Genomic DNA, 121896 nt, shown 5'->3' on the forward strand with positions numbered 1-121896 from the left:
TACTTAGAACTTATCGCCAGAACGTGGCCACATGTGTGTGTGCATGAGTACTTGCTAAGTCACTTCAGTCATGTCTGACTCTTTGTGACCCTATGGACTGTTGCCTGCCAAGCTCATCTGTCCATGTGATTCTCCAGGAAAGAATATTGGAGTGGGTTGCCATGCCCTCCTTCAGGGGATCTTCCTGACCCAGGGATCAAACCTGCATCTCTTACGTGCCCTACATAGGCAGGCATGTTCTTTACCACTAGCACCACTCGGGCGGCCTCACATGGCCACACATAGCTGCAAGTAACTAGGTAATGAGCTAAAATTTGTGAATTATATTGACGCGCCTGGGCCACCAGGGAAGCCCCATAAAAAAGAAAAGGAAAATTAATTTGGGGGACAACTTTGGAGTTTTTTCTTCTACTAGAAAGGTTTAGACATATTCAAGCTATTTATCCCCCAGGTCTCGGGACAGATGCAAGATTTTCCTGGCACTTTTAGCCTCTCTGAGATTCCAGCTCCTCATTGGGCAGATGCAGCTACTACCCACTGCCCTTCCCTATTCCCTCACTGACCCTTGACTTCCTCTTGGCATTTCTCCTCCCAGAAACAGGCCCAGGAAAGGCAGCTCCAGCCTGCCAAAGCCTTGACCTCAAATGATCATGGACAGTGAGCAATAGAGGCAGCTGTGGTCAGTATCCCGGACCATCTGGCCAGCTCAGCAAGCTTGAAATCTGGCCCTGGGTAAAACAGAAAGGGGAGACAGAGAGATACATTTTAAATATTTTTAATTTTTAAAAATCATGTGAGTGATATGTTTTACAAGAAAATACAAATAATGTATTAAAAATAAAGCAGAAATCCTCTCATCCTAAACCCAGAGATAATCATCATTAATGTTTTGTATGTGTCTTTCAATCTTTTATTTATTCAGACTTTGCCCCCTTAATTACAAATTTGGGCTCACAACTTCATCCTCTTTTATAACCAGTATTTAAAATTCAGCAATAATAAAACAGTTCTTCCATGCTGATACATACGTTTTCCACATCGTTTTCAATGGACAGCTTACAGAAGAGACATGGTTTTGTAGGGATGCCCCACAATTTGGCTTTGACCTTGATATCTCAACAAAATACACTCTTCAGCTTCATCTTCAGCCATGGTCATTGAAAGGCTGAAAAGCTCCATTCAGACATTAGCATCATTTCTGGTTTCCCTGGACTTGCACATTACCCGTGAGTGTGACTGTGTTATGTAACCTTCGTGTCCACGAAGCAAAATAATCTCCATTATACACACATGGCATGGCATTTGGCTTTACTGCTAATAATTACCTTCAAGTGTGGATAACCTTCTAAATGTAACTTGTAATGAGTTCTTCTCTTGTGCTCTGTTTGTTGAAATTGTATCAACAGAGAATAAATATATATATTTATTATTGCAAAGGTAAAATTCATATCACGCATGATGATTATCATGCGTTCTGGGAGGAGAGGGAAGCCTGGCTTGCTGCAGTCCATGGGGTTTCAAAGAGTCGGACACGACTGAGCAACTGAACAGCAACATGATAATTATAAACACTGTCTCTTTTTTGTACAGAATTCATTATTAAGCATTTTGAGTATTTAAATATAGAAGGAAACATTGATAGCTCATAAAAATATTGTCAGCCAAATTCCTTTAGAAGATACTTTTTGAGGCAACAATAATAAAATATTAAAATAATAGTATGAAGCAGAATAATAGAGATTAGATTATATTTAATTTTAATTTTTGTAGAATTGAGATACTAACATTTGTAACACTAAACAAAATAATCTTTTAAAATGTAGTCAACTTTTAGTAACTTTATTCTGTGTAGGGCATGAAACTTTAATCAAAAGGCTTATTTGTAATTATTTACACCTTGTAAAGACAAACTAAAAACAGAATGTCTACCAACTTCCCAAGGAGGCAAACCTCTAAAGTGATGTGTAACACTATCCATGGCAAATCATATATGACCCTATGTGGGAAGAAATATAAAGAATATGAATAAAAGAATAAATTACTAGAACAAGTGAGGGTCCCACTCCTCCACCACCCTCAGTTGAAAGAAGCATCGATTTATTAACTCGAATGTGCGTAATATACAATACAGGAGCAAGCTCGTTAACTCCCAGCACTGGAGAAGAATTGTTCTTGCGTTAAAATGTTAAACAGTTAAGCGTTGACATTCATTAATGAAATTAATTATCATCACAAATATTCTCTGATAACATTTTAGATGTACTCCTTTAACAAGGAAGTACAACTCCTTTCATATTAGGAGGTCATATTAGACGTTGGCCTGGACTTCAGCTGAATGAACAGGATTGATCTTGGCCACTTGGCATTTAGCTGAAGGGTGTGTTGAGTGCATCTCTAACTTTATATTACTTCCAATTTCTCACTATTGTTAGTAACATTGTGATGAATGTCCTAGCACAAACAACTCTATGATTATTTCCTTGGCTGAATTCCAAGAAGTGGAGTGGCTGGGTCTAAACAACCCCTATTACCAAACTATCCCCCCAGAAAGTTTGTACCCATTTCCCTCCCATCACAGGAATGGAACAAGGAGAGATTGGCTCCTGGCTCCAAAACAGCTATGGCATTTGCCTCCTCAACCTCCTACAGTAGTTGGCAGTTGGATGGCTGAGAGTAGACTCCTTCCGATACCTCCAAACCCTCCTGGCTTTCACCGTGGCCATCATAGCTAGACCTTCTGGGTTTACCTTGTTTCTGGTATTACGTTAGACCTTCTAGGTACTCCTTGCATGGTAATCCTCACAATGATCATCTTAGTAAACGTTACTAGCCTCATTTTATATATGAGGAAACTGAACCTCAAGGGTTGGGTGGCCCTGCTCCCAGCTGTAATGGAAGCTTCCAGAAGCTGGCCAAGTAGCAGACTGAAAGCCTTTTCCTGCAAGTAAATGAAACTGTAAACTTCAAACCCCATTATGCCAACTGTTCAGCCCCTGGAGGCTAACAGGCTCCCTGAGCCCTCCTACCTGCATGCATCTCCAGCCAGGGCTTGAAGGTGGAATAAACGTGAAAGACAGTGCCAACCGCACCCAGCTCTGCTCTGGGTTGGGCTCTCTGCTGGGCACCTTGTGAGCTTGCATGCCCATCGCTTCTCGGTTGCTTCTAAAGGAAACTATGCCACAGCCTCTGTTATCCCTGAGCAAGTCACCCCTCTGGGTATGTGTGTGTGTGTGTGCGTGTGGTAAATCACAGTGCCAGGAGAAGGTCAAGACTGTTGGCCACGGAATCCCCTACATAGCAAGTTGACAGTTGACTACTTGGGGAGAAGGGTAAATGGTGACCACACGTCTGGGATTTATGCACCATCTCCTGCAGGCCTCAGACTGCCAGGTTTGAGAGCTATTATCCACATCTTACTGGAGAGGAGCCAGAGGCTTGGAAAATGTTCAAGGACTCATAGCTAGTACGTGGTGAAGGACCCAAATAGCCCAGGATAGAAGTTTACGCTTTCTCTGATCCAGATGGGAAAATACACTCTACTAAGTATTCTATTACTCTTGTAAGAGCCTGAAGCCTTGAGAGAGAAACAAAAAGCGTCTTCAGAAGCGCAGCAGAAGCAGGAAGGCTCTTGTTCTGAGGTCCTCGCAGAGGAAACACACATTGTCCCTGAGAGAGCTGAGGGAAACCCATGAGGGTGGACCGCCTTGGGGGGTGCTGCTGAGCCCCGACCTTTCAACTGCCTGGGCCGAGTGGGTGGCCGTGGGGAGTTGTCTTCTCCTGTGAGGACCTGCCCCCTTCCTTTCCTTTTCTAAGTCTGGGCCTTGGAAGTGACACCCCAAAGCCTAGAGGAGATGAGGATGGAAGCCAGTCTCCTCTCCTCCCTCGCATCCTTCAGCAGACACACATACAAGACCCATGGGTGCCGCGGCCAGAAGTCACAGACCTCAATCCCATCTGTCTCAGTCACGTTCCAGCTCTGTGACGCTGAGCAAGTTACTTAACCTCTCTGAGTTACTTAGCTTAAGCCATAGAATGTGGGCGTGCTAGTATTTCTTTACCAGTGGTTGTAAGGACTGAGTGAGCTGATGCCCCAGCCCCATTGTTGCCTCAGCCAGAAGCTGCCCCCCGACTCACTGTCTCCCGGGCCCACCTATGCAGGGAGCCACCTTGGGCATGGCCTGGGACCCCTGGAGCTCCAAAGACCCACCTGGGGCCCTCCCGGATCTCACTGCAAAGCCTTGTAGGCTGCAAGCTTATTCTAGCCTTCAGGCCTTTGCATGTACTGTGGCCCCCACCTGGAACACTGCCTGGCCCTCTGCCTGCTTTATTAAGTTAGTTCAGGCTTGACATAGCTGTCCCTCTCACCAGAAAACCTCCCCTAGGCCCCCCAAGTCCAGCTGACACGTGTCTCTCTGCACTATATCATGTAACATTTTCATGTCCTGTTCTCCACTGGATTGCGAGCTCATGAAAGGCAGGGACTTGGTTCTGCCCATGTTGTTCCCACAAAGCCTAGCACGGGACTTGGCCCAGAGCAGATGCTCAGGACATGTGCACAAAGGAAGGATGAAAAGAGTCTATATGAGCCTGAGTAGCAAAACTATGGGAGACCGACTACAACAGAACCTCTGTTTGGGCCAGGGACTAAAAGATGAGGGCAGGACTTTAGTTACCATGATTTCCAAGGCCCTGTCCTTTTTCATTCTGCCAGGCAAGAGAAGATGTATCTAACCCAGTACAGTTGTTCAGGTTCTGCACTTTACAATTCCAGGGGGCATCATTTTCACACTTGAGTCAGCATGGATTTACATGATCATTTTGACAATTTCCAGTAGATGGCAGTAAAACATTTGAGTTTGGGGCATTTTGCGTGCGTGTGTGTGTGTGTGTGTGTGTGTGTGTGCGCAAATGCACTGTTTGGGTTCTCCACTGTTCGGTGCTCCTGTCTACCAGCCCTCCAATCTGCTGAGAGGTTGCCTGACATCCCCTGCCTTGTCACACCTCCTCTTCACTTCAGGGCTCTATAAACCACAGCCAGGGCCTTAGTGTTGGACTGGGGATTTCAGGGGAGATAGCCACGTAGAGCCAGAAATCCCCAGTTGCATCTTTTGTTCCAAAGAAGGGGGTGTTTGTGATCAGAAGCCCTGGGTTCACGTTCCAGCTGCTGCATTTCCCAGTGAGTGGTCTTGGGCAGTGACTCTGCAGTCCTGGGACCTACCTTTCTCTTCTGGAGAGAGTGCAGTCATCATCCATGCCCTTGAGATTGTGCGGAACAGATGCTACCCTGAACATGATCGTTCCATTGGTAGCCGTAAAACACCCTTCCTAGGAATATCCTGTCTTAATAATATGCAGGGTTTTCCCAGCTGACCCCAGGAGGATTACACTATTTGGGCAGGGGTGTGCCTCAGACCACACTGACTCCTATTTTATCATTGCCCCGTCCCCCAGAGTCATCTTCCCCCAGCACATTTCTCTCCTGGTCTCCACCAATGCTCCATCCCCAGGGGCTCTTCAGTCTCTGCTCCAGACAGAAGTCAGTCTGCCAGTAAACATTCACTGAGCATCTTCTGTGTGCTAGGGGCTTCGGTGATCTCTACTTCTCAGTTTCTCACAGTCCCGAGGGGGCAATAAAGTTAGCAAAGTCACCGTCTTGTTTCTGAGTCTTGAGATCTCATCCCATTTTTTAAAACACTTTTGTGAGTTGTTATATAAGGTGTTGTTGTTTTTTTTTAGTTTCAGAACGTCGCTGTTTTATTTTTCTGTGAATGCTGCACAAACCTGGTATCTTAAAACAACAGAAATGTGTGCTTTTACAGTTTTGGGTGCCAGAAGTTCAAAATCAAGGCATCTGTATGGCCATGCTCCCTCCAAATCTCTAAGGGAGAATCCTTCCTTGCTTCTTTTTTTTTTTTTTAATTTTTATTTGTTTTTAAAAGACTCTGATGCTGGGAGGGATTGGGGGCAAGAGGAGAAGGGGACAACAGAGGATGAGATGGCTGGATGGTATCACTGACTCAATGGACGTGAGTCTGAGTGAACTCCGGGAGTTGATGATGGACAGGGAGGCCTGGAGTGCTGCGATTCATGGGGTCGCAAAGAGTCGGACACGACTGAGCAACTGAACTGAACTGAACTGAATTACTTTACAGTATTGTGGTGGTTTTTGCCACACATTCACATGAATCAGCCATGGGTGTATATGTGTTTCCCATCTTGACCCTCTCTTCTACCTCCCTCCCCATCAAGGTGTTTGAAAGAGAAGGGATTATCTTTTTATAGGAAATAATTAGAGCCAGAATATTTTTCAATTATACTCTTTCTTCTAGGTTTACTATTGTTCCTCTATTGAAATTCATTAAATGAAAAACAGCCTTGTTTAAATGTGGCAGAGGTGAGTTCAACTCAAAAACTGTTAATATTGGGAACGGAAATTAATCTTTCTGGAAGCTGCGGCTCCATCTCTCTTCTGCTGGCTGTCAGGTGGATTTCAGATCTGTGCCTCTCTCCATGTTCTCTTCCTATGATAGCTGGGTGATTCCATGAAGGGATCATTTCCTGCTGTGATGTGTGTAAGTGTCCACTCACTGTCCAGTTCTGGAGGTCAGAAGTCTGTTTTGCATTTCACTGGGCTAAAATCAAAGTGCCTGTCTGCTGGGACTCTGAGGAGAAAAAGGCCTTGCCCAGTCCCTTCCTTTGTGACTCCTAGGCCACTGCTTGACTGGACAGTATCTTAGGCCCACATCACTAAATATCCTCCAAGATCCAGACCAAGAGAGGCTTAGCTGGGGTCTTCCCTGCCCATCTCATAGTAGCAAAAAACAGAGAACAAATTCACTATGAGTTTCCCTTAGAATTTGGCTGAGAAGGGACAAGAAACTCGAAGTAGAATTGGCTTAATTGAGATAGGTGTGTATTGCCCGCTCGGGTTCCACGGTTAATATAGTCACTCTGCAGTGTCAGGAAAGACCAAGCCCTTTCCAGTGCCCTGTTCTGTCGTCCCTCAGGTGTACTTGTCATCCTCACGGTAGAGGTGGAAGTTCAGGGCTGGGAAAGCCCATCATGACATCAGGACCAGGCACCTTGTATATCATTTCCTCACCATTCTCGGTATGCATCTTGTGGTCCAAAATGGTTGTTCAAGTGCCAGCCGTCAAGCCAACATTCCACCAGTAGGAAGTATGAAAGAAGGCTGAGCAAGGACATACCCTCTCTACAGAAGGACACTTCTTGGAAGTTATTCATGATTATTCCATTTATCTCCCATCGGTTAGAACTTAGTCACATGACCATATGTAGGTGCAAAGAAATTAGTCTTTATTGTAGGGGCATCCAATTCCTGGGGAAGAAAAGGAAAACGTTTATTGAGGAGCCATGAGAATTCTCTACCATATTCTGCCTGTGAGGTACCATCCCCTGCCTACAGGGTGGGTATCTCTACCTAGAAAGCTGCTCAGTATAAATTAACCAGGGAAATTACCAATAACCATAAGACCACAGAACAAGAATCACCCAAAGACAGCACCTACATATGTCATGTGACTAAGTTCTAACCGACGGGAGATAAATGAAATAATCATGAAAATAACTTCCAAGGAGTGTCCTTCGGTAGAGAGGGTATGTCCTTGCTCAGCCTTCTTTCATACTTCCTACTGGTAGAATGTTGGCTTGATGGCTGGCACTTGAACAACCATTTTGGACCACGAGATGCATACCGAGAATGGTGAGGAAATGATACACAAGGAACCTGGGTCCCGATGTCGTGAAGGGCTTTGCCAGCCCTGAACTTCCTGCTCTTTCCTCCCTGCATGTAAATGACACTTGTGTTCTGTTGTAATGATCACCATTGGCAACAGTCAGTACTGTGCACCCACTACCCTCACACTCTCAGCTGCCCACTGTCCTGTCCTGCTGGTCCAGCCACGGCATCTCCTCTCCCACCCTCAATGCGCCCAACACTACCCTCCCCTCCCTTTCTAGAGTGGAGTCTGGCTGAAGTGACATGAGGGCAGCCATGAGCGGGGAGGCCCTGTGGCATCAGCTGCCACATAGCAGGGGTGACGGTGGTTGCCCTGGGAAGTTGGGCAAAGAGGCTTGTAGGATTCTGCCAAGTGTTTCTTCCTGACCCCCCACCGCCTTCTCTTTCCTGCCTAGGAGACACCTCTTGAGGCCAAGACCACTCAGTCTCATCTTTTTCTCTCCTCTGCCTTTTTTTTTTTTTTTAAATAATTTTAATTAATTTATTTTTATCTTGAGCTGTTCTGGGTCTTCATTGCTGTGCGGGCTTTTCTGTAGCTGCAGTGCACCGGCTTCTCATTGTGGTGGCTTCTCTCGATGCAGAGCACAGGCTCTCAGGCAGGCCGGCTTCAGGAACTGCTGCGTGTGGACCCAGCCGTTGTGGTTTTAGGCTCGAGTGCACAGACTCAATAGTTGTGGTGCACGGGCTTAGTTGCTCTGAGCCATGTGGGATCCTCCCTGTCCAGGGATCGAACCCGTGTCTCGGGCACTGGCAGGTGGATTCTGTACCACGGAGACACCAGGGAAGCCCCTCCGTCTGCTTTTAAAATACCCCTTTGCCTGCTCATTCCTCGTTCCTGCGGGAAGGGGCTTCAGGCACCCTAGGGTGTGAATGAGGGCTCGGATGTTAACATTGTCTCTCTTGGACCCTCACCCCAGTCCTGCCCTGTAGGCTCCTCATTCCCACTTGCCAGATCAAGGCACAGAGCCCGAGGGCTGCCCGGAGTTGGTCCCGACCACGCAGCTGGTAGGTGGCACTGCAAGGGGAACCAGCTCTCTAAAGCCTGTGACACCTTCACTAGATTTCCAGGGACAAGAGCGGGGAGAGAAACCAGGACCTCGCTGATGATGTTGGCAGGAAGCCACATACCTGATCTGCGTTCTGGTGGTCACTTTGAGACGGAGAGCTGTGGGAGGTGCTGGCTGCTTCCTCCCACGGCCTCCCCAGCCCCTGGCCCCTGATCACCAGGGACCCTGGCTCTGCCCTGTCTCCAGGTTCTCCGAGCCCGGGAACATCATCCCTCCTCTCAGCAAGGGAGGCTGTGCCTTCAGTCCGCCCCACTCCCCGCTCTGGGTTCTTGCCCCCTGTCTTTGTGATGGGGTCAGAGATATCCTTGCCTCTGGTCCTCCATGTGGGTGCCCGAGGGAAGGGAAGCCCGGCAGGGAGCCGGCGGTGTGTGTGTGTGGTGGGTGATGGGGGGGTTCAGCAGCTGCACTGGAGCAAGACTGGCTTTCCTGCTGAGTCATGGCCACTGGAGCTTCGAAGGAGGGGGGCAGGCCTTCTGGAGAGAGAGAGAGAGAGAGAAAGCTCTCCCACACAACACACACACACACACACCCCTCCCAGCAGAGAGAGGCTTTGTTCCCCCACAAGGTGGAGAAGCCGCAGGAACACAGGAAAGGCAGCTCGCGCCAGCCCCGTCCTCCGCTGCCATTTCTGCCCCTGCTCTCTGTCCTCACGGCATTTCCACCAAGCCGCCCTCCCCGCTCCATCCAACCCTGATCCTGTCCTCAGGTAACCAGTCATCCTGAACGGCCCAGGGTGATGGACCGTTCCGCGGCCAAGTTGCTCACCCTGTGTGCCCATGTCCATCCGCCCGTCCCCCGGCCCAGCCCCCTGTGAATCGTGCCCGCCTGGCCCCTCCCCGGCGATGGGCGCTTTCCTGGCTCTGAGGTGGTGTTCCGATGTTTCAGACTTTTATGAGGCTTGTCCCGGTGCTGTGGGAGACAGAGATGAATGAGGCTGGGTCTCTGTGTCCTGAGGGGCTTATACGCTGTGGGGCGGGGAGGCTGAGGATGGAGTTCATCCCCCCTCCCCCAGAGCTGGCTGAGGGCTGTCCCACAACATCCCACCTCCTCCCCCCGCCATGGGGCAAGGCTGCTTATAAATGGGGACTGGATGGGCGGATGGGCTGGAGACTCAGAAGGCGGCCTGGGTGGAGGACAGAATGCCTCCCTTGTTAAAGATCACTGCTTGTCTTTGTACAAAATCCCCAAGCCCAACTGTTATCTGATACCCAGCTGTACACCCTTCAGACCTATTCCTATTCATGTGGACCTGGTTTATGGGGAAGTCTGAATGTGACAGGATCAAACGCGACACGCTGTTGCTTTGTTTCTTATCACCGCCATCACCCATGCTTTGTCAAAGGTCTTCTTCTCTCGAACAATATTCCTGGCAGACTTGAAGTTTTCTGATCAAATTCCCTAGTGTTTTTAAATGATTAAAAATCCAGTTTAGTTTAATCCAATTTAAAAGTTAAACATCAAATGCAAGTATAGGGTGATCCTCCCCTAGTGCCAAGCAATGCTAGGAGTGGGGAAGGGCTTCTCCTCCTTCCCTCCCCCATCAGAAAGCCTTGACCTCCCCTGAGTTTCAGGTTGGGGTATAAATGGAGGGTGGAAGAGCTGGAAGGGGGTTCAGTTCAGTTCAGTTCAGTTCAGTCGCTCAGTCATGGCCGACTCTTTGTGACCCCAAGGACTGCAGCATGCCAGGCCTCCCTGTCCATCACCAACTCCCGGAGTTCACCCAAACTCATGTCCATTGAGTCGGTGATGCCATCCAACCGTCTCATCCTCTGTCGTCCCCTTCTCCTGCCCTCAATCTTTCCCAGCATCAGGGGCTTTTCCAATGAGTCAGCTCTTCGCACCACAGGTTTTGTTCTCTGGGCCAACACTGCCTGATGACGAGTGTCTCCCGGGGGTGAAGTCTTTCAAGTGGGGTGAGCAATTGGGTTCTCTGGGGAGAAGCATCATCTGGCTAGGCTGTTTTGAACATATCCTGTCTGTTCTTGCCCCTGGATGCCCCCCATTGGAATTCTTCCTCCTTAGGAGGGACTGACCCACAGGAAATCCCTGCGTCCTTGCCTGGCCAAATGGGCATGTGCAGGCCACCTTCACTGCCTGGCTCTGTCTCTGTTCATTCTCTTTTCCACCCCCACCTCACCCCAAGGCGGGATAGGTTGACCGGTTGGCAGGCACTCAACTAAGGAATGGGGTGTCCACCTCTCTCCCACGGGCAACGCCTCTCTGGGGATAAGCTCTAGCAACCCTCCTTCCACATCCAGAAAGTGGAAGGAAAACCAAGCATTCCTGCTCTTAGCCTGGGGACATTTGCTGTGCCCAGGAGGGCCCCACACTTGGTCAAATGCCGGGTTGTCTTGAAATACTTTATGATGTTTGAACAAGGAGCTACGTGTTACAAATCCTGGAAAATTATGTAGCTGGTCTCCCCTGGGACTGACTGCTCTCTGACCATCTTCATCTGCTTGTTGAAAGGAGGGGATGGGTGGTTGTGCTGGTTAGAGTACCACGGCTGGTTCTGGTCTCTTAGTGTCATGAAGAGTCGGACACGACTGAGCGACTTCACTTTCACTTTTCACCTTCATGCATTGGAGAAGGAAATGGCAACCCACTCCAGTATTCTTGCCTGGAGAATCCCAGGGATGGGGGAGCCTGGTGGACTGCCTGTCTATGGGGTCTCACAGAGTTGGACACGACTGAAGCAACTCAGCAGCAGCAGCAGCATAAGGACTTTTAGGTTCTCCATTAGGATCTGGATGACTTCTAAAGAGGCTACAGGAGAACCAGAGAGGAAAAAAGACCATAAAGAGGAATAGAGTCTCAGTAGCCTGTGACAATATCAATGGGAATAATATATAAAATTATTCCATATCATTGAGGGGGGTGCATATTTGAAAAATAAAGGCTGAAAATTTTTCAAATTTTTTGAATAATATAAATGCACACATCCAAGAAGCTGAACCATTGCCAAGCACAAGAGCATGACACCAAAGTACATCATATTTAAACTGCTGAAAATCAATGATATGATAATGATATATCATTATCAGTGATGATCATTATCAATGAGATCAATGATAAAAAAATTTCTTTTCAGGGAGCCAAAGGTAAAAAGAAATATTTATGCAGGAAGGAAAATATATGAATAATCTCTGATTACTTAGTAGAAATAATACAAGTCAGGAGACTATGGAACTAAATTTTTAACATCTTACCAGAAAAAAGAAAGAATTGTCAACCTAGATTTGTTTCCAGGGATAAAGCTAAGGGAACTCATCATCTGCAGACCTATTGAAGGCTTGAGGGAAATGATATCAGGTAGAAACTCAAATCTCTACAAAGAAATAAATCAATAAATATGAAAAATGGTAAAAGCAGAAACTCAAATCTCTACAAATAAATAAATATGGAAAATGGTGAAAGGAAAATGTTTTCTCCTCATTCAAAAATTTATGTTAAAGATTAAAAGCTTAAGCAAAAATAATAACAATGTACTGTGGAGCTTATAATAAGGACAGAAGTAGAATGCATGGCCAAAACAGCACTAAGGACAGGAGAGGAAGGAAAGGAACACAATGTTGTAAGTTTCTTGTGTAACACGTGATGTAGGGTAACATTATTTAAAGATAGAAATTAAAGATGCGCATTGTAAACTTTAGAACAAACACTAGAAAAGAGAAAGGAATAACTAATAAGCCAACAGATGAAATGAACTCCTAAAAAATACTCAGGCAAGAAAAAAGGCAAAAAACAGAACAAAGACCATATGGGACAAATGGGAAAAAAAATAGCAAGATGGTAGATTTAAACCCAACCATAGAAATAATTACATTAAAAGGAAATGGACTACATGGATGAACCATGAAAATATCACATCAAGTGAAAAAAGCCAGTCTTAAGAGACCACATATTGGACGATTCCATTTTTATGAAATGTCCAGAATAGGCACATCTGTGAAAACAGAAAGTGGATGAATGCTTTCCTAGGGCTGGGGGAGGAAGGTGGAGGGAAACAGAAGTGACAGTTAATTGGTACAAAGTATCTTTTGGAGGTGACAAAGCATTCTAAATTTAGACTTGATGATGACTGCGGGAATCTGTGAATATACTGAAAACCATTGAATTGTACATTTAAATGAGTGATTTATATGGCATATGAATTATGTCTCAATAAAAGGATTTCCTTAAAAGTACATGAATTACATATTCTAAATTAAAGACATCGAACAGCTGATAAGAAGGTGAGGAAGATGCTTTAGCTCTATAGACACTGCAAACTAGAAGAGAAAGATGCAAACTTGGTCTGTGGCTTTGGCTGCTAGGCCACACAAAATGGTGAGTTGAAACTCCCATACTTGAAGCAAAGTATGTTCAAACTACCATACAATTGCATTCATTTCATATGCTAGCAAGGTTATGCTCAAAACCCTTCAGCCGTACATGAACCGAGAACTTCCAGATGTACAAGCTGGGTTTCAAAGAGGCACAGGAACCAGAGATCAAATTGCCAACATTCGTTGGATCATGGAGAAAGCAAGGGAGTTCCAGAAAAACATCTACTCTGGTTCCAGATTGGGAAAGGAGTACGTCAAGGCTGTATATTGTCACCCTGCCTATTTAACTTATACTCAGAGTACATCATGTGAAATGCTGGGCTGGATGAAGCACAAGCTGGAATCAAGATTGCCGGGAGAAATATCAATAACCTCAGATATGCAGATGACACCACCCTAATGGCAGAAAGCGAAGAGGAACTAAAAAGCCTCTTGATGAAAGTGAAAGAGGAGAGTGAAAAAGCTGGCTTAAAACTCAACATTCTAAAAACTAAGATCATGACATCCAGTCCCATCACTTCATGACAAATAGATGGGGATAAAATGGAAACAGTGATAGACTTTATTTTCTTGGACTCCAAAATCACTGCAGATGGTGACTCTAGCCATGAAATTTAAAAATGCTCCTTGGAAGAAAAGCTATGATAAACCTAGACAGCGTAATAAAAAGCAGAGATACTATTTTGCCAACAAAGGTCCATCTAGTCAAAGCTATGGTTTTTCCAGTAGTCATATATGGATGTGAGAGCTGGACCATAAAAAAGGCTGAGCACCAAAGAATTGATGCTTTCAAATTGTGATCCTGGAGGAGACTCTTGAGAGTCCCTTGGACAACAAGGAGATCAAACAAGTCAGTCCTAAAGGAAATCAATACTGAATATTCATTAGAAAGTCTAAAGCTGAAGCTGAAGCTCCAATACTTTGGCCATCTGACTCATTAGAAAAGACCCTGATGCTGGGAAAGATTGAAGGTAAAAGGAGGAGGTGGCAGAGGATGAGATGGTTAGATAGCATCACCAACTCAATGGACATGAATTTGAGAAAACTCTGGGCGAAAGTGAAGGACAAGGAAGCCTGGAATGCTGCAGTCCACGGGGTCGCAAAGAGCTGGATATGACTGAGCGAATGAACAAAAACTTTAAGCTAGCACCCAAAAGGACAAGTCCTCAGTGTAACAATGGATTAGAAATCAAGTTTCGTGTAAGCTTTTAGCCAGGGTTCTTGTCACACCTGTGACCAAGAAAACCTCCATACTTTAACAAGACTTAAGGTATTTCCAGTATGACAGCCTTCAGTTTTAAAAAGCAAAAGCAAACAAACATCCTCTCTGGGGAAAGCACTATGACCCTAGGCTTCAAAGTATTTCAGCAAATACTTTTTAAATGCAATGTCCATCTGTATAGCAGACAATTAAGTAAAACATAGCCAAGCACACAAGAAAATAAGACAGTACGAGTAAGAACCAGCAGAAACAACAGCCAACAGAAACAAACGACTTGAAGCAGTGGAATCCTTGATCACAGGATGCGAACTATATGCTTACTATTTTAAAAGAAATACATGCTTACGATATCTGCATAGGAAAAAAGAGTTAAAACAAAATCTATAAGAAATCACAGCGGTCATTGGAAGTTGCCACACTAACATGTCAAAGAGAAAAAAAGTTACTGTGAAGCGACTGATAATAACATTTAACATCTATTCATGATATAAACTAGGAAGAGAGGGATACTTCTTGAATCTGATAAAGGATGTCTATTAAAATTAGAGTAAACATCATGCTTAGTGGTGAAGCAATAAAAGTTTTCTCTTATGGTTGGAAACAGACAAATATTCTATTACATTTTATATTTACATCTTAGCTCAGAAAGGAGAGAGAGAGAGAGAAGGAGGGAGGGAGGAAGGAAGAAAAAAGAAGAAAGAAAGAAAAAGGTATAAGGGTGTTATATGAGTCTGCTGGGACTGCCATGACAGAATACCACAGCCTGGGTGGCTTAAACAACAGAAATTTATTTTTACAGTTTTGAGGGCTAGACGGTCAAGATCAAGGGGCCAGCAGCTTTGCTTTCTGGTGAAGAGTCTCTCCTTCCTGGCAGATGGTTACCTTCTTGCTGTGTCCTCATCTGGGCTCTTCTCTGGGCATAGAGAGAAGGAGCTCCTGTTTTCTTCTTCTTTCTTTACAAGAAATATTTATTTAATTATTTGGCTGCACCAGGATCTTAAGTTGCAGCACGCGAACTCCAGCTTCAGCATGAGGGATCTAGTTGCCTGACCAGGGACCAAACCTGGGCCCCCTGCAGTGGGAACCCAGAGTCTTAGCCACTGGACCACAAGGGAAGTCCCTCTTCCTCTTCTTGCAAGAACATCAGTCCTACTGGATTAAGCTTCCTCATGACATAAGGTCATCCTCATGACATCAGTTACCTTGATCTCCTTCTTAAAGGCCCTTTCTTCAAATTTAATCACACTGAGGGTTGGGGCTTCAACAGATGAATTGGGAGGGGGGCACGATTCAGTTCATTACAGATAGGAAAGGAAGAAACAAATTGTACAGATGATAAACTTATGTATATAGAGAATCTAAAATAATCTAGGAATTATTAAAATAAATAGAGTTTAACAAAGGTGATGAATACAAAAGTCAGTATATAAAAATCAATTATATTCCTATATAGCAAAACAAGTATTTTGAAAATGAGAACATTTTAATGTATTATTTAAATACAAAAATGCCAGAATTTGGAAATAAATTTTTTAAAAGATGTACAAGACCTCTATAGGAAAAATGGTAAAACCTTACCTTACTCTTGGTATGATATACCATACTCTTGGATTGGGAGTTTCAATAATTTTAAAATGTCAAATCACCCAACTTATCTACAGGTTTGATCCAACCTGAGTCAAGGTACCACCAGGTTTGTTTTGGAACTTGAGAAACTGAACCTAAACACAAAGAACCAAATATTTTTAAAGTTTATTTAAACATGGAGGAGCCTGGTGGGCTGCAGTCCATGGGGTCGCTAAGAGTCGGACATGACTGAGCGACTTGACTTTCACTTTTCACTTTCATGCATTGGAGAAGGAAATGGCAACCCACTCCAGTGTTCTTGCCTGGAGAATCCCAGGGACGGGGGAGCCTGGTGGGCTGCCGTCTATGGGGTCGCACGGAGTCGGACACGACTGAAGCGACTTAGCAGCAAACGTGCTAATTTTTACATATTTTTGTGAGTTCCCTAGATTTCTTTCTATTATTGATTTCTAATTTTATTCCACTGTGGTCAGAGAAGAATATTTTGTATATTATGATCAGAGACCATAATACAAGATATTTGTGGTCAGAGAAGATATTTTATATACTTAAGCATCCTGCAATTTCTTTCATAGTTTAACTTGTATTCTGTCCTGGAGAATGTTCAACACACGCTGGGTTCTCAAGACGCACTGAGAAGAATGTGTATGCAGCTGTTGTTGAGTGGAGTGTTCTACAGATGTCTGCTAGGACTAGTTGTTTTACAATGTTATGCAAGTATTTTTTTTATCTTTGCTGATTTCTATAGAGTTGTTCTACTATTAAAAACAGTACTGAAGTATCCAACTTTTACTGTCAAATTGTCTATTTACCCTTTTAATCTTGTCAGTCTTTTCTTCATGTGTTTCAATGCCTCTGTCGCTACCATTATAATTGTTATGTTGTTGTTGTCCCTAAGTCATGTCTGACCCTCTTATAACCCCCTGGACTGTAGCCTGCCAGGCTTCTCTGTCCATGGGATTTCCCAGGAAAGAATACTGGCGTGGGTTGCCATTTCCTTCTCCAGGGGATTTTCCTGACCTAGAGATCAAACCCACGTCTCCTACATTGGCAGGCAGATTCTTTACCACTGAGCCACCAGGGGAGCTCTTATAATTGTTATATATATTTGAGGAAATGACCCTTTTATAATTATATGATGCCATTTTTTGTCTCTTGTAACAATTTGGTCTTAAAGTTTATTTTTTCTGACAATTTATTTTTCTGACATAATATAGCCACTCTAGCTCCCTTTGATTATTGTTTGCATGGACAGTCTATTTCCATCTTTGACTTTGAACCTATTTATGTCTTTGGATCTAAAGTGAGTCTCTTGTAGACAGTTTATACTTGGAACATGTCTTTAAAAAATTTATTCTGCTAGTTTCTGCCTCTTAATAGGAGAGTTTAACCTATTTATATTTAAAGTAATTACTGAAAAGGAAGGACTTCTGCTATTTTGCTATTTTCTTAAGTCTTATATTGTTTTTGTAACTTATTTTATCCAGCACTGTTCTTTTATGTTAAATATATATTTATTTTATTTGCTAATATACTTGGGCTTCCCTGGTGGTTCAGACAGTAAAGAATCCTCCTGTAATGTGGGAGACCTGGGTTCGATCCCTGAGTTGGGAAGGTCCCCTGGAGAAGGGAACAGCTACCCAACTCTAGTATTATGGCCTGGAGAATTTCATGGACTGTATAGTCCATGGGGTTGCAAAGAGTCAGACACAACTGAGCAACTTTCACTTTCACACTTTCACTTTTTTACTTTCCTTGTTATTTCTTTTTGTTGTCTATTTTTGAGTTATTTTCTTAATGATTGCCCTGAGGATTACAACTAACATCTTAATTTGAAGCATCATAATTTATAATAATCTAGTGCAGATTAAGGGTTTCCCAGGTGGCACTAGAGGCAAAGAACCCCTCTGCCAATGCAGAAAACTTAAGAGACTTCGGTTGGATCCCTGGGTCGGGAAGATCCCCTGGAAGAGGGCATGGCAACCTGTTGTCTTAAAGGTCCGGGAGTGAGCAACGAGACTTAGAACAGAACACGAAAACTGGTGCAATGGGTCAGGGGGCCTGCAGCCTCTACTGGACTGAGGTGGGAGTCCACTCTGAGTCCAGCTTTTATTCCTAATTGCAGACTACAAAACTTTCTTTGATCTGTCTTTCCCAAGACACTACATTGACATAGTCCCGATCTCCCTGTTTTCACCCCAGACCATTCCCTTCTGGGATAGTCTCGGGAACAATCAGCAAGTTTGTAGGCAGTGTTCACACCTAATGCTGACCCGGTGTTCCAAGGTCCATGCTTTCATGATTCCAGTCATACTCTCTTCTGGGTCTGGCCTTGGGGTCTGTAACAAGGCCATTATTCTAAGAAAAACATGAAAAACAATCATCAACACAGTTTCTTGATGTATGCATGCTGTTTTTCCAGGTGCTGTTTCTAAGAAATTTCTCAAGGCTGTGAAAGTACATTATTGGAAATTCCCACTACAGCAACCCACACCAGTATTCTTGCCTGGAGAACCCCATGGATAGAGCAACATGGCAGGCTACCATCCACAGGGTCACAAAGAGTTGGACAGGACTGAAGGGACTTAGCAGACCACACACAGTGCAGATTAATATCAACTTAGCTTCAATAGTATGCAAAAACTTTGTTCCTATATAGCTGTACACCCACCTTTATGCTGTACTGTCATAAATTACATCTTCATACATTGTGTGCCTAGATTCGTAATTTTGGCTTCATGTGGTTATCTTTTAAATCATACAGGAAAGAGAGGAACTACAAATCCAGAATACATTAATACTAGCTTTTATATTGATCTGTGCAGCTACCTCCTGTGTTCTTTATCTCTTCATACAGAACTGTATTACCATCTATTATCTTTTCATGGCAGCCTTAAGGACTCCCTTTAGCATTTGTCATAGGAAAGATCTACTAGTGGCAAACTATATCAGAATTTGTTTATACCCTTTGCAAAAAAATTAACTCAAAAAGAATCATAGAGCTAAATGTAAAATTCAAAACTATAAAACTCCTAGAAGACAGCACAGGAGAAAAGCTAGATGACCTTTGACATGATGACTTTTTGGACACAACAGGCACACAACAAAAGGGTGTGATTCACAGAAGAGAGAATTGTTAAACTAGACTTAATTAAATTAAAAACATTTGCTCTGCAAAAGACACAGATGAGCCACAGATGGAGAAAACTATTTGCAAAAGGCATATCTGATAAAGCATTGTTATCCAAAATATGTAAAGATTTTTTTCAAAACTCAGAAGAAAATGAGTAGCCTGATTTAAAAACGGGCAAAAAGCCTGAACAGACAGCTCCCTAGCAAAGATATACAGGGTGTAACAAGCACGTGAAAAGATGTTCGATGGTGTATGTCACCAGAGAACTGCAAATTATGACAGCAACGAGGTAGCAGAAAACACCTACTGGAATGACTGAAATCCAGAACACGGACAGAATCAAACACTGACAAGGACGTGGAGCCCAGGAACCCTTACTGATTGAGGTGGAAATGAAAAATGGTATAGCCTTTTTAGATGTTAATTTGGCAGTTCCTTACCAAACTAAACATACCATTACCAAATGACCCAGCAGTTAGACCACTTACCCAAATGAACTGAAAACCTACGTCCACACAAAAACTTGCACATGGATGGTCATATTTGCCAGGTATTCATACTTGCCAAGATGTCCTTCAGAAATAGCCAAGATGTCCTTCAGTAAGTGAGTGAATAAATAAGCTAAGGCACATTCAAACAATGGAATAGAATTCAGCACTAAAAAGAAATGAGCTCTCAAGCCACGAAGAGACATGTGGGAAACTTAGATGCATATTACTAACTGAAAGAAGGGTGTGGATGGCATCACCAACTCAATGGGCGAGTCTGAGCAAATCCCGGGAGACAGTGAAGGACAGGGAAGCCTGGTGTACTGCAGTCCATGGGTTGCAGAGAAGCGGACATGACGTAGCAACTGAACAATAAGAAAATGAAAGAAGCATCTGAAGAGGCTACATGACATTCTGGAAAAGGCAAAATTATGGACACAGTAAAAGAACCAGTAGTGAAAGAGAGAGAGAGATGAATAGGCAGAGCAGAGAGGATTTCTAGGGCAATAGAACTGCTCTGAGGCTATTATAACGGGGCTAAGTGTCAGCATGCATTTGTCAAAACCCTTGGGCTGTACAACACCAAGAGTGAACCCTAAAATAAATTATGGATTTTGTGTGACTATGATGTGTCAATGGGAGTTCATTTTGATGGTAAAGAGGCTGAGCATATGTGGAATCATGGGCAAATAAAATCTCTGCCCAATTTTGCTGTGAACCTAAAATTACTCTAAAAAATGGTGTATTTTTAAAATACCGTAAAGCTTTCTTACTGAGATTCAGCTGTTTTTTGCTCGATGAAGCATTACCTGGGTGCTGCAAGCCTTCAGGTAGTTTCCAGAGTTCCAAAAAAGTTGACTCTGATAGTTTTTTGCAACTTTGTTCACTGCCTTTGGGGAGGGACAGACTTCTGGAGCTACCTCCTCAGCCATTGTCACTGATGAGTGTTGGTATAGACTTAACTGCAAGATGCAAAAGAACTCTCAAGTTTTTAGAAGATAGTACAGAAAAATGTCTTTATGTCCTCAGAATCAGGAAACATTTCTTAAATATGATACAAAGAGATAGATAAATTTTGCTAAATTAACATTTAAAACTCTGGTTAACTTGAGAACACCATAGACCAAAAAGGCAAGATCCAAAACAGGAGCAGATAATTGCAAGGCTATTTATAATACCTTTCAAATCAATTAGAAAGGCAGCTCAATTTAAAATAAAAATGGGTGAAAGACTTGAACAAATATCTCCAGAAAAGGAACTCCAAATGGTCAATACATTTGTGATCATATACCTCATCTCAATTATTCATGAAATGTGTATTGAAACCACATGAGACACTACTAAAACTCCTACCAGGATAGTCACAAAGACCATCAGTGCCAAATATCAGGCAGGATGGAGACCATCCAAGACAATCAGTGTCAAACAGATCAGGAAGGATGGAGACCATCAGAAACTTCGCCCCCTGCTGGTGGATGTACACACTGATACAACCCTACTTTGGAAACAGCATTAATTAGTACAGCTGAAGACACGCACCCCCAAAGTGGACGATCATTCCCTCAACTTTACTTTTGGTCTACAGAAACTCCAGCACGTGTGTACCAGGCACAGGGGCATTGTTTTGGAAAACAAGCTGACAAACAGAAATTTCCACCAAACGGGATAAATTAATTACGGCAGAGTCAAGCTAAGGAGTACCATGAAGCAATAACAATGAATAAGCAGCTGCACACCACAACTTGAATGAACGTTTAAAATACAATGTTAGACTTCCCTGGAGGTCCAGTGGCTAAGAATATGCCTGCCAAGGCAGAGGACACGGTTTTGATCCCTGAACTGGGACGATGCCACGGGACAGCTAAGCCAGTGAACCCCAACTACTGAGCCCGCACTCTACAGCCTGTGCTCTGCAACGAGAAGCCGCCGCAAAGAGAAACCCACACACCGCAACTGGAGAGTAGCCCTTGCCCTCTGCACCAAGGAAAGCCTGTGCACAGCAATGAAGATCCAGCGCAGCCAAAAATAAAATAAATACATAAATAAAAAAAATTTTTAAATGTCTTTACATGGCAACATTTCTGAGGGAGACCTTGAATATGTTTTTTAAAATACAATGCTGCATAAAAGCCCAACAAGAAGTATAAGTATATAAGTGTATATATAATAGATTCTAAGTATACATAGAATAAATTCCATTAATATCCACTTTAAAAAGAAACACAACCAAACTCTATTGATTAGGGATTAATCATCAGGTGGTAAAAGTATAAAGAAAAGGAAGTGAAGGTTACCATTAAAGTTAAGAGGAGCCTATCTCTGGGTGGATGGAGAAGGAAATGGCAACCCACTATGGGGTCGCATAGAGTCAGACACGACTGAAGTGACTTAGCAGCAGCATCTCTGGGTGGAGGGCAGTTGGAGGAGAAAGGGGTGTGATTGGACAGCAATACAGGGAAATGCCTCTTGAGAAATCTGTATGCAGGTCAGGAAGCAACAGTTAGAACTGGACATGAAACAACAGAGTGGTTCCAAATAGGAAAAGGAGTACATCAAGGCTGTATATTGTCACCCTACTTATTTAACTTATATGCAGAGTACATCACAAGAAACGCTGGGCTGGAAGAAGCACAAGCTGGAATCAAGATTGCCAAGAGAAATATCAATAACCTCAGATATGCAGATGACACCACTCTCATGGCAGAAAGTGAAGAACTATAGAGCCTCTCGATGAAAGTGAAAGAGGAGAGTGAAAAAGTTGGCTTAAAGCTCAACATTCAGAAAACTAAGATCATGGCATCTGGTCCCATCACTTCATGGCAGATAGATGGGGAAACAGTGGAAACAGTGGCTGACTTTATTTTTCTGGGCTCCAAAGTCACTGCAGATGGTGATTGCAGCCATGAAATTAAAAGATGCTTACTCCTTGGAAGGAAAGTTATGACCAACCTAGACAGTATATTAAAAATCAGAGACATTAGTTTGCCAACAAAGGTCCATCTAGTCAAGGCTATGGTTTTTCCTGTGGTCATGTGTGGATGTGAGAGTCAGACTATAAAAAAAGCTGAGCACCGAAGAATTGATGCTTTTGAACTGTGGTGTTGGAGAAGACTCTTGAGAGTCCCTTGAACTGCAAGGAGATCCAACCAGTCCATTCTAAGGGAGATCAGTCCTCGGTGTTCGTTGGAAGGACTGATGATGAAGCTGAAACTCCAATACTTTGGCCATCTGACTTATTGGAAAAGACCCTGATGCTGGGAAAGATTAAGGGCAGGAGGAGAAGGGGACGACAGAGGATGAGATGGTTGGATGGCATCACTGACCCAATGGACATGGGTTTGGGTGGACTCTGGAATTGGTGATGGACAGGGAGGCCTGGAGTGCTGCGGTTCGTGGGGTCACAAAGAGTCGGGCACGACTGAGTGACTGAACTGAACTGAACTGAACAGAGAAATGTCTGGTATAATGTTCTATTTCTTGACTTGGGTAATGGTTACATAAGTGTTTGCTTTATGATTATTCATTACAGTGCTCATTTCTATTTTATACATACTCCTCTAATTGTATACTGTATTTCAGAAAGTTAATGCAGGTTATAAAACAAAGAACGTGTTCATTACCAAAAACTGATGCCAACTCCCAGAGCACAACAGAGCTGCTTTCAAGAGCCTGGCCATGGAGACAGGATCCTCACTTTGCAGCCTAGAAGAAATCCCATAAGAAACCCATATTTCTGCCCCTTGAGGATCTGCTCCGGGTGGGAGTCAGGGATGATCTCTAGCCTCAATAAATATCAAATGAGTACCCAAGTATTTAATTAATTTTTTATTGAAGTAACATTAGTTTATAATAGTGTATGTTTCAAGTACACATTATATTTCTACTTCAGCATATATTATATCATGCTCACCACTGATAATATAGTTTCCAAGTATTCTTTCATGACTTGATCCTACAGGGCATCAGCTAGGCTTAAGATAGGATGGAGGTGAGGTTGTGCAGGCTTCAGACCTCCAGATCTGCCCTGGAAATGTTCAGTTTAGCTCATTTCTGGTTAGGGAAGTGCTCCCTCTCCGACACGTGCCCAGAGTTCCATCATAACAGTGGTGCTTCCTTTGTGATGTCACCAGCATCCGCCTCTGACCTCGCCCACCGGCAGTTTCCAATATTGATCATTGGTAGTGGCTGTGCGTGCTGAATGACAGAGACCACCCCCACCCCCCCAACTAGTCCTGACTTTCCCCTCTTCCAGGACAGAAGTACTAGTCAAAGAGGCTGCTGCGAGCTAAGAGCATCTACCTGGTGGGGTCTTGGTGAGTGGGGACCCAGCCTGAGGCCAGGGGTAAGGGGTAAGGGAGGGCAGGGAGGCCAGGGCTGTCCCAGCAGAGGGGAGGCCTGGATTCTCTGCCTTGAGGACCACATAGTTAGAGGGCTCTGTCTTCTCCACTCTGGCCCCACCATCCTGGGAAGTCCTGCTTCCAGTGAGGGATCTGTGCTGTGTGTCTCTTGAAATCCACAGCCCCATGTCTAACTGGATAGAGGACATGAAAATCCCAATATTGCTGCTCCCCTACCTTCTGAACAGGAAATCAAATTCCTATTGTTGTTGCTGTTGTTCAGTCACTCAGTCATATCCAGCTCTTTGCAACCCCATGGACTGCAGCATGCCAGGCTTCCTCGTTCTTCTCTATCTCCCAGAGTTTGCCCAAACTCATGTCCATTGAGTTGGTGATGCCATCCAACCATCTCATCCTCTGTCTCCCTCTTCTGCTGCCCTCAATCTTCCCCAGCATCAGGGTCTTTTCCAACGAGTTGGAGGGAAAGACAGATAAGAGGGTGTTGTGACAGAAGTCCGAGCTCCCAAAACAGACCCACTTTCTTGCAGAGTCTTGACTGGGCTCTTGGGGGCAGGGGATATCCTACAGTATCTGCATTATCACTTAAAGTATTAATAGTGATGTAGTTCTGCCTTGAAAACACTGTCCCTATCAGTGGCTACGTTTACTTCTGGATCGTATAGCAAAATCCGCGGACTTTCAAGATCATTACCTCCAGACCCATCATTCACCTTCTTACAGGCTGCTTAGCAACCTTACCCAGCACCAGCCTTGGGGTGATGGGGACAACAATGTAGCTCTGCTGCCTTGAAACCTAAAATCCTAGGAGTCGAAGTGATGTGAAACAAACAGTGAGCACGCCGACTAACTTTCCCGGGCCTCCCACTTTTTCCCTCCCATTTTGAGTTTTCCTGAACATCTAATCTGGACAGTGCAGAAAGGCCACGCCCTGTTGTGTAGGCTGTGTTCAGTTGTATTTGGTTTTGGAATTACAACCAGTTCTGTAATGAAAATCCTGAGCATTTTGGCCTTCTGAGTTCAAGAGAGTGTTTCTGATGAAATGATTTCTAGACAACAGGAGTAGGGTCAACATGGGCTCTTAACACTCTTGGCTAAGAGGGCTGTGCTCCTGAAGCTCTCCATCAGGGTATTTTGGGACCCCAGGCAACTTCACTGCTCAATTGTCCACATCAGCTCGTGGAACCAATAAGCTCTGCAATCTAAGGTAACACAGATTTCACCCCCTTAGCAATTAAGGAATATTTATTTGAGTCATCATTGTGCCAGATACTAGGAATAGAAAGGAAAAGGAGATACAATCTGATTTTTTAAAAATATTTATTTATGTGGCTGCACTGTATCTTACTTGCACAGGGTCTTTATTGGCGGGATGCAAACTCCTAGTTGTGGCATGTGGGATCGAGTTCCCTGACCAGGGATGGAACCCTGGCCCCTGCCTTGGGAGTCTTAGCCACTGGACCACCAGGCAAGTCCCTACAAGCTGATCTTAAAAGGATTTATAACCTAGTGGGGGAGAAGGTAAATATCAGTGAATCAAAGCCTCTACTTTCTGGCCCATCAGGAAATGTATTATTTTGAATAGATGCTGAAGGTGTCTACCCTTAAGCATGCAAGTTTTATGTCAACTATTTTCTATCATATATACTTTCTAAATATATCACATAATTGCTTTTCTTTCAATATAAAATATTCTGTCACAATTAACTTTCTCTTAATGATTCAAGATTGTTGGTGTGACCATTTCCAACATTATCCTGTAATACAACAGTGCCCCCAAGGCTTCTTGGCATGATCCTGAACTAAATAACCCCAAACTCTGAATTTGTTTTACAGCCGTTTTCTCTCCTCTCACTCTAGGTTTTTGCTAATTTCACTGTGCTTTCAGTTTTATGAAAACTTTCTCCTTCCAATATGCTGCTCCCTATCTACTGTGGGCTTGGAAACCAGGAAACTGATCAGGTTTATCAGTAAGGCTCTTGGTCCAGCTATTGTCACAGAGACCAAGGGGTCAGTGGTCCAGAGCTCTTCTCTTCTAGGTCATCATGAAATTCAGGTTCTTAAGGTCTTGTTGATTGGCCAACCTTAGGGTGCTGTCCTTGCCGGCATCATCAAAGATGCCCCCATTTCCATTCCCATGTCCATGGTCCAGTCTGCACAAGGGGAAAGAGTAGTGGAGAGCAGGCAACTTCCTTTTAAGAATGTGGCCCAGAGGTGAAACAGATCACTTCCACTCACATTCCATTGGCCATAAGTTAGTCCCATTGCTGCACCAGCCTGCAAGGGAGGCTGGGATATGTAGTCTCCAACAGGGTAGCCGTGTATCCAGGTTTTAACCTTGGAAGCTCTACTGCTAAAAGAAAGAGGGAAAGAAAGGACATAAGTGGACACTCAGTAGTCTCTGCCACCATGGACCTGTTAAAACTGTATAGAATAAATGTAGCCAGGCTGTCACTGAAGACACAAGCCACTCTCCTGCAGATAAAGCATCTGATTTGGACAGTTGACAGTTCTGTTTGGGTTGCTCAGATACCTTTTGGGTCTTCGTTGTTATTCTGGATTATGTTCCCAGACAAGACACTGGAGGTTAAGAAAGCAGTCACAAAGACAACTCTCATCATCTTTCAGAGATCTCCCACATGAGTGAGAACATGAAAATGTTCTCAGCACCCACAGGCCAGAAGCAGCTTTCCTCTGGAAGATTCTCAAGGCCACAGCTATTTACGAAAGCCTCAGCTATTCATTCCCACACACCTTCACACCTTTACAAAGCACCTTCTACCAGCCTGACACTCATCTAGGTTGCTGGTGTTCAGCTGTTTGGGACATGGGGTCGTCTCTTTGGGGCCCACCATATAAATCCACCTGGTACTCCCATGGATTCTCCCTCCTCTTCTGTATCTCCCTGCATTGTACATACTTGACCCTCCAGGAACTGGAGAGGGTGGGTACTGGCTCAACAATTTTATCCTGTAGCTGCTGTTCAAAAACTTTCCATGGTCCCCTTTGCCTACTAAGGAAAGCCTAAACTCCTGAGCCCCATGTTCAAGACCTGCTTCTGGCCTCCCATTCTGGCCTTGGTTCCCAGTAGAGGGTACATTAAGGGATATGGCTTATCCAGGGAGGCTGGTTCCTAGGTTCTGAATGGATGGCATCTTGGCATAGGGGGTTGGAGAGCTGCTGCTGCTGCTGCTCTGGGTCTGGACTAGAACACCCACTACTCAGTCTCCTCACAGGACACTCAGTCAAGGACACCTAGAAATTTCAGTGCTAGGGCCTCCCCTCTATTCTATCTAGGTCCCTCCTGGGAGAGATTAACATTGACTAGGAATCTTCCATTTGTGGAAAACTAAGTTAAATACTTGACATGCATTTTATATTCACAGTGACGCTATGCTGTTATTCAGTTGCTCAGTTGAGTCCAACTCTTTGCGACCCCGTGGGCTGCAGCACATCAGGCTTCCCTGTCCTTCACCACCTCCTGGAGCTTGCTCAAACTCATGTCCATTCAGCCAGTGACGCCATCCAACCATCTCATCCTGCCCTCAGTCTTTCCCAGCATCAGGGTCTTTTCCAAAAAGTCCGCTCTTCACAGCAGGTGGCCAAAGTATTTGAGCTTCAGTGTCAGCATCAATCCTTCTAATGAATATTCAGGATTGATTTCTTTTAGGATTGACTGGTTTGATCTCCTTGCAGTCCAAGGGACTCTCAAGAGTTCTCCAACACCACAGTTTAAAAGCATCAATTCTTCTGCACTCAGCTTTCCTCATAGTCCGACTCTCACATTCATACATGACTACTGGAAAAACCATAGCCTTGACTAAACAGACCTATGTTGGCAAAGTAATTTCTCTGCTTTTTAATACGCTGTCTAGGTTCATCATAGATTTTCTTTTTAGGAGCAAGCATCTTTTAATTTCACCATCTGCAGTCATTTTGGAGTCCAAGAAAATAAAGCCCGTCACTGTTTCCATTGTTTTCCCATCTATTTGCCATGAAGGGATGGGACCAGATGCCATGATCTTAGTTTTTTGAAGGTTGAGTTTTAAGCCAGCTTTTTCACTCTCCTCTTTCACCTTCATCAAGAGGCTCTTTAGTTCCTCTTCGCTTCCTGATATAAGGGTGGTGTCATCTGCATATCTGAAGTTATTGATATTTCTCCTGGCAGTCTTGATTCTAGCTTTTCACATGATGTACTTTGCATATAAGTTAAATAAACAGGGCGACAATATACAGCCTTGACGTACTCCTTTCCCAATTTGGAACCAGTCCGTTGTTCCATGTCTGGTTCTAACTGTTGCTTCTTGATCTGCATACAGATTTTGCAGGAGGCAGGTAAGGTGGTCTGGTATTCCCATTTCTTTAAGAATTTTCCACAGCTTATTATGATCCACATGGCCAAAGTCTTTAGCGTCGTCAATGAAGCAGCAGTAGATGTTAATCTGGAATTCTCTTTCTTTTTCTATGATTCATTGAATGTTGGCAATCTGATCTCTAGTTCCTCTGCCTTTTCTAAATCCAGCTTGAGCATCTGGAAGTTCTCGGTTCACGCACTGTAGAAGCCTGGCTTGGAGAATTTTGAGCATTATTTGCTAGCGTGTGAAATGAATGCAATTGTGCAGTAGTTTGAACATTCTTTGGCATTGCCTTTCTTTGGGATTGGAATGTGAAAACTGATCTTTTCCAGTCCTGTGGCCACTGCTGAGTTTTCCATATTTGCTGGCATATTGAGTGCAGCACTTTCACAACATCATCTTTTAGGATTTGAAATAGCTCAGCTGGAATTCCATGTGGATCCATGTGGTAGATACTATTATTGGACTCCTTTTATTTGCATTATGATACTCATCTTACAGATGTGAAAATTAACCTTGGAGCAGTTAAGTAACTAGTACAAAGTCACACAGCTAGTAAAAAGCAGAGCCCTGTTTTTTTTTTTTTAATTTTATTTTTGGCTGTGCTGGGTCTTGGTTGCCGTGTGGGTTTTTCTCTAGTTGTAGCAAGCAGAGGCTACTCTCTAGTTGCGGTGCATGGGCTTCTCATTGTGGTGGCTTCTCTTGTTGCAGAGCACAGGCTCTAGGGCGTGCAGTCTGCCGGAGGTGTGGCACGTGGAGTTGGTAGTTGCAGCCCCCAGGCTCTAGAGCCACAGGCTCAATAGTTGTGGTGCACGGGCTTAGTTGCTCCGAGGCACGTGGGATCGTCCTGGACCAGGGATGGAACCCGAGACTCATGCATTGGCAGGTGAATTCTTTATCATTGAGCCACCAGGGAAGCCCAGAGACCAGTTTTTTTTTTTTTTTTAATATTTATTTTTATTTACTTATTTGGCTGCACAGGGTCTTAGTTGTGACATGTGGGATCTAGTTCCCCAACCAGGGATCAAACCCAGGGCCCCAGCATTGAGAGCTCACAGTCTTAGCCACTGGACCACCAGGGGAGACCGCAGAGCCCAGTTTTGAACCAAGGTTCAACTAGATCCAAAGACCATGTTCTTTCCCTTTAACATGGGATCCTTCTAAAAGAACAGCTATTACCCGCATACTTAAGAGGCTTACTCCTTTCACCCTGGGGTCAGACACTAGTTCTGAAATGAGGAAGCACAGACAGAGAACATGCTGCTTGTGTCCAGGTTTTACTCTCTTCCACCTGTATCGGAACAACAGCAGCAAAAGCAACAACTAATATTCACTAAACATTTACTCTGTGTACAATAGCTCATTTAATCCTCACAACTTAAGGTTGTTATTATTATTCCCCCCATTTTGCATATGCAAAGAAAGAAGTTCAGAGAGTTTAAGTCCCATATTTAGATGGCCCAACTGGGATGTGAATCCAGGCAGCTAGCGCTCTTAAACACTACTTTTGTGCTTACCTTGTTTATCTTTGTTCCCACCAGCCTTTACCCTAAAAGAGAGGAATAGAAATGTTAGGGTCCAGGGGGCCTTACACCCCAACTAGCCCTCCCCTCTCAGGATTACAGATGAGACAGAAAAATAAAGACAGAGACATCAAGCAAGTTACCCAAGATTGCACAGCACACTAATAGCTGAGCCAGGACTAGAACCCGGCCCTTGATACACTGTTGTTATTACATGATAGATAATCCAAAAGCCTTCCTGTCCCAGGAATGAATAAATAAATGAATGGGTGGTGAGTGAAGACATGGACGGATTTCAGCAGAATGTGTAGTGGCTCATTTGGAGTTTTGATGGCACTTTGCTGTTGTTCAGTTGCTCAGTTGTGTCCAACTCTTTGCCACCCCATGGACTGCAGCACACCAGGCTTCCCTGTCCTTCACTATCTCCTGGAGTTTGCTCAAACCCATGTCCATTCAGTCAGTGATGCCATCCAACTATCTTGTTCTTTGTCACTACTGGGTCAAAAGAACCCTGGGGGTGGTGGAGGGGATGGGGGCAGGTGCAGGGCAGGGAGAGACATGACCAGGGTGTGCCAGCCTGGGGGGAGCACAGCACTGCTGCCTATGGGGAGTCAACCCATGAAAGCCTAGCCACCCTTGGACCTGCAGTGTCTCATGACTCGACGTTCACACGTTTCCACTATGGCCTTCTTAGTGGACTGTGAACAACTCTGTCAATATCTTAGCATTATATAACTGTTAAAAGAGTCACTTTCGAAGATTGGTCAGCAGCCCCCCTCTCCCATTAGCTCTTGTACTGCAATTACTGGATAAGGTCTATTAAATAAACTTGCTGAGGCCCCTTCCTGGGACAGAGGAGAGTGGCTTGACTTCCCTGGTGGCTCAGATGGTAAAGCGTCTGCCTACAATGTGAGAGACCTGGGTTCCATCCCTGGGTTTGTAAGATCCTCTGGAGAAGGAAATAGCAACCCACTCCAGTACTCCTGCCTGGAAAATCCCATGGAAGGAGGAGCACGGTAGGCTACAGTCCATGGGGTCGCAGAGTCGGACATGACTGAGTGACTTCACTTTCACTTAGTTTGTTACACTGACCTTTGGGGGTTCAAACACTGGCACCTGCCTCCTGGATCAAAACGAGTGTCTCTAGCAGAGTCGCCAGGACTTTGAAAAAACTGGAGACCTACAGGAACTGTGGTCCATGGCAAACTAGAAAAGACAAAACCCACTCTCTTGGGCCTCCCGGGCAGGGCTGTGGTCAATCTGTAGATCTTCCCTTTGCTGGGGAAGAAGAAAGAACTGGGTACCAGCCACTGGGCGGGTACCCACAGCTGGCCCCTGGGCGGGGCTGACCACTGCTACCTTTGTGCAGGGCTGGGCGTCTCTCCTAGCTTTGACTTTTTTTCTGGCGGAGTTGGGTGGGTTTCAAGGCGGACGTGCCTGGGAGGAGAGCTTGAAGTAGGGGACAGCCGGAGAGCAGCAAGACCAGAGCTTCTGGTGTTGGGGACCCAGAGCTTCGGAGTGTCTCCCACAAGGGAGCAGCAGCCTTGTAGATTTGCTGTAGTAATTTGCAGACGGTTCCTGGTAGCTACAAGGTCGCTGAGGCGGAGCCTGGGCCTTTGCATAGGAAAAAAATCCAGCCTGGGTTCCCCGGCGGTCCAGCAGCACTGGGGCGGGGCCGAGGTTGGCGGCGGCCGGGGAGGAGCCGCGATGCCGCTCCCATGGTGATGCTGCGGGGAATTTGCTGACCGTCCCTTGCCAGGTGGGGCTGGCTTCGAGCAGGCCAGCGCGGAGGGAGGACCGGCGGGCAGTCTCCTCCCAGGTAGGGAGCGTGTCGCCTGGCCTCACATCCCGGCCGCCTGCCTACCTTGCCTGGCGCTGGGGCCGCGGCGCCGAAGGCGCAGACGTGGTGAGCACGCGGGTGGGATGCTCCAGAAGCGATCCGGCTGGAAGACGGGGCGCGGAATCCCGGTCCTGGACAGGGGTAGGGGTGGTGATGGGGTGGGGGCAGGACTGCTGGCTCTACGCTTTCCGGGACCTCGGACCCTGAGGGATGGGGGCGGGGGAGACTGCGCCATACTCCCCGGTGGCTCGGGCTCTCCCCCAGCCTGGACCCGGGGGAAGGGTGGAAGGAGCCGCCCACCAGGAGGGGCCGTGGCTCGGTCGACCGTCTTCAGTGGGTCGGTAGAGGGTGGACAGGAGGCGGTCCCCCGCCGCCTGCCTTGTTGGTTGCCTCTCCGGACCACCTCCACGCCGGGATTCCCGGGGGCTGTGCCTCCGGCTCGCCGGGCTGGCCTGGGAGGGTGCGCTCTCCCCCGCAGTCTCCCCGCGGCTCTGAGTGATAGCAGCGTCAGCGCTGCGCTGCAGCGGGTGCGGGGCGGGGTGGCGGGGGGTAGGGGTGGGGGTGGTCATCATTCCGTGCCGAGTGGGCTGGACTTCTGGGCCCCCAGGGGCACAACACCGCCACCTTTTCTCCTGTGCTTTCAAAGAAAGGCTCTTGCCTCCAACCTCACCTTGGCCTTGAGAGAGAAACTTTGGATTTGGATGATGGACCTGGGGACACCGAGGCCCTGGGCGGGGGTGGGGGTGGGGTGGTGCCGGTGGCTTCCCCCCAGAGTCGCTTAGCACGGTCCTGCAGAGCTGACCTCCCAGGTACTGCCTTGACCTGATGCTCTGTGGAGGGGCAGGGGTCAAACTTGCTCTCTAGACCTCTGGTCCAAGCTGGGGTGGACTCCCACCCGCCCCCTCCCCCAGGGCCCCCCTTTCCCCATTCCTGAGAATGCAGGGGTATAAGACTTCTGTGAGAGGCTCCGGAGTATCATGGTGTGAACATCTCAGGGGCGGAATTGTCTGAGGACAGGAAATACAATGTTCATCTGAGCAGAGGAGCTAAGGGGCCCCTGCTCTCCTTGAGGGCTCAGGGCGGAGAGTGAGCATTGTCTTCCGGGAGAGGAAGGCCCTTCCGGGCCTCAGCCTCGTGTACCAGCCCTGATGAAAGTCAAGTGGAACTTCCCAGGAAGCAGTGGGAAGAACGGGGAATAGGGAGATGGACTTTCTCCTTTCACAGCCTCGTCTCCCGGGAGAAGAGGTGGGAGAACGGAGAACCGAGTCCGCCTTCTCTGAGCATCACCCGCTGTGGTCCAGCCTTTCTTTCTCCCCAACTCCTGTTCCCGGGAGGAATGGACTCTTGCCCTTGGAGGTGAACTTTTCCTGAATTTACCTTGCCTTCCTTCTCCCTGGCTTGGCTGGATTTCTCTGGAGGGACACTGAGGCAGGCGGAGAGCTGTCTTTTATTTTAGAGCCGGAGCCGGGCAGCGTCACTGGGCAGGCCAGGGAGCTGAGTCGCAGAGGGTGTTCTGGGGCTCTCACCTGCACTCAGGTCTCTTGACTGCCTGGCCTACCTCCAGGCCGGCGGGATGGGGCCCCTTCCTCTCTGATCCTTCCGCACTTCACCCCCAGCGCCCTAGTGAGGCCAGGCTGTGAGGACCTCCTGATGGAAGGGGACAGCTCCAGCATCTTCTCCTCCATTAAGATGTATTTTCAAGTTTCTTAGGAAAGAAGCAACCTGAAGAGGCACCTAAAGGCACCTGGCTACCTTCCTACCATGCACCCACAGTGGACACACAATTTCTGTGGGCCTCTCTGAGCCCTTGAGAAGGCAATGGCAACCCACTCCAGTATTCTTGCCTGGAAAATCCCATGGACAGAGGAGCCCGGCAGGCTACAGTCCACGGGTTCGCAAGAGTTGAACATGACTTAGTAACTAAACCTCTGAGCCCAGATGGCCTTGGGGCTAGCTGCTGTGGTCACAGCCATGGAGGGGGCCCAGGGGCATGGGAGCTATCTCTCTGCCAGCATCTCAGGATGGGAGGTCCTGCCCAGCCCATGAGCAGAGCAGTTACCTTGTGCCTGGTGCTTGAGTTGATGCTTTTCAGACACACCTTCTGAGCACAGAGGCCCTGAAAGCTGGCCCCTGGTGATTGCACAGCATGCCTTGCGCTCCGTCATGACCACAGTAATCCTGGGGTGACCCTGTAGGACGGGGTGGGGTTCCCAGTAAACCAGATGACAGCTAGCTGCCCATGGAGTGACAGTACAATGCCAGAGAGAGGAGTACTCACGGTGGGTCTGGTTCCTCTGCACCCCCCTCTCAAGCTTCCTTCTAACCCTTCTCCAGGAGAAAGGCCCCAGCCCCATGATCCAGGGACGCTGGTGGTGCCCCCTCCAGGCTGGCGGGGCAGAGGTAGGCTCTGAGACTGCTGGAGAAGAACCACTTACAGGGCACAGTACCTGGTTCTGGACCGAGCCCCCTTAGCTGGCGCTCTGCCCTCCAGGTTTCCCTGCCTGACAGCTGGGCATGAAAACACCTTCCCCAGATGAGTGGGGGGCTTGGGAAACATGTCAAGTGCTTATTGCAGGTGGGGAATTATTCCTGGAGACTCTGGAATTGAAGCCATCTACTTCCTGCCTCAATGGGGGAAAGGTGGCCATTCCCTCTATGAAGGATGCCTGACCCCCCATCCCGCGGCCAGTCTAGGGCACCCTTCTGGGCTTGGAAGGCAGACCATCTCTCCCCAGCCCAGTTCAGGTTGTGCTTTGGGGCCCTGAGGACTTCCTCTCTCCCTTCTCTACCGTTGTGACATTTCACAGAATTTCCACACCGTAAAATGCAGGTGACTGGTGGCACAGCAGACCTGTTCACACACCTGATCTTCCCCCCTGATTCTTGAATCCCTTGGACTCTCTAGTCTGGCTTCTTCCTCAGAAGCAGCTTGTGGAAGAGCCACAGAGATCATGGGTATCAAGTGCTGGGAGCTCTTTGCACAGAGTGTTGAGGGTGTGGGAAGGCCGCGGGGTATTCGGGGCCATGGGCAGGCTCGCTCTGGGAAGCTGGACTGTAAGTGCTTAGGCGGAGCGCTCAGCTACGAGTAAGATTGGCAGCCCTTGGTGCACTGTTTCGCCTGAGCTGGGGCACAGCGTTCGCTCCTCTTCCCTCTCTGGGAGAGCAGTGGTTTTTGCAGGCCACTCCCACGTCAGCAGGGGTAGTGTACCCTGGGCCCCTTGTTCTTGCCCAGGAGGTGGCTGGTGCAACTCATGCAAAACAGGGTGATGGGGAAGCTGAGATGAGAATGTGGGCAGCTCATGAGGCATGCTGTGTCCTCGTTACACTGTGTCTGGATTGCTTGGGGCCAACCGAGGGGGCGCTTTAGAAGAACATCAGTGACCAGTGTGTGCTGTAGCTCTAGGGCAGGGTTGCACCCACGCTGCCATGGTCCTTCCCAGCACGCCTGGGGTTGGTCCTGGAACCAGCAGAAGCGGGGGTGGGGGGAAGGGTGCCCCACTGTCGCCTCCCGCTTCCTGGTGATCAGTAATGTTCCCAAAGGGAACTGAAGCCTGGACCCCCACTTAGAAAACCAGGATCCAAGTGTCCTGGGCTCCCGCCTTCTGCTTTTTTCACCTTCCGTTCTGCTGTTTCACGCAAGCACCCTGAAGGCAGGCTTTGAAGAGCTGGGCTGGGGTAACTGAGGTCCAGCCCTGCCCTGTGCTGCAGACCCTTGTTCAGGCTGAGCTGCGGCCTCTGGCAGCCTCAGAGCATTGGAGATAGAGAGGTCAGGCAAGCTTTTGGCCAGAAGCCTAGCCTGCCACACTCATGACTGAGTGGCCTTGCCAAAGAAGATGGCCCCAGAGATAGGAGCCTTCTCCTCCCCCTGACTGGATCTTCTCAGAATCGAGTCCAGCCAGAGGGACACTGGCCTCAGGCCACGGGGTCCTCGCAAAAGAGCAACGCATCCTGAGGTCTGTGGAGATACCAATGAGCAAGATGCACCTCTGGCCAATTGGCCAGGGAGACAGATGGCTGTTTGCTGAGCTATTCATGTGGTTGTCAGCTGTGCTTGATGGAGGGCTTGGGAACGTGGAGGCTGGCACACACATTACCTGAGGGCACTTGGGAGCTGGGCTTCCATCTGCTTCACTGCCTGCTCACTTCACTTCTGTGAGTCTTCCCTTTACAACATGGTAGAATAACCCCTGGGGCTTCCCTGGTAGCTCAGCTGGGTAAAGAATCTGCCTGCAATGTGGGAGACCTGGGTTCAGTCCCTGAGTTGGGAAGATTCCCTGGAGAAGGGAACGCTAGCCACTCCAGTATTCTGGCCTGGAGAATTCCATGGACTGTGTAGTCTGTGGGGTTGGAAAGACCTGGACACGACTGAGCTACTTTCACTTTCAGAATAACCCCCAATGCATTGGACCATTCAGTGGAGGGAAGCAGAAAAGTGTCTGGTATGAGACTGGTGATGGGGAGCCCCCCTCTTTCCCTTTGCTTACCCTTTTACCTGCTGAGTGGCCAGTGGTCCTGGGGTCTCTGGGCCAGCTGGTCAGGCTTCGGTGGCAGCGGCTGACCAACAGTGTTGGTGGCTGTGGGCACTGTTGGAGCTGAGCTGTTCCCTTAAAAAGAGCTTCAGATCCCTGTAGACCTTGTAGAGGGGAACATCTCAGAGCCAGCGTGTGTGTGTGTGTTGGGGGGGGCGGGGGTAGAGGTGTCCTTCAGTACCACAAATAGGCTGGTACTGGGTCAAGGACCCTTCATGGGCAGGGACCTAGTATGCCCTGGCCTGCGAACTAGGCCAGGCTTTGGGAAGGCCTCCTCAGGCCCTGAACAGTGTCCCTGGCCTGAGATTCTGGTGCCATTCAGGGACCTCATGTTCCTTGTCATTCCTATTTTTTTTTTTTTTTACTAGAGGGGCTGCCCTTTGTCGCAGAGGGCAGCAGAGGGTGAGATGGTTGGATGGCATCACTGACTCAATGGACATGAGCTTGAGCAATGTGAAGGACAGGGAAGCCTGGCATGCTGCGGTCCATGGGGTCACATAGAGTCAGACCCGACTGAGCAACTGAACAATGACCCCTGCACTCAGCCTTCATTGCGGCGAGCAGGGGTTACTCTCTAGCTGTGGTTCACGGGCTTCTCACTTCAGTGGCTTCTCTTGTTGCAGAGCATGGGCTCTAGGTGCTCGGGCTTCAGTACTTGCGGTACGTGGGCTCAGGAGTTGCGGCTCGCAGGCCCCAGAGCACAGATTCAGTCTCTGTGACACACGGGTTTCGTCGCTCCACAGCATGTGGAATCTTCCTGGACGGGAGATTGAATCTATGTCTCCTGCACTGGCAGGTGGATTCTTAACCACTGGACCATGAAGGAGGTCCCCTTGTCATTATCTTTTAATCCTCTGTGAGCCGGCATGAGTAGCCCAGGTGATAGATGAGAACGCTGAGGCTCAGAGAGGTGGTGATAGCCACAGCCACACCCATGCACAGACGTGGCGGAGCCCACACCGGCCCAAGGCTGGTTTGTCTGCGGCAGAGGGCTCCTCCTCCCCGAGCATGGCTGACACCCTCAGGTCGCCTGCTGCTGTCACTGCTGGTGGTTTTGCTGAAGTTGCTGAAGACAGGACTTGGGAGTGAAGGTCGTGTGTTTTCCCCTTCCCCTCCACTCTGGGCAGGGTGCCCAGAGCTGGGTTCTGCTGAAGGACAGCAGAGAAAATGGAAGGATAAGATTCCCACCCAACCCCTGCCCCACTGGGACAAGCCAAAGGTGTGTTCAAGATGCCAGGTCCTGGCTCCACACTTCATGGAGGGGCTCCCTGGAGCCCTGGTCCTGTCATCTGTCCAGAGCAGCGGGGTTGGAGGGGCTGGGTGATGGGGTGGTGGGGGTGGGTAAGTGATGTGCAAGCCCCTGACCTGGGCCCCCAAGCTGCAAAGTGAAGGAGCACATGGCCTGGGGCCCGCTGCCTGCTGCCCTGATCTTTCCCCAGAGACAGAGGAGGGAAAGAGGTTGGGAGGAGCAATCTCTCGCTGACCGAGGCCTTATTCCAGAGGCTGAGCAGCTACCTGCCTGCTCATCGAATGAATCATCTTTGAGCTAGGCTCTGACCTGGTTTCTTCTCACAGGCTCCCCAGAGCCTGCCACTGAAGACTCACCGTGGAGTAAGCCCCAGATACCTCTTCCAGTTTGCCCACCTGCTTCCTTCATCCTGTTCCAACTCAGAGGCTCTTCTTGCGTGGGGATTGAGGAGGAATCAAACCACTATGAAGTTTTTACAAAATGCACACACCCTTACCTGCAGCTCGGCTAGGAACCATTACTCCAGCAAATCGAATGTGCCCTGGATTGTCTGACCCACTTCCTCCTCCCAGCCCAGTCCTTGTCCTCATCCCCATCCTCACTTGTTCAGAGTCTCTGTGTTCTTCAAACCCCGACTTGAACGCCACCTCCTCCATGAAGCCTTCCCTGGACCCCGGCCAGAGGAGGTCTCACAGCCCTTAATGCACTTGTCTTATTTTGAGTCTGTCTCTTCTGCTAGACAGTGAGCTCATCCTTTCATTTATCAAGTGTTCATTGAGTGCCAGTCACAGACATGCCCTCCAGTAATTCACAGGGAAGGGGAGGGTAGGCGAGTCACCGGACGGTAACAACCGCTTCAGAAATGCTCCAATAATGGGAGTGCAAACACCAGGGGACGCTGGGGCAATGGCAGTTAAAGGTGACAATGTACATCCTCTGTGACCAACAGTTTCACATCTGGCTGATTAATTACCCAGAGAAATTCACGCATGTGCATAAGGAGACGGTTCCAAGGATATCTAGGGCAGCAGTGTTCGAAACACAGAAAAAGAGGTCTCAACTCGCAATGATGGAGTAGACAAAGATGTGATGTTGCGCAGCAGTTACTATATAAATAACTGGGGAATTTTATGTTTTGTAAGTTATGCCTCAAAAAAGCTGATGTATATACACACATGTATTCATAGTATTATCATGAATCAGTCTCAAAAGCATTATTGTGAAAAAAAGGGAATTGCAGAATAGTGCCGTTAGTGAAAATTTAATTTTAATAAAAATCACAAAACAGTATCTATGTTTTATGGGCACAAGCACGTTGCAACGCTGTAATACCTACCAGGTTCGCGCTTGTGCTGGTCTTTGGAGGGGTGGAGGGAAGTCGCTGAGACTGACGGGAAAATAAACGAGTTCTAATTTGTCCGTAACACTTCTTTTAAGAAGAAAGATTGGAAGCAAAAATAACAGAATGTTAGCGTTTGTATTTTTAAAACTTCTTTTTATTGAAGTGTCGTTGATTTACAATGTTGTACCAATATCTGCTGTACAGCAAAATGACTCAGTTATACACACATAGACATTATATTCTTATGTTCTTTTCCACTATGGTTTATCACAGGGTATGGCATATAGTTCCCTGTGCTTTACAGTAGGGCCTTGTTGTTTATCCATTCTATATATGATAGTTTATATCTGCTCACCCCACACTCCCAGGCCTCCTCTCCCCTCACCCCACCCACTCCCCCCAACCCCCGCCGGCAACCACAAGCCTGTTCTCTATGTCTGTGAGTCTGTTTCTGTTGTCGATAGGTTCATTTGTGCCACATGTGAGATTTCACGGGCTTCTCTGATAGTTCAGTTGGTCAAGAATCCGCCTGCAACATGGGAGACTGGGGTTCAATCCCTGGGTTGGGAAGATCCCCTGGAGAAGGGAAAGGCTCCCCACTCCAGTATTCTGGCCTGGAGAATTCCATGGACTGTATAGTCCATGGGGTCACAAAGAGTCGGACACGACTGCACGACTTTCACTTAGATCCCACATATGGGTGATATCGTATGGTACAGTATTTGTTTTCTTTCTCCCTTCCCAAGACCAGCACAAATGGCATTATTTCATTCTTTCTTATGGCCGAGTAGTATTCCCTTGTGTGTATGTAGTGCCTCTTCTTTATCCATTCATCTGTCAACGGACATTGTGGTTGCTTCCATGTCTTGGTTATTGTGAATAGTGCTCTTATGAACATAAGGGTGCGTGTATCTTTTTGAATTATAGTTTTATCTGGGTATATGCCCAGGTGGAATTGTTGGATCGCATGGTAATTCTATTTTTAGTTTTCCATAGTGGCTGCACCAATTTACATTCGCACGAGCAGTGTGCGCCCTCTCCAGCGTTAGTTCTTTGTAGACTCTGTAATGATGGCTATTCTGACCGGTGTGAAGTGGTGCCTTGTTGTAGTTTTGATTTGCATTTCTCTAATAGTGGTGTTGAGCATCTTTTCCTATGTCTACTGGCCATCTGTATGTCTTCTTTGGAGAAATGTGTATTAAGGTCTTCTGCCCATTTTTTTGATTGAGTTGTTTGTTTTTTGTTGTTGTTGAGTTGTAAGAGCTGTTCATATATTTTGGAGATTAAGCCCTTGTCTGTCATATCATTTGCAAAGATTTTTCTCCCATTCTGTAGGTTGTCTTTTCATTTTTTTATGGTTTCCCTTGCTGTGCAAAAGCTTTTAAGTCGATTTGGGCCCACAGAATATGAACATTTGTTAATTCCGTTGATTTTATACTTTTAACCTTTTGGGACCTGAAATTTTTCAAAATTAAAATAAATTAATAATCCAAGACATCAGAGGAAAGGCACTGGCTTTTCGCAGGGAAATCAGGAAAGGTTGCAAGAGGAGGTGACAGCTGGGTATTGAAGACTGGAAGTTGGTGAGTTTAACTGGGTCGGGGAGTTGGGGAAAGGAGATCTACGGTGTTCAAGGCCAGGGAGTATGTGGGCAGGCTCTTTGTACTTTTTAAAAATATTTAAACATTTATTTTTTGGCTTTGCCAGGTCTTCACTGCGGTACATGGGATCTGTATTGCAGCATGTCAACTCTTAGTTGTGGCTTGTGGGATTCAGTTCTCTGACCAGGGATCAAACCTGGGCTCCTTGCATTGACAACATAGAGTCTTAGCCACTGGACCACCAGGGAAGTTCCTCTTTGTACTCTTAAAATGTTTGCCAAGCTGCCCATCCCCTGCCACCTTCCTCATCCTCATCCTGAGCTCGTTCTAGCTCCTCCATTTTGGGGATGTGCACACAGTAAATAGGGTCCTGAAAAAAAAAACAGTCACGTGTCCTTTTATGATTTTTTAAAGTGTAGATAATCTAACGTGAGCAGGGAGAAGAATGAGCCAAATATGTAAAACTGAACATTAAAATGGAGACGTGGCCAGTGATACAGACAATATAGAATTCTATAAGGATACTGTGCTCAACCACACGCAAATTTAGCTGAAAATCAGCTAAAATTGATAGTTTTCTGTGTGCTGTGCTTAGTCGTGTCTGACTCTTTGTGACCATCCCATGGACTGTAGCCCACCAGGCTCCTCTGTCCATGGGGATTCTCCAGGCAAGAATACTGGAGTGGGTTGCCATGCCCTCTTCCAGAAGGATCTTCCCAACCCAGGGATCGAACCCAGGTTACTCTCATTGCAGGTGGGTTCTTTACCTTCTGAGCCACCAGATAAGCCCAAAAATGCTAGAGTGGGTAGCCTATCCTTTCTCCAAGGGATCTTCCCAACCTAGGGATTGAACCCAGGTCTCCCACACTGCAAGTGGATTCTATACCATCTAAGCCACCAGGGAAGCTCAGATAGTTTTCTGAGAAAATGCAAATCATCAGCTTGACCCCAGAAGAACTAGAAAGACCTCAACAGACCAATAATCATGAAAGAAACTGAATTTTCATAAACTCCACTCCAAAACACCCAGGTTTAAACAGCTCTTAATTTCTATCAAACCTTAAGGGAAGAGAGAATTCCAGTGTTCTTTAAACTGCATCAACTGTGTGAGATCATAGAGAAGGAAACACTCCATAATAGTCTATGAAGCCCGCACAACACAGACAGAAACAGCCCACACAGGAAAAGAGAAAAAATACTAGAAAAAAATCTCATCTATGAATATTGGTGCAAAATTCATATATTAATAGAAACAAATAGAATCATACAACATTATGCTTAGAAAATGAATACACCATGAGCAAGTGGGGCTATCTTCCAGAGATATAGATTCAATATTAGGAAAACTATTAACATAATTGAACAAAACAATAGTTCAAAAGAGATGAGAAAATAATATCACAGCTCCATAAATGCTAAAATGCCTAAAAGGCATTTGATAAAATTCAACATATGTCCCTGATTTTAACTCGTATTTAATAGGAATAGATGGATATTGCTTAACCTTTTAAGTGTTTGTGTATGTGTGTGTATATGTGTGTACAGAGACATACATACAAGGAAAAAGTGACCACCATTACCGTCATCCTTTAACACTTCTCTAGAAGCGCAAGCCGATACAAAATTTGAAAATATGGGTTATGAAAGGAGACCAGTTTATCAGTTTAAATTGTAGATGATAAGATTGGCCATCTGGAGAAAAAAAGAACAAGACAGTCCACTGAAAAACTATTAGAAATAATAAAGGAATATACTAAGATGGGACTTCCCAGGTGGCACAGCGGTAAAGAATCCAACTGACAATGCAGGAGACGCAAGAGATGAGGGTTCGATCCCTGGGTCAGGACGATCCCCTATAGTAGGAAAGGGCAACCCACTCTAGTATTCTTGCCTGGAAAATTCCACGGACAGAGAAGCCTGGCAGGCTACAGTCCATGGGGAGTCGGACATGAATGAGCAACTGAGTGCACACACTCAAACACACATACTAAGATGACTGCTAATCACTATTCAGAACAAAAACGTATAGCTTTCCTGTGTATAACTTTAGCCTGTTTTGCAATATAGTGAAAGAAAATATAATATCAGTAAAGGTGCTAAAAATCATTAAAAGTGAGCCTAACTGGAGGGGAGAAGAACAGCTCTTATTACTGCTGCTCACTCTTGGTTCTCAACACTTAGAACAGGGCATCACACATAATTACAGATACTTGTTGAGTGATGGAACTGGCTCATAGATCGAGGAAACAGAAAATACCTGTTAAGACCCAGACACAGTTACCAGGTGGTGATGATAACAGCAGTCACCAATGTATAGTAGTTCCCATGTGCCGGGCACTGTGCCAGGCCCTCGCTGCAGCCTAAAACACAGTCTTTCGTGGAGAATATTCTGTGTGCACTTGTGAAGAACATGCATTCTGCTTCTCTTAGGAGGAGTGTTCTGTATATGTCCACTGGGTTTAGTTGGTCTATCAGATCAGATCAGTCGCTCAGTCGTGTCCGACTCTTTGCGACCCCGTGAATTGCAGCACACCAGGCCTCCCTGTCCATCACCAACTCCCAGAGTTCACTCAGACTCACGTCCATCGAGTCAGTAATGCCATGCAGCCATCTCATCCTCTGTCGTCCCCTTCTCCTTTTGCCCCCAATCCCTCCCAGCATCAGAGTCTTTTCCAATGGGTCAACTCTTCGCATGAGGTGGCCAAAGTACTGGAGTTTCAGCTTTAGCATCATTCCTTCCAAAGAAATCCCAGGGCTGATCGCCTTTAGAATGGACTGGTTGGATCTCCTTGCAGTCCAAGGGACTCTCAAGAGTCTTCTCCAACACCACAGTTCAAAAGCATCAATTCTTCAGCGCTCAGCTTTCTTCACAGTCCAACTCTCACATCCATACATGACCATTGGAAAAACCATAGCCTTGACTAGACGGACCTTTGTTGGCAAAGTAATGTCTCTGCTTTTCAATATGCTATCTAGGTTGGTCATAACTTTCCTTCCAAGGAGTAAGCGTCTTTTAATTTCATGGGTGCAGCCACCATCTGCAGTGATTTTGGAGCCCAGAAAAATACAGTCTGCCACTGTTTCCACTGTTTCCCCATCTATTTCCCATGAAGTGATGGGACCAGATGCCATGATCTTCGTTTTCTGAATGTTGAGCTTTAAGCCAACCTTTTCACTCTCCACTTTCACTTTCATCAAGAGGCTTTTTAGTTCCTCTTCACTTTCTGCCATAAGGGTGGTGTCATCTGCATATCTGAGGTTATTGATATTTCTCCCAGCAATCTTGATTCCAGCTTGTGTTTCTTCCAGTCCAGCGTTTCTCATGATGTACTCTGCATAGAAGTTAAATAAGCAGGGTGACAAAGTACAGCCTTGACATACTCCTTTTCCTATTTGAAACCAGTCTGTTGTTCCATGTCCAGTTCTAACTGTTGCTTCCTGACCTGCATACAAATTTCTCAAGAGGCAGATCAGGTGGTCTGGTATTCCCATCTCTTTCAGAATTTTCCACAGTTGATTGTGATCCACACAGTCCAAGGCTTTGGCATAGTCAATAAAGCAGAAATAGATGTTTTTCTGGAACTCTCTTGCTTTTTCCATGATCCAGCGGATGTTGGCAATTTGATCTCTGGTTCCTCTGTCTTTTCTAAAACCAGCTTGAACATCAGGAAGTTCACAGTTCACATATTGCTGAAGCCTGGCTTGGAGAATTGTGAGCATTACTTTACTAGCGTGTGAGATGAGTGCAATTGTGTGGTAGTTTGAGCATTCTTTGGCATTGCCTTTCTTTGGCATTGGAATGAAAACTGACCTTTTCCAGTCCCGTGGCCACTGCTGCGTTTTCCAAATTTGCTGGCATATTGAGTGCAGCACTTTCACAGCATCATCTTTCAGGATTTGGAATAGCTCAACTGGAATTCCATCACCTCCACTAGCTTTGTTCATAGTGATGCTTTCTAAGGCCCATTTGACTTCACATTCCAGTATGCCTGGCTCTAGGTCACTGATCACACCATCGTGATTATCTGGGTCGTGAAGATCTTTTTTGTACAGTTCTTCTGGGTATTCTTGCCATCTCTTCTTAATATCTTCTGCTTCTGTTAGGTCCATACCATTTCTGTCCTTTATCGAACCCATCTTTGCATGAAATGTTCCTTTGGTATCTCTGATTTTCTTGAAGAGATCTCTAGTCTTTCCCATTCTGTTGTTTTCCTCTATTTCTTTGCATTGATCGCTGAAGAAGGCTTTCTTATCTCTTCTTGCTATTCTTTGGAACTCTGCATTCAGATGTTTATATCTTTCCTTTTCTCCTTTGCTTTTCGCTTCTCTTCTTTTCACAGCTATTTGTAAGGCCTCCCCAGACAGCCATTTTGCTTTTTTGCATTTCTTTTCCATGGGGATGGTCTTGATCCCTGTCTCCTGTACAATGTCACAAACCTCATTCCATAGTTCATCAGGCACTGTATCTATCAGATCTAGGCCCTTAAATCTATTTCTCACTTCCACTGTATAATCATAAGGGATTTGATTTAGGCCATACCTGAATGGTCTATGGTCTAGTGGTTTTCCCTACTTTCTTCAATTTAAGTCTGAATTTGGCAATAAGGAGTTCAAGATCTGAGCCACAGTCAGCTCCTGGTCTTGTTTTTGCTGACTGTATAGAACGTCTCCATCTTTGGCTGCAAAGAATATAATCAGTCTGATTTTGGTGTTGACCATCTGGTGATGTCCATGTATAGAGTCTTCTCTTGTGTTGTTGGAAGAGGGTGTTTGTTATGACCAGTGCATTTTCTTGGCAAAACTCTATTAGTCTTTGATCTGCTTCATTCCGTATTCCAAGGCCAAATTTGCCTGTTACTCCAGGTGTTTCTTGACTTCCTACTTTTGCATTCCAGTCCGCTATAATGAAAAGGACATCTTTTTTGGGTGTTAGTTCTAAAAGGTCTTGTAGGTCTTCACAGAACCGTTCAACTTCAGCTTCTTCAGTGTTACTGGTTGGGGCATAGACTTGAATTACTGTGATATTGAATAGTGTTGAATATTTCCAAGTCCTCTGTTTCCTTATTGATCTTCTGTCTGATTGTTCTACTCACTAGCGGAAGAGGTTCATTGAAATCTCCTCCTCTTATTGCGTTACTGTTTCTTTTTTCCATTCTGTTCATGTTTGCTTCCCATATATTTGGGTGCTGTGCTGTTAAGTGCATATATATTTACAATTGTTATTTCTTCCTGGGGAATTGACTTTTATCATTGTGTAATATCCTTCTTTGTCTCTTGTGACAGATTTTTACCTAAAGTCTATTTTATCTGATGTAAATGTGGCCACCCTGCTCTCTTTTGCTTACCATTTGCATGGAATATCTTTTCTATCTTTTCACTTGCAAGCCGTGTATGTCTTTACAGCAAAGGTTAGTTTCCTGTAGAGAGCATATAGTTTCATCTTTCTACATCCTTTTGCTCAAATGGTTCGTTGAACTCTCACAGTAACCCTATGCAGATGTTGCTACTGTTGTCCTTAATGTTTCCTAAAGTTAGAAACATTTATTTATTTAGAATTACAATGAAGTCATATCAAATAATGTGTCAGAAAGCTGACAAGTATCACACATATCCAAAAATCCATAGAAATAATATAGCATTTTTCTTAGTGAACTGCCTGAAAAATTACACATTTCCCTGTATTTTCCCCTACGTAATTTAGTTAACCTCACTTTTACATGAGGAAACTGAGGCTCATGAAGCTTTAGGTAACTTCTCCTAGATCCAGTGAAGGTGGAATTTGAATCAATATTTGATTCTTTGTTATCCATCCTGCTGCTGCTTCTGCTAAGTCGCTTCAGTCGTGTCCGACTCTGTGCGACCCCATAGACGGCAGCCCACCAGGCTCCCCCGTCCCTGGGATTCTCCAGGCAAGAACACTGGAGTGGGTTGCCATTTCCTCCTCCAATGCATGAAAGTGAAAAGTGAAAGTGAAGTCGCTCAGTCGTATCCGACTCTTAGCGACCCCATGGACTGCAGCCTACCAGGCTCCTCCGCCCATGGGATTTTCCAGGCAAGAGTACTGGAGTGGGGTGCCATTGCCTTCTCCGGTTATCCATCCTAATATAGTTAAATTGATATTTTGAATCTGGAAGAGGGAGGGTGGGTGGGGGGAGAAAATGAATTATTCAAACATGACTTTGAGATAACCAGCCCCTTGGGGAAAGAAATAAAGCTGGGCCCACCACACTCCTAACACCAAAATAAAATCTAGAAAGAAAATTTTAAAGAAGGAAAGAGCAAAAGAATGATTAAAAAGAAAAAGAACCCTAACAATACCAGTGGGAAACATGAGCATATATTTTTAGGATCCTCTAGTAGAAAATATTTTGGGCTATAGAAATATCTGAAATTTCTGTAAGCAGTGATGCCATAAATAGAGTAAAAAAAAAAAATAGACAAATGACAATTTGTAATGCACATAACAAGAAGTTAATTGTCTTAGTTTAGAAAAAAATCTCTTAAAAATCAGTGAGTTAATTTAGAAAGAACATAGTTCACAGAAAAATAAATGCAAAGGCCACCAATCAACGGGAAAGCAATGCCTGCCTTTTCTGATATTAAAAGAATTACACACTGAAACAAGATGTCATTTTCAACTCACGTTTTGGCAAAGCTTAAAAATTTGATGGCTGGGCAGTGCAGACTGGTTCATTTTCTTTGAAGGACAATCTGGCAAGACCTGAATTTTAAATCCACCTAAGCTTCAACTCAACATTCAGAAAACGAAGATCATGGCATCTGGTCCCATCATTTCATGGGAAATAGATGGGGAAACAGTGGAAACAGTGTCAGACTTTATTTTTTTGGGCTCCAAAATCACTGCAGATGGTGACTGCACCCATGAAATTAAAAGACGCTTACTCTTTGGAAGAAAAGTTATGACCAACCTAGATAGCATATTGAAAAGCAGAGACATTACTTTGCCAACAAAGGTCCGTCTAGTCAAGGCTATGGTTTTTCCAGTGGTCATATATGGATGTGAGAGTTGGACTATGAAGAAAGCTGAGCGATGGAGAATTGATGCTTTTGAACTGTGGTGTTGGAGAAGACTCTTGAGAGTCCCTTGGACTGCAAGGAGATCCAACCAGTCCATTCTAAAGGCGATCAGCCCTGGGATTTCTTTGGAAGAAAAGATGCTAAAGCTGAAACTCCGATTCTTTGGCCACCTCATGCGAAGAGTTGACCCATTGGAAAAGACTCTGATGCTGGGAGGGATTGGGGGCAGGAGGAGAAGGGGACGTCAGAGGATGAGATGGCTGGATGGCATCACTGACTTGATGGACGTGAGTCTGGGTGAACTCCGGGAGTTGGTGATGGACAGGGAGGCCTGGCATGCTGCGATTCATGGGGTCGAAAAGAGTTGGACATGACTGAGCGACTGAACTGAACCTTCAACTCCTTACAGCCCATTCCAGTATTCTTGCCTGGAGAATCCCATGGATGGAGAAGCCTGGTAGGCTACAGTCCTCGGGGTCACAAAGAGTCGGACACGACAGAGTGACTTAACTTTCACTTTCACTTTCAACCTTCAACTCCTTGCCCCTGGGGATTTATCCTACAGCTAACCTCACATGTACACACAAACATATATCATCAAAGATGTTCGCTACAGCTGTGTCTGTGCAGCAAAAACATAGAAGCAAACTAAACCTCTGCCAACAGGGATAGATTCGTGTAAATCGTGGTGCGTCCTTCAGTGGGAGGTTACGACAGCTACAGGAGTGAAAGATCTGTCTCCTGGTATGCAGAGATGTGTGATGTGTAATAACTAAGAAACAAAGATAGAGTACTGGGAATATGGTCCCAGTTGGGTTTAAAATAAAGATGTAGGCATATATATATATATATATATATATATATATATATATATATATCAGTATTAATGGGAAAATTCGTGAAGAAAATGTTTATTTTGGGGAATGGAACAGAGGTCTGGGATAGCAGGGAGACTTTTCATTCTGTATTACTTTGAATGGTTTGATTTCTTTCCCCTTACATAAGTATGTTATTTTCAGAATTCAAAAAGTGAATTTAAAGAAAAAAACCAATGATACAAGGAGAATACTATTTAAAATGCTTTCATGAACTTCCTTTTAAAATTCATTTCTCAGTGGGTTCACCTTTTTTTTAAAACTGATCATTTTACACCGATAATTTTACACCTGGAAGGGCCCAAGAGATCATCTCTAACCTGCATTTTTGTCCACAAGAAAAAGAGACCCAGAGAGGGTTTCAGCAAGTTGCCCAGGGCCCCTGGCTGGTTGGCTGCAGAGACTGGGCTCCTATGATGCTGCTTTTAGGAAAGGGACCAACGACCCCCTCACGCAGATGATCAAAGCGTCATCCTTGGACTTGTCAACCCTTTCCCAGCACACATAGTCCAGTGAGTCCTAGTTCTTTGGCATCCATGTGGGGAACCTGCTAAAATGCATATTTCCAGGCACCTTCCTGGAGATTCTGATTCAACAGGCTAGGATAGGGCCCTTAAACCTGCAGTTTAGCAGGACCCCACCCCAGGTGATTCTGATTGTACTCAGAGTCACCTGGTGGTTACGGGCCCCTCTGGTCTCCCCAGCTCAGCCCTGCAGGCACTGTGTCTGTGTGTCTACATTGAAGCTCACACCCCACTGAGAGAAAGTGGGGTGCTCTACCTCACCAGGGGCAAGTAGCAGCCACAGATGCCAGGACTCCCAGTTTAGTGTTGTTCATGGTCCTCTGGCTTCCTCCCGGCTTCTGTTGATCTTGGATGAAGGATGGCTCCCTGGGTTACCTACCCCAGGGCTGGGCATCTGGATGTGGAGTAGAGGGGCAGACCGGGGCTTATAGCTGCATATATGGGGTGCCCCTCACCCCATCAGAGTTCCCATGAGGCAGACCTGGCGGGGCGGTGCTGACAAGCTTGGTGGACCTGGGAGGGCCTGGCCTGCTTGGGCTGGGGGAGGAGCCTCGGGGAGGAGCCTCAGGGAGGACGGGGATCCATGCCCACCTGCACTGAGAGCACTTCTTTGTCCCGATGCCACAGAGCCTTGGAGGAGCCTGCTTTGTGGTCTGGAATTAAGCGGAGACGCAGCCGGGACCCTTGGAAGCACCTGGGGATCGATTAAGAGGAGGGTGAGCCGGTGACAGCTCATCTCGGGAGCCCCCTGACCTCACCTGCTGCTGCAGGTAAGCGCTTTCGCTCTCATCCCACCCAGCAGGGCTCAGTCCCTACTGCCAGCTCCTTCCTCAAGCTCTCTGCTCATCGCTTGAGCAAAGGCCCTTTCCAGCCCTCCCACACCCACAACCTAACAGGAGAGGCCAGGAGGACAGTGCCCCAGGTGACCCTGGCTCCCGAGACCCGGGAAGGGGGCCAGAGGCTGTGTGGCTCTGGCTAGGATGCCCCCAGGCTGAACTGCCAGCAGGGTCCCAAGCGGCTCTTGCCCAGCTGACCCCAGTGTGGGGACAGGCTAGACCCAGTCAGACACAGCTCTTCTGAGTGCTCACTGCCTCTTGATAATTTTTCCTTGGGAGAAGATTAAGACAGATGGTATCTTCACAGACTGTTGGAGCTGTAAGGACTCTTGATATACTCCAACCTCAATTTCTTTTAACTTCTTAAGCCTTGCTTGTATCAATAGTGTCATTTAAAATGTAGCCGATCATCTCAGAGGCATCAAGTGTAAATCACGTCAAAACAGCACAGGAAGCCCTGGGTCTCAGGCAGCCCTTCCTGTGTGCAGCTGCCTCCCCCCTACCTGGCCAGAGCCAGCCCGTGCCCTACATCCTTCCCTCTCCTTCCATCTACCTGGTGACTCCCAGAAATTCATCCTCTTCTGTGAAAGGAGCACTGGTGATGATCACACATCCAAAACTAGAAGGCATTAAAACCAGGTCAGCACCAAAGTGAGGCTTTCTCCTCCATTTAAGTAAATAAAAGTGTTAGTCCCTGAGTCATGTCCAACTCTTTGCATCCCCGTGGACTGTAGCCCACCAGGCTCCTCTGTCCATGGAATGCTCCAGGCAAGAATCTGGGAACAGGTTGCCATTTCCTTCCCCAGAGGACCTTCCTGACCCAGGGATCAAATCCAGTTTACCTACATGGCAGGCAGATTCTTTACCGTCTGCACCACCATTTAAGTAAATAAGGTAATACATAAAACCAGGAAAGGACTGGATAGACAAGGGAGGTTATAACTGTGATATTATTTCTCTGTGGGAGAGTCTCTAAAATCTCTTTTCCGTGAAAGAAGTTATCCTGTCTGGGCTGTTGTCCAAGAACATTGTGATTGTCGCTGTTATCAATAACAGTGATCTTCGCTACAGTTCTTTTCCATGCAGATCAAAGTGCCTGATGTTCACATCTCCCTTATGATTTCCTGGTCTGGCCACGTGAGAGCTCTCCAAGGCAAGGAGTCTTAACCGCAGGCAGTGTTTCACTTCCCTCCCTCCGGCCCTGCCCACAGCCCAGCCCAGACCACTGCAAGAGGCAGCAACGAATACTCGTAAGGAAGGCAGGCTTGGGAGGTAGGTGGGTTCAGTGCCCACCGCCACCACCTACAAGGCTGATAAGATCACTATACATCAGTCTTCCCATCTGTAAAATGGGAACAACCATGTACCCTAGGGTTACTAAGAAGATTAAAGTTAGTATTTGTAAAGCTTGAAACAATCTCAAGTTCTCAGTAAGTGCTCAACACATTAGCTGGAATCATTACAGAGGCCGGTTCTCCCCCAGTCACACTTTGCTGCTGCCTGATTCACCTCTTAATCCACTCACCTGCTCTAGAATCATCCACGGTTCCCCATGGTCTATTTAGTGACTATGCTCTACTCTGTCCTTTAGAGCCTCAAAGGCAGAAAGCCTCTCTTTTCCTTGCACATAAGGACTCAGTGATGTTTACCAAGAGGGAGGGTTTCTCCCCTCAAGGTGGGTTAACTGTGTTCCTAGGCTGGGAATGCACAGCTAGGGGGTTGAGCCAAGCTCTTCCACCTCTCCAGTGACAGCCCAGCTGTGAGCAGCCCTGGATGTTGGGCATTGGATCTGCACACAGGGGTAGGTTTGGTGTCCCTGGTGTCTGCTGGGCCGCCAAGGCAGGGAAGTGAGGATCGGACACCTAGCCACCGGCCAGAGCAGGCAGTGCCCGCAGCTCATCACTGTCTGGTGAGCTCAGGTCGGGTGGCAGATGTGACATCATTGTCCTCCTTCATCATTGGGAAGTGGCCAAAACCTCAGCTCTTGATAGCTCAGGTGGGAAGCCTAAGGCCAGCAGAGACCTCCGTAATCTGATGATGCCTTGGACAGAGAACTCAGCAAGCCCCTCTCGCTGCATCTCAGCTGCTTCTCTTGCAGAAGAGAGCCTGTGTGCCATAGAGGAGCAAGCACTGGCTTGGAAGAGGACAGACCTGTGTTCAAACTGGGGGTCCCTCAGCTGGTGGGAAGGACTCGACCTTATCAGTTAGCCTCTCTGAGCCTCTATTTTCCCATCTGTAGAATGGGAAGATAATACCCATTCCATAGGGTTAATGGGAGGCCCAAATGGAACAAAATGCATAGAGCTCCTCTACAGTGCATGCTGGGGTGGGCGCTCATTAGTAACTGCAAAATAATTTGCAGTTATTCCGATGAGCCCATCAGAGTTCTTCCAGGCTGTTGGGTGGGGCTGCCTCAGGCCTGCGAGCCTCTTGCTTCCCTCGACTGAAATTTTCCTTGCTTGGCCCCTACTCCAAGATGAAGGGAAGTGTTTTTGGCAGAGGAAGGGAGAAGGAGCCATCCAAATCTTCCCAGATTTATGGCAAGGGTGAGAGGCACAGCAGGGAAGAAGCAGAATTCTGTCTGATTTTCTCAGATTTTTCCGCTTGAGTGCTGCCAAGCTCAGGAAGCCAGGAGCAAAGTGACAGGGAGGAGACAGAGCAGACGCTGGTTCATGCAGGGTGGAATTTTTCTCTTGATTCATTCTACACACGGATGGATTTGTTGGGATTCCAGGCACTATGCTAAGCACTGGAATATTGAGCAGCAAGTAAAACAGACATTGACCCTTTCCTCATGGGGCCTTCATTCCAATGAGGGTGGAGCAGATGATAAACAGCATAAACCACGGATGAAGGATGTTAGAAGGCAGTGAATGTGACGGAAACACAGAGAAGGAAAAGGGGGAGTGCCAGAATTGGTAAATAAGATCATCAGTACGGTTGAGTTCAGTTCAGTTGCTCAGTCGTGTCCGACTCTTTGCGACTCCATGGACTGCAGCACGCCAGGCCTCCCTGTCCATCACCAACTCCCAGAGTTCACTCAAACTCATGTCCATCAAGTCACTGATGCCATCCAACCATCTCATGCTCTGTCGCCCCCTTCTCCTCTCTCCTTCAATCTTTCCCAGCATCAGGGTCTTTTCAAAGAACTTGGTTCTTTGCATCAGGTGGCCAAAGTATTGGAGTTTCAGCTTCAGCATCAGTCCTTCCAGTGAATATTCAGTACTGATTTCCTTTAGGATGGACTGGTTGGATCATCAGGACAGGCCTCACCAAAACAGTGACATTTGAGACACCAGTTGTCTGCTCCCCTTGGGAACCCTCTGAGAAGTCAGTGGACTCAGAATCAGGGCCAGGTGCCTTTCAGGAGGTACTAGCATAGGAGCACAATCTAGACTCCCTTCCAGTCTCAGCCCGGATAATGCCATGCTCTTCCTCTGGCACCTTCAACAACTCCCTGCTGGCTTCAGTATTACGTGCAAATCATTCAGCCTGAAATTCAGGACCTCATGGTCCCCCACCTGCCTGTTATCATACCAGATTCTTCTCACCCAGCCTCTGCAGTCAAGTCAATCTAACCTGCCATTTCTGGAATATTCCACTCTATTCTTCCTTTCTCTACTCATTTGCCCCCTTTGCCCAAACAGAAGACTGCCCCCACTGTCTTCTGCCAGCCGAGAGACCCCACGTGTCCCTGTCAGAAGCCTTCCCTGACCCCCTGAGGCTCTGGCCTCTCAGCCTTTTCACCTTGGCTTGTATCTTTCTCATTGCATGGCCCTTACTCTGCCTTGAATGTGGGCCTTGGTTGAACTTTCTGATCTCTCCCCTGCCAGGCAGAGTCTGTGGTTCTTTCGCCTCCATTAGGTGGAGGGCTCAGTGAACAACTGGCTGGGTGGAGGGTGCCCAAACTCAAAGGCCCCCAGAAACACTGAGACAAGCCCAGGGGAGCCTTTGCCCGCTCAGAGAAAGAAGGCAGAAATGGGAGGCCAGCAGGAAAGGAGAAACGGAACTAACAGCATGGATGAGATTTGCTGGAGAAGTCGTGAAAGAGGAGAGAGAGAAATCTCCACCGTATGTCTTCCAGACAGACAGACTGTCACAAAGACACAAGGTTAGGTGTCTTCCCCAGAAGAAAATCTCTCTTCTCCCTTGAGTGTCCCAGGCCAGTGCTCTTCTTGCATCTGATTAGAACACCTCTTGCTGCAGCTGAACCTCATACCCTCTGGTTCCATCCTCTGCATTCAGGTCCCTATATGAGTACTCATTCAGCCTGGCTCAGAGTGGCCTTCCTTACCCTCCCTGCCAAGAGGTGAGAGCAAGGTTGTAACAAGGCTGGCCAGAGACCCCTATAACCACCCAGAGGCTGCCTGGGGGCCAGGGACTGAGGGGCCACCCTAAGTCATGGAGGTTGTGCCGGCCAGTCACCCCTCAGCCTCTCTTCGGGGCTAAGCTTCATCACAAGCAGATCTGTAAATAGAGTGCCCCCGCCCTGTAGCCCTGTGGTTCTCGGGCCCCTGTGTCCCCGCTCTGGCCCCAGGCCACGGGAAACCATGTGCGCCAGACCCACAGCCTCTGCCATCTGGCTCCCCGCTTCCCTGGAGCAGCTGTGCTCACGGAGCACCTTCCTTCTGCCTCTCTCCAGATCCCCGCTGTCCCTCCCCGATGCTGCCCAAGGGAGTGGTTTCCAGCTGGGGGGAAGCCTCTGCGCCTGCCTCCCTCTCCACATGGGTGCACACGCAGTCCCCTCCTGGAATGCCCCGGCCCTGGCCTCCACACCACAACTCGTCTTCAGGTCAGGATCCATCCCCACATAGGCTCAAGGTTAGGAATGTGGCTACCGGAAGCAGGCTGGGCTCAAATCTCCCTTCAGCAACAATTAGTTCAGTTCAGTTCAGTCGCTCAGTCATGTCTGACTCTTTGCGACCCCATGAATAGCAGCATGCCAGGCCTCCCTGTCCATCACCAACTCCCGGAGTTCACTCAGACTCACGTCCATTGAGTCAGTGACACCATCCAGCCATCTCATCCTCTGTCATCCCCTTCTCTTCCTGCCCCCAATCCCTCCCAGCATCAGAGTCTTTTCCAATGAGTCAACTCTTCGCATGAGGTGGCCAAAGTATTGGAGTTTCAGCTTTAGCATCAGTCCTTCCAAAGAAATCCCAGCAACAATAGTTCCCTCTTATTGTGAGTCTTGAAAGAGTGCATGTTTGCAAAGTCTCAGCACAGTGCCTGGCAGTGAGCCTTCAATTAATGTGACTACGGTCGGTAGTTCCTCTCTTAAGAGCTAACTTTGGCTGACACCTCCCACAGGCAGCCTTCCCGGGTTGCTCCAGGCTCAGCCAAAGGCTCCTCCTCAGTGCTCCCAGAATCCCTTCAGCGGGCCTCTGGAGTTCACTTAGGCAGAGCTGTCCTGGTTTCTCTGGTGGATCTGTGTACCCACTGGAATCTTGTGCCTAGACTGTCAGTATCTTGAGTGCAGGGAACAGGGCCCATTATTTTACTGAATAAATGATTTCACGAGTGGGTGGGTGACTGTGAGAGACAGACCATGGAATAGAATTGAGCCCGCCAGCCCTGACTTTTCCAGGGGCCTGTCCTAAAAGATGTGGATGCCTGCTGCAAGGCCTGGGGGAGATGGAGGAGGAACCCCATCCCATATTGTATGCGCTAACGCGGTGATTCTCAAAGCAAGATCCCAGTCCAGCAGTGTCGGCATCACCCGAGATCTTATTCGAGATGCAGACCCTCAGGCCCCACCCCGCACCTGCTGCATCAGACCCTCTGCCGTGGGGCCCAGCCATCTGCCGTGTAACAAGCCCTCTGGGTGACACGGGTTTACCAAAGTTTGAGGACCACTGCTCTCATGTTTTAGAGTAACTCAGATTCACGGGAGGGGGTCTCTCTCTCTCAGGGGTCTCTGCTCTTTTGAAGGACTCCAAGAAGGCTGTCAGGCTGGGCGCCCAAGATATGGCTCCTGTAAGACCCACACTCCTAACCTTGAGACCCTTTTACCAACAGAACAGGTGCAATGGAGGGCACCCTCCCAGCAGACCACCCCCTTTCCCAGGCGGCCCTAGACCAGAGGAGGGGCTGTGCCAACCCAGCCTTGTCGTTGGTCCCTCTCCTCTACCCCTGGCCCGCATTTCCCTGAAGGCCAACCTCTGCTGCCGCAGGAGCCCCAGGGCAGGCTTCTGGAAAGTTAGGGCCAAGAGAGACTTTAGAGATCGTTGACTGTATACACATCAGCTCTCAAACATACCAAAGCACATGCATACACACACACACACATAAATGTACACACAAAACTGCACATAAATGAACACACAAACATGCATGTACCCCAAAATACACACAACACCTAAAATTCAAAATGCAGCCATAAGTACTTTCCCAAGCACACACAGACACACACAGACTCCAAACCCACTGATACACACACCTCAGGATACACAGACACAAACGCATAGGCCCACTGTCTTCATCTCCTGGGGCAGCTGTAATGCATGAACCGGGTGACTGACGTTTGCTCTCCTCCTCTCCCTGGAGGCTGTAAGTCCAAAATCAGGCTGCTGGCAGGGCCGTGCTCCCTCTGCAGGCTCACGGGAAGTGCCTTCTTTGCTTCTTCCAGTTTCTGGGGGGTGGATGACCCTGAGTTCCTTTGCTGATCTCTGCTCTGTCTGCACGTGGCTTTCTTCTCTGAGTGTCTCTCCTTTTGGCCTTATTGGAAGAACGCAGCCACTGAATTCCGGGCCCACTGTAATGCAGTATGGCTTCATTTTAACTAATATCTCTGCTTGACGATAAGTCGCTTCAGTTGTGTCCGACTCTTTGCAACACTGTGGACTGTAGCCCACCAGGCTCCTCTGTCCTTGGGATTCTCCAGGCAAGAATACTGGAGTGGGTTGCCATGCCCTCCTCCAGAGGATCTTCCCGACTCAGGGATGGAACCCACACCTCTCAGGTCTCCTGCATTGGCAGGCGGGTTCTTTATCATTAGCGCCACCTGGAAAGCCCCAGTATCTCTGCAGATTCCCTATTTTTAAATAAGGTTGTAATTTTTTTAGGTTGTATTGTTTTACTTGAAGAATAATTGATAACGTTATATTAGTTTCAGTTATACATCATGATCTGATATTTGTATATATTGCAAAATGACCACCATAATAAGTCCAGTTACCTGCCATCACCATACATATTATTCAAATAAAAGCTATATGCTGTGGGAGGTAGAGATGCACTTTGAAGAGATAACCTTCAACCCAGTAGGTCCACACATCCCAAGATACAGAGACTGACCCCCCCCACACACACACCCCTTGCAGATGGGAACTCTGAGTGCCTTGATGTCGGGGCTGCCTGTTCCCCCTCCCCGGGCCCAGCATGGAGTTGCTGCCCCTATGGTAGTACCTGTCACATGGTGCTTGTCATCTTTGTTTGGCCTTTTTTTTTTTTGTTTTTTTTTGGTTTGGTTAGTTATCATCTTAGTACAAAATCCAAACAGTAGAAAGGAGGATATCATGGAAAGTCATCCTTCCTTTCCCTACCTCAACCTCCATCTCATTCCCTTCCTAGGAGGCAGCCCCATCAAGAGTTTCTTGAGTTTCCTTCCTGAGAAAAGTCCAGGCGCGGGCAGGGCACCGGTTCCTCTTTGCTCTGATTGCTCTCGCCTGACCGGGTGTCCACTGGGGGCAGAGCCCCCTGCCGTCCTCCCCACATCCTAGTCCAGTGCCGGACGCAGAGCAAGGCATTCAGTGAAGCCTGGCTCTGTCTGCACAGCAGCGAATCATCAACAGCTGGTTGGCCTGCGTGGGCCAGGGCTCAGCCTCCTGGCTGCAAGATTCTTGGGTCTCTCCGCCTCCCGCCAGCCTGTGACACAGTCCACCACCAGAACCCCTCTGAAGGCAGGGGGAGCTGGGCTTGGACGGCGCCCCGTAGCATCCCGCATGCTTGCTCCTGCTGTCGGGCACCTTCCTCCCCGGGCGGATGCAGATGGACTGGGGCCTTCCTCCGCCATGGCTCCATCCCAGCTGCCCCCCCACCCCCAGTCCACTGCAGAGGAGCCCATCAGACAAGAGGCTGAGGAGGGAGCCCCACTGCAGGCAGCTTAGCTTGGGGGACGGGGTTCCAGCCGCTGCTGAGCTCAGTCCGGACTTGTTACCACGGAGACGGAAACTGCAGCAATAACTCAGGTTGAATTGAAGCCTGCAGCTTCACCAGGTTGCGGAGGGCGTGGATGTTTCCCCCCAACACTCAGATACCAGATGACGTGTCACCATTCCCCCCCCCCCCCCCCCCCACTAAATCCTGGTGGCTCAGACAGTAAAACGTCTGCTTACAATGCGGGAGACCCGGGTTCAATCCCTGGGTTGGGAAGATCCCCTGGAGAAGAAAATGGCAACCCACTCCAGTACTCTTGCCTGGAAAATCTCATAAACGGAGGAACCTGGCAGGCTACAGTCCACGGGGTCACAAAGAGTCAGACACGACTGAGTGACTTCACTTTCTTTTTCTGACATAAATGGATACCTCAGTCCAAGATTTCATCATTCCCCCGATCCTCTGAATGAGGAGAGCCTGGTGGGGGGCGGGGGTGGACCGAGTGGAGCCGTAGCGCTTCCCGTGAGACTGCAAGCTGCGGAAATGCGAGCCAGCAGCAGCCTTCGCTCATTTGAGGAAGGAGGGGCTTGGGGTAGAGGGTCTGTAAGAGCCCTTCCAGCCAAGATGCTGAGTCTGAGATCACGGGGCCAGATGAGACCCGCCCTAGTTCCGCTGCTGATCATCCCTTTCTTCAACAAATATTTGTAAAGCGCTGTGCTCTACCCAGCACAGCAGAGAAAATAATGAGCAAATACAGCCCCTGGGCTCTGTCATCAAGGAGCTTTCCATCCGCCAAGGGAGACAGCCATTTGCTGTGTCATTCCATGAATAAATATTGGAGGGACTAGGTACCCGGGGGCTTCCCAGGTGGCACAGTGGTTAAGAATCTGTCCGCAATGCAGGAGACACAGGAGATGTGGGTTCGATCCCAGGGTCGGGAAGATCCCCTAGAGGAGTAAATGGCAACCCACTCCAGTATTCTTGCCTGGAGAATTCCATGAACAGAGGAGCCTGGCGGGTTGTAGTCCATGGAGTCCCAAAGAGTCAGACCTGACTGAGCAACTGAGCAGGCATGCATGCACCAGTTACTCACAAGGAAATAATACTTCACTGTACTGAGCCATGGGGGTGTGCTAGGCACTGTTCTGAGTGTTTCATGTGAATTGGTTCATGTAATCCTCACATTCACCTGGTCAGGTAGAGGCTATTAACATCCTCAATTTACAGATAAGGAAACTGAGGCCCCGGGAGGTTAAGACATTTGCCTAAAGACATGGAGCTAGTAAGTAGCAGAGATAGGGTTTGGATCCCAGGAGTCCAGTCTCACTAGGGGCCCACACCTAAGCACCAAGCTCTGTCTGTCTCCCAGGATGCCCTGAAGCATGAGATGTTGGGGCTTGACCTGGACTGGAGCTGTTCGCTAAGGAGGCAGAAATAGACCTGAGATTAACTAGTGGGAGAATGAGTTAACTCAAGGGCGAGGGGGAACACTCCAGGTAGGAGGGCTAGCATATGCAAAGGCAGGAGGGAAGGTGGCATGCTTCAGGCACTGAGGGACAGACAGAGGGGCCAGGGGGTGGAAATGAGGGGAGAGGTGGGTGAGACGGATCTGGAGCCATGGGCAGGCCTTGTTGGCTAAGTCAAGAAGAGCTACAGAGAGCCCTTTCAGAAGATTCCATCATGACCTGCAGGACCACTAAGGCTCACCTGGTCCTAGAAGGGTCCCTGGACACCATCATTTGGGCTCCGCAGCCCTCCCAGTGAGTCCTGTCCCCGGGGCAGCCCTTCTTACAGACTGTATGTTATAATTGCCTCTTAGCCAAGGCCTTTGACACATCCCTTCTAGAGTGTGGCTGGTGGAAGGAGAGGTATATCTCATCCTTCTTAGTGCCACCAGCCTTAGAGAATGCAGGAGAGGGTACATGAAGGGAGGATGAGCTTGCTGAGACCCAGGGAGCCTGGAGGAAGCGAAGCTGAGCTGGCCTGACAGTGGAGCATCCTTTTGTGGGGAGGTTCACGAGGCTTTTCCACAAAGGAGAGGGGTGGAGGGAGCAGAGAAACCCGAAGCCTTTGAGGGACCGGGGCTGCCCAACCACTGGAGCTGAGGCTCCTTCTTGGGAGACGGGGGAGACGAGGGAGACGAGACTGGAGGAGTCCTGGGGCCAAGGGGGCCTCCGCCTGGAGCAGGCCAGGAGCCAAGAGCTCAGATGTCAGAAGGAGCTATGGAAAAATCTCAGGTCTTGGCTTCAGACCCCTGCCTCCATCTGCCTTACCACTGTGGGCTGTGTGACCCTGTGTAGGCTCCTCACCCTCTCTGGGCCTCAGCATCCTCTTGGGCCAGATGGGGACAGTCATTACCTCTGCTGCCACCAGGCTGTTGGGGGTCAGGAGGGATGATGACTGTGAACACACTTCGCCACCTGGAAGAACGTGTGCCCCTGTCAGGTACCGTGGAGACAGTCCAGAGGCCAGGCCCAGCCCAGGAGGCTCCTGTCTCTCCTTTATTCCCTTCCCCATGGGGATCTAGGTTTAGACTGCCCCCAGTCACGCTGCTGGGGCCTTAGTGGTCCTGATCTCCCACTGATTGATCGATGTGGGGTCTTTGAGAAGGGAGGCTGGCCCCCACTTGCTCAGGTGAGAGCTGCCCTGGGCACCACGGAGCCCCGCTCCCTGGTTACTGCACCTGGGTCTTCACCATGCGGCCAGCACCGCAGCTGCCAGAGGAGCTCTTGACCTGGGGAGGGAGGGGCGGCTAATGGCCACCTTGGCCCACATGGTGCCCCTGGCCCAGCCAGGCCCTGTGGATGGAGCAGGGAAGGAGTGGCCTCAGATTCACCTTCACTCTTCTTTCTGAGCAGGCAGCTGGCACAGGAATCCCTGGGTCACCCCAAGGGCCTGGCCCCTGCACCCTCTCCACCCTCTCTGCCCCATTGACAAACTTGAGTGGGAGCTGGTCACGATGAGGCCACTCAAGGTGGTGAAGGAAAAGGATTTGATGCCAAAGGATGAGGAGAAGCTGATTGTATGTTCAGTTCAGTTGCTCAATCGTGTCTGACTCTTTGCGGCCCCATGGACCGCAGCACACCAGGCCTCCCTGTCCATCACCAACTCCTGGAGTCCACCCAAACCCATGTCCATCGAGTCGGTGATGCCATCCAACCATCTCATCCTCTGTCATCCCCTTCTCCTCCCTCCTTCAATCTTTCCCAGCATCAGGGTCTTTTCAAAAGAGTCAGCTCTTTGCATCAGGTGGCCAAAGTATTGGAGTTTCAGCTTCAACATCAGTCCTTCCAATGAATATTCAGGACTGATTTCCTTAAGGATGGACTGGTTGGATCTCCTTGCAGTCCAAGGGACTCTCAAGAGTTCTCCAACACCACAGTTCAAAAGCATCAATTCTTCGGCTCTCAGCTTTCTTTATAGTCCAACTCTCACATCCTAGAAATACCAAGGCTGCCTTTTTGAATAGGATTTTTTTCTAATTATAAATAATAATATATGCTTATGTTTAATGGTTTTTCAAATTCAGGAAATACTTTTCAAATGCTAGTAAAAGAAAATAGTCCCACCACCCAGAGATAGCTGGTCTTTTTTCTACAGGTACAAGTTTGGTTTTTTATACCCCGCCCCTGCCTTTCTTTTTGAACTGAAATCATCTAGTTCACCATCATTATAGCCTGCTGTCTTCACTCCCTACTTTGTGTTTTCAGCACAAGTAGGGCATTGTCCCTCCTTCTCCCGGTGTGTGCCTGTCACCGCCCAGCTCCCAGGGGCAGAGTCTTGATGTCGTTCCCACTGCTGCCTCTCCCCTGCCTCCAACCCTGTTTGGACACAGTTACGGAGGCTTACTGACTTCTGGGCCGTAGGCAAAAAAGCGTGGGCTCTGGGTACGGGTGCAGTCTGGGGGGCAAGGGAAGGAAATTTCCCAGCAAGCAGAGGGACTCATGCAGGGTGGGGGAGCACCCAGAGGGAAGGCAGTGAAGGGGGAGCCGGCACACTCAGCTTGCACCTCAGGTCCAAGAGGCTACGGTCTCCCCTGGCTGCACTCCAGCCCCCTCTACCCCGGCAGCCTTTCCTCCTGGTTAGAGGAGAGCCCCTGGGATGTAGTAGAGATCCTGGGTTGGGGAGTGGGGTGCTGCCTTCTTGAAGCCCAGAAATACAGCCTTCCCCAAATGGGCCAGGCAGCTCTCTGCTCACATGGTTCCTTCAGAGGTCATGTGATGCGGTGGAACCAGACCCTTTAGATGTCAATTCTGCCTCTGCCTCTCCTCAGCTGTGTAGCTTTAGGCCCATTGCTTGACCCCTGTGAGCCTCAGTTTCTCTACCTGGAGAATGGGGCTACCGATATCCACCTTTTAGGCTGCCACCTCTGACCTGGCTTGTGAGGCATGCGTGGTGGCCCCATCTGGCCCTCCACAAACATCCGTGTCCTCTCCTCCCCCTCCTTCTGAGGATTTGTCATGGGCTGTGTCCACTTGGGCCTGGAGTTCATCCCTGGGATTCTTTGTCAGCTTTTTCTCTTCTACACTTAGCTTCTGTCTTTAGCCTCCTAGAAGCTTTGTTCCTATTTCCTGGGATGTTTGCTGGAGTTCACTGTCTTGGGGGTGGCACATGGAAAAATGGTTGGTAAGGGGGCTGGGGAGTCAGCTGCCCTGGGCTCAGGTCCCACTGCTCACCTGAACTCGGCCATCACTTAACTTCTCTATGCCCAAGATGGGGTAATAATAGTGCCTCCCCATCATTAGCACAGAAAGCAAAAACCACTCTAAGAACCTTAAGCAAACCTTAAGCAAACAGAATTTAAACCAGAGAATTACATACTCTGTAATTCTAACGCTAGAACCTGGGTCTTCAAAACAGAGCAGAGCTGATTTAACTGCTTCTGAGCCACAGCCAAGATGGGACTACCGGAGCCATGAATTCTGTGTTCTCTTTCTTGCAAGCCAGGACCTAGGAGCCTCTGCAACCTACCCCAGGGTGTCTTCTCGCCCCTCCTCCCTGGGAGCATTGATCTGGGCATTGATCTGCTACAGAGAACTCCTTCCCCTCCTCAACGTTGTTTGTCAGCAGAACGCAGCAAGGGCAGCAGGCCTTATAAATCTATCTCCAGTGCATATAAATCGATGGAATTCAATCTCTATTTAAAACCCCAGCTGCAAGGGAGTGTTGTAAATGTAGTTTTCAGCTTCCTAGCTTCTGCAATATAGGAAGGTATACTGGAAAGAGGAGGGAATGGGTGCTGAAGGCCATTGACCGTACCCAACAGGCAATCTGATACGTTTGTTGTTAACCCAGTTGATGCATTAAGAGAATTGGCACAGTGCCTGGCACACAGAACTCATTCAGTAGCTGTTTTCTGGCATTATTATTGGGCCAGGAGTATTGTCGAGCACTGCTCACAGGACCCTGGCAGAGAGAAGCAGCCCCAGAAAAGAGTGGCCTGGTATGGTGCTGTCCGTGGTGCAGAGTGCGCTTCTGCTCTTAGCGGGAGAGACCCCAACCCACTCACCCCACGCTGGGGCTGCTGGCTACAGGGGTGATGGAGGGGACCATTCAGGAGCTTCTGAATGGAGGCTGACCTTAATCCTAGAAAGAGGATAGCAAAGGCAGCAACCCCATTTGGGGTACTTATAGTTTATAAAAATGTCTCCATGTACTGTCTCCTTTAAGCAATCTTCATAACGACTCTGATATAGGCAGGATAGATGTAATTATGTTTGTTGGTGGTTCAGACAGTAAAGAGTCTGCCTGCAGTGTGGGAGACCTGGGTTCAATCCCTGTGTCAGGAAGATCCCCTGGAGAAGGAAATGGCACCACACCAGTATTCTTGCCCAGGAAGAAGTGGCCAGGCCACTGACCTCTGACCCAGGGAGAAATGCAAGAGTTTGGGGATTCAAAGGAAGAGGTGGTGCGGGTCTCTTTAGATTTCTGGTGAACGTTCCACTGACTCAGAACAAGCTGGGAGGGGGGAAGGGAGATCTCCTGAGAGATGAATATAAGGACCAGTCTCATGAGCTGCCCCACAGCAACACAACTTTAGGGACACTAGCTGCAGTCCTTTATCCCCAAACCTCCTCATCCTCATTGCTTATTTAGGGGGAGTCACAAAACCTTTTAGATCTTCAAGAACCCCTTATCTAGATCAAATAACCCTAGAAATCTTAAGCTGCTGTTTGTCTTTCTTGGCTGCACATAAAAATTGACTGGAGATTCTCATATCTGAAGTCTGGAGTGCAGCGTGAGTCTTCTGGATCTACTTAACACCTACTGGGTAATTCCAGTGTCCACCACCCCAGGCTGAGCATCACTGGTCCATGCCCAAAAGTGTTGAATGGGGAGCCAGAAAACTCAAGTTCTGATCCCAAATCTACCAGCTTCCCTGTGTGTGCATGCTAAGTGGCTTCAGTCGTGTCTGATTCTTTGTGGCCCATCGCCCACCAGGCTTCTCTGTCCGTGGGATTCTCTAGGCAAGAATACTGGAGTGCGTTGCTAGTCCCTTCCCCAGGGGATCTTCCTGACCCAGGGATCGAACCTGTATCTCTTCCTGCATTGTCAGGCTGGTTCTATACCACTAACGCCATCTGGGAAGCCCAACTTCCCCACCCTTAGGCAAATCTCTTAGCTTGCTGCTGACCCATTTTCTTTATGTGTAATGTTGGGCAAACCATCCTTAGTGAAATCACTCAGTCGTGTCTGACTCTATGCAACCCCAGGGACTGCAGCCCACCAGGCTCCTCCATCCATGGAATTTTCCAGGCAAGAGTAGTGGAGTGGGTCACCATTTCCTTCTCCAGGGGAATCTTCCTGATGGAGGGATCGAACCCGGGTCTCCCACATTGCAGGCAGATGCTTTTACCGTCTGAGCCACCAGGGAAGTCCAACCTTAGCTGTGAAGATATGAGGAGACTCAAGGGCAGTTCAGAACAAGGAAGGACTTACTGACATTTAGGGGAAGAGTCATAGCCAGCTGGCATGGCGGGGAGGGAGAGATGTGAATCGGAACCTTCACTGTAACAGCCACCTCCCCTCCTCCCTGTCCCCCAGAGGAACCCCCCAGCGGTGAGAGTGAACCTGAGCTTTTGTCCTGGAAGGGTGGGGGTGGGGACAGAATCTGAGGGTGGAGGGCAGGGACGGGATATAAGGAAAGACCCAGAGAGGAGGGGAAATGGGACCCGTGCCCAAGGCCAGGAATGCCATGTTGTTTTTTTGTTTTGTTTTTTAAGTTCAGAACCATGGAAAATAGTCTTTCTTGTTATGAACAGAAGGTGTTGAATTATTGAAGAGGCTGAGAAGGCCAGATGGCAGGAGGGTGCAGGGCATGCTCTGTGGCTTCGTGTGCTCTGGTGCGGAAAGGCCTGGGGGACAGGATTGGGCAGCTCCCTATCCACAGCTCCTTCCCCTCGGACACTGCGAGTGGCTGCAGTAATTCTCATCTACAAATCAGTGGCCAAGCCCTGTGGACCAGTTCCTGAGAACTCATGGGGACAGCGGAGCAGAGTCAGCTCAGGCTGCCGGCTGTGTGGGTGTTGGCTGCGCCTCTGGGACGCCTGGGATCCTGGCTCCAGCCTGGTCCTCAGAGACCTCCCAACCAAACCCCTCATCTTACAGACAGGAGGCCAGAACAGGGAAGACATGTGCCCACAGGTGGCCTAGAGCCCAGCTCTCCTGGGATCCCTCAGTCCACAGTACCTTCCTCTGCCCCACCCTGAGAGACTGGGAAAGGCTCCATCTCTAGATGAGGGCTTAAACAAAGTCATTCCCTCCCCTTGACTCCTGCCCAGCTCTGCAGCCCAGCAGAGGCCCAGAGGGCCTGGGGGTATCAGAGCAGAGGGTTATGAACTGCCTGGGTTCAAGGGCCAGGTCTGCCACTTACCAGCATCATGACCTTGGGTGAGTTATTTAACCTCTCTGAGCCTTAACTTTCTATTTCATCTAGGGGTGATTCTAGTATCTTTGGGTACTTCTGAGGATTACATGAGCTGGTATTATTTTCCTATAATAAGTGCTCAATAAATGTTAGCCATTAATAAGACTGGCCCCTTCTAAGGCTTCCTGAATCAGCTAAACTCTGGGATTTGAGCTCAACCACAGAAGACTTGGGGCTTCCCAGGGAGCACTAGTGGTAAAGAACCCGTCTGCCAATGCAGGAGACATAGAGACATGACTTTGATCCCTGGGTCAGGAAGATCCTCTGGAGAAGGGAATGGCAATCCACTCCAGTTTTCTCACCTGGGAAATCCCATGGATAGAGGAGCCTGGCGGGCTATAGTCTATGGGGTCACAAAGAGCTGGACACAACTGAGCGACTGAGCACACACAGAAGACTTGGCCTTGAGATGGCCAGTTCTCCTGGAAGAAACCATGGCGGAAGGTGCTGGCCTGGCTAGTTGGGACAGCAGGAGCTGAAAGCAGGCCAGGTCTAGAAGCCTAGAATGGGCAAGAGGAGTTATAAAGACAAAGCCAGTTCAACTCTGCTGAGGCCTCGGACTGCTGAGCCTCCAGCTGGTGCCACCGGAGACTCAACTCAGTTCAGTTGCTCAGTTGTGTCCGACACTTTGTGACCCCATGGATCTCAGCACACCAGGCTTTCCTGTCCATCACCAGCTCCCAGAGTTTACTCAAACTCATGTCCTTTGCATCGGTCTTGCCATCCAACCATCTCATCCTCTGTTGTCTCCTTCTCCTCCTGCCTTCAATCTTTCCCAGCATTTCAAATGAGTCAGCTCTTCGCCATCAGGTGGCCAGAATATTGGAGTTTCAGCTTCAGCATCAGTCCTTCCAATGACTATTCAGGACTGATTTCCTTCAGGATGGACTGGTTGGAATTTCTTGCAGTCCAAGGGACTTTCAAGAGTCTTCTCCAACACCACAGTTCAAAAGCATCACTTCTTCAGTGCTCAGCTTTCTTTATAGTCCAACTCTCACATCCATACATGACTTTGGAAAAACCATAGCTTTGACTAGATGGGCCTTTGTAGGCAAAGTAATGTCTCTGATTTTTAATATGCTGTCTAGGTTGATCATAGCTTTTCTTCCAAGGAGCAAGCATCTTGTAATTTCATGGCTGCAGTCACATCTGCATTGATTTTGGAGCCCCCCAAAATAAAGTCTCTCACTGTCTCCACTGTTTCCCCATCTATTTGCCATGAAGTGATGGAATTGGATGCCATGATCTTAGTTTTCTGAATGTTGAATTTTAAAAGCCAACTTTTTCACTCTCCTCTTTCACCTTCATCAAGAGGCTCTTTAGTTCCTCTTTGCTTTCTGCCATAAAGGTGGTGTCATCTGCATATCTGAGGTTATTGATATTTCTCCCAGCAATCTGATCCCAGCTTGTGCTTCATCCAGCTTGGCATTTCGCATGATGTACTCTGCATATAAGTTAAATAAGCAGGGTCACAACATACAGCCTTGACGTACTCCTTTCCCAATTTGGAACCAGTCCATTGTTCCACGTCTGGTTCTAACTGTTGCTTCTTGACTTGCATACAGATTTCTCAGGAGGCAGGTAAGGTGGTCTCGTGTTTCCATCTCTTGAAGAATTTTCCAGTTTGTTGTGATCTACACAGTCAAAGGCTTTGGCGTAGTCAATAAAGCTAGAAGTAGCTATTTTAGGGTGGGGCAGAAATGGGATGCGAGGAAGGCCTCACACTTCCCTATCAGATAAAATGTGCAACTGAAGAGACCTGAGACTCCCAACTCACCAGCCAACCTTAACATCCTCTCTTGCTGCCCCACCGGGTCCAAAAAGCAGGGCTGACATTTACTTTTCATGTCCAGGAAGAGCAGAAGCAGCACCACCCACAGGCTGCAGTTTGAGAGTCCAGTAAAGTCCTTCTCTCACTCTCCATCTCTCCTTTTGCCTGTTGCAGAGCAGAGTAGGGGGAAGGAGACTGGGAATGGTCCAGTCTGGGCCACTCATCTCACAAATAAGCTAATGACAGTGATCTTGGTGCTGGCTCATGTTGAGCGCATAGATTCCCAAGCACCATATGAAGGGCTTTGTGCAAATTATCTTATTTCATCTTCACAGTAACCCTGAGAGGCAGTTCTCTTATTATCCCCACTTTCCAGATTTGGAAACTGAGGCTCAGAGTGATGAAGTCACTGTCCAGGGTCACACAGCTAGCAAGTGTGGTTCTGGGACTTAAGCCGAGGCAATCTAGCTCCAGAGAGATGCCCTGAATAGCCAGCATCCCTGTGCTCTGCTATGAAATTCATGCTCAAAGAGAAGAGTTCCTTGATGCCTGCTGCACCAGGCAAATTGGTGCCCTGCTCTGTGCTCCTTTTAACACCCTCGGATTTCAAGTTTTATTATTTTGGGGGCTGATGCTCAGATTGCCAGAAAACAGCCTGTCCTCTTTTTCACACACAAGAGCTAGCTCTACCTCCAGAATGCTCGCCTTCTGGAAAGAAGGGAGGACGAAGGTCCAGGCTTGGTGTAGGGGTGAGGAGAAAAGGTTGGGTGCTACTCTGTGTTTCCATGGCAATGCAACAGCCTCCCTCATTACTGTGTCTGCTTGCTGCTGAGAGAGCTGAGGACTGTAGTGAGGTGGGGGTGAGGCTGTCTTCTCTCGTTTCCTTCCTCACCTCCCCTTAAGGCTGGGCTGCAGATAAGCTGAAAGCCCGCACCTGACCCAACCTTGCTGGCTAGATTCCACCCCACTCTACATTTAGAAGCTAGAACCTTGTAGCTGGGTCCTCCCAGGCAGAATAGCAGTCTGGGCCAGGCCTCTCCCCAGATCCCAAAGGCTGTGAACTCCCTAAAGAGGAGGAACGTATGTTTGTACTTCCAGAGTCTGCACAGGGCCTGGCGAGAGTAGATGCTCAATGAATTCATGTTGAATGAATGAATGAACAAATGAAAGAACAGACCGGCGACCCATCTGACACTGCAGCCGCGAGTGTTCATTTTCACTTTCCCAAACCTCCGTGCTCTGTCTCCGCTCCGCATCTTTGCCAATTCGGTTTCTTCTGCCCACGCTTCCCCACCGCACTGTGCTTTCAGGCACAGAGGTCACTTTCCCACAGAAGGTTGTGTAGACTCCTTGGCGAGTCCTCCCCATGGCCCCGGGCTAGGAGAGTGCTGGAGTTCAGAGACTATGCCTTGCGTGCTTGTGTCGCCCCAGTGAGTCTAGGAGCCTCATGCAGGTGGGAGCCATGTCTGCCAGGCTTCTAGAGCCTGGCATGATGCCTGGCTTATAGTAAGTATGCAGTCCTTCTTTTTGGAAGGTTGAAACGGAGGGAGAAAGGGGGCGGTTCTTTCGGAATAAGAGAGACTAACGTAGTGGGAGTTGATGAGTAAAAAGAAAGCATCCAGAACTCAAAACCTTCTTAGATCCAGATGGGAACCAGAGCTCTTCACAGCCCAGTGATCCCTTCCTGGGCTCATCACACACAGTATCAACCAAATAATAACAGTCTTGAGTCCTTGTGGTTGGACAGCAGCTCACCAAGCTCTTTCACATCCTTGGCCTGGTTCCAGTCCCCAGACAGCCCAGAAAAGGGCTTATAAATTATTCCCCTCCTTTTAAAGGTGCTGGGCAACTGGACAGCCACATACTCCCCCAAATGAGCTTAGACCCTTACTTCACACCATATGCAAAAATTAACTCAAAATGGATCACAGATTTTGACGTAAGAGCAGAAACTCTAAGAGAGAGAAACATCAAGGAAAATCTTTAAGATTTTGGGTTAAGCAGAGATTTCTTAGACACAGTACCAAAAGCATGACCCATAAAAGAAAATTTGATACATTGGACTGTCAAAATTTTTGACTTTGGTGCTTCAAAAGATACTGTGACAAAAATGAAAAAAACAAGCAAGACGGTGAAAAATTACTTGTGAAACACATGTATGATAAAGAAAGAGCATCTGGAGCTTAAAGGGGAGGAGAAGGGGCCTGGGGGAGGGTGCCACCAGCAAAGACAGCCTGGGTTCCTAAGTCTGGGGGACTCGCCACTGCGTCTGTTCTTTGCAGCACACCCGTGGCTGAGTTGGGCCGCCAGGCCTGACTGGGAGGCTCCCTGGAGAACTGATTCAAGTAGGCAAAATCTCTCCCCTAGGCCTTCAAACTTAATGGACGTGCCTGCCTCCTTTTTCCACCTGCTTCCTCAACAAGGGCTCCCCCTAGTGGCCACCGGCAGAACTGTCATTTCATGCCGCAGCTGACCTAGAGCCCGCGAAGGCTGAGATGTCGGCCCCATCCGCCAAGAGACCGCAGGAATGCCATAGCTTCTACTCTGACTCTCCAGCAGATGGCTTACTCTTTAAAATATATTGTGCTCAATATAAACTATTAATAATTGTACATTTGGCTAAACACGTTAGTGTGAATGTGTTAACCAGTGACCTGGGGTAATAAAATGGTGGGCAAATTAAGCAGACAGGCGAGCAGTAAGTAGGAAAACCCAACATCTGTCTCCATACCGGCCACTCCCATGTCATGTTTCCAATCGCTGCTCTGCATTGCAGACACACAGCCCACCGCCTGCCCAGCGTGTCCACGACCCAGCTCCCAGCCCCCCCGCCCTGCACCTCCCACCCAGCACGTCCTGTCTTTCCCATCCAATAACAGCACCTCCAGTTTTCCAGTTGCTTAGTCCACAAGCCTTAGTCATCCTGGACTCCTCTGTTTCATGCTCCTTATGCAGTCTATCAGCAAATCTGGTTGGCTCTACCTTCAAAATATTTCCAAAGTCTGACCCTCTTCTCACTGATTCACGGCTCCCATCCCAGTCCAGGCTTCCACTATCTCTTGCCTCGATTCAGTTCAGTTCAGTCACTCAGTCGGGTCCAACTCTTTGCGACCCCATGGACTGCAGCATGCCAGGCCTCCCTGTCCATCACCAACTCCTGGAGTTTACTCAAACTCATGTTCATTGCGTCGGTGATGCCATCCAACCATCTAGTCCTCTGTTGTCCCCTTCTCCTCTCGCCTTCAATCTTTCCCAGAAAGATCTCTTGCCTGGCTTGCCACAAATTCCTCCCAGCTGACCCCCTCTACTTGCCCTCACCCCCATTTAGTCTTAGTACAAGTGACCCCTTTAAACTATGAGTCACTTCATGTCCCTCTTTTGTTCAGGCACCCCCATGCCCTTCACTCTCCCCTGTCCAGCCACACTGGCCCCTTAACTCTTCCTCGCTCCAGGCAAGCTTCCACCACCACACGACACCCCCCAACCCAACCCCTGCCACTCCATCCACCAACCCCAGGCTTTTGCTCTGCCTGCAGCACCCTTCCCACACAGCTGGATGGTCTGCTCCCTCTTCAAGTCTTTATTCAGACGGCATCCTCTTTGTGAGGCCTTCCCTAATCACCCTCTTTATAATCCTAATCTCACTCCCACCCCTGAACTGTCACTCCCCACAAGAATTCCATAAGGGAGGGTTTTTTTTTTTTTTGGTCTTACTATTAGTCTAGCACAAAGCAGTTGTTCACCAAATATTTGTTGAATGAACCAGCCTGCTTTTCTTGAATGGGAGTGAAGAATCTCTAGGGTGTGATGTAGTAGTCTGGAGCCAAAACAAGTGATATGTCCAAGCAGCTGCCGGTTCCCTCCAGTTTTCACTCACACTTTCCCCTCTTACCTAGGCCTGAAGAATGCGGATGACCCTGACCGTGAACCCTGCATCTGAGTCTCAGGCTTACTGCATTGGCTCCCGACCCTGAAGGGGTGTTGATCTCTCTGGTCAAGTTCGAGGTGAAATAGCGAGTCCCTGTGGTGTGCCAGGTACTCCACATTCTTACATTAATTAGTCTTAGAAGTGATTTGCCTTCCCTGGAAACTGGACCAGAGAGTCGTAAGATGATAAAGACGATCGTTAATGGCCCTGTCTGCACGGGTGTCCCGTGATGCGGTGGTTCCATCCTCTAAACTGAATATTTTCTCCCTGAGACCTTTGTGAGGTTTGTTCAAGAAAAACATCACAGAGGTGGAAGTAGGAAGGCCCACCGGATGTGCATTTACCAATGTATCTGGGCTATTCTGCCATCTCGGCCCTGGGTTTGAGGAAGTTGGTCTCTTACAGGACAGGCCTGCGTGCCGTCTGAGGGCTGAGCTTGCCTTGACCAGTTATAAGCTCAGCGTACCCCTCCCAGCTCCCCGACAGGCTTCTGTATCTTGCACAGTTTGGGGGAGGGGGACCTCGAGTCTGACCTGGGGACCCCTCTCCAGCAGGGAGCCTCCCAGGATGACTGTCTTGCCGAGCAGCCTGAACATGGTGGGAAAGTCCCGGAACTTCACGGTGGACGACTGCTTCAACTCTCGGAACACTGTCCTAAAGGGGCAGCCCTTTGGGGGCATCCCTACTGTTTTGTTCCTCAACATCATCTTGTGGGTGGTGAGTGCTGGGCACTGCGAAGGGCAAACCAGAGGGGTCTCACCGGGGCACATGGTCCAGCTTTCCCAAGGGATACAAGGGGCCCCAGCTATCTGTAGCTGTGTCCCACCAGCCACAGCGGCGGGAACCATCTGAAGGTCAGCCTGCCCAGGGTGGCCCAGGGCGGGTGCACCTTGGAGAAGAGGGGTCTTTGGGTACAGCCAAATCCCTGATTCTCTTTCTTGCACCCTTATCCGAAGGTCCCCCCTTGGCCAGTGCCGTTGAGCTTCCCATCTGGCCCCTTGATGGTTTCTTCAAGGAGACCTCTCGTTCATTGTTCTAAACGTGCCATCTTCATTCAACCAACTCTGAGCAACCCCTCTGTGCCAGGATGCTGCTGGGCACTGGGCCTTGAAAAAGGCATGACCCCTACCCTGACAGAGCTGGCCACCCAGAGGGGAGCCCTTGGGGCCCTCACCCTTGGGAATGTAGGGGTGAGTCGAGGGGAAGGAGTGTGTGAACACTCTTGCCCCTTTCCTGGCCCGCAGGTCATCGTCTTGGTTTATTCCTTCCTCCGGAAAGCCGCATGGGACTACGGGCGCCTGGCTCTGCTGATACACAACGACAGGTGAGGAGGGGCTGGGGTGGGGATCCAGCTTCCTCGGGGCATGTGCTGCCGTGACCAGGACACGGCCCTGACCCGTGCCCAAGCTGCACAGGTGTCAGCAGGTGGCATCTCATTACCACCCCCACCCCGCTCGTCCCTCCCAGCACAGAGGTGACTTCCGGAGGGCAGCCCTCTCTGGACCCAAGGCCACTCTTCTCAGGTCTCAGACAGTCTGGATCATGATTCCCCAAAATGCCCAGAGCTGGTGTGTCTGCTCCTGGTGGGAGGGGCCCTGGGAGTGGGCAAGACAGCGAGGCAGGCGCCTAAGAGCCTCCTCTCCTTGTCCACCTCCCCTTTCCTGGCCGGCAGCCTGACCTCACTGGTCTATGGGGAGCAGAGCGAGAAGACGTCCCCCTCGGACATCTCCCTGGAGATGGAGCACAGGGACAAGGTGGGTCCTGGGGGGCCGGCGCGGGGAGGGCGGGGGCTGGCACGCTGGCGCGGGGAGCGCGGGGGCGGGCGCGCTGGCCCTGGACAGGCGGCCCGGGCACGCGCAGGACGCGCCGGCTCGCGGGCAGGGGCCACAGCACGCGCTCCCGGCAGCCTGACCTCGGACAAACGCCTCAACCTTGCCAAGCCTGTTTCCCCAGCGGAAACACAGAGACTTGACCCCAGCTGCCTCCTAGGGTGCAAGAGAATGGTGGTAGTTAGGGCACAGAGGATAAAGGCAGCAAGGGGTCCCGCCACGCGACGGGGCGGAGCTAACGTGCTCTGCGTGGCGCTCAGGGCTGGGTGGTCTTGAGCGGAACTCAGAAGAGAGGTCTGGCTTGCCACCTCTACTCCTCATCCTCCGCTCACCCGTGGCTCCCACCCAGACAGCCCCGGGGTCACACACAGCCCCACGTCACGAAACCCAAAGGCCGCTCCTCGGTTCGCATCTCATCTCATCTCTCAGAGCCGCCTTCCCTTCTTGAACAGAGGAAAGCACTTCCGGCTGCTTCCGTGGCATCCTGCTCTCCGGGATTTCCCTCTGTCGGTGCCGCCTCCACGCCAGGAGACTCCCCAGCCCCAAGCCGTGTCATCCATACTCACTCACGACTTCAGTTCTACACGAAAGTGAAAGTGAAAGTCGCTCAATCGGGTCCCACTCTTTGCTACCCCATGGACTATACAGTCCATGGAATTCTCCAGGCCAGAATACTGGAATGGGTAGCCTTTCCCTTCCTCAGGGGATCTTCCCAACCCAGGGATCAAATCCAGGTCTCGCACATTCTTTACCAGCTGCACTACCACGAACCCCAAGAATACTGGAGAGGGTAGCCTATCCCTTCTCCAGCAGATCTTCCTGACCCAGAAATCAAACTGGGGTCTCCTGCATTGTAGGCGGATTCTTTACCAACTGGGCTATTAGGGAAGTCCCCAGTTCTACATGGATCCCTCCTAAATTCCTATCTCCAGCTAAACCTTCCTCTGAGCTCCGGCCCCATTTATCTAGTGGCCTTCAAAATATTGTAAGGGCGTTTCGGATTCAATATGCTGTGATTTTCACGCCCCACAACCACCTGTCCCTGGACCACTGGTCTCAGACTCTTCCCATCACCCACTCAGGTACGTGTTGCTGCTCTCATCCAGGCCCCTGAGCATGGCTGGCTTGTTACCTAATTGTGTTGCTTGCGCCTTCCCAGTTTCGTTTCTCTCCGCCTCTCCCACCATCCCTCAGTCCAGCTTCCATCAGTCTTTGGCTTGGGTGAGCATGGTAGCCTCTAACCAATTTCTTTTGGTCCACACATGCCCCCTACTCCATCCAGAGTGAACTCCATGAACAGGGACACAGGGTCCCCTGTGTAAGCTTTCAATGGCTTCCTAATGCTCTTGGAATCAACTGCCATGGGCTTGTGGTTGGGCCTCTTGCCCACCTGTCCCATCTCTCTTTTCCCTCCCGACTGCCCCACCCTCCACCACACTGGCCATCTTTCTGACCCTCCTTCTCGCCTCACGCTCGTCACCTGCTCTCCCCCTCCCCACTGGCCCCTCTCTGGCTAACACACCCACGCTCTGTTCAGATTTCAGCTCAAGCACCACTTTCCCGGGATCCTTGTCCACTCCTCTGGATCCCAATCTCTTGTTATAGCCTCATAGAAAACGCACTCCTTCTCTTCAGTGCTCTTAGCCCAGACTGTGACGATTCCCTGTTCTGCGATCAGTCAAGTGTGCCCACTTCCCCCCTCGAGACCAGTGTCGTCTGGTCTCACTTGCCATTGTCCCAGCACCTGGTCCACCCTGCCATGTCATTAGTATCTGATACATATTTGCTGGAGACAGGGAGTAGGTAGAGCCCTATTCCTTCCATTTTCATCCCTCCAAGAGACCCAGTCCCTTTCCTTACCAAGACCTGCCCCAGGCCAGGCTGGGAGCCTCAGACAGTTCGTGTCTTGGAGGTTTCCTCTGTCGAATGAGGTCACACCTACCTTGCAAGGTGATTCTCAGATTTACCTTTGGAAACATCGCTTTGCCTTTGTAGTGTTTTTTTCCTGCACAGTGACATTTTATTTTAAAAATCTCTAGAAGATAAATCATTATGGCAGCAGTGGGGCAGTCAAACAGATGAGGGTATAAATTTCACACAGAGGGAGAGTGTGGTGAGGGGTCCCAGGCAGGCTGCGAGCCCCTAGCCTGGCTGAGCGGCATGAGTGAAGCCAACCGGTCTTCCCATAGTGCCGTGAGCAAGTCGGGACAGGCGTGGCAGGATCGGGGAGGATGGGGCCACCAAGGTGGGTGGACTGACCACTGTCACTCAGTCTTTCCAGCTGAGCAGGCTCCTGGGAGCCTGTGACCATTTCCTCAGGGTGGGGAGAAGAGAGAAGATACGTCTGCTTCTTAGGCCCGCTGTTTAGCTGCAAAGGTTTCAGAATGGTTTATGCCTTTCAGAGCTATGGTGTGTATGCAGGGAAGTGTGTCTGTGAGAGAGAGAGAGAGAGAAAGCGAGAACGGATCCACAGCTGTGTCCGTGCACTCTGCACGAGTTTATAGACCACACTTCCACTCACGACCTCTGCCCTTTCACTGGTGGCCTCCGCTCCACACAACCACGAGGGTCTGTCAGCAAGCCTGCCTGCTGTCTTAATGAACTGAGAGCTGGCCCAACGGTGGGTGGTGGGGAAAGGCTCTCCATGTGGGGAGGGGTGGCCAGCCTTGAGAGTCAAGCCCAGTCTTGTCTAGCAGTTCACCCCCTGCCTGGGACTTGCCCAGTCTCCGCTGCCACCATCGTACCCTGTCCCTTCATTGCTCTGCCTCATACCCAGGCCTTTATCCCTGTTTAGTTCCCTAGGTCATAGCTAGGGGAACGATTCCCCCGACAGGCATTCCCACTGTCAACCCACCCAACACAGCGAGGAGGCCTGGAAGGTGGGCCTTACGCCGAAGGTAGCGAGGAACTTCCTTTTGTTTCGTGTTTACCAGCCTGTCCTTGCTTCCTTTTGGGAAATGTGTTGTTCTTCAGTCGCTCAGTCGTGTCCAACTCTTTGTGACCCCATGGACTGCAGCACACCAGGCTTCCCTGTCCATCACCAACTCCTGGAGCTTGCTCAAACTCATGTCCATCAAGTCGGTGATGCCATCCAGCCATCTCATCCTCTGTCACCCCTTCTCCTCCTGCCTTCAATCTTTCCCAGCATCAGGGACCTTTCCAAAGAGTCAGCTCTTCGCATCAGGTGGCCAAAGTATTGGCACTTCAGCTTCAGCAACAGTCCTTGCAATGAATATTCAGGGTTGATTTCCTTTCAGATTGACTGGTTTGATCTCCTTGCAGTCCAAGGGACTCTCAAGAGTCTTCTTCAGCACCACATTTCGAATACCTATTCTGTAATCCACGTGGTTCAACTGAAAAGGGAGGCTGCCCAGTTCACTGATGTGCTCATGACCCAAATGGGGTCAATCAGGAACTGCAACCTTTTCTAAGGTTTTGCCAAACCCTCCGGAATCTCAGAAGCAAGCATGCATCAGAGCAACTTAACTAGCTGCCACATCTGGTGGCTTTTACAGCCATGGCCCTCTACCCATCTTAGCACACAGTTCCTAAGCTGACCCCTCTCCAGGCTTCCCCCTGCCCCGAGTCTCTGGCCAAGGCCACCTTTTCCCGTCACCCGGAAACTCCAGACAGCAAGACCCTGGGAGAAAGGCATTATCGACAGGACTCTCAGGTGCAGAAGAAGAAACCAGCTCCCGCTCACAGTTATAACAAAAGGGTGATGTGTGGCTTGAGTGTGGAGAAAGTAGAAGTGTCTGTTTCAGGTCCAGCTGGATCCAGGAAGTCCAGCATTGCCACCAGGATCCCTCTCTGGTCCTTCTTCGTCTGACTGGGCTTTTTTCTCAGGCAGACTACTGTGTGTGGCATCAGAGACTCACCAAGCCCCTCCAGGCTGCCTGGTGTTGACCGAGAGGCAAGAACCCAGAAGAAGCCATGCCATGTCAATTCCCTTAAGGGCACTCTGTTTGGCCCCACTTGGGTCAGGCTCCTGTTGGTCAACTGGCAGAAGCCTTCTTGAGGGACAGCCCACTGGGCCACATGCCTGGGGGAGGGGCATTTCCCAGAGGGAAGCAATGAGAAACAAACAGAAAGCAACTGATGTCCACCCCAGAGTGCCTTCTCTCCCTCCAGTCCAAGGCCCCCCCCAGGCCCCCACTTCCTGTCACAGGATGCCCGACTTCTGGAAAGACATCCCCCTCAGCACCAATTCCCGTCCGGACCTTGCCTGGGGAGGAAGCCCCGGACACTGCCTGGCTGGCTTGGACGTCCCAGCGCTGGGTTTCTCACACTTTCTCTCCTTTCCCCCCCCCAGGGCTTCTATTCCTGGTTTTTCAACACCATCACCATGAAGTAAGTGCTTGAATTTTCTGAGCCGCGGGGCCTCATCTGCTGGAGGGTGGGGGGCGGGCCTTCTTCCCCACAGGACCGGACCTGGGGCCCGAACTCCGTGCGCCAGCCTCCACTCCCCACTCCCGGCCGCCCTCCACAGCGCAGCCCGGGGAAAAAGGATGCTTTCCAGTTGGTGAAATGGGAACAGGGGGGTGCCCGCAGCCCGTTTTCCCTCTGCCACAGTTCCCAGGAAAGGACCCCTTTCACAGGCTTGTAAAAATGCTTTTATGAAGGCCACACGAGGAAAAAGAAGTCCTTCCCATGTGTTGTTTGCTTTTCTCTTGTGAACGTCATTCCTCGTATTTGCCGAGATGGAAAAAACCAAAACCACTGGAGAGAAGGGCAGGCCTTGTCTCCCAGCCTCTGTGCCCACTCTGGAGGGATAACCCCTGGCCCATGGCATCTTCTGGATCTCTTTAGTGTCAGATGCCCTTGGCAAGGAGAGAGACCACCCCCCCCCGGCCTGTCATCCCCTGATTGCCTCATCCCAACCAGTCTCTGACTCTTATCAGAGCTCTCTATCTCTACTGCATGAACACGTATGTGCGTACACACTTACTTGTGTACACACAGCTCTGTCTCCACCTCAGAGCCCTGTATGTTCCTGGGTGCTCCCTAAATAGCTCCCATCCAGCCTGCTCTTCTCGTCCTTTGACCCCCCTCCTCCAGGGTCCAGCCTTGCCTGGGATGCCTGCCTTAGGGGGCTGCCTAACTGCTCCTCAGAGGCCACTGCACAGGGGTCCGCCTGGACCTGCTCATTTGGTTCTTTGCCAAGGCTCTTAGAGTGTCTTCCATTGTGTGTCTCCACGTCCACCATTCAAGAGCCTTGCTGGGAGCATTCAGATATTGCCCCCAGACCCCATCCCAACCCACACAAGCCACACCGGAGCACCTCTCTTTCCCCAGACCTGGGACCCCCACAGGGGTGCAGGGCATCCTGACTGGCCCTTGGGAATCCAGAGCTGGCCTTGGGACTGGCAGTCTCTGGTGTTTGAGCCCCAGCCCTGATGGAGGACTCCCCATGGCCTTGGCCTTTCGTCTTCCTTTATCTTTTGCTGGAGTCCCCAGGAAGTGATACAACTAGTTTGTGTGGGGGTTGGGACCCTTAGCCCCATGTTGGGGAGTGGAGGGAAGACTTTTATTTCTTGGCACTTTCTCTAGTTTTGCTTTATTTTGAAAAGCATGTGCAAGCTTGCATAAATGCAGTTTCATTAAGAGAAACATGAAAGTTCACCTGCAGTCTCTCATCCATTTCATGACCCTCCCTTCCTGCAGAAGCCAAAGTCCCAGGGCACAAAGCCCACTCAGTCTAATCAAAAACACAAAGGTTAACCAGACCCATGACACAGAACTTCTCACAGGAAGCACATAACTGCTGTGCAAAAGGCATTTGGGAAAATGAGAACTTAATTCCAACGTTGGGGTTCGGAAGAAGCATGGTTTTGAGCGAGGCCTTGAAGAATGGGAAGAATTTTGGTCATTGTGATATGGAGGGCCCAATCAGAAATTAAGGACTCTTGGGGCAAAGATTTGAGGTGGAGATGGCAGAGAGTGTCCAGAGATGGTAAATCTTGTGGTGTGCTAGAAGCAGGAGTACATAGAAAGAGACGAGATAAAAGACTGGGCCGGAAGGATCAGTGGGAATCTTGACTGCCATCCCGAGAATCTTGGCTTTTGATTTAGAGGCAGCAGAAAGACAGTGCCTGTTTTTGAGCAGGAAACTCAGAATGATGTCTGTTTGTAGGCAGAAGTTTGAGGGGTGAATGGCAGTTGGAAGAGGCCAAAGGCAATGCAAGCAGCTAAGAAGGCTTTCCCAGTGTCCAGGTGAGAGGTGGTGATGACCAGGGAATTGACGTCGAGGAGACATGGGAAGGGAGGCTCTGGGCGACTGTCAACGGGTCGTGGTTTCCACCTGGCTTCCACCTGGTTAGGAAAGAGGGAGAAGTTGAGGTCTTGTTTCTGCGAAGGGCGGTGATACCATTAGGTGGAAGGTGAGAAGATAAAATGAGTTGGGAAATTGATAACACAGAACCAGGACAAGTATGGGAATTGATGGTCAAGCTATTGAAAAACAGAAATAAAGCTTAGGAGAAAGGTTGGAGCTGGAAATTTAGACTTGGGATATGGGAGCAAAGAGGTTGTGGTTGAAGTCGTGGGAGCAGATGGTTCACCCAAGGGAGCAAGATAAGAAAGGATGTGAGGGAGAGAATAGCTGGGGCAGGAGGAAAAGGCAGCATCCTTTAGGGCAGCAGCTCGCTGTAACCAGGCAGGCACGAGGCTCCAGACATGGTGTGCTCTGCAGCCTCCAACCCCGCGAGCTGGACTAGAACGAGTACTCAGGAAAGGAAGTCGACTTTGAAGACTTGGGTCTCCCCTGGGAGGGCAGGTCCAGCATGAGGAGACGTCCAAGGAGTAGAGGCTGAGAAAGGACGTCACCTTTTTTCAAGAAGTGGGTGGGACAGGGACGTAAGGATATTGGGTGGAACTCGAAGGGAAGCTGGTGAAGGAGTAGATGCTTGAGGAACTTCTCGGGTTTTTCTAAGACTTAAACATGGGCACTTGAACCTGGCTGTCGTTGAAAGGGAAGAAGTTGGGGTGGCTGTAGAGAGAGAGGAGGTGTTAAAGGTGAAAGAGAAGGATGCCAGGTACAGCGAGTCTCCAGTAAGAGGTAGAGGACAGGAAGCGATTTGAGCAGAGACAAGAATTCATCATGAGTAGGAGAGAGGGTGGTGCCTGGAACGTCATGGGGGCTGCACTTTGAAGAGTGGTGGGAAGAGGACAGAGTTGAATAGAGGAATATAGATAGGCTCAAAAATTCAGGCTTCCCTTAGAACTGTAACATAGGCTGCTGAGTATAGCCTGGGTTTTCCGGTGCAGATGGAGCAATGAGCCCAGTAGGGGCAGAGGGAATTGCTAGTCCAGAAATGAAATTCTTGTGTTCTCGGTCCCATCCAGCCCTCTGCTCTCACTATCTGATTGGAGGCTCTCACCATGCCTCAGGCACACTATATCATGTGAGCAGATCTGGGCACCCCAAGCCTGCAGGGGGATATTCCTCCCATTCTCCCTTCTCACCACTCCTCATCCACCCCATTCTTGGGATTTAATTCTCAAATGCAGGGCAGGAAGTGTTTTAACAGCTTGAAGTTTAAAAAAAAGGTTGAGAGCTCTAAATTACTGAAATGGTGATACTGAAAGCCTTGAAGATATGCTGTACATTGTAGTATTGTTGAAAAATAAATCTGAATATTGGACTGGATGTTATAAGTTGCATACCACCTTCAAGTCTGATCAGAGGGCAAGGGTGAGTAAACTATGGTACGTGCACAAGTGGCGGGGCAGGTGTGCACCTTGGGGCTAAGTGTGAACTAATAATCCACAAACAGGCCATTGTCACCATTATTACTGTGCAGTCATAAAAATATTTAGACAAAATGTTAAACTGTTAGAAAACACTTAAGATTAAATGCGGAGAAGGCAATGGCACCCCACTCCAGTACTTTGCCTAGAAAATCCCATGGACGGAGGAGCCTGGTGGGCTGCAGTCCATGGGGTCGCTGGGAGTCGGACACGACTGAGCGACTTCACTTTCACTTTTCACTTTCATGCATTGGAGAAGGAAATGGCAACCCACTCCAGTGTTCTTGCCTGGAGAATCCCAGGGACGGGGGAGCCTGGTGGGCTGCCATCTCTGCGGTCGCACAGAGTCAGACACGACTGAAGTGACTTAGCAGCAGCAAGAGTAAATGTGAAATGAAAGAAAGTGGGAAAAAAGTGAAAGTGTTAGTCGCTCAGTTGTGTCTGATTCTTTGTGACCCCACGGACTGTAGCCCACCAGGCTCCTCTGTCCTTGAAATTCTCCATGCAAGAATACTGGAGTGGGCAGCCATTCCTTTCTCCAGAGTATCTTCCTGACCCAGGGATCGAACCCAGGTCTCCCACGTTGCAGGCAAGTTCTTTATCATCTGAGCCACCAAATGCTGTTTATACTACAGTCACTAAGGTAAACCAGTAATATAATAAGAAACTAAAGGAAATTGACCAAAATGATTAATACCCATTGTCTTAGGTTTGATGAGATTGTAGGCGAATGATTTTCTTCTTTCGTATTTTCCAAAGTTTCTATTATAAGCATGTGTTGCTTTTAAAATTTTTAACTGGAGTTAAGAAACATGCAGAGACGTGCCCAAAAAATAGGTATCCAGCTCAGTTATCACCACCTCCCTCCTGATAAAAAAAAAAAAAGAGCATTGCCAAGACCCCAGAAGCTCTCCTCCTGCACCCTCCCAATCTCCTAGCACCTCCCTGCTCTTCAGAGGGAACCAGCATCCTGACTTCTAACTCTTCAGTTCAGTATTGCCTGTTTTTGAACTTTGTATGTAATGATATGGCATGTATTGTTTGTGTGTGTCCTCCTTCACTCAACATTACGTACGTGGAGTTCAGCTGTGGTCATCCATTTTTATCTGTGTATAGTGTTACATTACGTTCATGCATAATGTGATGTATGCAGCTCAGTGCGTGTGTACTTCATTCTTGTGTCCATCCCACCTTTGATAGACATTTAGGTTCTTTCCAGTTCGGGGCCATTACAAATAATGCATCTCTGAGATTCTCATCCTTGTCTCTTAGTGCCCATGTGCATGTATTTCTGTTGGTTTTAAACCTAGGAGTAGAATTGTTAGGCCATAGGGTGTACATATAGATGATTTCTATAGATAATGTCAACTGTTATCCAAAGTGGCCATGCCAGAGTCAGTACCCATGAGTGTGAGAGAGCTCCCAGCACCCCACACCCTCACCAGCACCTCCTCCCAGAACCTTCCTCACCAACTTTCCAACGCTGACCAGTCTGGCAGTATGGAGTGATAGCTCATTGTCGTTTGAAGTTTTTAGCTCATTGTGGTTTTTAAGGAGCAGCTTTTTGAAAAATAGGATGAATCTTGTTATCACTAACGGTTTGTTCAGTACCTGTACCATGGCCAGCACTAGGAATGTTTGAAGAAGCAATAAAAGAGGGAATCAATGTTTGATTTAAGAGTGCTTCTGGATTCCCAAGTGCGTTATCTGCAGCCTCTTTCTTTGTTACGCCTGTGAAATTCAGTGAAACCCATTTCGGGCCTAACAAGTTTTGAGAAGAGGGATGTTTCTGAAGATGAAGACACGGGCATGGGGCGGTCATTTCCTCGCCCTTTGCTCCCTCTGCCCCTGACTTGAGTTTTGGCCACACTGGCCCCTGAGCAGTGTCCCCATCTCTGTGTCTCCTCCAGGAATGAAGATCTGATTAGCAGGTGTGGAGACGATGCCCGGATCTACATCATGTTCCAGTACCACCTCATCATCTTTATCCTCATTCTCTGCATCCCCTCCTTGGGCATCATCTTGCCTATCAACTACACTGGAGATGTTCTGGGTATGTGGAGCTCTGTGGACCCCGAGCCCAGCCCGCTAGACCTAAGAGGCAGCCCAGCTGGCGGGACAGAGCTTGGGGCTTGGGCATCTCAAACTCTAACTTCTAGTTGGACTTCTCAGGATTAGTTATGGGACCTTAGGCAACCCGTGCTTCTGGTTCCCTCACGTGGAAACCACAGGCGATACCTCTCTGGGTACCAATTTGGCCCAGGGTCTGGCGCAGAGAAGGCAGATAGTGTAAGTCAGTCTAAAACCGAATGTTTATCCATGATCCATGACCCACACTGTGCCTGGCCAGGTGTTCATGGAGGCCTTGTTATGGCGTGTGACCCACTGCCAAGATCCCTGGACCGGATCTCTGGCTGTACCCACTCCGGTGGACGCAGCGTCGTAGGGGCAGAATTTCTCATCTGGAGTCCATCAACATTTCTCCTAACAGGGTAGATTTTGACACAGTAGTGTGGTGGGTGAGGAGGGTTGGCCTTCAGAGACTGAAAACTTATGGTTCCCCACCGTTTACCCACGTCTGCTTCCCAGAAGATTATTTCATCTTACACAGTGTCCCCAGGCCTCGGTTTCCTCAGCGGTCATAGGGATAAAGACGATGCATGTCACGTGCTTCGCACGCTGCCTGTAGTGGGTGCTCAGTGAATAGCAGCCAGAATTTCACTAGTGAGCGCAGACACAGAGCTGAACGAGGGCCGTACAACTAGGTGGTGTGTAAATGTCCAGATGGCACCAGGTGTGTGCTGATCACTCAGGTTTCCACCTGTTTCTCCTCGGCCACTGGTGCTCGAGCCGAGTTGCTCAGTCGTGTCTGACTCTTTGCAACCCCGTGGACTGCAGCCCGCCAGGTTGCTCTGTCCATGGGGACTCTCCAGGCAAGAATACTGGAGTGGGTTGCCATTTCTTACTCCAGGGGATCTTCCCAACCCAGGGATGGAACTCATGTCTCTTGCATCTCCTGCAACAAGCTCTGGGGAACTAAAAGGAAGCTCAGGAAGTAGGCAAGCGTTTCTAGGCCCCAGGCATTCACTCGGGAACTCTAGGGTCTGGTGCCCAACCAGTCGAGGAGCCAGGCTTGAGGTTGGCAACCTTCTGTCTTTCAGACCGGGATAGTCACTTTGGCCGGACCACCATTGTCAATGTCTCCACAGAGTAGGTACCTGATCCTCTTACCTCCCATTCTACTGGCTGGGGCAGGGGAGGCGGTGGATGTTGGTGGGGAGAGGTGGTCTGACAGTGAGTCTAAAACATGGGCTCCTCTTTGCTGATGAGAAAGGCCTGGTTTCTTTGGGAACCCAGGTCCCAAGTGGGATGCCAGACACTGCCTTCTCTTCGTGAGAAGTGTTCTTGGTGCCTCCGTGTCCCCATCTCTGTAATGGATGGAACTAGCTAAACCAGTCACTCCTGAAGTCCCAGCAAGGTGGTCCTCTTTGCTTGGTTATGTCTAGCTCCCGATAGGCAGAAGCACTGTAGTAAGTGGAGGTTTAAGGTACTGCTTCCTCTGCCCACAAAAGAGTTCAGCTCAGGCCTTAAGGAATTGAGTGAAGCACAGACCTGATGCCCGCGGCCACGAGACTAAGGACCCAGAGGAGCTGGGTTCCTGCCCCGGCTCTGCCGTTAGCCGGCCCTGGGTCTGGGGCAGAGCACCCTGCTGTGAGCTTCATCCCTCGTCCGTGGTGGCGGAAAGGCTGTTGGACATGAGCTCTAAGGCCCCTCCAGCCCTCATGGTTCAGGAGCCTGTGGACGTTAACGTCAGCCAACCCCTCGAGTGGCCAGAGCAATCTGTAGGACCCAGACGCAGCCCTGCTGGTCTCGGCTGAGACAACAGGCCCCCCAGGGCTCATGGCTGGCTTCCTGACAGAGCCGAAGCAGCCTTTCCAGCAGGTGTGAGTGAGCTTGTGCGCTCCTAACCCCACCTCCCTTTACCCCACCCCATCTTCTGACCCTGCACCCCTGCAAACCCCACCAAACTCCAAAAGCACCAGAAAGGCTGGGACCCCTTTCGCCAGCTCCGCCCCGGGTGCTGGAGGCGCCAGAGCAGAGCTTAAACAGCTTCTCCCTGGCCAGTCGCTGGTATAAGTGCGGTGCCCACAACTTCCAACAAGAAATGAAGTCTAATAGGGCGGCCAAGAGCCCCTTCAACTTTCCTAAATCCAGAGAGCTGGAGCGTCCCTCAGGGACCATGTCACCTTGCCCTCTCTGAGAAAACTGAGGAGAGAGGCATTTAGCCAGATGGGGAAAGTTAAGTGAAAGGCCAGGCGGAGGAGGTGGGGCGGGGGAACAGTGATGAGATATTTTGAAGCCAGGCAGCCTCTCTGTCCTCAAACTGTACCAAATAAGGCGGGCCCTGTTTCTGAGCAGCCTTCCTGGCCTGGTGCCTTGGGACAGCCTCACGTGAGTGCAGAGCCCTGGGACCCAAACACTTCCTGCCCCAGGGAGGTGAGCCGAATCTGCAGGCCCTCCTTTCTGCAGGCCTGCTCTGCTTGGCCTCATGGTCAGCTGTGCAGTGGCAGGGGGTGTGGGGGGTGGGCAGGGGGCAACACGACACGGTATGAAGAGTGTAAGTGCTTCTGCAGTTCTGGGCTCCCCTCCTGGGACCGCCACGGCCAAGAGTAGCCTTGGGCAGGCACTCTGGCCCTCGTTTCCCTACGAGTAAAACAAAGACATTCACAGCACCACGCTCACACGGTCCAAGAGTCTAGTGAGAAAATGTACACAGAGCATCTGCTCCCACCCTGGGTCTGGCATATAGTGAACACTCGAGCAACGCTAGCCTTCATTCGTTGGAGTGGACAGCCCCTTCTCCATCCCCTTCCAAGGTGCCTGAGTGTCTGGAGGCACTGGAGGGTGGCCCTTGGGAGGTGGGAGGAGGTGGGGTGGGGGTCTCACGCCTTCCGTGTCTCATTCTTGGCAGGAGTAAGTTCCTGTGGCTACACAGCATCTTCGCTTTCTTATACTTCATCACCAACCTTCTCTTCATGACTCATCACTGCTTAGGATTTGTGCCCAGGAAAAGCTACACGGTGAGTAAGTGAAAAGAACTACCAGGACCATGCCCTCTCACCTAGAGCCCCTCCCCCTGCCACCCCCCCAAAGCTGGACCATCCCACTCCCAGCCTTCAGAAGCATCCCAGCTTGTAGTGGTCTGCACAACAGGCAGTCTTGCCCGAGCAGGGAGGCCTCCTCTGCTTATCCCTGGGAATTGTCACCTGGCACATCTGTCTGGGCTGTGAAACCACTGAGACCCTTCCAAACCAGCTGGTGAATAGCTGCCCCCAAGTACGTCCTCCTGCTACACCCCTGCTGCCCTGGACCCTCTCCAAGGACCCCTGGATCTCCCCACCACTGGAAAACTGAAGGCTTAACTGTGGTGGGGGTGACCTCCATCTTCAGTGGCCAGTGCTCCCAGTGGGTAGATACTTTGACTACTTTGCCCACTCTTGCATCCAACTCCTGTCCCTTCTACCATCTCCCTGAGGTCAGAAACGCATGGGCTGCCTCTTTGTGTTCTCACTGTCTTGGTTTGTATTTCTCCCATCCCACCTCCCAAGCAGAACCTGGGACAAGGGTTTGAGTAGCATTCACTTATTTGTGAGGTGATCCCAGGAAGGACCACTAGGCAGGTAGAGTCTCCTAGAGGGAAGGAAGATGACAGATAAAAGAGAAATGGGCTCCTTCAAGCCTTTCATCCTAAAGGACAGATTCCCTTTACCCCACCCCAGAACACAATTGCACACACCCCAGAATGCAATTGCACACACCCCTGAAAGGTAACCCTGAATGTCTCAGCCTGCCAGGTGGCTTGGACACTCCTGGCCCATCTGGATTCGGCCACATCAGCTTTCTGTCTTGTCACCAGAAGCTTCCACCCAGACTCCCCTCTCTAGCAGGACAGTTTACAGATGCTTGCCATGAGGCGATGGCTCAGGAAGACATGTCCCACTCACAGAGTAACATGTGAACTTCGAGGGACTTCCCCATTCCCTCCCCACAGTCCAGCTCACGTTCCAACTCCCCATCCCCAGTCTGATGATAGGGATGTCTCCTCGAGGTGGGCATCACGTGGAACAGTGGAGACCGGAGGTCAGCAAGACAGCATGAGCTGCCCTTGCAGGTCATGGAGCTCTGGTCCTCCCTGAGCCCTCCACCTCTCTGTGCAGCCTCTGACTCTTCCTCCCCTGACTACAGCCATCCATGGCAAGGGGTCTCCCGGTGTGGGGGGGCAGGCGGAGCACAGGGCACAGGATGCACAGAGGTGTAGTTTGCCTGCCTGCTGACCTCAGGGACGTGGGCTGGGTGGGGAAGCTGGCACCTGGCTTACCCAGCAAGGAGGCAGCCTGATGTGAGTACACAACCTGCTCCAGGTGGTTGAGGCCACTGGAAGACCCAGGATTCCTGTGCGAGCAATCTTCTTTCTCCACTGACCTTCCCCACCTAGGTCACCAGGACACTAATGATCACCTATGTCCCCACGGACATCCAAGACCCAGAGATCATCATTAAGCATTTTCAGTAAGTGGGGCGGGGTGGGCTGAGGCATGGATGGCCTTCTGGTCACCCTTCAGCCGTGGTGCCCAGTCTAGAACAGGTCATCTTATCTTGTGGCCCCTTCTGTGACCTGAGTTCCAAACCCTAGAAGCTAATTATCTGTCCGTGAGCAGCAATGTCCAGCTCTGGTCCCTGGCCCTGTTCTGTGTCATCTGGGAAGGATGCGGCAAATCTCTCATTAACAGGGATCAACCCTGATGTCCAGGCTTAGGAGCCAGGGGGTGGATTCTACCACCCAAGCACCGGGAACCCCTGGGAGCTATGCCCCTCAGCCCTGTGGGCTGTAGCTCTAGGGAAAGGGGAAGTCCCCAGCCCCGCAGGCTGGCTCATCATCTTTGTTCCTGGCTTCAGCGAGGCCTACCCAGGGTGCATAGTGACCAGAGTCCACTTCTGCTATGACGTCAGGACCCTGATTGACTTGGACGATCAGAGGTGAGGCTGCGGCGAGACCTGTCTGGATCTGGGGCGGGGAGGGAAGCGGAGGCTGTTGCTCTGCTGGCCTCCGACCGCGAGACCCTTCACCGTGTCACCTGTTGGCTGGCAGGCGCCACGCGATGCGGGGCCGGCTCTACTACACTGCCAAGGCCAAGAAGAAGGGGAAGGTGATGATCAAGGTCCACCCCTGCTCCCGGCTGTGCTTCTGCAGGTGCTGGGCTTGCTTCAAAGAGGTAATTGGCGCGGACATCGGGGGCGCGTCACAGGGGCTGGGGCACTGGGGCTTCAGGCTCCGTCCACAGCCCTGGGCGGTATCCCAGGCCTGCATCCTTGGGCCGCAGACTCCGTTCAGAGCAGCCCCTGGCTCACGTTCTCCTTTCCAGCATGTTCTGTCTCCCTGTTGAGAAGGCAGAGGAGCCTTTCTTGGAGCCTCCCCCTCCCAGAGTGATCCAGGACGGGGCTGGTTCTTGCTCCCTTCGGGGCTTGGTGGGGAGGACCAGCAAGGACACAGCAGGCTGCCCAGCCTCGGGTGAAAGAGCTGGGACGGGAACATTTGAAAGCTGTGGGCTCCATCTTATCACCCCGCCCATGTGGCTAGAAGGAGGCCTTGGCAGGACTGAACTCATCTAGCCAGTTCAGAAAAAAAGCATGATTCCCTCACTTGAAAAGGCTGCAGGCACTTGAAAAGGCTGTCGCTCCTTCCGAGTCCACCCCGAGGCCAAAGGCACCCCTTCACCCCTGGGGAAGCCTCCGTTTCCCCAGATCTAAGAGCAGAGAGCTTGTTTCAAAGTGACAGCCTCTTCCTGCTGGAGAGCTGGGACCTGGGAGCCCACCTGGGGTCCTGAGCTTTTTTGCCAGGCTTCCTAGGGAGCTGGGGATGGAACCAAGACACACCCCCATCCCCGCCCCACACCAGCCTGCGCCCCGGGGGGTAGAGAGGCGGCCTTCCTGGAGCCCTGGCCGCTCCAACTCTGAGGCCCACGTCTGGCCCACTAGGTGGACGCAGAACAGTATTACAGCGAGCTGGAGGAGCAGCTGACTGATGAGTTCAACGCTGAGCTCAACCGCGCGCGGCTGAAGCGTCTGGACCTGATCTTCGTCACCTTCCAGGACTCCAGGATGACGAAGCAGTGAGTGCCGGGTGGGGGGCGGGGGGGGCGGGCAGCTGCTTGCTGCACCCATCCCGGCCCCAAGAGCGGGCCTCTGCTTCTCCGAAACCATCCTTTCCCACCCCCATTCCAGCCGAGGGGAGGAGGGGAGGAGGGGAGAGCGCCTGCCTCCGTCATGCCATGCCGTGCTCTGCCCTCCTCCCTTCGGCCCCGCCCTGTTCCTCGCGGGCATCGCCGCTGCCATCTTGCTTTCCGGAGCATGGCCACGTGCGTCTTCCTCCAGCGGCCGGGCTCAGCTTGTCTCCAGAGACGCCCAGGTCCTGGGCTCCCCACCCCCATGCATCCTTGCTTCAGCCCAGAAGTGGTCAGTGTAGCCCTTGACCTCTTGGTTCCTCTTCCAGGCCTTGACAAGAATGATACCCATTTTCCGCCCCTCATTACCCATCACCCCTACGTCACCCTTCCCCTCACCGCGAGTGACAGAGTCAGCATAGAGAAGACCCAACTGCCATTCCTGCTCCTCTCCTCTCCTCTGCAAGCCTTCTCTGTTTCATAGCTTTGCAGGCTCCTCCCTCTTCTGCCCCAGCCACTGGCAGCCCCATCTTGATAAGGAATGGATGAGGTCTGCTCTGGAGTGTTCTGGAAGGAATCTTAGGCCTGGGTCAAATACATAGGAGCCTCAGAATCAGTCTTTTGAGGACGGTGGAGCCATCCTCTCCCTGAGGGAGCCTGATCGTTCACAAGGCTTTGTTTTCACCCGCCCTGACCCTGCAAAGGAACAGTGGCACAGGCTAGAATTCAGGGCAACAGATCACCTGCAATTTTGCAAGTTAGTTACACCCTCAAGTTTCTTATTCATCAAATTTGGTTACTTATATCTTCCTTGTCCGCCTCCTGGAAGGGTAAGAAGGAATATGTGTCCTGTTTAGTGTGTGTGAGACATCTACATATCTTTCTGAGAACCATCGCTCAGTAGAGAGGGATCTCAGGTTTAATTACAGCAGATGTGAGTTAGGAAACCCAAGATGGGGCCCCAGTGCCAGCACCCGCCCCTCTTTGGTTGTGTCTTCAGTAATCTATGCAGCTAAGATGATGTGACTCACCAGTTAGCACAGTGTCAGGCACTGGCTGGAAGAGTCGGTAGCTATTGATATTAAGAGGAGGCTAAATGAGTACCTCCCCTGTCAACCTCACAGAAGGAGCATGTCTTTGTGCTGTCACTACCATTAGGGGGACAAGACGTGAACTGAGAACTACGTGGTCCCCTCTTTTCCTGGGCAGTCCATCCCTCTAACACCCTTTCCTCCAGTGACCAGGCCTGAGGAACTGCCCACCTATAAGGTCAGGAGAGACATAGCCAAGTCTCCAAGAATTCCTCACCCCCAGACCTCTGTCTCTTCCTCGTCTCCGCAGCATTCTGCAGGACTACAAGTTCATCCACTGTGGGATGTCCCCCAAAGAGTCCTCAGTGACCACCATCGTCAAGTCCTACCGCTGGAGGGTAGTCCGTGCCCCACACCCCAAAGACATTATTTGGTAAGCCCCCTCTGTCTGTCTCCTCTCCCTTGAGCTCCTTTGGGATGGAAGAAGGCTGTAGGATGGGGAAAAGAATCAGGGCCTGTCCTCCTCCACATATGGCCCCTGCTGGGCTGTGTCTCTCCTGGACCTTGCAGCCTCTGCCTGCCCCCAAGTCCAACCCACCACAAGCACAGAAGGCACCCACCTTTTGGGGAAAAGCTTTTTCCTGTGGAAAAAATTCAGATAATTCTTCTGGCTCACCTGTGGGATGTATTCAGAGCCTTACAAGTGGCATGATAGGAGAAGGCCTAGGGTTGTCGCATGCAGGCATGGGCCCCCAGGGTTGAACTAGACCAGGGCAGCTTGGTCCACAGCTGGCATGCAGAAAGCAGCGTGGCTGGGTCTGAGGGCTGAGACCCACAGCCCTAAGCGTGTCTCCCTCCTCCATCCCACCCAGGAAACACCTGTCCGTCCGCCGCTTCCATTGGTGGGCCCGCTTTATCGCAATCAACACTTTCCTCTTCTTCCTCTTCTTCTTCCTCACCACGCCTGCCATCATCATCAACACCATCGACTTGTACAACGTCACCCGCCCCATCGAGAATTTGCAGGTGCCTCCTCCACTCAGGCCAGGCATGGGGGCCCCCCGGGAGACAAAGGAAGAGCTCCGGCGAGGATGGGACGGGGGGCCCGCTGAGACGTGACTCCAGAGCACACGCTGTTGTGGCCCTGGCAGTGGGTGTACATGGTGGCCCAGGGTCTCCTTTGCTCTAAAGAGGATGCGTGTGGGCCACTGCCCATCTTAGGGACTAGGGCTAAAGGGTAGGGGAGCCTTAGGCAAGTTCTGGGCTGAATTTGGGGGGATGGGCTTGGAGGACTTCTTTAGATTGGGTCAAGCTAGAGGTACAAAAGAGCAGCAGAGGGTGGGGCGAGCGTGACAGCTCCGTGTACCCCACGTTCTCTAGAGCCGAGGTCCTTGGTGTGAAGATAAGGTGAGGGTGGGGAAGACGGAGGTTAGTTCTAGGGCAGCCCTTCAAGAGGAGTAGGCTCTCTGGCTCTGGTTCCACTTGCCTCACTTCTGGACACACAGACCCCAGGTTGGTCCACAAGAGCCATCCCTGCCATATGCATAGAGGAGTTCCGAGGAACTGGACAGGCCCATATCCAAGTTCTGTAGCCTCAAGGCTCTTGCAGTGATCCTAGAAGGCCCCTTCTTTCATGTTATCCCCATGCCTGTTCCAGCAAAACACGCAGGCACACACACACATGTGCACACACAGTACACATGCACATACATGCATGCATACACATGTGCACACTTGCAATGATCCTAGAAGGCCCTTTCTTTCATGTTATCCCCATGCCTGTTCCAGCAAAACACATGCAGGCACACACATGGAAGTGCACACGCAACACACATATGCGCACACACACATGCACACACGTGCACACAGTCAAGCCAAGCCCTCGTGCTGCCGCTTCTCCTCTGTCAGCTTCACAACAGGCCCCAGGCCGGGGCACCACAGCTCTGCCCGGGGATTCTCACACCACACCCTCCCCTTCTCCACCATGTCTCACACAACACCACGGTAAAAGCAGTCTCTCCTCCCTAAAGTCTGAGCGTCTCCTCCCTGAGTGACAGCAGGTGGCTGTGGCCTTGGGGCCAAGTCGGTGGGGTCAGACTAGGCCGTCCCTCCAGTGACGTCAGCATAGGAGGCCTGCACCCCTTGGGGATGCCCCTTGACGCTGAGGTGTCAGCCTCTGGCTGCCCCAGCCAGGCAGATTCTGAGTGAGAAAGGCCCCAGCCCACTGTGCAGCCTCAGGGACACGAGGCCTGCTCTGGGACTGAGCTGGAGAAGTGGCCAGAGGTGTGGGAGAAGGCAGGGGAGGCCTGTGACGGGGAGCGGGCTTCTCGCATTGACGTCTGTCTGCCCCGCCTCCATCCACCCACACAGAGCCCCATCGTGACCCAGTTCTTCCCGTCTGTGCTGCTCTGGGCCTTTACCGTGACACTGCCTCTGATCGTCTACCTCTCTGCCTTCCTTGAAGCCCACTGGACAAGGTGAGCTGGGGGCTCCCCTCTTATCCTTCCCTTGGCACCAGCTTCTTTCCCCACTCCCCCGTCCCCACCAGCCCTGTGCTCCAGCTTCCTGTCTCACCTGGGGAATGGAATTGATGCAGGATGGCTTTGATGCCCAAAACCATCCCCAAAAAGTAACAGATACTTTTGTCTTTGGAAAGAGGGGACTGGTTTGTCTCAGGGATGCTGAGATACCTGAAACCAAGCCCTCCTCAGGCTGCTCCCTCATCTTCCAGCCATACACTGAGGGCCTGGAGCCGTGGGCAGAAATGGCCAGTGCCAGGAATGCCAGGGAGAGGGCGGAGGATGGGAGCAAGAAAACAGGACTTGTCTGAAAAATGTTAGAAAGGCTGTTACGGTCATCTCAGAGGAGCCCATGCCCTCAATCTGACTGAAGACCCGTGTAGCCCATATGGTGCCATATTTTAAACAATCAAAGAGCCCCTCCCTGTTTATTAGCCCTAATAGTTCTGTGGTAGGAGCTAATTAGTTAGGAAGTATATACTATATCTTGGGGCAAAATGGACCTGCTTTGGACTGAAGGCTGCATGGGTCTCAAAAGTTATTTCTTGCTCCCAAAGTTTCTATCATCCTATCAGGCAGTAAGCCAGGAGGTTTCTCTTAACAGAAATCCTTCCTGGGCTTTCCTACGGCCAAGGCTCATGTTGCTTATTGAAATGCTGCAAGGATTCTGAGTATTGTTAGTGATGTCCCTGCAACAGGGGCGTCAAGTGTATGGTATGTGTGAGCCTTCCCTTCCCTTTCCTCTGCCCACGGCAGACATCACTAGTTGATCATGCCGTTCTTTCCTGCTGCTCCCAGACACAGCACGGCTCTCAGTGTGCTGTGGAGATGGCATTGGCACGTGCTATGAAACTGCTTTCTAGCCCAGGCAGCCGTCTCTCTCTCTCTCCATTCTGTAGTCAGTCATTTGGTTCTTATCATGTCTCTCTTTGTTTCCTTCTAGAACAAGTCAGAATCTGATCATAGTGCACAAGTGCTATGTCTTTCTGGTGTTCATGGTGGTCATTCTGCCCTCTATGGGACTGACCAGGTACCTCACCTCCAATTATCTCTCCTCTCTCAGCCAGGCTCACCCTAGAGTCGGAACCTCCTCCTTCAGATACTGTAGGCCCACCTGTGGTTGCTGCAAATCCATTCCTCAGATGACAGTCCAGTGCCTGTCATGAGCCTAGCATGAGCCAGGTATCATGTGAACTCTAAGCAGTCAGCCGTGAACTCTGCCCTCAGAGTGCTTATCATCCAGCTGTGGAGACAAGCCATCCCTCCCAGCTGCCTGGCAGCCCAAGGTGGGGGAAATGTGCAGTAGAAATTCAGAAGAGGGAGAGAGCGCTGTGGGAGAAAAGGCTGGCGGAGGTTTGCTGGAGGGGAGTCCTTGAGTGGAAAGGTCAAAGAGTCAGGGACAGGGTGGGCAGCATTAAAAAGAGAGGCAGTGTCGATTGGCCAGCTGGAATATTAAGGTGCGAGAGTCTTCGGGGAGTAGGCAAGGGAGGTTGGAAGGAGGGAAGCCAGCCTAAGAGAAATTGAACCCCAGGCCTTAGTTCATCGATTCACTAATGGAGGGTCTGCTTTATTCTTGCTTCTAGTTTGGACGTCTTTTTGCACTGGCTCTTTGACATCTACTATCTGGAGCAGGCATCCGTCAGGTTCCAGTGAGTACTAGAGCGCATGTTTCAGGCGTACTCCCAGTGTTCACCGGGGCTTTTGTGGGTTCATACCAGCTGGATATGCCTATCCTTTATCTGCTCATATAGGTAGACATGAATGCGTGCCAACATTCTCATTAGGCAGCCTCTTAACGTTTCCTGTGCCATGAACCCCTTTGGGGGTAAAGCCCAGGGACTCCTGCTCTGAATGAACTTTTTCAAATAATTGTAGATTCAAAGGAAATTGCCAAAAAAAAAAGTCCTATATATCCTTATGATTATACAGTGGAAGTGAGAAATAGATTTAAGGGACTAGATCTGATAGATAGAGTACCTGATGAAGTATGGACAGAGGTGCGTGACATTGTACAGGAGACAGGGATCAAGACCATCCCCATGGAAAAGAAATGCAAAAAAAGCAAAATGGCTGTCTGAGGAGGCCTTACAAATAGCTGTGAAAAGAAGAGAAGTGAAAAGCAAAGGAGAAAAGGAAAGATATAAGCATCTGAATGCAGAGTTCCAAAGAACAGCAAGAAGAGATAAGAAAGCCTTCTTCATCGATCAATGCAAAGAAATAGAGGAAAACAACAGAATGGGAAAGACTAGAGATCTCTTCAAGAAAATCAGAGATACCAAAGGAACATTTCATGCAAAGATGGGCTTGATAAAGGACAGAAATGGTATGGACCTAACAGAAGCAGAATATATTAAGAAGAGGTGGCAAGAATACACAGAAGAACTGTACAAAAAAGATCTTCACAACCAAGATAATCACGATGGTGTGATCACTGACCTAGAGCCAGACATCCTGGAATGCGAAGTCAAGTGGGCCTTAGCATCACTACGAACAAAGCTAGTGGAGGTGATGGAATTCCAGTTGAGCTGTTTCAAATCCTGAAAGATGATGCTGTGAAAGTGCTGCACTCACTATGTCAGCAAATTTGGAAAACTCAGCAGTGGCCACAGGACTGGAAAAGGTCAGTTTTCATTCCAATCCCAAAGAAAGGCAATGCCAAAGAACACTCAAACTACCACACAATTGCACTCATCTCACACGCTAGTAAAGTAATGCTCAAAATTCTCCAAGCCAGGCTTCAGCAGTATGTAAACCGTGAACTTCCAGATGTTCAAGCTGGTTTTAGAAAAGACAGAGGAACCAGAGATCAAATTGCCAACATCTGCTGGATCATCAAAAAAGCAAGAGAGTTCCAGAAAAACATCTATTTCTGCTTTATTGACTATGCCAAAGCCTTTGACTGTCTGGATCACAATAAACTGTGGAAAATTCTGAAAGAGATGGGAATACCAGACCACCTGACCTGCCTCTTGAGAAACCTATATGCAGGTCAGGAAGCAACAGTTAGAACTGGACATGGGACAACAGACTGGTTCCAAATAGGAAAAGGAGTATGTCAAGGCTGTATATTGTCACCCTGCTTATTTAACGTCTATGCAGAGTACATCATGAGAAACGCTGGGCTGGAAGAAGCACAAGCTGGAATCAAGATTGCCGGGAGAAATATCAATAACCTCAGATATGCAGATGACACCACCCTTGTGGCAGAAAGTGAAGAGGAACTCAAAAGCCTCTTGATGAAAGTGAAAGTGGAGAGTGAAAAAGTTGGCTTATAGCTCGACATTCAGAAAACGAAGATCATGGCATCTGGTCCCATCACTTCATGGGAAATAGATGGGGAAACAGTGTCAGACTTTATTTTTCTGGGCTCCAAAATCACTGCAGATGGTGACTGCAGCCATGAAATTAAAAGACGCTTACCCTTGGAAGGAAAGTTATGACCAACCTAGATAGCATATTGAAAAGCAGAGACATTACTTTGCCAACAAAGGTCCGTCTAGTCAAGGCTATGGTTCTTCCTGTGGTCATGTATGGATGTGAGAGTTGGACTGTGAAGAAGGCTGAGCGCCGAAGAATTGATGCTTTTGAACTGTGGTGTTGGAGAAGACTCTTGAGAGTCCCTTGGACTGCAAGGAGATCCAACCAGTCCATTCTAAAGGAGATCAGCCCTGGGTGTTCTTTGGAAGGAATGATGCTAAAGCTGAAACTCCAGTACTTTGGCCACCTCATGCGAAGAGTTGACTCATTGGAAAAGACCCTGATGCTGGGAAGGACTGGGGGCAGGAGGAAAAGGGGATGACAGAGGATGAGATGGCTGGATGGCATCACTGACTCAATGGATGTGAGTCTCAGTGAACTCCGGGAGTTGGTGATGGACAGGGAGGCCTGGTGTGCTGCAATTCATGGGGTTGCAAAGAGTCAGACACGACTGAGTGACTGAACTGAACTGAACTGATACACCCTTCATCCAGTTTCCCCCAATGGTCACATCTTGCATAACTAAGGTACAGTATCAAAACCAGGAAAGTGACATTGATGCAATCCACAGAGCGTGTTCAGATTTTGCCAGTTTTATATACACTCTGAGTAGATTTCTTATATATATTTTTTTAATTGGAAGATAATTGCTGTACAATGTTGGGTTGATTCTGATTAGATTTCTTTTTAAAAAATTATTAATTTTTGGCTGTGCTGGGTCCTCACTGCTGCACAGGCTCTTCTCTAGTCTGAGAGCGGGGGCTGCTCTTTGTTGCAGCGTGGGCTTCTTGTTGCGGTGGTTTCTCTCGTTGAGCACAGGCTCTAGGATTCGGGTGTCAGTAGTCGTGCAGGTGGGCTCAGAAGTTGCGGTTCCCCAGCTCTAGAGTACGGCTGAATAGTTAAGATGCACGGCTTGGTCGCTCCGGGTCATGTGGGATCTTCCCGGACCAGGGACTGAACCCATGTCTCTTGAATTGGCAGGCAGATTCTTTACCACTGAGCCACCCAGGAAGCCCAGTTCTTTAAATGTACAAAATACCTGGGCTATAACGAAAACCGGTTATGTCAAAATATAGTTACTGAAAATATTTTAGAATTCAAATGTATAATACAATCTCTGTTAATACATTTAATAATAGGTCAATGCATTCTAAATGGAAGCAAGCAAAAGTTACATTTTATTGTTTTAAAGCCATCCATGTGAAAATTGATGTTAATTAGCTAAAAGAAGAACATTCAACTGGAACAGAGGAGTGGATTTTTGACAAGGCAACATGCAGGTCTTGGACGTCCAGCCAGTTTCTCTTTTTGTTTGGCTTTGTTTTGTTTTTAGGGTTACAAATGTTGAAAGTCCCAATTTTTCAAAGATGTGCTGTTGCCAATGCCATGCAACCTTTCATAGCTTGCTTTACAGGGCAAGAGCCAGAATTCTCCAAGCTTTCTACAATTAAACTATAATTGTAATAAACTTAGTTTTTCCCAAGATGAGTGAGTTCATCTTTGGCTAGGTCGTTATTTTTAATACAGTTTGTAAATATTTGAGAAGGAGAAGAGTTGTGAGTTCATGACTCACCTTTGATGCCCTCAAGAAAGAATAGCTTTTGAAGGAGTTCTGAAATATGTGCAGGGACTCACAGATTTTTCTTCTTGAGGGAGTTATCAGAACTGTGTAGATGACAGAGATGCGTGGGTCACCAATGTGAGAACATGCAGTGCGACAATCCATTCAGGTGGCTGAATGGCTCTTAGCTGAAGTTGGCCAGCTGGCTACACGTGTGCAGACAGGAAAGTCTCAATCATGCGAATTTAACATGTCTAATGTAGTGGCCTAATAACTAGCATCATTTTGAAGAGATGATGAATGCAAATGGTGTTGTGAGCGCTCAGCAATAAATACAACATGATATGAAAATACCTCACTTCAACTGGCGACAGACTCACAGCCATGGCTGGCATGCCTGTGATTTGTTGCCCACCCTCTTCATGGAAGGAAGTGCTAAACTGCAGAAAGTGAAGATGCAATCTTTTCCCTATTCAAGGTCACAGACCCCCAAAAGTCTACCTGTGAACTCTCCAGGGTCTGTGGATCCAGTCAAACAGCCCTTCTTTATTTTTGTTTTCTTTCACAGCCCTTCTGTAGATCAAGCCAGTACATGTGTCTCCTAACCCATCCACCCCTATCCTTGTTCAAAAGGCCCTTGTTTAAATTACATTGGGCTGGAAACACATGTATACAGTCAGCCTTCCATGTCCACGGATTCCACATCTTCAGATTTGACCTACTGCAGATCAAAATATTCAGGGAAAAAAATTCAAGGAAGTTTCCAGAAGCAAAACTTGAATGTGCCGTGTGCAGGCAACCACTTGCATAGCGTTTAGTTGTATTTACAGCTGATTACATTGTGTTAGTATTACAGATAATCTAGAGACAAGAGTACAAAGGAGGATGGGCATAGGTTATCTGCAAATATTATTGACATTTTCATATAAGGGACTTGAGCATCCCTGGATTTTGATATCCGCGGGGGCTCCTGGAACCAACCACCCGCGGATACCAAGGGATGACTGTATTTGAAAGCTCTTCTCCCCATCTCTATCTCCACCCCCTGTCCATCCCTTCAATTCTCTTCCTCTCTCTCCTCTTTGCTCCCAACATCTCTGCCCTCTCCCTCTTCTCCGGCTTCTGTGGCCATCATCTCCCGCCCTCCTCCACACCCAGGTGTGTGTTCCTGCCAGACAATGGCGCCTTCTTTGTCAACTACGTCATCACGGCAGCCTTTATTGGCACAGGCATGGAGCTGATGCGCCTGGGGTCGCTCTTCTTGTACACCATCCGCCTCATCTTCTCCAGGTCGGAGCCAGAGAGAGTGAACATCCGAATGGTGAGGGCCAGGCCCTTCCCTGACACAGGCCTTGGAGCTTCCCTTGGGCGGGTGTTGGAGTGGGGGGTGCCTGTTAGAAGTGCAGAGCGACCTGGGAGCCCTGGTGGGCGGAAGGGGCCAGGTGCTCCTCCGACACCAGCCTCAGAGGGGAGGCTGCCTTGCCGGATGAGGAGCTGCAGAAGCAGCCATGCCAAGCGGACCCTGCCTTCTGCCCCAGAACCAGGCCATTGACTTCCAGTATGGGCGCGAGTATGCGTGGATGATGAATGTCTTCAGCGTGGTGATGGCGTACAGCATCACCTGCCCCATCATTGCTCCTTTCGGTGAGTTGTCCCTGAGGCCCCCACCCAGGGGGAGCCCCAGAGCATCCGGCTCCCTCCTGGCTCAGGAGGAGACCCGGGGCCAGCCGATCAGAAGGGCAGGGGAGGGGGCCAGGTTGGTCAGGGGGGCCGGGGTTGGATGGCTATTTACAGAGGATGCTTGTTAGGGAATGACTACTTAACCAAAATGACAGAATAGGTTCTAGGATTCAAGGGAAGCAGCCGGGCACGTGAGATCGGCCCCACGGGGCTCCCACAGCCTGTCCTTGGCCCCCTTGCCACTCTGGCTGACCTGCGTCTGGCATCTCGGGCCCGGGGGAGGGGAGGGTCTTGGGATGGCCTCTGAGCCTGCCTCCGTCTGCCGGCCCCCAGGGCTGCTCTACCTGTGCATGAAGCACGTCACGGACCGCTATAACATGTACTACTCGTACGCGCCCACCAAACTCAATGAGCAGATCCACATGGCCGCCATCCACCAAGCCATCTTCGCGCCGCTCCTGGGGCTGGTTTGGATGCTCTTCTTCTCCATCCTACGCTTAGGTACGTGCCGAGCCCCCCCGGCCACCCCGCCTCTGTCTGTTCCCCCACCGCTCAGTCGCCCCTCACCGACGACTCTTGTCGAAGCAGACCAAGCCCTAGGAGGAGCGAGGTGTTCCTCGTGGAGCACGGCCACGCTCAGCGCCTTCTGTAGACCCAGAGGGCTCGTGTTAGAGTCCCAGCTGACCCTGGAAGTTAAGGGTAGCACCGGTGTGGTCCAAACCGTAGACATTTCGGTTTACAATTTTCAGGGAAATCACCACCACAACAGAAACATCCTACTCCTTCATTCTAACTCAAGGCTGGCAGGAAATAAAATTTTATAGTATCTATCATCAGTCAGTTCCGTTCAGTCGCTCAGTCGTGTCTGACTCTTTGTGACCCCATGGACTGCAGCACTCCAGGCCTCCCTGTGCATCACCAACTCCTGGAGTTTACTCAGACTTATGTCCATTGAGTCTGTGATGCCATCCAACCACCTCATCCTGTCATCCCCTTCTCCTCCTCCTTTAATCTTTCCCAGCATCAGGGTCTTTTCCAAGGAGTCGCTTCTTCTTATCAGGTGGCCACAGTATTGGAGTTTCAGCTTCAGCATCAGTCCTTCCAATGAATATTCAGGGTTGATTTCCTTTAGTATTGACAGTAGGTTGCCGTTTTTTACTCCAAGGTGTCTTCTCAGGGATCAAACCCTCGTCTCCTGTATCTCCTGCATTGGCAGGCAGATTCTTTACCCCGAGCCATCTGGGAAGCCCCCGGCAGACTTCATTTTTTAATAAGACTTTTCTGCTAGGTATAAAAGACTACAGATTTATTATCAAAACTAGGGGAAAAAAATGGAAAGATTAGAGTTTGAATGACTGTTATCTCACCTACAGCCTCCCGTCTGCTGCTCCCAGACCTCACTCTCTGCATGTGCTTTAGAGGACAGGGCAGAGTAGGAGGGGGTTTACAGATTGACTTTACAAAACTGTGGATCCGTTTTATTCTAGTCAGACTTACAGCCTGAGTTTCTTCAGTGAACATTACGCTCTGAGCAGTTTCTTGCATTATTAAAATACTGTTAGAGCACGTGTCTTTTAATGGCTGCATTAATTTCTGCCAATTTTAGTCAGTTCACCCTTGTTGGAATATTGAAGTTGTTTACCATTTTTTGCTTTTATAAAAACACAACGATAAATGTCATTTTGCAATAACTTCCGACTGTAAAGACTGATTTTTAATATTCATGTACTTAGAAAACTGCCGTCGTGAAAAAGTTACCAAACATCCCCAAACGAAACATAAGTGACTTTTAAATTCTGAATTGCTTTTCCGTGCTATTAGCACATGTGACAGAGTATGCTTACTTCAAAAGGGCTTGTGAGAGTTAGACAAAGACAAATTTCATATGATATTGCTTCTATGCAGAAAATGATACAAAGGAACTTATCTACAAAACAGAATCAGATTCACAGATTTAGAGAATGAATTTATGTTTACCAGGGGGGAAGAGCAAGGAGGGACACGGTAGGAGTTTGGAATGGAGATGTACACACTGCTATTTTTTAAAACAGACAACCAACCTCGACCTACTGTATAGCACAGGGAACTCTGCTCAATATTCTGTAATAACTTGTATGGGGAAAAGTATTTGAAAAAGAATAGATACCTGTATATGAATAACTGAATCCCTTTGCTGTACACCTGAAACTAACTCCACACGGTTAATCAACCGTAGTAGTCCTCATGTCAGTCACTCAGTCGACCGATTGTGACCCCACAGACTGTAGCCCGCCAGGCTCCTCTGTCCATGAGATTCTCCAGGCAAGAATACTGGGGTGGGTTGTCATTTCCTTCTCCAGAGGATCTTCCTGACCCAGGGATCGAACCTGGGTCTCCTGCATTGCAGGCAAACTCTTCACCGCTTGAGCTACAGGGAAGTCCACTCCAATATAAAATTTAAAAGAATTTTTTTAAAAAGTTGGGGGAAGGGCTTACAAGGGAAGGTGTGGGTCAGTCACTGCATTTGGGGACAGGGACATAAATGAGTGACCTGAGGGAGTGACATAAATGACTCAGATACGTCCCAGGGACCGTGATATGGAAGGTGGCTGACATCTAGGGGGACACTTAATGGACACCTAAGCGGCTATTTAAGTAAATGAATTTTTTTTCGTGGAATCTGCCGGATGCCAAATTCTAAACTGGTCAGGTAGCACAGAGAGATGATGTCCCTGGGTGGGGCTCATAGATTATGTGGTAAGGGGAGAGCTGGGCAGAGACATCTCTGCCCCGGGCTCCAAACTCCTGCACAGGTGCCGGGCCAGGGCCCCAGGCATATGTCAGCCGGGCCAGCATCTCTGCCAGCGCCCCGCACACAGCTCTGGTCCTCAGGCACCAAGCCCACGCCTCTCCTTCTCCTTGCAGGGTCCCAGCATGCCATCACCATCTTCTCCCTCACCACCCTTATTGTTTCCATAATAATGGCCTGTGTTGCCACATTCCTGGGGAAGATGTCGAAAAGGACTAACTATGAGGTGAGTTGCCAGCCTGCCTTTCCTCCCGCAAGTTCTCCCCGGGGACGCACACAGCTAGAGGACCCCCCCTCTGCCTGGGGCGCCCACAGCATCAGAGCGATGAGAGGCTCTTGCCTTTCTGTCTGGTGGTGGGATGGGCAGAAGGTGCTGGGTGTGCGTTCTGTGTGTGTGCTTGCACTGCCCCAGAACCACGCCTCCCAGGGCAGAAGACGTCGTCCTCTCCTCTTCCCCACTCTGACGTCTCCTCCAAACTGCAGGCTGCTGGCCCATCCCTCCTACGATGTGAGCCTGTCCAGCCACAGAGCTGCTGGGGCCATTCCAAGGGATGGAGAGTTGAGAGAAAGGATGGAGTGAAGGAGTAAAAGAGGGGGTGGTAAGAATGAGACCCTGGGGAAGTGGAACAGTCATCTCACTTTGAAGAATCTCAGGATACTCTGGTCTTGTCTGGAAGGGAGACCTGGTCCTCTGGGCCCCATGACTCCTTTGACTCTTTGCTGTATTGTTGTTCAGTCGCTAAGTCGTGTCCGACTCTTTGCAGCCCCGTGGACTGCGGTACACCAGGCCTTCTGTCCTTCCTATTTCCCGGAGTTTGCTCCTGTTCATTGACTCAGTGATGCCATCCAACCATCTCACCCTCTGTTGCCCCCTTCTCCCCCTGCCCTCAATCTTTCCCAGCATTAGGGTCTCGGGGCCCAGCCAGTTATTAGAGAAGGGAACCCATCCATGCCAACAGAACTATGTGCTCTAGATCAGCACTTCCTGAAGTGGGGTGACTTTAGAAGCGTACTGGAATGATTTCCAGTGGACCGAAATATTTTCTGTTTTTCACGGTTACACCTTTATTTTTCTAGTTGACCTTGTTTATGGCAGCTGACACAAGATTTTTGTTTATAATAGTGAATTATTTCCTTTTCAAATAAATTTAAATAAGAAAGAAAGTTGATTTCAAGTACTAGCATGCTACTGAGCTGGAGAAGGGAGCCTCTGAGAAGAGGATCTTCTTGCTTCCGGTGGTCCCATCTCTGGGGTCCTGGCATAGGTGCTTACTCCCTTTCTCCCCGGATCCTCCTCCATCCTCTGGCCTGAGTCCGTGCTAGCGAAGTACCTGGGCAGACAACATCTGTGGCTCTTCCCAATGCAACAATGCCATGGGATCTGGTTGCTCAAGTGTCCACTCTAGAGACAGAAGGTGACAAGGGACTTAGACCTTCATCTCAGATAAAAGGGAAATTCTGGCAGGGAAGAGGGTATTGTTGAAGTCAGGGCTTCTCCTGGAGTCAAAGCAGCAGGGTCATCTGCACCACAGCTTCCCACAGCTCTCATCGTGGTCCTTGGGGATGGAACCTTCCAGAAGGGTCTCCCCAGCATCCCAGTCTTCACTCTGTCCCCCGAGGGTTCAGCCCGGCCAGCTGGGCTGCAGGTCTGGAAAAACAGAAGATGAGTTGAAGGGGAGCAGGGGGCCCCTTAAGCCTGAGGTTAGGGTCCAGGTTTCTCTGGATATGGGGAGGGCAGGGGTGGGGCGCATTCACTGACCCTCCCTGTCTCTCCCACCGCCGCAGCCTGAGGAGATGGAGACCGTGTTTGACCTGGAGCCTAGCAGCACCTCCTCCACGCCAACCTCCCTTGTGAGTCAGTGTCTTTGCCCTGGGACAGGTCGGGGTGGGGAGTGGGGTGCTTACAGGGATGGGCTTCTCCAGCAGCCTTGTGGGGGCACCAGCGGTTAGAGTCCACCCTGGGTATCGGGGAGGAGATGGGGTGCCTGGGACTCCCCCCTCTGACGCAGCAGGACTTGGCCCAGGTCAGATTGCTGCCGTGGCCCTGGCTGAAGAGCCTTCAGAATGATAGAAGATCCGAGAATTTCTCCAGGACACACTATAGAAGGAGCTCAGAGAGGAAGAGAAAGGGCAGGGCGGACTCAGCCTCAGCGAGCTCAGTCGTGTAGACGCAGGGGCCTGCTGGGGTCCTTTGGCCTCAGGACCGAAGGCTGCCGCCAAGGGCACGGGTGCCAGGCAGCATGGCGCGGACAGAGCTGCCGCGAGCTATTGGAGGTCTGCATGGAATGGTAAGACGAGTGAGCCCGTCAGCTTGAGAGGAGACAAGGCTGGACTTCACGTGCAGGGGTCCAGCAGGCTGGGCACTGGCTCCCACCCCTGTGGCTCAGCCTGGAGATGGGCATGAGTACTCGCCAAAACCTGGCCACAAGGATGGATGCTGGGCTGTGGAGGCATGCACTGAGCTGGGTACTGGGTTGGCCCGTGCCCCGATGCCACGGTGCCTTGGAGGAGCACTGAAGAAGGGCACCAGCCAGCCCTGGGCACTCAGGGAAGGCTTCCTGGAAAAGGGGAGATCTAACCAGACTCCAGGCACGGGAGAGTTAGGGGTTGCCAGATGGAAGAGGGTGTCGGGGAGAGCACTCAAGGAACAGGGCCAGCCTGTGCAAAGGCCCAGAAGAGAGAATCCAGGGCATCGGGGAACCAAAGACAGTTTTGGGCCGGGTGCAACTTCAGAGCGGGCAGCGCTCGCAGAGTGGGTGGGAGAGGGGAGCCCTTAGACAGCAGTGGGAGGACGTGCCCATGCCGGGCGCACAGAACTACAGGCCTCGCTCTGAAGCGAGCCCCACAGAGAGGGCCCAGTGAGCTCTGGGGGGTGGCAGGGGAGACGGAACTTCAGTACCAGGAGAGACAAAGGTTTCGAAGCAGGAGTCTCTCTCCACGAAGCATTTCTCCTAGGGCCCTTCTAAGATGACCCTTCCAGAATATTGTCAGCAGTTGGTTATTGAAACCTTGCAAACTAGATGCTTCACCATTCTTGCTCTTGATCTTTGCACTTAACCCACACAGTGGGGGGTTTTATCCTCATTTTACAGATGAGGAAACTGAGGCTCAAAGACCTGACTTAATTTAGACCCTAGGGTACTACTGTGCAAGAAAATGGCAGAACAAAGTTTGAACCAGGTCTGCTAGACTCCAGAGTTTGAGCTTTTTTTTTTTTAAAGAAATTACTGGAATTGATTTTTTAAATCTTTCATTATTATAACAGAGGTTTCTGAGCGTTGTAGGTAACTATGGGGAAAAAAACAAAGAAGCCAAAATAAAAAATAAAAGTCCATATTTCTACCACCTACAATGACCACTGACACCTCAATGTATATTCTTGCGATATATATTTCTTCTAAAATGTCATAACACTGCACACTGTTTCATAACCTGTGTTTTTAGTTAACAATCTCCGTCTTCCTACATATATACGTTTTTACCTCTTCAAATACCTAGTCCATATTCAACTTGCCCTACGGTTCCAGAAATATATTTTGCAGCTCATCCAAACCAGGATCCACTCCAGGGTCTGTGCTGGATTAATCTGGCCCCTGCCCATGTCCCTTTTATTTCAGCACCATCTCTATTTTATGACTTGTCGGAGAGACCAAGCCTGTAGTCCTGCAGAAGGCCCCATCCTCTGGCTTTTTCTGGCTGTTTCTTCATGGTATCTTACAGGAGGTTACAGTATCTCCTGTATTTCCTGAAAACTAGAAGTTAGATTCAAAGGCTGGAATTGAAGATTCAAGTTCAACACTAGGGCCTAGAACATTACTGGCAGTGCTCTGTGTCACACCGGGAGATATATAATATCCCATTTATTACCATTTATGATGCTAAAGTGACTCCCGGGTTCAGGGATGACTGCTGGCTTTTTCCATTTTTCAGTTACCATTTCTCCTGGAGGACCCAAAAGTCATCTGTGGGGTTGGCTTTGGCCCTATGAAAATACCTGAATTCTATTGCAGAAAAAAATGTTCCTTCATCATCTAGGGCTGTTTGCTGCTGCTAAGTAGCTTTAGTCGTGTCTGACTCTGTGCGACCCCATAGACGGCAGCCCACCAGGCTCCCCCGTCCCTGGGATTCTCCAGGCAAGAACACTGGAGTGGGTTGCCATTTCCTTCTCCAATGCATGAAAGTGAAAAGTGAAAGTGAAGTCGCTCAGTCGTGTCCGACTCCCAGCGACCCCATGGACTGCAGCCTACCAGGCTCCTCCGTCCATGGGATTTTCCAGACAAGAGTACTGGAGTGGGGTGCCATTGCCTTTCTCCAAGGGCTGTTTAGTCTCACTCTAATAAACTCCTACAGAAAAGGTTTCATTCTATCCAATAATTACCTGTTTTCAAAATAAGGAATTTGTTTCAAAGTCCCTTCAAAGGACGACAGACAGCCCCATCCCTGTTACTTCTTGTGTTTTTCTATTCGGCTGTTGTCCCAGGCATTCCTGAGCCCGGGCCTGGACTTCACAGGTCTCATGACCAAGACCTCAGACGGCAGCCTCGGTTTCAAATCCTCATTCACAGGCCAGCCAGTGATGCAGCCCAAGGGTGTTGGATGCATCTCTGAAGCTGCAGTAGAAAGTGCACTAGCTCAGGAATGGGGGTTCCCCCCAGACCCCAGTGTCAGAGAGCCTGTCATCTTCCCCTGGGTTCAGCCGGACCTGGAACCAAGACTGAACGGCACGTGTGCTGAAGGAGCAGTGGACTGGGAGTTAGGAGACCACTGACTAGTCCAGGGAGCATATAGATGCCTGCGACGTGCTCGAGAGCAACTGGGAAGGCAGACTGGGCAGGCTGGCCAGGACGCGGGCTGCCGGGGGAGGAGGAAGGAGCCACGGCTTAGAGGGTGGGGGCCCTGAGAAAGGTCAAGCGTCAGGGTGGGGTGGGCAGGGTTGGGGGGAGGGTGTGCCCAGACGGACGTGACCTCGCCTCGCCCCGGGTGTGACCTTGTCCCATCTCCCTTCTTTGTCCTGAGCAGCTGTATGTGGCCACCGTGCTGCAAGAGCCGGAGATGAACCTGACCCCTGCCTCCTCCCCAGCCCAGCCCACCTACGGCACCATGAGCAGACAGCCGGAAGAGGGAGAAGAGGAGAGTGGTGTGAGGGCCTTTTCGAGGGAGCTGGACTCGGCCCGGTTCCAGGAAGGGCTGGAACTGGGGGACCAGAGCCAGTATCACTGACCGGGACCCAGGCCTCCACCTGGCAACTCCAGTCGGGAGTGGCTGCCAGGGGAAGGGCCTGGCAGTGAGAGGCAGCAGGGCACCCTGGCCCGACCCCCCAACACATCCTGCAGACTTTGGGAAGGCTCCAGCAGAGCCCTGGCTGTATCTCTCGGCCACGTGGAGGCCCCGGCCTGCTGACCAGCTCGAACAGGAGACGCTGGGCAGTCTAGAAGGGCCCCCCCAGGATGGGACGGAGGATACAGGCAAGCCCCGCCTCTTGGCAACAATGGCTGGAGCCCAGAGCACAGAGACTGAAGGCTTGGAGGGCTTTCCTGAGGTCACGAGGGAGAAGGTGTGCCTGAGGAGGAGGCAGGAAGAAGACTCTCTGGGATCTTCCCCACCCTTCCACCAGCTGCCCTGCCCGAGGAGCTTCTGCGGCTGCCCCGCCCCACCCCTCCTCGCAGCCCCATCCCTCCCCTGCAGTCTGCGGAGGACCCAAGACACAGAGGACCACCTCCTCCCAGCTTCCCCACATGGACAGCCGCAAGGAAAAAGTCCTGCACCCTACCGGCAGGAAGGGATGGCTGAGACCCTAGACGGGAAGGAGGCGACTGAGCCGCTTTCTGTCCCCCGCTCCTCATCAGGGGTCCCAGGAGCCTCAGGGTAGAGACTTGTTCTCTTGTCTGTCCCTGCAAGGGTAGCAGGGCTCATTAAATGGGACCTGTGTGCATTCTGATGAAAGCAACCTGGGCTGGTTACTGTCAGGTGGGAGGGGCAGAGGCAGAATTCATGGAGTTGGCGGGGTGGCGGGGAGGAGGGGGTGTCTTCTCCCAAAATGCCAAATGATGAGAAACCAGATATGCCTCCCCCAAGCCCCAGGGCCTAATGAGAGGACCCCCAAGGTCAAGAATGTGGCTGCTGAGAGCTGCCCCTGCCTCATACCCATCTGAGTGCCTAAGCCCCCAGCCAAGGTGGGGGGTATAGTTTAGGGTGAGAGCCCATGCTGCAGACCAGGCACTGACTGGCCTTTCCCTGGGCTCCAAGCAGGACCCATGTCTCTTTTCCGGGCCGCCCTGTACTCTGGGCTGAAGAGTGCCTCTGGCATGATCCTGGCTCAGACACTGCGGATTCCCTGTGGGTGGTGGAGTCGGGGGCGCTGTGTCCCCCATGGACAGGCAGACTCAGGCTTCCCTCCCAAGGCGGCCACCACCCGGGGACCAGAGGAGCCGAATCCTGAGTAGGAAGGACTCTGGTGGCACCCTCACCCCAGGCAGGGAGTTGCAGGCCTTGGCCTCCGGGAACAGGTGGCCCACCAGGACCACCAGGCGGCCAGGCCGAGGGAGACACAGAGAAGGGCTGCATGGGCCACGGTGGGCCAGGACGAGCCGCGCCAGGCGGGGTCTGTGTGCCCTAGAGCTCTCCTGAGCTCCGTCCTCCAAAGGCCTGGATCCCTGCAGCCAACCTCCTGAGGGTGGCACTCGGGTCCCCCTCGCATGGGTGTTGACCACCAGCTCCTGGGCACATGGGTGCTCCTGAGCTCAGATCACTTGAGCCTCACTTCTGCTCCCCTTGCTGCCTACATCCTGGCTCCAGAAGCTCCAAGCTTGACCCCAGAGGAGAAATAGCACTTGAGGGGCAAGAAGCCCTGCTCTGCCCCCACCCCACCACCAAGACCTCGGCCCCGACTTCGGCACGAGGGCTAATTTCCAGAGAGAGCCTGGGTCAGCTGCGGGGAGGAGGGGGTCTTACCCCATCCAGGTCTGAATAAGGAGGAAATTATCCCAGCCCCCACAGGCCTGCTCCCTAAACATTTCACCAGCCGTCAAGGGGAAGGGTCCCCTCCAGAGCAGAGTGGTCAGGACCCCCGGCCTGGAGCCCTGTTCGCCACGGGGAGGTGGTGACTCCGGCCCCGCTACCTACCGCCAGCCCCCAGGTGTCCGGCGGGCATGTCCTGCCGGAAGTTGGCCTGAGGGCTCCCTTTCTCTTGGCACCTCTTGCTGGCATCCAGCCCCCGTCTCGTGGTCCCTGCTGGACCATTCCTGCAGCGGCTGCTCTTGCCTCGTCCCCCTAAGTCTGCGGAAGCTGCGTATGGGAAGGGTCCCAGCAGATGACACGGCGGCAGGGCTGGAGCTGCCGGCTCTGAACCTGCGTCAAAGGTTGCCTGGTTCTGAGAGAAGATGGGGAGGGTATTGGGAGTGTTGGAGTCCCCTGGCGTCTCTGCTCTTCCTGGAGACCCAGGGCAATCAACCGGGGCCCCGGCCACAGCTGCTCCACCTCGCGCGGCCGCTGCTGGCTGCGTGGGTGAGCCTGGGGCCCGCCACGGCACAGCCAGGCCCTCCTCGGGCATTTCCCTTCCAACCTGCACCCTCGGCCCATGCGGGTCTCACCCACTGGCCTCCGCCTACCACCATCCACCCCATCCACGGCCCCCTTCCCCATCCGCCCCCTGCCCCATCTGTCCCCCACGGCCTCCCCCGACCCCCAGAGCCTCAGACCTGCTCCTCTCTGGAGGGAGCTGCCTCCCAAACCGGCGATTGCCTAGAGTCTTCGAGAAGCGCCCCTCCCTGGGCCTAGGGCAGCTCCACACCTGCCTGCCTCTTCCTCAGATGCTTCTGGAAGCAAAGTGCCTATTAGCAGCATTGCATCCTCTGGGGACCCCAGTGGGGCGTGTGGACTTCCCTTGGCCACCACCACTTAAGGAATGTGCCAGAACGCCGAACCTTCTTGTTATTAACGCTATGACTGTGCCTTGAATAAACAAGTCCTCCCAACCTCAGCTGGCCTGTGCCTCTGCGTCTGAACCCACCCAGCAGGGCTTCCCATCCATCTGGAAGGAGCCGGAGCTCCCGGAGGTGGCCAGGCTGGAGCACACGTCTTGCGCTGTGGCTTTGGCGCCTGAGACCAAAAGCTGTCCCCCTGGGAATCCCTTGAGCCCTGAGGCCTTCCCTGGCCCCTGGCCTCAAAGGGGAAGGAGGCCTGGCAAGCACTGCCTGGTCTCCTGGGGAGACCAGAAGTCCACTGCGGGTGCTCTGAGAGTCCCCTGACCCGTCTGCTAAAGTGTGTGCTCAGTTGTATCTGACTCTCTGCGACTCCACAACGGTAACCTGCCGGGCTCCTCTGTCCGTGGAATTTTTCAGGCAAGAACACTGGAGTGGGTTGTCATTTCCTACTCCAGGGGATCTTCCTGACCCAGGGGTCGAACCCATGTCTCTTGTGTTTCCTGCATTGGCAGGTGGATTCTTCGCCACTGTACCACCTGGGAAGTAGATGAGAACTTTCTGGTCCCTGAGCTACCTAAGAAGCCATCAGGCAGCCTCCCCTGGGCAGCACAAGCCCCAGGCTGAGTGCTGCTCCCTGAGAGCTGGCTCTTGGCCTGATGAGCAGCTGGACTTGACCCATGGAGGCCCCCGGCAGAGGCAGCAGGCGAGGCTCAGGTCTGTACCAGCCTCGGCCAGCGACACAGGGGCAGGGAGAGGTTAGGGAGAGGTTGGGCACTTGGGCTGCCACGTCAGGCCTGAACGGAACAAGAAAACCCTCTAGCAAAGGGTAGTTATGTCAGCTGTCGTGCCCATGACAAGGAGGAAAACTTCCCTACCCTGGGGGACAATGACATGTCCTCGCCTAGGAGACCAGGATTCTGGGCCTTTCTCTAGGCAGCGCGATGTCCCTGCACTGGTCACCTCACCCTGAAAGCAGGAGGACGGGAAGTCAATTGCTCAGTCCATTATTGAATGGAGCAGATTCAGCTGCAGGGATAGAGGGAATGGGGTATGGAGGGGGGCTTCCTCTGTCACTGCCCCCTGTGAGGGCAGAGGGCACTCTCAGGGCTCGATTTCCAAGGGGTGCTCAGGAGCACCCTTGCCGGACCTTCTCCCCAGGCTTTCATGGTCCACTCATGGGCGTGGGCTCAAAGCTGCCCGTGGTGTGAGCCTGGCCAGGGGCCCAGGCCCCACGCCCTGGACCCCTGTCCCCTCAACACTATTAGTTTCCGAGTGGAGTCAGATGAAATCCACAGAGACACTTCAGTGGAGAGGAGAGCAGGAAGACCACCCTGGCCGGACGAGAGGGTCTGGGTTCCACGGCCTGGAAACAGGGGTGGGGGGTGTTGGGGAGGGGAACTGGGCAGACGGCCAGGAGGGAGGCCTGGTGCCAGGGCAGTCCAGGAGCCAGCTTCATGGGGCTCTGCCCAAGAGGGTGTTGGAGCACCACCCTGAGTGCCGGGCTGGGGTCTGCAGGGCTTGGGAGGAAGCAGAAGGGCCCTGGGCTCCCAGAGGCTCTGCCTGTGGAGGCCAAGCTTCTGGCGGCTCCCGGCCACCCTCCCAAAGCCGTCAGGGAACTCTGTGCTGGCCGACTCTGCCAGCAAAGCTCACTCTGTAAAGGCCCTGGGGAAGCGTGGTGGAGTCCAGCTTCTGGGAAGACAGCGCGCAGGTTTTTTTTCCAACAGAGGCTGATTTCTGAACATCTGAGATATCGTGGCCTTGACAACCAGCAGCTCAGCCTCTCTCAAGCCTCAAGTACTGGATCTCTATTCCGGCTGCCGATGGAAGTCTCCTTGGAGATTGTAAACAATCCCAACGTCCAGGCCACCTCGCTGAACAAGCCAGAATTTATGAGGTGGGGCCCGATCACCTCTGTTTCACACAATACCCCCAGTGAATCTGGGGTGCAGGAGGGTTGAGTGGACGAGGCTCTCCTGAAGCCATCAGGAAACCATCCCAGCCTCCCGGAACCAGGGCAGCTGGTCCTAGCACCTCACACCACCTTCACCTCCGGGAAGGGGTAGCCCTGTAGCTGGTTGTCATTTAGTTGCTCAGTCATATCCAACTTCTTTTGCAACCCCATGGACTGTAGGCTCCCCTGTCCAGGGGATTCTCCAGGCAAGAATACTGGAGCAGGTTGCCATTTCCTTCTCCAGGGGATCTTCCCGACCCAGGGATGGAACCCACGTCTCCTGCATTGGCAGGTGGATTCTTGACGCTGAGCCACCGGCAAAGCCCCTTGTAGCCCGTGAGTGAGTGAAGTCGCTCAGTCGTGTCCGAATCTTTGGGACCCCATGGGCTGTAGCCTACCAGGCTCCTCTGTCCATGGGATTTTCCAGGCAATAGTACTGGAGTGGATTACCATTTCCTTCTCCGGGGGAATCTTCCCGACCCAGGGATTGAACCCGGGTCTCCTGCGTTGTAGACAGACGCTTTACCGTCTGAGCCACCAGGGAAGCCACCGGCAAAGCCCCCGGTAGCCCGTACCTAGTTACAAATACAAGCTGGATAACCTCTCATCCTTTCACTCTGCCTCCAAAGAGCTGAAATAGCAGGTGCCTGGCAGATAACCAAAGATTAGGCCCAAGGAAGCATTTGCCGTTAGGCTTACAGTGATTAACGCCTAGCGCGGGTACGACTTCTGTTGTAATCACCTTCCTTGGCAATAAGTACTACTGTTGGGTCGGAGAGAGACACAGACCAGCCTCGGGGGTCACTTCCGCCTAGCTCGGCACCTTCAGCCATGGCTTGAACCCCCCCTCCCCTCCCCTCCAAACACAGAGCCCAAAGTGCCTTTCCTGACAGCCTTCCCATGTCGATTGCAATGGAATGTAAGTGCAATTAACACATTTAGGTAGTGGGATGTCAGGACAGGCGCAGTGAAGAAAAAAACAAAGCAGGATGGGAGAGTGTCTGGAGATGGGGAGGACTTGGGACAAGCTCCGGGGGAACCAGACACGTGAGCCAGTGGAGGTGGCGTGAAGGGGGCGGGGAAACAAGTGCATGAAGGGCCGAGGACCAGAGAGGAGGCCGCAGTGGCCGGAACAGAGTGAGCGAGGGGCAGAGGGGTGGGGTGGGGTCTGAGGAGGCAACGGGGCTCCATGGGCCAGGCCACTGGAGGATTCATAGCAGGGAAGAGACACCCCCTTACAAGCCGCAGGGAGGGGACAAGACGGAAGCAGAAAGCCCCCTTGGGGGGCTGTGATGAGGGCAGCCTGGAGCAACCACACGGTAGCTCAGACAAGAAGAGGGCATGCAAAAGAGGAGAGAGGAAGTGAGATTTGGTACAGGGATTATGGATTCCTGGACAGATTCGGCGTGAGGTTTGAGCAAGGAGGTAGAATGACTCCCAGTTCTTCAGCCCAAACAACCAAGTAAACTGGTTCACCACGGTGGAGAAAGCTGGGAAGGAGCACGTCTGGGAAGAAGACCCAGAGCTCCACCTGGGTTGGGTTACCTTTGAGATGGTGCCTGATGTGAATGTTGGGCGGATGGCTGGAGACAGAGTCTGGAGTAGAGGCGAATTAGGCTGGAGGGGTGAACTCTGGTGCCCTCAGCATCTGGATGGTGTGGAAAGCGTGGGACTGGCTGCGACCTCCAGGGGTGCAGGCAGAGGTGAGCAGGCGGTTTGAGGGAGATGGGGAGGAGAGTCTGCAAGGGAGACTGAGAAGGAGCCACAGAGAGGAAGGGGGGAAACCAGGAGAGCCTGGCGTCCTGGAAGTCAGGGAAGAAAGGGACTCAGAGGGGAGGGCGTGGGGTCACCTGAAACCACACTTGGCAGTAAATACGGGCAGAGACAGGCGAGCTCAGAGATGCCACCAAGAGGCACCAGCCAGGTCAAATGCTGGACAAGCCATGGAACAAATGACCAGGTTTCACCCACAAATCAATGGCACAGGGCAGAGAGCAAGAGGCTGGAAGAAAACAAGACGTTTAAGAGGCACAACCAGTGTGTGGCCCTTGATTACATCTTGAATTGAATGAACCAGCTGCAGAAAGACATCTCTGAGATACCAGGGAAATTCAAATATGGACTGTGCATTTGGCAGTGTTGAGATAACTGTTTATCCTGGTAGGTACATTGATGGCGTGGGTTAAGAGGTTTTAAAAAAAATTGGCTAGAAAAACATATGGAAGACCTTATGGGTGGAAGAACACGAAATCTGGGATTAGCTTTGAAACTGTCCAGCAAAATTAGAAGTCAGGAAGAGGTCTTGAGTTGCTCAATGCGGATGCAGGGGTGAAGGGTGCCTGGAGATCCGTCAGGCTCTGATTTCTGTGTATGTTAACATGTCTCCACTATAAAAAGTTTAAAAATAAAGAAAAAAGTGCTCACCAAAGTGCTCAACTCGTCCAAGTGCTGCTGAGCAGAAGAGCAAAATGAAGCCTGGGACGCAACCCCTGAGTTGAGCAGGATGGAGGCTACTGGTGACCTTGATGGTGAGCTGGGGGCGGGGGAACGAAAGCCTGGCAGAAATGGGTTCCCATCCTTTCATGGGAATGAGGACATGAGAAGGACAAGGAAGGACAACTCTTTTGGAGACACGCACAAGTGCAAGAAAGACCTTCAAGAGAGGCGAAAGCACCCATGCTCAGGATGGCTCCAGACACATCGGAGGAGGGGGTGCGGCCCATCCGGAGCCAGGTCACCCCGTCTCCGGTGTGGGTGTCAAGGCTTCAGGAGCCTGAGGCTAGGCATGGCCACCTGAGTCTGAGCCACTCTTTGGTCACACAGCAGAGTGGGCCCCCCACATGGCAGCCTGTGGGGCTCAAGAGAAAAATCCCTTTGATGCTCCAGTGGGGAAAAGCATTCCTAACGTGCTCCAGACCCAAGGTCTGCAGTCACAGAGCCGGGCAGGCCTGGCCTCCAGAGCTTAACAAAAGTGAGGCCTTGGCTGCAGCTAGGGAGGCTCTGCCGGCACTGGTGGCATTGGTCTTGGGCTGAGAAAATCAGACCTCGGGGTGAGGACAGCTGGCCTGGTGCAGCCCCTCCAGCTACTCACAGCCCAGCTCCAGGGCCCCACACGTTGGAGGCCAGGAGTAAGTGGGGAGCAGGCAGGGGGTAACCCCAAGCCTGCTTGGATGAAGGCCACTCTTAAAGTCACTCACTCCCCATTTACCTGGCTGTCTCTCTACGGTTGCCTGCCTGTTCCTCCTGACACATACACATACACACACACACATACACACTTACTTACACTCACAGCTGGTCTTCAACTCCAATATGTACACCCCAGCTTAACACATTTAGTCTCCCTAAAAAGTCCACTCTGGGATTGGCACCTACCTCTCCAAAGAGGTTCTAGAAGCTTTTTTCTGAAACCCTGCAAGATTTGTTGCTGTGAGCTGCTGTCCTGACACCTAGCCCATTCAATTCGTGGCCTCACCCTGTCCACCAGCGGGTGGGCTCCCAGACCCCCGGCCAATGAACTGCTTCAGACTCCAGACTAGTGTGGGTATGTGTTGAAATAAACCAACCCCCAAATGTATAATGGCACAAACACAAGTTTGTCTCTTTCCTGTAAAATTAAAATGAATGAGCCCCTGCACTACATTCAGGGGAAGCGCTTAGATGCTGCAAGGCACTTCTAATTAGGGGGTGCTCTCCTCCAAGCAGTGATCCAGGACTCAGGCTCCTTCCACCTTGTGAGTCTGCCACGTTCAAGGCATGGCCCTCAAGGTCACTGAGATCTGCATCAAGATGACTGGAGGATGACAGAGCACAGAGGAGCAGGCAGGAGTTTGGGGGGACCAGGTCTGGAAGTGGTACACATGTCCACATATTCCATTGGCCTGAACTCAGTTGCACGGCTCACCTAAATGCAAGGGACACTGGGAAATGTAGTCAGGCTGTGTGCCCTGCCGGCCAGTTTCCACCGCAGACCCCTTGCTTCATCTCAGCCCCTGGCTTCCCCACACCCCTCCCTTCTTTTCCACCCACTCTGGCCTTGATCCTCCTGACCCTGACCTCCCACATTACCTTCCGTCCACCACCCTGCAGCTTCATCTGGACACAAGCCAACGCCAAAGAAAAGACCAGTCCCAGAGGGTCAGAGAGGCACACAGAACAGGTTTATTTCTCGTGAGTTTATACGACCACGGCACGCAGCAAAAGATAAAAGTGGAGGCAGTTCGGAGCGTGGAAGGGGGACTCTCCTGCTGTTGTCCATCAACCCTGCTAAGTACAGGCACATGTGTGTGCGTGCTGTCGGTTCAGTTGTGTCTGACTCTTTGAGATTCGATGGACCATAACCCACCAGGCTGCTCTGTCCATGGGGATTCTCCAGGCAAGAATACTGGAGTGGGTTGCCACACCCTCCTCCAGGGGATCTTCGCGACCCAAGGATCGAACCTGCATCTCTTACGTCTCCTGCACTGGCAGGCAGGCTCTTTACCACTAGCGCCACCTGGGAAGCCCAGGTACAGGCACACAGCAGGTATTAAATATAGGAGCCCTGGACCTGCTGTTGGTGTGGGCAGAGGCAGAAAGAGGTAGGGGGTGGGCGAGGGATAAGCCTCAGGCTCTGCAGGAGTCAGGGCTGGGGAACAGACTCGGGTCTCTCGAGAAGGAAGCCCCCAGCTTCCTGGCCCTTCCCCAGCCCACCCACCCTGGCTGGATAGCTGCTTCCTACAGAGATACAGGGGAGTTCCCACCTGACATGAGAAAAGAAAAACTACTTTGTCGGGGGGCATCTAAGAGGTTGCTCCCCGCCAAGACCTGGAGGGGCCCCGTCACAGAGCCAGCTGGTCTCCCAGCCACCTGCTCTGGATGCCTGGGATTCTGCCACGAAGGCTGGAGCTGTCCCGCACCTCTCTCCTTATGCAAAGCAAACACACCGCTGGGAGAGAAACGTGCTGAGGGCAGGCGAGCTGGGAACATGCTCGAAGCTCAGCCAGCCCACTGCCCGCCTCAGCCCAGGCTCACCCGGGCAGGGAGGAGGATGGGAGCGCCCACCCCTCAAAGCCCCGTGCCTCCCCCCGCCCTCCCTGGGCCCCATGCCACCTCTGCCACCAAAACACTGCTCCTCCTCCTGGAGGAGGGGGTGGGGAGGCCAGAGGGGAAGGCTGGGCCGGCAGAGAGGAAGCTAGGGGAAGCTCAAGGAAATCGGAAAGGAAAAGCCACCCCACCTGCGGTTGGGGGTGAGCAGGACTGAGGCCCAGCCCTGCTCCATCACCTCCCTGGCACGGCCAAGGGGACAAGGACCACAAGGCAGGGAGGCCTAGGGGAGCCTGGGCTACAATGGACACAGACCAACAGACAGACAGAGACAGGCGGGGGAGGGCCACCAGGTGGAAACCGCTGGGCAGCGCCGCTTCTTACTCGCCACCCCAGCCCCGACTCATGGCCTGCACCACGGCCCCGTAGAGCTGGCTCCAGGCAGCCCGCATGGCGGGTGTGAAGGCAGGGCCCAGGCACTTCTCAAGCATGTAGAGCAGGGATTCACCCACCGTCTGCAGAGGCAAGGGGGGCACTTGTCATTCCTAGGTGCAGGGAGGCATGCCCCCATTCCACAGGTGAGAAAACTGAGGCTGGGGGCCTGGGAAGGACTCCTGGGCTTTTTGGCTCTCCTGCACAGGATCCATGCTTCCTGAGCAGGAGTCTGCCCCCCAATCCCTGGGTGCCACTTAAAGGTGAGGCTTTAAAGTGAACGAAGCATTTCGCTCCACTCCCAGCCTCACGGCTACCCCATGAGTAGGGGGTGAGGGGTTGCCTGGCACTTCCAGCTCACACCAAGCAAAGTCACTGTCCCTCCTCCTGTTTCCTCCTCTGCAAGACAGCAGTCATGAGGTTAAGAGCACAGGCTCTGCCATCCTGAGTTCACTTTTTGACTCTAGTGCTTGTGAGCTGTGTGGCCTTGAGCAAGTTAGGTAACCTCTCTGAGCCTCAGTTGCTTCATGAGTGAAACTTTCAACTCATCAGATTGTTGGAATGATTAAGAGATCATCTACTAAAAGCTCTTGGCACAGCATCTATACCCAGTAAGTCTTCAGCAATAATAATGGCTCTCATTTTTTAATTATTAATTATAAAATACAGTGTATTTATTCCACAAATATTTCCTGAATACACACTAAAGGCCAGACGCTGTACTAGTGCTGAGGATGGAGAGAATGACAAGACAAACTCAGTCCCTTCCTCAAGGTGCTTACATCTGACAAGGTGATTGGACCGTGCGGTGGGCCATCAGGTGAGTGGTCCCCTGTGAGGGGGCCCTCAAGGGTTCACGCCCTTGACACGGGGCTCATCCATGTGCCTGGCTTTGGCCAGTAGGGCATTAGTGAGTGATACAAGCAGAGGCTGGCTTGTCCTCTTAGAATACTCCCTCCTGGAGCTCAGCAGCTACTCTGGAATGAAGCTCAGCTCCACTACCAAACGATCAGGGGCCACGGGGAGAGCGATCCCAAAGGATGACAGGCCATCTTGGATACTGTAGCCCCAGCTGAGCTCCCAACTGAATGCAGTGCACACGTGACTCCAGCCACAGCACGTGGGACGGAAGAACCGCTCAACTGAGCCCAGGGAAATCAGAAGTCATTGTTTTAAGCCAGTTTGGTTCTGGGATGGTTTTAGGCATGCTGATATAAAACTGAGCAGCAATCCCAAAGGCTCCTTCACTTTCTATGGGTTCTAAGAGAAACCACACCAGAGAAGAAAAATTGGAGGCTCAGAGAGGTCAAGGCAGTGCCAGGGTCACACAGCAAGTACCTAACAATGCAGTCACCTGAAGGTTTAGGAGAGGGAGAGATGAACAGGTGGACAGGAGGGGCCTGGGAGAGAGTGGTGGCCTCAGGCCAGGAGCTTTGGAGAGAGAAGGGCCCCTTTACCCACCGAGAAGGAGCTGAGCTTCACGCCCACTGCCCGGTGCTTCCGGCCCAGACCGGCCAGGTACTCCTCCAGGGAGGACAGGTCCTCCACATTGGTCACCGCAGCATCGATCACCAGCATCACCTGCCAAAGTCCAGGTTGCGGTGAAACGGAGATCAGAGCAACTCCCCGCCCCCGCTCACAACCAGTCCCGAACCTGGGGGTCCCAACCAGAAGGAAGAGAAGACCCTTGTTTATCCGGGATCAGAGACAAAAGGCAGCCTGTTTCTGCCTACAGCAGGCGTTCAGCATATGGTAGCCAGACTACTAATGTTAGGCCATGAAGGAAGCTGGCTTCTGCTGAGGGGCTCAAAGCCCTAGACACACCTGTTGGACAGTATTATCCTCCTGGGACAGGAGAACGCTGAGGCCCTGTAAGAGCCACCAGCCTCTAAGGAAACCCCAGCTTGGTTTTTACAGGGAGATGGTCCCTGATGGATCAGCACCAACACCACCTACAGGAGCCAAGGGACGAGTCCAAGGGCAAAGGGCTGAGCTGGGAGCAGCTGGCTGACTGGGTGCCCCAACTCTGCCCAGTTCAGCACAGAGGGAAAGCGGCAGATGCCTTCGACAGGAGGGAGCAGGAGAAGGGGCACAGCCCGGGGCTGGGTCAGGAGGCCAAAGGAATTCTCCCACCCCGGGTTCTCTCTCTTCTGTTCTCCCCCAGGAAGGCCCTCCACCTCCCCTCACCTTCCTGATGTGGTCCAGGAACTCAGGGGAAGACAGGCAGTCCTCTGGGCTGGAGAACTGGCGGCAGTTGTACTGGAAGAGGGGCAGCAGGTCTGGCTCCAGGTCAAACAGCCTGCGCGGGGAGGCCCGGTGTCAGCCCTGGGGGGGTCGCCCCTCCAGGCTCCATGGGCCCTGGCTGCCCTGCAGCAGGGGCAGGTGCGCAGAGCCTGGGGTGTAAACTCCAGCTCACCCTCAGCCTGGCACGCACCGCTTGGCCAGCTTTGCCACTGGCCCCTCTTACCTCTTCCGCATCGTGGAAAACATGTGTTCCCCAGGCCTCATAGGGAAGCCCCTCCCATAAACCGTGGAGGGGTGTGGGCTGGGACAGGCAGGGGTCCTCAAACAGGAAGCCCAGAGTCCGTGGTGGGGACTCCCCCTCCCGCTATCTGTCTCCTTCTCCTCCCCTCCCTCCCATTCTTGGATCAGAACCCCCCAGTCCCATCCTGTCCAAAGGCGCTTGGCCCAGCAACGATAATAATTAGTATTCAGAAGCCCTAACACTTTCTGAGCATTGAGTACCTTGCACGTGGTTTATTCAGATATCCCCTCACAATCCTAAACAGTGGGTGTAACTGTTACCCAATATTATAGAGGAGGAAACAGAAGCCCAGAGAGGTTGAGTCATTCGTCTCAAGCCACACAGCTTGGGAGCAGCATGGCCAGAGGGTGCCTGAGAAAAGAGCAGGTTTGGGGAAAGCTGGAGGCCCAAGTATAAGCTCTCATCCATATCTGGGAGGGCTGAGACTTTAAATTTAGTCCCTTTTTGTCTGCGAGGGGGAAGCTTTACAAAAACCTCTTCAGAAGTTCTGGGCTGGCTTAAATGAGCCAAGGCTCTTGAAAAACCATGGTGAGGGGGCATGTCTTCTTGGTGAGGGCAGAGGGGCTACCTAGACACCCTCAAGCTGAGGTTAAAGGCAGCCTCCCCTCCCCCCTGGGGTCTGCACACTCCCTCACCCCTCTGGGGTGGTGACAATTGAGCATCTGTCCTCCCTTCCCTGGAGGGTCTCAGGTCCTAGCCTGTCATTTCCTCGGAAAGCTTTATCCTGAAGTTGATTACTGGAAGTGCACATTTCAGGGGCCCAGACCCCGTGCCCTGCGGGCCAGGCGCCCAGTACAGTCTTCCCACGCAGGCCCTTGGGACACCTGGGTTTCTCTCCGTAGGGACAGCGGTGGGCACCCCTGTAGTCATCTCCCAGGGAAAAAACACTCAGGAGGCACACGGCCGGGGAGGGGGCGCAGCGCGGGGCCCGGAGTATAGGGAGATGGGCGGCGGGAGAGGACCCTGGCCGGCGCCCAGAGAGCTCCGCTGGGAGCGGGGTGTGCGCGCTCGCCAAGACGCGCCGCGGCCGCCGCGGGAAGAGCCGCAGGGGCTGCGCCACTAGTCGCCGCGCCCCGCTCCTCCGGCGCCGGCTCGGCCGCCTCCGACTTATTCCTGGAGAGGCACCCCGCTCCCCGCACCCCCGGGGACGCTCGGGCCGCCCTCACCTGGCGAACAGGACGGTGCCATGCTCCAGAGGGCTGCGGCTCACCTCCCGCCAGCTCTGCCGTATCAGCTCGGGCTCCGGGCGCTCCATGCTCGCCCCGGGGATGCGGGGCGCAGGGCTGGGACCCTCGGGGCGCGGGCACCGTCACCGCACGTGCAGCGCCATCTCCGCGGCGACGCGGCCACTCGGCGTCTCGGCCACTCGGCGCCTCCTACGGTCCCCGCGCCTCGGCCGGGGCGCCTGGGTGCGGGGGCGGGGGAGTGTGTGTTGGGGGGCGTGGATGGTCCAGCCACCGTTCCTTCCCCGCCCAGGTGGAGGCGCCCCCGCCGGCCCGGCGCTTCCAGGTACCCCCGCTCCCGGCCGCTGTGCCTTGCGCCGCGCCCCGCCCCGCGCCGCCCGCCTGGGGCTCTTTAAAGCCTCCGCGGCCCCCGCCCCTCTCCGTCCGGATAGACGCGCATCTCCGGGCGACCGACTCTGGCCGCGGTCTTGGCGGCTTGGGAAAGAACAGGGCTTCAGAGCTTCACGGAAATCGCCGAGCCTCTGGGGAGCTCGGTTTCTCATCCGGTGACAATTTTACCACTTACTAGTTAGGGCAAGGAGAAGGAAATGGCAACCCACTCCAGTGT

At 50.5% G+C, this 121896-nt stretch overlaps 2 protein-coding genes across 2 annotated transcripts; one reads left to right on the forward strand and one right to left on the reverse strand.

The window, feature by feature from the left end:
* Nucleotides 1-31624: 31624 nt before the first annotated feature.
* Nucleotides 31625-107450, forward strand: TMEM63C (transmembrane protein 63C). Its single transcript, XM_055536448.1, has 26 exons — nucleotides 31625-31723; nucleotides 49443-49585; nucleotides 71343-71481; nucleotides 71926-72091; nucleotides 72619-72698; nucleotides 73047-73128; nucleotides 77516-77553; nucleotides 82863-83005; nucleotides 84114-84162; nucleotides 85925-86033; nucleotides 87449-87522; nucleotides 87910-87990; nucleotides 88103-88226; nucleotides 88990-89123; nucleotides 90516-90638; nucleotides 91078-91231; nucleotides 92576-92682; nucleotides 93668-93754; nucleotides 94308-94373; nucleotides 98921-99083; nucleotides 99301-99406; nucleotides 99776-99943; nucleotides 102347-102456; nucleotides 103926-103931; nucleotides 104016-104081; nucleotides 107250-107450. The coding sequence occupies exons 4-26, from the start codon at nucleotides 71942-71944 to the stop codon at nucleotides 107448-107450; spliced, it is 2421 nt and encodes an 806-aa protein (XP_055392423.1). The 5' UTR covers nucleotides 31625-31723; nucleotides 49443-49585; nucleotides 71343-71481; nucleotides 71926-71941.
* A 9738-nt stretch (nucleotides 107451-117188) lies between these two features.
* Nucleotides 117189-121639, reverse strand: NGB (neuroglobin). Its single transcript, XM_055536449.1, has 4 exons — nucleotides 121272-121639; nucleotides 119748-119859; nucleotides 119022-119141; nucleotides 117189-117643 (listed from the first exon to the last, which is right to left on the reverse strand). The coding sequence occupies exons 1-4, from the start codon at nucleotides 121358-121360 to the stop codon at nucleotides 117509-117511; spliced, it is 456 nt and encodes a 151-aa protein (XP_055392424.1). The 5' UTR covers nucleotides 121361-121639; the 3' UTR covers nucleotides 117189-117508.
* Between the last annotated feature and the right edge of the window lie 257 nt (nucleotides 121640-121896).

This window comes from Bubalus kerabau, chromosome 10 (genome assembly GCF_029407905.1).
Source record: "Bubalus kerabau isolate K-KA32 ecotype Philippines breed swamp buffalo chromosome 10, PCC_UOA_SB_1v2, whole genome shotgun sequence".
In the NCBI taxonomy this organism is placed as follows: Eukaryota; Metazoa; Chordata; class Mammalia; order Artiodactyla; family Bovidae; genus Bubalus; species Bubalus kerabau.

What these genes read in the sequence shown, in the direction of transcription:
- TMEM63C (XM_055536448.1), top strand. Translation starts at nt 71,942, where the DNA reads ATGACTGTCTTGCCGAGCAGCCTGAACATGGTGGGAAAGTCCCGGAAC. An exon ending in TGCCCAGGAAAAGCTACACG is followed by an intron (nt 86,034 to 87,448) that starts GTGAGTAAGTGA and finishes TTCCCCACCTAG; the next exon opens with GTCACCAGGACACTAATGAT. An exon ending in CACCCCAAAGACATTATTTG is followed by an intron (nt 90,639 to 91,077) that starts GTAAGCCCCCTC and finishes CATCCCACCCAG; the next exon opens with GAAACACCTGTCCGTCCGCC.
- NGB (XM_055536449.1), bottom strand. Translation starts at nt 121,360, where the DNA reads ATGGAGCGCCCGGAGCCCGAGCTGATACGGCAGAGCTGGCGGGAGGTG. An exon ending in TCCTGGACCACATCAGGAAG is followed by an intron (nt 119,142 to 119,747) that starts GTGAGGGGAGGT and finishes GGACTTTGGCAG; the next exon opens with GTGATGCTGGTGATCGATGC. An exon ending in TGAAGCTCAGCTCCTTCTCG is followed by an intron (nt 117,644 to 119,021) that starts GTGGGTAAAGGG and finishes TTGCCTCTGCAG; the next exon opens with ACGGTGGGTGAATCCCTGCT.